We start from the raw sequence: 144,179 nt of genomic DNA, 5'->3' as shown, positions 1-144,179 counted from the left end.
GTGTCGTAATGATGACGCTGAAGCCGGGATCGTTCACCAGCTAGTGAAACGGTGTGTAATGCGCAAGCTTATGATCGAATCAGAGAAAAAAAATGCACAAGCGTGGTTTCTCGAGAGAGAGAAATCACAGCTCATAAGTAAACTTAAGACGCGTGTCACGTGTCTTTACGGGATTTTTGAGATGGTCCTCACTGCAGAACACGAAATCCAGGGGGAGGAGTTGGATCCAGATTTGACTGATCCCTAAACCCACCCCTAAACCTAATTTTCCTTCATGATTTATTTTCAGACATTAGGGTTGTGCCGATAGACGATAGTATCGTGTATCGACGATAGACAGAGATATCGCCGATGGCAGATGCCTTTGACGATATCAATACGATAATTGGCTCGTTTTCCCATTAATGTATTAAATCATTATTATTATTATTATTATTATTATGAAGCTAGTATAGTTATTAAATTAATTAGGAACTACAATTATATTTGCCTTGCCTAAATTCATAACAACATCACCACATAACCACACTTGCGACATCACCGACGCGCGCGTATGAGGACTCCTCAAAGAAAATGTTTTTAAAACAGACTAAAAAAACTACATCCCACAACGAAATTTAATTGCAAGGTGATCCATTCACAAATTGTCAAGAGTGCTTGTTTTAACAGACGCATCATTCTTATACAGAGCCAAGATGAAGACGCGGCATCGTTGTTCGTCAGTATTTTGTTTATATAGCACATTAACAAAATATTTAATGACACTAATAACACTAAAAACAATACAATTTCAAAATATTAATTATAATAATATCAATAAAATTATATAGGCCGCCTAGGCCTAATAAAAGTCTTTAGTTCACGAAGCATATCTGTGAAACTGCCATCTGTGAAAATCACAAGCAACGTCAAACTTGTTTAACAAGAAATATTCTTCAATTTTTTTTACTGTCAATAATGTAAGTCCACAAGAGAAATATTAAGCCAGTAAATTGATAGTTGCTGTATCCACCGTCGTCTCCGAGAGAACGCGCCGTTAATGCAGTGAAAGCTCAGTCCGTTTCTGATTTCATTTTCAGGGAATGAGCGCATTTACATGTACGTTATTAACTCGATTATGCTGAATAAACAGACAATGCATGTGGTCATGTAAACGCATTAACCCGTTTTCCTTTATCAGAGTCAAGTCATAGGTTTAAGTAGCCTAACCGATCGACTTTTAGATTTTTGCCTCTGATTTCTCCCGGCATTTAAAACCCGCGTTATTTGGGCTTATTGAAGTGCAGTGCGCATAAGTGAAGTGCATCCAGACAGAGAGAGCACTGGTAGGAGGACATATATCGCAGACTCCAACACTTTTTTTTGACCCAAGAAATTAAAACATGTTCTCATCTCGTGCAGAAGTAGCCTACAGGCAAAATGCTGCATCTGTAACGGCATGAGAGGATAATGTGTGTCCGTAAATTTCCCGCTGACATGTTGAAATACTCTGAGTCAGATACAAGAATGATTAGGATCTTTTTTTACCTCACTATACCGGGAAATAACCTATTAATAAACACTCCACCTTTGCTAGCAAAATAGAAAAAAAATCTCATATTTAAAACGAAGTAATAAAACAAGCACATTGATGAGTAAATAAGCAAGTTAATAATCAAATAAGTAAGCCCCGCCCCCTCACGATAATATCGTGTATCGCCGATCTCACAGACTGACGATAAGACGATATGAAAATGGAGCATATCGCCCAAGCCTATCAGACATCATGAGAATAACGTTATACTTGTTATTTTAACGTGACGTTATAACAAGAATATCTATGGCAAGAGCTCTTTTCAGTCGCTGCTTTCTTTTCCTTGTGATTTTCTTTTTTCCCTTTGTAATCTGCTGTTAAAGTATGAAAAAGGACAACATAAATTGCACGTGTGGTCTGTTAATTTACGATACTCCATTAATAATTCACTGGAATGCACGAAGAATCTCTCGTTATTCTCCTCAAATGCTCACGTCTCTTTCCAGTTTTGTTTTCACAGGTAAATGCAATTTATAAACTGTCAAAATGACGGAAATCACTTTGAAATAGTATCACGTAATGCTGATGGAACGTAACGTTAATGAACAATTTTGATTAAGGCAGCATAAGTTACATAATAGCCTACAGATATTACTACAGTGATATTTAACCCGTCCGTTATTGCTGTGGAATGACTCGCGCTTTTGGGGTTATTTGGTCTGTTGAAAGTAGCCTACCTTGTTGATGCTTTTACACTTTTAAATTTCCTTTTAATTTTAGATGGTTGAAGGGTGAGTAGATTAATGTCATCTCATTGTGACACTTTTTTTTTAACGGATTGCATTCATAGAGCGAGCCTTTAGTTTTCACTGATTGTTTACAGCTTAATGGAAGTTAGCCTACACCATAGACTGTAAAAAATAGGCCTACACCCATAATTCGCAAAGCGCCACTGTTATTGGCTATTGAATACTGCTTGCTTTAAAAGCTAGTTGCTATTGGAAACATGGTTGTTTTATTTTTAAGGTTATTTAGCCCAGTCGTTATTTGGAACATGGCTGTGTTTTAGGCTTATACCTGGTGTCATTGTCCTTATACCTTGTGCTTCTAGTATTTTTGCACATGCTGTAGTTAAGTGTTGTTTTATGCTTATCTGGTTGCATTGGAAAATTGCTCGTTCTTTATTCCATCATCTTTACCTCCACAGCTGATGGAATCTGTAGGACGGGAGCAGAAATCATGTTCATGAATGAGGAGGCACACTGTATTCATAGCTTAGCTGGACGCTGCATCTGAGTCAAAGCTATAGGGTGTATGCTTCCCGACGGACTACACGAGTTTTAATTCTAGTCCTATGGTTACAAACATGCTAGTTGTATCAGTTTTGTTGCTGCTAGTCTGAGCTATTGCTGTAGGGTGTAGGCTTCCCCAGCCAAACTACGCTAATTTTAGCAATAGTTCTACAACATGCTTGTTGTATCAGTTTTGTTGCTGCTAGTCGGAGCTATTGCTGTGGGGTGTATGCTTCCCCTGCCAAACTACACTAGTTTTAGCAATATTTCTGTGATTATACAACATGCTTGATGTATCAGTTTTGTTGCCGCTAGTCAGAGCTAGCCTATTGCTGTAGGGTGTAGCTTCCCCTGCCAAACTACATTAGTTTTAGCAATAGCAATACAACATGCTTGTTGTAGCAGATCTTGCTGCTGCTAGGGGTGTAAGCTTCCCCCAATAGATCCCATACAGTGTTAAATTGGCTACAGCAACACGCTTGTTGCAATGTGTCCTTGCTTGCTCCAGCTTGGAGTGATGCTTCCCCCATAAGATTGGATCTATAGTGCTAAATATATGCCGCTAACATCAGGATGTAACCATTCTATCAGCCTCAGTTGTGGTGGGGTAGTGTGTAAAAAAAAAAAAAAAAATATATATATATATATATATATATATATATATATATATATATATATATATATATATATTAATAATAATAATAATAATAATAATTATTTTTTTTTATTTTTTTTCTTGGTTTCTACAGAAGTAAACTACAACCAAGTATAACAAGGTTATGTCATCATTGACAGGTGACAGTGTACGCAGTGCACGTCAACAAATAACTTGTCTAGTGATTGGAATTTATTCAAACCTTCGTATTTGTGCCTAAATAGCCTATATCCAAGTATCTGCATCACGCTTGTTTCATTAAACCATCCAGCTGTATTAATGACACGTGTTGCTAATTCTGTGTGAACCGGAAGTTTCCACCAGCATTACTTCAGTATTGTGACTTATTTCCAATGAAAAAGATTTCCTAATTATTATTATATTATTATTACCGTGATCATAGGTACTAAACCTATGCGCGTGAACTCGACAGTCGATTACTATGGACTTCGACCAAAAACAGGATGTAAATACAGGTATGTGCGCTGGCTGAATAAACATAATTTTTATTCATATCTTTCACATCTACTGCAGTCAGATTCACCCGCGTTCACTCCGAAGGAATCACTCACATGACCTGTGCACTTGTAATGACACATCAAGGATGTTAAGAGGCTAAAAGCAGGTTTAAAACTTGCCCCATTGAAGTCAACAGGGTGCAAATTTTAAAAAGAGGATAACACGGTGTACGCAACACCGATTTTTGTCGTTGTTCTCTGTACTGACAGCACTCCAAATTTACAAAAAACTGAGCTCAATGTTAAAATTGACCGGAGTTCTCCTTTAATACGTTTAAAATACTGTATACTGAATACTGTATTTTTGCTACTAAAAAGTGTTAATCTTATTATGTATTTTGAAAGTAGAAGTTAATAATATTTCAGTAATTCATAAAGAGGTAATGGGAAAATTGGAAAGATATGAGCATTCAGGCTATAACGTTTTCAGTCTTTTGTGTTTCTAGCAAATATATGTACTTGTAATGTCGTTGTATGTTGACAGACCATGCATGTTTTAAAATATTTCAGGTAATTACTCTGGTGCTGATGGTCAATGTAAAGGACACAATCTGGCAAATATTGAAGCAAACAATTATGATCTAACAAAAACCTGCATAGGTGAATGGATATGGGAGCTCAAGAGCCTTGTAACTGTTAAGTGGTTTTGTAACTTTTGTTGTAAATCTTCATAGAATTACCTTTAGATTATAGTACATATTATAGTAATCTTGTTCAAATGTTAGGAAATAATTATGTTGGTTTAAGAAAGCCAACATATTGTTAACCTATTTAAACTAATAATAATAATAATAATTATTATTATTATTAATTCAATTCAAATTTATTTGTATAGCGCTTTTCACAATACATATTGTTTCAAAGCAGCTTTACAGAAAGTGCATTTCAGAAATGTACATAGAAAAATACAGTTAGTTAAACATGCATTAATTTAGGGCATAAATGTATATAGAAAAATACATAGAAATGTACATAGAAAAATACAGTTAGTTAAACATGCATTAATTTAGGGCATAAACATATCGCCAGCGTCGAGTCGTCTCTTATCAGGCGTCGAGTCGTCTCTTCACATGCTTCTAGTCGTCTCTGCACAGGTGTTGGGGCATCTGTAGTTTCCATGGGAGGCTGGATACAAACTTGAGCTGACAATCTGTATTTACCTCGGGACTAGCGTCCCGAGATAACAACAGAAAAGCAGATGGGAAAAAAAATTAGCGTAGCTGCTGTTCATAACAATAATGCATTCAATCTGATTCAACTGTAGTATAAAAGGTAAGTATTATGTGAATGCTTGGCTAAAGAAATGCGTCTTTAATCTAGTTTTAAACTGGGACAGCGAGTCTGAGCCTCGAACAATATCAGGAAGGCCATTCCACAGTTTAGGAGCTAAATGTGAAAAAGCCCTACCTCCTTTAGTGGACTTAGATATCCTAGGAATGACCAGAAGCCTCGAATTTAGTGATCTTAAAGAGCGCGATGGATTGTAGGGCGATAGAAGTTCCGTTAAATACCCAGAAGCTAAACCATTTAGGGCTTTATAGGTCATTAGTAATACTTTGTAATTGATACGTATCTTTATAGGTAACCAATGTAGAGATGATAGAATAGGTGTTATATGATCATATTTCTTTGACCTAGTAAGAACTCTAGCAGCTGCATTTTGGACTAACTGTAGCTTGTTTATTGAGGATGCAGGACAACCAGCTAATAAAGCATTACAGTAATCTAGTCTCGAGGTCATGAATGCATGAACTAACTTTTCTGCATCAGAAACAGATAGCATGTTACGTAGCTTAGCAATATTTCTAAGGTGGAAAAAGGCTGTTCTTGTAACATTTGAAATATGATTTTCGAAAGACAAGTTGCGGTCTAATATAACACCCAGGTCTTTTACTGTAGTGGATAAAGTAACAGGACATCCTTCTAAAGTAAAGTTGTATTGTAAGAGGTTTTGTGGGCAGTTTTTTTGACCAATAAGTAATACCTCCGTTTTATCTGAATTTAATAGCAGAAAATTACACGTCATCCAGTATTTTATATCTTTAACACACTCTGTCAATTTAGATAATTTATTGTTTTCATCTGGTCGTGATGAAATATATAATTGAGTGTCATCAGCATAACAGTGGAAATTAATTCCATGTTTTCTTATAATGTTACCAAGTGGCAGCATATATATTGAGAATAGCAGAGGGCCTAACACAGATCCTTGCGGCACTCCATAGTTTACTGACGTTATCTTCGATTTTTCCCCATTTAAACAGACAAAATGGTAGCGGTCTGATAAGTACGATCTAAACCAGCTTAATGCCTGTCCATGAACACCAGTGTAGTTTTGTAGTCTATCTAAGAGTATTGTGTGATCTATAGTGTCGAACGCAGCACTAAGATCGAGTAAAACTAGTATTGAGATATAGCCTCAGAAGCTAGAAGTAAATCATTTGTAATTTTAACGAGCGCAGTTTCTGTGCTATGATGTGGTCTGAATCCTGACTGAAACTTTTCATAGATGTAATTTTCTTGCAAGAAAGAGCACAATTTAGCAGACACAACTTTTTCTAGTATTTTAGACATAAAAGGTAGATTTGAAATGGGTCTGTAATTTGCTAGATTATTATGATCTAATTGTGGTTTCTTAATAAGCGGTTTTATAACTGCCAACTTGAATATTCTTGGAACATGACCTAAAGATAAAGACGAGTTAATAATATTGAGAAGAGGCTCTTCCACTACAGATAACACTTCTTTCAGTAGTTTAGTTGGTATTGGATCTAATAAACATGTTGGTTTAGATGCAATGATAAGTTTATTTAGCTCTTCCTGTCCTATAGTTGTAAAGCGCTGTAGTTTTTCTTGAGGAGCGATAATTGAGGCTGAATCATAAGACACCATTAAAGATTGTACATTTACAATTGTGTTTCTGATGCTTTCTATTTTCTCAGTGAAGAAATTCATGAAATCATTACTACTAAACTGTAACAGAATATTTTGTTCAGGTGACGCTTGTTTATTTGTTAGTCTAGCCACGGAGTTAAATAAAAACCTTGGATTATTTTGGTTATTTTCTATTAGTTTGCGGAGATGCTCAGCCCTGGCCGCTTTTAGTGCCTTTTTATAACGTGACATACTGTCTTTCCACGCGATTCTAAAGACCTCTAAATTAGTTTGTTTCCATTTACGCTCTAAATTACGAGTTTCTCTCTTGATAACATGCGTAGTATTGTTATACCATGGTGCTTTAGTTTTCTGTCTAACCTTTCTTAATCTAATTGGTGCAACAATGTTTAATGTACTAGAGAGAATGGTGCTCATAGTGCTAGTCATTTCCTCTAGTTCATCTGTTTGTTTTGGTTCACTGAGCAGCTGAGTTAGATCAGGTAAGCTATTTGAGAATCTATCTATAGTAGTTGGAAGGATTGTTCTTCCTGGTCGATAACGCGGCGCAACGTGACAAATTTCAGCAGTACGTAGTATGCAAGTGACCATGTAATGATCAGTGACTTCATCACTTTGTGGTATAATATCTATATCGGTTGGATTGGTTCCATGTGATATAATTAAATCCAGCGTATGATTAAGGCGATGAGTGGGACCAGTGACGTTTTGCTTGACCCCAAATGAGTTTAATAAAACTGTAAACGCAGTCCCTAACGCATCATTTGTGTTATCGACGTGTATGTTAAAATCTCCAACAATTAATGCTTTATCGACATTGACCAATAGATCTGACAGAAAGTCTGCAAACTCTTTTAGGAAATCAGCGTAGGGCCCAGGCGGTCTATATACGGTAGCCAAGGCTAGAGATAATAGGGATTTCTTTCTTACATCTAAGAGAGTAACATTTAGCACAATTACTTCAAACGAATTAAACCTGTGACCTGTTTTCTGAGTAACATTAAGAATATCTCTATAGATTGTTGCAACACCGCCGCCACGACCAATCAGACGGGGCTCGTGCTTATAACAGTATCCTGATGGAGTAGACTCATTAAGACCGAAATAATCATTAGGTTTAAGCCATGTTTCAGTAAGGCAAAGTACATCGAAGCTATTATCTGTGACCATTTCATTTACAATAACCGCCTTAGGTGTGAGCGATCTAATGTTAAGAAGACCTAGCTTTATAAATTGTTTTTGTTCACTAATATTGAGGTGTGAGCGATCTAATGTTAAGAAGACCTAGCTTTATAAATTGTTTTTGTTCACTAATATTGAGATTTTCTGGTTTAATCACAATTAGATTTTTCCTGGATCCTACAGTAGATTTAAAGTTTGACCTCACTAAACGAGGAATAGACACAGTTTCAATATAATGTTCTACATTGGTACTTATATCAATTAAGTTTGGACAGCAAATAGTGTGATTTGGACTTTGACTTACTAGTCATATGGTGTGTAACGTCTTGGAGATGTTGTCCGACAGAAGAGCCGCTCCGATTCTGCTGGGGTGAAGGCCATCAGCACGGAAGAGCCTAGGTCGCTCCCAGAACAGATTCCAATTATTTACAAAGAGAAGTCTCTGTTCATTACACCATGACATTAACCATTCATTTAGAGCAAATAATCTACTGAACCTTTCTTGTCCTAGTCGGTACGTGGGAAGCGGTCCAGACACGATGATCGTTGTTTCAGGCGATGTGCTGCGTACCGTCTCGATCAGGCTCCTGTAGTCCTTCTTCAAAACCTCCGTCTGCCGCAACCTGATGTCGTTCGTTCCCGCGTGCAACACGACAGCTCCGACGCGCTTTTCAATGTTCAGGATCTCGGGGACCTGCGCAGCGACATCAAGAACACGAGCACCAGGAAAGCAGTGAGTGCGCACCTTACCTCTACCTGAGGTAGCGTGGACATGCCGGACGATGGAACTGCCGATGATCACAGCGTCGCGTTCCGTCTCGCGTAGAGGGGAGAAGCGGTTCCGGGTGGAGATCTCGAAGGCCGGGAGGGGCGGAGAGGTCCTAGCTCTGGTCCTGGCTCGCGTCTTCCGCTGTGGAAACACCCAGGGTCCATGGTGTTGTGTCGGTGCCGGAGTGAACGAAACCAGGGATGATCGCGTCCTGGCTGCTCGGGTCCTGTGCAGAGAAACACACGGAGTAGACGAGGTCGGAGTCAAAAGGTTACTAACCACTGACTTGTGAACATCGGTGCGTGATGTTTCAAGCGCGGATTGCCGATCTCGCAGCTCGGCCTGCCTCTCTAGTAGGTCGCGGATCTGTCTCTCCACCGACTCAAGCTCTAACTGCACAGCATGTAGCTCGAGGGTGTCCTCACCTGCACTCAAAGGTAACGTTAGACACACATCAGTTATATTCGCCATTATAGCAGATGTGCTACAATGGCGAATAGGGATGGGCATGATTAATCGACGATCGATAATTGATCGTTAAGAATTTCGTCGATCACGTTAATTTGTTATCGATTAATCTAATGCATTTTTTTACCTAATGCGGGTTGCGTAGTGTGAGTCTTGAAGCAATTAAATGAATTTCACTGTGTGGCAGCAATTAAACATTTTACCACCCGGGGGCAATATTTGACACCATACTCGGTTATCTGTGATCTTCCGTTTTGATTTCAAAATAATCATGAAGAGGTCACGGCGAAGTGTGGCGTGGGACCATTTTGATTTAAAAAGCAAAATAATTCACTGCAAACATTGCGATGCAACGTACAAGTACAACACGGCCACGACACAGATGATGTACCACTTAAAATAAAGTGCATCCGTCCCTGGTCGGTGGCGGTGCATCCTGCTCTCAGTCTCAAGCTCAACCTAGCATCAAGTCGGCGTTAGCGCGGACTCGGAGCTGTGACGCACAACGAGCAGAGAAAATTACCCAAGGGATCTGCAAGTTCATTGAGATGGATATTCTGCCCTTAAGTATTGTTGAGGGCAATGGTTTTCGAGATCTGATACATTTATTGGAACCAGCATATCAAATTCCATCACGACGTACCATCACTAGACTGGTAGAAACTCACTACGAAGAACAAAAGCAGCAGCTGTTAAAAGAATTGAGCAAAGCTGAGAAAGTTGCTCTAACTACAGACTGCTGGACCGCTTTAACAGCTGAGAGCTACATCACCATAACCTGCCACTACATCAGTGATGACTGGCAAATGAACTCAGCGGTCCTGCTCACAGAAAGCCTGCCAGGCCGGCATACAGCTGACCACCTCGCTGAGAAAATGAATGGAGCTGTAGAGCAGTGGGGACTTGAAGGCCGAGTTATTGCATGCGTTCATGACAACGCGGCCAATATTGTAGCTGCCAACAGTCCCACCAGAGTGCCCTGGATTTCCGTTGCCTGCTTTGCACACACCCTCCAGTTGGCCATAAATGACGGATTTGCATTGTATCTTTATCGGGTAATATCAGCGGCTAGTAAACTCGTTAGCCAATTTAATCACAGCACTACAGCAACCAAAGCGCTGCAAAAGAAACAGGAGCAAATGCTGTTTGATCGGCTGGTGGAGCAGCGGTGGGCTGTTGTTGCTGTGCTGTCGGACCGAACCGTGACCAAGCTTCAAGATGCCAGGATCCTGGAGTTGAAGGATGAGTACTGGCAGCTGATGGAGGACACACAGCCCGTGCTGTCAGCACTTAAATGTGCCACCACGGTTATTTCTGCAGAGAAAGACGTCTCCATCTCGAACACTTATCCCGTCACCTTCGGCCTCATCAATATCCACCTCATGCGCAGTGAAGGAGACGGGCCCAGACTCATCGAATTCAAGACAAAAGTGCGTTCCTCTCTCATCCAACGAATGAATGTAAGCTAAACTTTTTATCTTAGTTTACATATACATAATTACATGGATACTTTCTTGTTACCTTTTTAGATTTAAGCAATAAGCCCCTCGAAGAATAAAACTGTTACTCCATAAAAAATATTTATTTTAATATTTATTTTATTCATAAAATAAACAAAAAATATATAACGTTATTATAACACATGTATTCGTTTATTCGTTACCCATTTAGATTTAAGCAATAAGTCCCGCGAAGAATAAAACTGTTACTCTTACTCCATAAAAATATTAATTTTAATATTTATTTTATGAATAAAATAAACAACAAAAAAATACAACGTTTTCTGATTATTGATTCCCCATCATGTATTTATACAGATTGAGGCTGGTGAGTTTGTGTCATTCGCCCCCATGATCTCATCAATGCTGGACCCTCGTCCCAAACACCTGGGCTTTCTTACACCAACACAGAGACTGGCTGCTAATGTGAAACTGGTTGAACTGGGAGAGGCGGTGGGGACCGAATCCGATAGGGCGGCTATCCAACAGGCTGGGGGAGTCGAGGCTGCGTTGTCTGACACGGGCGAGGGGAGCGCAAACACTGAAGTCGCGACCTCCCAGTCATCTGCTATGGCACAACTCCTTGGGGATCACTATACCACTCAATGTGAGGCTGGTATTGAAGCAGAACTTCAGAACTTTCTGAGGGAGACTCCCCCACCCCTGAATTGCACACCTACAGACTGGTGGAAAGTGAACGGAATATGGTTCCCCGCGCTGGCCAAGTTAGCGCGGAGGTACCTCTGCATCCCGGCAACGTCAGTCCCCTCAGAGCTGGTGTTTTCGGCAGCTGGACTGACGGTCACCAGGTTGCGGTCGCGTCTGACCCCAGATCATGTCAACATGCTCTTGTTTCTCAACAAAAACCAGTAGACTGGTGCAGAAGTTGTGTGCGATTGCGAGTTACTAAAGTTAGTTATTTTTCACTAGCCTAACGTTAATTTAAGTTAGCCTAATTGTTAGGAAGGCTACGGTAATAGCCTATCTATCACCCTCTATCTTCTGGCGTGGATAGTTTTGAGTTACATTTGGACAAAATCTGTCAAGTATTATTATGTTTTTTTGTTTAAGGTATTGTTTAACATGATTCTTTTTTATTATTATTTTGGAACGAATTAGGTCTATGTTTAAGAACGCCAGCTCGCAGCTGCAGGTTCCGCTGCTTTAGAGCACCGCATAGGCTATATGTTCGGTTTGCCTAACTGAACGTAGTTTAACTGTCTGCCACAAGTTAATCTTGTAATAAAGGTCTCATTGAGGAAAAACACGCTGTATTTTTGTATTCATTGCATTTTTGAATTATAGAAGTTAAATAATGAATTTTATTATAAAAATATTAATGATTAATCGATAGTCGATCGTTAATTCTCCCGACGATCGACTAAGAAAATTTAATCGAATGCCCATCCCTAATGGCGAATTATAGCTTTCAGTGATACGGGTGTAGATAGGCGCGACCACGCGTGCAATGCTAGCGGGCTAAGGCTAGTAGCGGAAGTTCGGATGGTTGGATATAAGTAGTGATATCAAAGCGATCCGATTGTTTTTTAAAGAGAATAGTATTCCAGATATGTTCATACGCTATAAAAATGAAAAATGTTCGTTTGTAAAAGAGTGTAAAGAAGAAAATCAAGGTTTATGAATTAATTCGACGGAGCTCCAAACACAACAACCAAACACAACCGGAGCTCCAAACACAACAACAATTATATAAATAGAATAATATTATTATTATTCTGATTTCTGAGACTAAATTTTTCAACTCTTAACTCCTTGAGCTTTAGTGCTACAAACACCTGGGCCCGTATTCATAAAGATTCTAAGAATCCTCTCAGAAAACTCTTAATTTAGCTTAAAAACCTTTACGTACAGTAGGAGTCTTGGCTTAAGAGCGATTCGGGACCGATCTGAGAGCAACTCTGAGTAAGGAAAAGACAAAAACTTTCATCTTAGTGAGGAGGCGGGGTTGACCCCGTTGCTATGTATGACACAATCTTATGAAGACTGTGATTGGTTGGTTGTCCAAAAAGGGAAAAAAAGAGTGATTTTAAGTATAGGGTCTATTCTAAGCCTTCACTTTGAAATTAAATGCGTAATTTTTCCTATTTGACTGTTCTCTCACACACTCTCTAGGTCGTCCTCAGACGAGCCTTCCATCGTTGCCTCCAGTCATCCCGATTCTCCATGCATCTGGCCAGTTCGCTGGTGCTCTGGGCTCCTGCATCCCTCTTGAGTATGTCCACGTATGTTAGCGAGGGACGTCCTCTTGACCGATGGCCATGTGTTGGTTCCCATAGCACCAGCTTGCTGGCTGGCAGCTCTCGATGCCTTCGGCAATGTCCTGCAAGTCTCATTCTCCTCACAGCAATCTTGTTGCTCACTCTTGGTACTCCCTCATACAGGATTTTGTTGGTTACATGCGCACTCTTGCTGATGTTAAGCACTGCACGCAGCATCCTGGTGTAGCACCCGTCCAAGGACTTCTCTAGGGTTGGATTCAGGGTCCAGCATTCACTGCCATAGAGGAGAACGGACTCTATCGTCGCGTAGAAGAAGCTGAGTTTGATTTGGCGGGAGAGGTTGGAGTTCCATACACTGTTTTACACACACACACACACGTCTATTTAAGTGGTGGTTTGAATGTTGGTTTTAATGTATCAAACATGGAATCAAAACCAAGAAGGGTGAGAAAGCCCAACTGGACAGAGGAACAGTGTTTACTGTTAGCCCAGTTAGTGGATGAACACAAGGCCATTCTTAAAGGAAAATTCGGGCCTTATATTAATATCTAATCTATAGTGTCTTATTAACTCACTGTCATCCATTGTCTGCAACACATTTCTTCTCCCTCTTCGTCTTTCTGCCATTTTCTCCTCTGCTAAAGAAACTCTTAAGCCTCTTAAAAGTCCTCGTCCGTGCTCCTAACAATTTTGACCTTAAGACCTGTTTTAAGGGTTAAGATGCTTTCTGAATTACTTTTTTCTTTACTAGGATTTTTTCTTTCATTTTAAGAGTAAAAATTTTGTCATTAGGAGCTACTCTTTGCATTAAGATTATTTATGAATACGGGCCTTGGCACATAGTTCATCCAAAAATGAAAATTAGCCCATGATTTACTCACCCTCAAGTCATCCTAGGTGTATATGACATTCTTCTTTCAGACAAATACAATCGGGAGTTATTTAAAAAAAAATGTCCTGGCTCTTCCAAGCTTTATAATCAGTGGTGGAAATGGGCAAAATTCACTGGGCGGACTCTATTTAAAAAAAAAATAAAAAAAAATAGAGGTCATCTGGCTTTAGATGACCTTTCAGATGTTTAAAAACCTTTATAATCTATAATAACTAAATTATATAAATTATTTATTTTATGTTTCATTTAACCCCCTGGGGTCGGCTATTGCAAATAATAAAAACAAAACGTGTTTTTCGTAAAATAAAATATAAATAAACATGATGCGTTGTCCCGTCTCTCTCAAAGTGAAGTTCATTCTGAAATGCGACAGAAAATGATCTGTAACTCCGCGAATGCTTGTCACTGTGGCATGAAACGTGTCTTTACAAAGCTTTAAGTCTCCATTTTTAAATGATGTAAACCATATAAAAAACAAATATTCTCTAATACAGCTTACCCATATGAAAGTTTCTGTTATGACATCTGTTAAAGTAATGGTTTCTATTCAGATTTTCGAACAATATTACAGTTCATCATCCAAGATTATTTATTTACCTCAAGCGGTCTGTTTTGAAGTTCTGTGAGTAGTAAGAAAGGCGCGCACTGATAGAGAAGCATTTCCATTGGCTGCTGTCTGCAGGCATTGGCCAATAACAAAAGACGACATAGCGCAGCTAATTTTACAGAATGCCATTGATAAATATCAATATCCCTCTAAGTTTTTATCATCATATATTGTGCTACGTTTATGTAGCTATTATATTGTAGATAAAATATAGTAATCGTTACAATGTCCACCAAAAAAAAAATATATATATATATATTTTTTTTATTTAATTAACCTTTTTTTTTTTCTTTCAACTGGAACGCTGTCCCCCCTCGAAATTCACTCCCCACACTCCGTCCCCCCGCAGCCCTGTTTATAATGGCAGTGAATGGCCGGTTTCTGTTTTAAGTCTAAACAAGTCTGTTTTAAAAGCGCATCCATCCATGATAAAGGTGCATCTATCCATGATAAAAGTGCATCTATCCATCATAAAAGTGCATCTATCCATGATAAAAGTCCTCCACATGGCTCTGGCAGGGTTATAATAGCCTTCTCAAGGGAAGCGATGCGTTTGTGTAAGAAAAATATCCAGATTTAAAACTTTATTGACTAAAATAACTAGCTTCCGGCAGAGGGCTGTACGCATCGATTTACGGCGAAAGAGTAACACTTTAGTTACATAGCCCGGCCCGGGATGCAAGATAGCCTTAATATCGCCTGGAGGAAACTTCAGGCACCAGTGAGATATAGAAAGGGCCTGACGATCTCCTACTCTCCTCAGAGAAGTAATGGCTAATAAAAAAGCTATCTTGAGGGAAAGGTTCTTGGCCTCAGCTGACTACAGCAGTTCGAAGGGGACCTCAACCAGCCCTTCGAGAACCACTGCCAGGTCCCATGTGGGAACTCTGGTACGAGCGGCAGATCTCATCCTCCAAGCCCCACGGAGGAAAACGTACAACCAGCTGATGTCTCCCCAGGGGCCCATCACCCAGAGGAGCGTGGAAAAGCCGCAATGGCAGCCACGTACACCTTGAGTGTGGACAGTGTAAGATCAGCCGAGAAGCGGTCTTGGAGGAACTCCAACACCGAAAATCGACTTCACCACCTTAGGGTGAAGTCTCCATTCCCCAAGCCTCAAAGCCTGCCTCGACAGGATGTCTGCTCCCTGATTGTGGTCCACTGGGATGTATGTTGCTCTGAGAGACAACAGTCTCCCCTGGGACCACAGGAGGATCTGATGCGCCAGTCTGCATAGAGGGCGGGATCTTAGACCCCCCATATGATTTATATAGGACAGCACCGGCATATTGTCTGACCTCACTAGGACGTGGTGACCTTTGAGGTCTGGCAGAAAACTCCTCAAAGCTCGAAATACCGCCTGCATTTCCAGGCAATTTATGTGCCAGGAGGAATGATGGTCCTGCCATAGACCTCTCGTAAAGCGGCCGTCCATGACCACGCCCAGCCCGTGAGGGAGGCGTCTTTCGAAACGGCTTTCCGGCGACATGATGCTCCCAGAGCGGGACCTTGGGACAGAAACAAGCTTTTTTCCACATAGATAGGGAACTAAGGCATCTGCGCGTTACCCTGATCATGCAGAGCGGGTTCCCCCTCAGGGAAAACCCCTTGTTTTTCAACCACCACTGCAGGGCCCTCATGTGCAGCAGGCCGAATGGAATGAAGTTGGACGCTGCTGCCATGAGCCCTAACACTCTCTGAAAATGTTTTACAGTGATGGTTGGCCTAGCTTTATCCTGGTTATCATAGCCAGGATGAACTCGATCCGTGCAGGAGACAATTGTGCCCGCATCGTGACCGAACCCCACACTACTCCCAGGAACGTGGTTCTCTGGACTGGCGCCAACACACTTTTATTTGTGTTGACTCTCAACCCCAAGCTCTGGATGTGGGCAAAGACAACATCTTGATGCCGAACTGCCAACTCTTGTGACTGGCCCATAATAAACCAATTGTTGATATAGTTCAGCACCCTGATACCCTGAAGCCTCAGTGACGCTAGACTAGAGCTGCATCCATGTATTTGGTAATTGTTCGAGGGGAGAGAGCTAGGCCGATTGGAAGAACCAGTTGACACAGAGCACTTCCTGAAGAGCAAAAAGCTCTTGTGTGCCGGCGTCCCTTTGTAGCTTCCGTGTATGCCATCACACATTGTCATGACGCAGCACCAATCAGGATTGGATTAGTTTCATTCATACTTCAGATGCATTATGCTAAGCGTTCCCCAAAGTGTCGTCATCGACGCAGTGCGAGTTCCCTTGAAAGGAAACCAAATTTTCAAACCACATTCAGAGAACCTCTTGAGTCTTCTGGCAAAATCAAACAATTGCTTCAAAACTATTTTATCTGTGCTAAAAATCAAACAATGCTTTCAGATCATACACACAGCAAGCGAGTCAATATTACAAAAACTACTGATCATTCATTAGACACTACATCAAAAAATGGAGAAAACAGAAATCATGCAGTTACAGAAAAATAAGGTAAAAAGTAAACAAATTTTGCAATTACGTTAAACATAGTAATGACAACTTACAGTAGTAAAGTGAATAAATTGTATACTTTATGCACTGCAAGTATAGTATTGTACTGAATATTGTATAGTATAGAATGTCTGTATATACAGTGAAAATACAGTGACCAAACTACTAAAGCCAAAAAGGTTACAGTCAAAATGAATGAAAAGCTAAATAAAAAGCATGTTACAGAACACTCAGTAGAGTTATGCAACTGCAGAATCAAGGTCAGTGAAAGAGATTGATTCTGCTTCAGCATCAAGTCTTGATGTTGGGTCTGGCCGGAGGACTTTGTCCACATCACAGACAATATCATCTCTGCAGGCAAAGGGAAAAACCCTGAAGCCAGATCCAGCCTTGACAACATTTTCCACACCTTTCTCGTCCTCATCCTCTTCCTCCTTGTTCACCACCTCTTATACACATACGCTTCCTCTTCTCTCTCTTATTATTGGTCATTAAGTGCAACATTTTGAGCCAATTTTGTCAATCTGAACTGACTTGTGTAAAGTTGGTTTGGTCTCATCATTAGAAATAAGTGTGAACAATTTTGAGTCATTGTGTAAACGATGACAACTGTGTTGCAGTTGTGTTTAACTTTTGCCTGTGTTTAGCATTTTGAAACATAAATGCATCATAGTGCAAAATGTATTTTAATGAGTGAGAATGTGTTTAGAGTTTTGCAATAAGAGTGCATGAGATTTGCAAACAGTGTTTTTTTTAACTACCTGAACTTGTTTAATGTTTTACAGAAAGAGTGATTTATTCGATACATTGGTTTAGGCTATTGAGAATTTGGTTCAGAGAATGGGTTTTAGCAATTCAGAAAACACAACTACAAGCCAAGTTAGAATACTTAATTATACATTTAAGTATTTTTTGATCCAAAGATAGGTACAAGTAGGCTAAATATACTTTATACCTTCCTGTCAGAGTAAGTCAAGTATACTTACTATAAATGCAGCTTCAGCTCAGTTAGCACATATTACCCAAGTGGAAACACAAAGAGTCAAAATTGATCACACACCAGGATGACGACTAGGACTGTAATGCTAACAAGATTCTCTTGCCTGTCAAGACCAAAGACAGGATTTTTGTTGTTTGTGTGTAAATTGTGCATACACATTTGTTGTGTTTAACATGTGAAAAGGTTTTTGAACCACAAGCAACATGACTCGCATATTACCGGTTTTTGTAGTATTGTTTTGAATTGATATGACCAGTGTGTAAGACTATGTTGTAGTGTGTGTGTTTTTGAGGGCTTGTGTGTGATGTCTGAGGGCTAAGTTTGATTTTTCAGCCAGATTGAATGTTTTTGAGTGGAGAGCTTCATTTTGACCTGAAAATAGGATGTTTGGGGAAATGGGTGAGAAGTTATGGATTTGTGTTTAGAGTTTTGAGAAAAGGAGGCATAACTTCAAGAAATGTTTTATCTAAGCAATCGAGGAAAAACTAATTCATAATGGTTTAATTGCAATGTGATCAATTATCTGAATTAGTGGAATTGTTGCGTTTTTTACATATAGCCGCAGAACTGTGGTTCTTAGAAAGACTGCACATTTCATAACAACATTTCAAAATATCCTGTGGCAATTCTACGAATTGCTAATGAAATATTTCAATAAACATTTAACATGCACACTTGTCTTTGTCTGCTTCTAGATATCAATGTTTCCTTTTTACTTCAGACCAAACACAGCCTGCTATTTTTGTTACTTTCAGATAACAGTTTTTCTTGATTGCTAACACACTATAACTGATTCACTTGGCCCAGTTTCCCCAAACCATTAATTCATTTCTAGAAACAGACACATTTCTCAAAACATTTAACACATTTCAACTGTTTTCACACACATTCCAATTTTCTCAATGTTGTCTGCAAAACTCCTCTCAAAAATACATGAAAATACTCTCATTTTTGCAAAGGTTTAACCGTGTATAAAGTACACAGTAGCAGTACTTTAGATGAGAGAACTTTCACTATTCTATGTACAGTAAATACTGTAGCCTATGTTTTTACACCCTCAGACTCATAATTATCAAACTGATTTGTAGCCAAGTACTTTCTTACATTTAGTATTTTTACAGAACTGAGAGACGACTGCCTAGGGGAGAGAGAGAAAGTCTTAGTCAAAAGACTAAGAAACTGTTATAATATGGCAAATATGGTCATTATCAGTACTGCAATGCAATTTGGCAGAGGACTGTAATTGACAGTATTCTGTACTGTATTGCAATTCCATGTTCATGTTCAATTCTTTGGTATTTCAACTTTTCCTTTCTAGTGCTTTTCATCTACTGTACGATTTCTTTACAGTGTAATGAAAAAAAAGTTTTCTTTAAGTTTATTGTTGAATTTCACTGTATCTGCACCACTCTATGTTTGTTGTATAATGTAATAGACATTGAGCTGTAAAATGATACCTGATTTTTGTAACAGTGTTTTGAATTGATCTCACCAGTGTGCAAGTCAGTGTTGTAGTGTGTGTGTTTTTGAGAGCTTGTGTGTCATGTCTGAGGGCTAAGTTTGATTTTTCAGCAAGATTGAATGTTTTTGAGTGGAGAGCTTCATTTTGACCTGAAAATAGGATGTTTGGGGAAATGGGTGAGAAGTTATGGATTTGTGTTTAGAGTTTCGAGAAAAGGAGGCATAACTTCAAGAAATGTTTTACCTAAGCAATTGAGAAAAACTGTAATTCATAATGGTTTAATTGCAATGTGATCAAATTATCTGAATTAGTGGAATTGTTGCGTTTTTTACATATAGCCGCAGAACTGTGGTTCTTAGAAAGACTGCAAATTTCATAACAACATTTCAAAATATCCTGTGGCAATTCTACGAATTGCTAATGAAATATTTCAATAAACATTTAACATGCACACTTGTCTTTGTCTGCTTCTAGATATCAATGTTTCCTTTTCACTTCAGACCAAACATAGCCTGCTATTTTTGTTACTTTCAGATAACAGTTTTTCTTGATTGCTAACACACTATAACTGATTCACTTGGCCCAGTTTCCCCAAACCATTAATTCATTTCTAGAAACAGACACATTTCTCAAAACATTTAACACATTTCAACTGTTTTCACACACATTCCAATTTTCTCAATGTTGTCTGCAAAACTCCTCTCAAAAATACATAAAAATACTCTCATTTTTGCAAAGGTTTAACCGTGTATAAAGTACACAGTAGCAGTACTTTAGATGAGAGAACTTTCACTATTCTATGTACAGTAAATACTGTAGCCTATGTTTTTACACCCTCAGACTCATAATTATCAAACTGATTTGTAGCCAATTGCTTTCTTACATTTAGTATTTTTACAGAACTGAGAGACGACTGCCTAGGGGAGAGAGAGAAAGTCTTAGTCAAAAGACTAAGAAACTGTTATAATATGGCAAATATGGTCATTATCAGTACTGCAATGCAATTTGGCAGAGGACTGTAATTGACAGTATACTGTACTGCATTGCAATTCCATGTTCATATTCAGTTCTTTGGTATTTCAACTTTTCCTTTCTAGTGCTTTTCATCTACTGTACGATTTCTTTACAGTGCAATGAAAATAAACCTTTCTTTAAGTTTATTGTTGAATTTGACTGTATCTGCACCACTCTATGTTTGACCACTCTATGTTTGTTGTATAATGTAATAGACATTGAGCTGTAAAATGATACCTGATTTTTGTAACAGTGTTTTGAATTGATCTCACCAGTGTGCAAGTCAGTGTTGTAGTGTTTGTGTTTTTGAGAGCTTGTGTGTCATATCTGAGGGCTAAGTTTGATTTTTCAGCAAGATTGAATGGTTTTGAGTGGAGAGCTTCGATTTGACCTGAAAATAGGAAGTATGGAAATTGGGTAAGAAGTTATGGTTTTGTGTTTAGAGTTTCGAGAAAAGGAGGCATAACTTCAAGAAATGTGTTTAAGCAATTGGAAAAAACTGTAATCACTGAAACATAATTGTATGATTCATTTCACATTGGCACTGTTATTCAGAACAACTTACAGCATATAAATGTTTATCAGTTCATGTATATGAATTGAAGTCTAGCACTATGCTCTGAGTTTGAGCTTCAGGAACATGCTGTGGCGCAGGAAAGGCTTTGTTGTACATGCCCACTTCACACTGTGATGCTAAATAAAGCTGTAACCATTTCATCAAGTCTGATGATGGTCACTGTCTATGAGTAACAGCCAATCAGTATGTAGGGGGATGTCTGGTATAAAGCCAACAATCTGTCAGCAAGACTGAGAAGATATACCAAGATCAAGACTCGGCTTGTCCCAGTGCATTAACAGCTCAAAAATGGGTAAGAACTGAATATGTGTATTATTTATATGACATGTTTTTTTAAACACCTTTCAATATGCAAAACTGTTAAAGAGACAGACAATAAAAACAGATAGTGCCTGATAAAACCAGATCATCAACTAAAATCAGATCATCAATAAGTATATCATGACATATAATTAAGATATAATATTAAATAATATTTTTAAATTATTTTAAGAAAATAATCTTTAGTCTATATGAAAATGTTTCCCATGAATATATTTGCCTCACAGTTTAAAAATTACACTTAGAGTATTGTTGAATGTACAAAATATAATGTGTTACATTTTTGGCATTTACAAAAGGGACATTTTATTCTTCAAATGAATAAAACTGAACAAGAAATAAATAAGAACAAACATTATATTACAGATTATGAAGGTATTAAATACATTTTTGGTGCCAGCAGTATTTGTCCAAACAATGTCTTCAAAATGTAGCCTATCACTGCTGGAATTACAGCATTTTAATGTGACTGAATTTGGTCTTCTTTCTTAAATGTATTTGCATTCTGAATTGTGACTGATCTGCTTTATTGCATCTAACCACCTTTACACAGCAAAACATAATATATATATATATATATACAGTGCAATGCACCCATGCTAAAGTTGACTAAAAAGAGGAATAAAAAATCATATTTTGGAAATTGAACTTAATGCCTTAATTTAAAAAATTAGGAAAAATCCAACCTTTAAGGACACCAATTTTCTTTGTGAATGAATAATGTATCGTAAATAAATAAATGTTCTTCCTTAAAATACATGGTGCATAAGTGAGTACACCCCTATGTTAAATTCCCATAGAGGCAGGCAGATTTTTATTTTTAAGTATTTTTTTTTTAGGATACTATGCATCCTGATAAAGTTCCCTTGGCCTTTGGAATTAAAATAGCCCCACATCATCACATAACCTTCACCATACCTAGAGATTGGCATGATTTTATTTCAGTTAGCCTAAAAGCTAGTTTGATTTGCATTGAGAGATGATCTTATGGAAAGTACCCCATGCCAATCTCACACTGTGATCAATATCCAGTACTGATTCCCATACAATGCATGAGGACAATGCCAAAAGTTTCTTATTCAGTAACAGACTCCTCATACATAAGACAAAATATTTCTTTAAAGATGAAATCAGACAGCAGAAATGTGAAGTACTGTAGTTTGTTAAATATCTTTGTCAGTTTATCAAAAAATATTTTTTCATTTTGTATCACATTTTATTTTACACAAAATTGCATTTTTGTGCGTGAAACTGCATGGAAAAATGATGTTGCTCATGAAATGTATTTCAGAAATGTGTTTCTCTCTTTATTTGTTGTGTAGAAGCAACAAGTTTTGGACCTGAAAACTTGACCAGAGGCACAACAAATTATACCACTATCCAGCCTGTTGACTCAAGCTTTCAGATTTTTTATATATGCATTTACATTGTCACCTTTATAGTGGGTTTCATTGGAAACGGGCTTGTCATATTTCTGACTGGCTGCAGAATGAAGACGACAGTCAACTCTATTTGGTTTCTCAACTTGGCGATTGCAGACTTCATCTTCATATCATTTGGAATCATTTATTTTTTTTTGTACATCAAATCATCAAAACATTTTTTTGTACATGTCCTTTATGTACGTTCTCTACGTGATGATATCATTAAATCAATTTGCTAGCGTTTTTTTCCTCGTAGTTATCAGTCTGGACCGATGCCTGTGCACATGGATGGTTGTTTGGGCTCAAAATAAACGAACTGTACTTAGAGCCAGGATCATCTGCATGATCGTGTGGGTTTTATCCATCAGCTGCTGCATCCCTTTCTTCATCGAGAATGTATTTTTTTCTAAATTTCTGATCACATATGATTCTTGTGTGGGCTTTCTCATCCCCTTCATGATCATTGCATCTTCACACATTGCTATTGGAGTACGAATCAAACGCCTCAAAATGGGGAAGCAGCTCAGGTCGTACAGGGTCATTATGGCTGTTGTCCTGACTTTTTTCATTTGTTGTTTTCCAACCAATGTTTGCCGGTTTTATAAAACGAGTGCCAATGATGAAGTACTTCGGAAAGCAAAGTTATTTAGTGTCTATCTGTTTTTTCTAAACAGCTGTTTAAACCCAATTATCTATGTGTTCATGTGTGATGAGTATAAGAAGAAGCTTAAACAGTCTCTACTGCTGGTGCTGGAGACAGCGTTTGCTGAAGATCATCTGGACTTTAGGAAGGCAGAAGGACGAGCAGAACAAGACAAACCCCTTTGAATTATTAGATATGTAGAAAAACTTTTCACAGTCTCTAAATGATTATGACCACCATAACTATATAAATCTCACCATTATATCAACCACTGAAGAAGTCCTTATCTATCAACTTATCAACAACTTATGCTTTTAACATACAGCAATTTCAAAATTCATGTTTATGGTACGAATGTATAATTTGTGTTGTAGAACCAAATGGGGAAAGTATTTCCTAATGATTAAGGGATTATATATGTTTTTGAAACTTTTTATAAATCCAAATATGCAACAGTTAATTTTGTTGTGCTGATTTATGTTAGAACTTTATTCTGAATAAAACATCAAAAATACATACATTTGATTGTAATTTCCTTAAGGAATTTTATGATCTCACAGTATCTTAGTAAGGTTAGATGTAGCGCAGCTTTACCAGCTCACAATGTGCGTGGAAGCAGACAATGTAAAAAGTTCAAAGGGCAATCTAGCAACGCTTGTGGTAAGGGGAACTATTTTCTAAAAAAAAAATACCAGTATGTTTCGGCTTAAGCAGTGTAAACAAAATAGTGTTCTGTGTTTTTTTTTTTTTGAGGATGGATGATGGAAGCTGATGTGTCAACAAAAAAATATAGATTTGTTGCGTCATAAATGTATTGAAGGAGGTGGATTGGAATCCACTGCTGCTTCAATGTATATGTAATTAGATTTTAGATTTTACTTTGTTATAGAAGTTACCAGTGTGATTACTGAAATGTTCTTTTCATGTATTCTTGTGTCATGTCAGTATTTGATATCTGAATGCAGCTTGCTTTTTTATCCCGGCTTCCAGAAATTAAAAAGGGACATGTTTTGTGTTTGAGAAAGGTCTTCAACGTGTTAAAACATATAGGGGTCACTGAAGTCTATATGTAGCCAGTGGCGTCAGGTACTGAGGGAACTGTATGAAACTATTATATAACGTTCGACTACGCCACCCGGTATATACCGGGAACTATCAGCCCCAAATCAGGGAGCGCACAGGTTCGTTACCAAAAGAAATGGGTAAGCAGAGAGACATAGGCCAGGGAATATCAATGATGAGGCAGCTTTATTCAAATACAAAATTTAAAACCATCAATACATTAACATCAAGGGCTCAATATTCACATGTCAAAAAGAAAAAGGAAAACAAACACCACTTTACAAAACTTCAAAATAAAGAAATAAATACAAAAATACAAATACACAAGAAAGCTTAATTAGGAGGGAGATGGCCTGCTGTGACCCTCAATTCACACAACACACTTAATATCCACACACACCCGCTCTGGTGAAGTCAGGTCACTCAAACACAGCACTCAATGTAAACCCCGTTAAACAGCAGCTATAAACCCCTCCTCAATACACTTTCTTCGTCACGTTGTTTACGAGAAAAAAAGAAAGGACACCGTCAGTTCACAAACATTAAATAAATAAAAATACACAAACAAAACATAAACTAATTAAACTTAAACAAAGAAAAATAAATTACATACAAAATACGCAAAAATGAGCACAAGACAAAAATAAAGAAATCTAAATTAAAATTCGAAACAAACCAAAAGACACAAAATAAAACAAACATGCCACGATCGGCCGCACACACACTCAAAGAGCAGAACAAGTCAGCGAGGAAACAGCCGCGCTTCCACGTTAATTCGCACACTGCGGCGAGGAATCGTCCCAGCTCGCTGTTATGCAAGTTCAAGTTCGCTCCAACGAAAAGACGACAAAACTAAGCCCAGGCAAGACAGCAGTGCGTTACGTCAACAGACGCGCATCTCTTCCCGCAATATAGAGGTGAAACCCTTGCTCTCGTCACTCAAATCTGTCGAACATGAAACAGAAAAAATTACTAATAAAACAATAAAAGGGACAAACCACGCGAATGGCTCTCATACATACCGGAAACGTTCTCAGCGCAGCACTATGCGTGTTCGCTGGCCTCAACATACCGCCGGTTGCTCGTCAATGAACTACACAGACTCAAAATAGTAAATACACATTCCATTGATGAAAATCCTCAAAACAGACGTAGGTTACCAACCTCAAAGCCCGGGGCAGACTGTGCACGGCCGCACAGAGCCGAGACAGCACTTCATACTCTCCATTCATAAATGGCGGCCTCCGTAAAGGGGCGGTACGGGTGTCGACGACGCATCCCAAGTGACAAACAACCTCCCCATTTTATACCATGGCACCAGACTGTTGATAGGTTCAATGGTTTCACATGACACTGGCCAATAATCAACACAGATACACTTCACCCTGCTACATTCCACCCCCACATTATGAATCGTCGCCCCGACGATTAGTCCCCAGCCCCAAGAGACTCACCTCTGCCGTGGGTCCCAGCAAACACTAAGGGGGAACCTTATTATGAGTCTTCTTGCCATGACGGCTATACAACGAAAAACACAAATGAGATACTTGTTACAAGTACTCTGCCATGACGGCCACACGACGAGGAACAAGTGATACACAAGTTCTCAGCTACGACAGCTACACAAGAAACACGAATGAGATACTTGTTACAAGTACTCTGCCATGGCGGCTATACGACGAGGAACAAGTGATACACAAGTTCTCAGCTATGACAGCTACACAACGGGAAACACGAGACACTGGTTACAGTGCTCTGCCATGACGGCTATACGACGAGGAACAAGTGATACACAAGTTCTCAGCTATGACAGCTACACAACGGGAAACACGAGACACTGGTTAGTGCTCTGCCATGACGGCCACACAACGGGAAACACGAGACACTGGTTACAGTGCTCTGCCATGACGGCTATACGATGAGGAACAAGTGATACACAAGTTCTCAGCTATGACAGCTACACAACGGGAAACACGAGACACTGGTTACAGTGCTCTGCCATGACGGCTATACGACGAGGAACAAGTGATACACAAGTTCTCAGCTATGACAGCTACACAACGGGAAACACGAGACACTGGTTAGTGCTCTGCCATGACGGCCACACAACGGGAAACACGAGACACTGATTACAGTGCTCTGCCATGACGGCTATACGATGAGGAACAAGTGATACACAAGTTCTCAGCTATGACAGCTACACAACGGGAAACACGAGACACTGGTTACAGTGCTCTGCCATGACGGCTATACGACGAGGAACAAGTGATACACAAGTTCTCAGCTATGACAGCTACACAACGGGAAACACGAGACACTGGTTAGTGCTCTGCCATGACGGCCACACAACGGGAAACACGAGACACTGGTTACAGTGCTCTGCCATGACGGCTATACGATGAGGAACAAGTGATACACAAGTTCTCAGCTATGACAGCTACACAACGAGAAACACGAGACACTGGTTACAGTGCTCTGCCATGACGGCCACACAACGGGAAACACGAGACACTGATTACAGTGCTCTGCCATGACGGCTACATATGACTGAGAACAGCCAAATAATTCCCGCAATGCAAATATAACTAGTGCAATCCCCCCGTTCAACACTAGGGCGAAGCCTAATCTCTTCCCATGCTTCCATTGCTACACACTTACCACATGCAGAGGGAGTCACCAACAGAGGGGACTTACAAACACACTGCTGCCTTGCCTTTAGAAAAAAAAGAAAAGAGAAAACAAGGAAAAAAAAGAGAAAAAAAGAAAAACAAAAAGAAATTAAACTTCAAACATACAATGTACCAACAGTAAAAAAATATATAAAATATTGCCTCAAGTAGCCTACTCCCAGACCCACTTCTCAAAATAAGCTCACCCAAAATATGGAAACCCTGCCGACACTACGCCAAATGTAGCCAGTGGCGTCAGGTACTTGAGGGAACTGTATGAAACTATTATATAACGTTCGACTACGCCACCCGGTATATACCGGGAACTATCAGCCCCAAATCAGGGAGCGCACAGGTTCGTTACCAAAAGAAATGGGTAAGCAGAGAGATAGGCCAGGGAATATCAATGATGAGGCAGCTTTATTCAAATACAAAATTTAAAACCATCAATACATTAACATCAAGGGCTCAATATTCACATGTCAAAAAGAAAAAGGAAAACAAACACCACTTTACAAAACTTCAAAATAAAGAAATAAATACAAAAATACAAATACACAAGAAAGCTTAATTAGGAGGGAGATGGCCTGCTGTGACCCTCAATTCACACAACACACTTAATATCCACACACACCCGCTCTGGTGAAGTCAGGTCACTCAAACACAGCACTCAATGTAAACCCCGTTAAACAGCAGCTATAAACCCCTCCTCAATACACTTTCTTCGTCACGTTGTTTACGAGAAAAAAAGAAAGGACACCGTCAGTTCACAAACATTAAATAAATAAAAATACACAAACAAAACATAAACTAATTAAACTTAAACAAAGAAAAATAAATTACATACAAAATACGCAAAAATGAGCACAAGACAAAAATAAAGAAATCTAAATTAAAATTCGAAACAAACCAAAAGACACATCAAAATAAAACAAACATGCCACGATCGGCCGCACACACACTCAAAGAGCAGAACAAGTCAGCGAGGAAACAGCCGCGCTTCCACGTTAATTCGCACACTGCGGCGAGGAATCGTCCCAGCTCGCTGTTATGCAAGTTCAAGTTCGCTCCAACGAAAAGACGACAAAACTAAGCCCAGGCAAGACAGCAGTGCGTTACGTCAACAGACGCGCATCTCTTCCCGCAATATAGAGGTGAAACCCTTGCTCTCGTCACTCAAATCTGTCGAACATGAAACAGAAAAAATTACTAATAAAACAATAAAAGGGACAAACCACGCGAATGGCTCTCATACATACCGGAAACGTTCTCAGCGCAGCACTATGCGTGTTCGCTGGCCTCAACATACCGCCGGTTGCTCGTCAATGAACTACACAGACTCAAAATAGTAAATACACATTCCATTGATGAAAATCCTCAAAACAGACGTAGGTTACCAACCTCAAAGCCCGGGGCAGACTGTGCACGGCCGCACAGAGCCGAGACAGCACTTCATACTCTCCATTCATAAATGGCGGCCTCCGTAAAGGGGCGGTACGGGTGTCGACGACGCATCCCAAGTGACAAACAACCTCCCCATTTTATACCATGGCACCAGACTGTTGATAGGTTCAATGGTTTCACATGACACTGGCCAATAATCAACACAGATACACTTCACCCTGCTACATATAGTTTAAGGGACCATTTCTCAGTTAAAGCCTAGATTTTCCATTTAGACTATAAAGTGTCCTATCCTGAGAGAAAGAACTTGTTATCTTGATGTTTTGAGACGAGACTCCTGTTTATAGTTAGAGCCTGGCCAAATCCAACCTTGGAAAAGCTGTGTGTCGGTGTGTGTGTTAGTCTTCTTGGTTACAGGTTAAGGAACCACTGGCATTATTGGAGATTGACTGAGTTGTTGTTCGGGACATGCTGGCGTGCTGACATGTAACCCAAATCTGCGACCAGGAAGGTCAGAACGTGCCTAACTTCAGGGTCCGAGTGTCAGCGGCATAATCTATGTAGATATGCTTCAGTCTATCTGTATATGTGTGGAAAATTACTATGTTTATCTATTTCTTAGCCAGTGAGAATCATTCAGCCTGTAAGCAATGACGTAGCTTAGACCTTGGTGAAGGGTAATTCTGCTGTGATCTTTGTAACTGTAAGCGGGGCGGCCTACGAACTCCTGTGTGAGTCTTGAAGCTGACTTCTGCTGATGAAACTGCAAACTATCTTCAGTAAAACTTTTCTTCAATTTATTATAATTCTGACTCCGGGTCTTCTTTCAAACATCTGGTCCTTGGGTCCTAAACTGTTAACCCCTAACAGTATAAATAACTGAAATGCATGCCTTACCAAAAGGTTAGTTCACCCAAAAATTTAAATTATCCCATGATTTACTCACCCTCAAGCCATCATCAGGTATATATGACTTTCTTCTTTCCACCGATCACAAAAGTTATATTAAAATAATATCCTGTCTCTTCCCATGTTTGTAATAGCATTTACAGTTTTTCTTGATTGCTTAAACACTATAACCAGGCTTTTGAACTAAAATTTCAAAACCATAAAACCATTTATCAAAAAGCACACCCATTTCCCTGGGGTTTTTCACTGATTCACTTCAATAGCAGGAGTATGCAAAGTAATTTTTTTTAAATTAAAAGTTACTTGGAAACCTTTAAGGAGAAATTTAGTGTGATAGCGATTTTGGATGGCTGTTGGATGGTTTAGATGGATATCAAATGTTTGTTCAGAATATGTACAATAAAAGGGGAGGTGGTGTTGCATTATTTGTAAGGTCTAATTTAAAATGTAAAGTTATTGTTAATATGACATTTTCTATTGATAATTTGATGGAATGCTTATCTGTTGAAATTGAGGGCAATAGATCTAAAAATATGTCAATTAGTTGTGTTTATCGGACTCCAGGTTCCTGTATAGATAAGTTCAGTAAGATAATATCAGAGATGCTTGAGAGGCATAATGAAAAGTTTGCCTTTGTTTGTGGAGATTTCAATATTGATTTATTAAAATCTAATGAGCATACTAAAACATCAGAATTTGTTAATACTATGTTTAGTTTGGGTTTTTATCCATTAATATTGAAACCAACACGAATAACTAAAGATAGTGCTTCATTGATTGATAATATTTTTATAAACAAATCTAATGTGAAAACTAAAAGTGGACTTCTAGTAACAGATATTACTGATCATTTACCTGTGTTTACTGTGTTGGACATGTTGAATGAGTTACATTTAAGAAAGGAACAACAAAATTTAAATTTAGTTAGATTAAAATCTGGAGCTACGGAAGCTATGAAAATAGAATTATTAAATCAAAATTGGCAAAATGTTTATGTTGAAGATGTTAATGATTCATATAATGCATTTTTGGAAATATTTACCCAAATTTATGATAATCATTGTCCTTTGAAAAAATGTAAACAGAAACAAAAAAATAGTCTGTTACCTTGGATGACAAAGAGTTTAGAAAAGTCATGTAAAAAGAAGAATAAGCTCTACATGGATTTTATTAAGTGTCCAACCAAGGGAAAAGAGGAACAGTATAAAAAATATAAAAACAAACTAATATCAGTACTAAGAAAGCAAAAAAAGGATTACTATGACCAGCTATTGCAAAGATACAGACTGTATAAAGGGTACTTGGAGGATTATTAATAACGTAATGAAAAATCATAAAGACAGAGATTTTCCATTGTGTTTCAAACATAATAACACAACATTAGAAAATAAAGAGGCTATTGTTGATGCCTTTAACCAGTATTTTGTTAATATTGGTCCAAATTTGGCTAATGACCTACCAAAGTTTAATAAGGAATATATTAGTCCTACATTTGATAATATTAACACAATGTTTCTTGGAGGAGTATGTGATAGTGATGTCTTAGAAGTAGTAAGTAAGTTTAAAAATAAAAAGTCTACTGATTGCAATAATATTGATATGTTTTTTATTAAAGAAGTCATCCATTGTATTATTAAACCTTTCACCTATATTTGTAATAGATATTTTTTAACTGGAACTTTTCCTGATAAAATGAAAATAGCAAAGGTGTTTCCAGTTTATAAAGGTGGCGATAAGCAAACACTAACTAACTATAGACCTATATCACTGTTACCTCAGTTTTCAAAAATACTTAAAAAATACAAAAACAAATTGTTTATAAACAGATTGGACTCCTTTCTAAATAAATATGATGTACTAAGTGAGCACCAATATGGATTTAAGAACAACTGCTCTACATCCTTAGCTGTGATGGAGCTTGTTGAACATGTTGCAGCTGCAGTTGACCAAAAACTCAATACAGTCGGTGTGTTTATTGATCTGTGTAAAGCATTTGACACTATTGACCATGCTTTATTGTTGAAAAAATGAGGGGTCACACATCAGTGGTTAAAGAGTTATTTAAGTAATAGATTTCAGTATGTACAAATTAATAATACACAGTCTGATTTAGAAACAGTAACATGCGGCCTTCCTCAAGGTTCAGTTTTGGGACCTAAATTGTTTATTCTTTATTTAAATGACATCTTTACAGTATCTACAATGTTGAAATTTATAATGTTCGCTGATGACACAAATATTATTTGCTCTGGAAAAAATATGGATGAATTATTGCAATTGGTAGAAAAAGAATTAATTGTGTTAAAGAAGTGGTTTGACTATAATAAGTTATCTTTAAATGAAAATAAAACTAAATTTATGATATTTTCTGGTAATAGGACTTATAGCAATGCTAAATTACACCTAAATGGAGTTGAAATTGAAAGAGTCTATGAAACAAAATTTTTAGGTGTGATTTTAGATAATAAGCTTAGTTGGAAACCATTGAATACATTAGAAGTAAGGTAGCAAAATCTGTAGGAATATTGTATAAAACAAAAGATCTAATAAATAAAATAGGTTTGAGAATTATATATTCCTCATTAGTAATGCCTTATTTGTCATATTGTTCAGAAATATGGGGAAATGCAAATAAAACTAATATAGCTGTATTAATTAAGTTACAAAAAAGAGCTATTAGAATTATTAATAAAGTAGGATATCATGAACCAACTAACAAACTATTTATTCAAAGTAATACCTTAAAATTTACAGATATCGTATATATAAAAATATTGGAAATAATGTATAGAGCACTTAATAAAAGTCTTCCATCTGGTATTCAGAAATTATTGAAGTTAAGAGAGGGTAGATATAACTTAAGAGGCCTGTTTATGTTTGAATGTGGAAAAGAAAGAATTAATGTTAAATCTAGATGTGTATCAGTTATGGGTGTGAAATTATGGAATTTACTAGAAGATGATTTGAAATTATGTACTTCTCTGTTTAGTTTTAAAAAAAATGTAAAAAGAAAATTGTTAATGATTATTCAGTTAGTATGTACATTTTGTTAATAATTATGTAAAAAAAAAGTAGTAGATGGGAATGGAGGAAGAGGTGAAGGAAGAGGAAAAGTAGGAGGAGGAGGAAGAGCAGTAGGGAGTGGAGGAACAGGTGAAGGAAGATGATGAGGAAGGTTAAGGGGAAGGGCAAGGCCAAAGAGACAAGCATTTCTTTGGCCATGGTATGACTATGAGGGAGGCTGGGCAACGAGTACAGCCAAACTTGAGTCGCTTCACCGTCGTCTTGATCATAAGAACCTTCAGGGAGAAAAACAGGTAGATGGACTTCAGACTGCTCTCTACTGTAACATTTGAGTGCAGTACACTGTGCTGTTATAACACATACATGTACTGTAGCTGTTGCCCTATACCACTGTAATAAAAAGAAATGCATCAAATTGCCTCACATACAGATGGAGTTTTCTGAATGCTTCCATTTTGTAAAAAGGATGTGTTACAGACACAGTAATCAGTACTTCTATTTTTCTGGGACACAGAGAGGAAAATGGAAGAAGCCTGCCAAATATTTCAGTTGATGCGTGCCAGCGGGGAACAGGCATGCAAGTGGATTTTTACACCCCAAAAGATTCAGCTTGGTGATAGCCAGACTAGGATGTTTGGGGATAGTTAAAAAAAAAAAATGTGTTTAAGCAATCGAGAAAGACTGTAAATATCTGGATAAACAATTAACAGGAACACTTGTCTTTGTGAGTTTCTTGACATAAATGTTTCCTTTTTACTTCAGACCAAACATAGCCTACTGTGTTTGTGACTTCAGTGTAATCACTGAAACCTAATTGTATGATTCATTTCACATTGGCACTGTTATCCAAAACAATTTACATGGCATTTAAGGTATTTGTATCAGTTCGTGCTTTCAAATTAAATTCTCACACCATGCTCTGTGTTTGAGCTTCAGGAACATTCTGTGGCGCAGGAAATGCTGTGCTGTAATCATTTCATCAAGTCTGCTGATGACTGCTATCAGTAGTCTAACAGCAAATCAGTCTGCAGGGATGTAGTACCAGAGTTTGTTGTCTGGTATAAAACAACAATTTCTCAGCAAGACCGGGAAGATATTCCAAGATCAAGATTCAGCTTGTCCCAGTGCATTAACAGCTCAAAAATGGGTAAGAACTGAATATGTGTATTTTTTTCCAAACACCTCTCAGAACGTAGTAAATGCAAAACGGTTTAAGATACAGACCATACATGCAGATACAGTGTCTGCTAAAATTAAAATGAGATAATCAGTTTTATAATATAATAAAACTATTCTTGATTCTGTATATAAATGCATCCCATGAATACATTTGCCTCGCAGTTTAAAAAATACATTTACATTGTTGTTGAATGTATAAAAATAATGTTAAATTTTTATCATTTATAAAAATTATATTATTATTATTAAAATGAATAAAACTGGACAATAAACAAATCAATATATAAATAAATAAATAAGCACAAAAGTTAGATTACAGATTTTGGTGCAAACGCCATTGGCATTGTTTTGTCTAAACAATGTATTTGAAATGTAGCCTATAACTGCTGGAATGCCAACATTGCAATGTTATACTAAATTGCATTTGCTCTTTTTTAATTGTGATTGGTCTTCTTTATTGCATCTAACCACCTTTACAGTACAAAAAAATCTTGAATTTATTACTGCTAATAAGTGCATTTTTTATTTTTATTTTTTTATATTTAGCATGTTTTAAAACTCAGTAAGCCATGTGGACTCATTGTTTTGATTCACAATTTGTAGTATTGTCTCAATAAAAGTCAATTGATTAAGTGACTGATTTCCACATTAATAACTTATTGCCACAGTAATGGCCATGTAAAGAATTCAGACAATTCCAAAAGTTTCTTATTCAATAGCATAGACAGAATCCTCACGACAAGAAAAAAACATGTTTATATTAAATATCCTTCTTACTTGTCAGTTCTTCGTAAAATATAGCATTTTTTTGTTCTTCAGTGGACAATGTGTCATCTCTAGAGATGTGAAAAGATCTACTTCCTTTTGGCCGAAATTCTCCCAATGAAGCTCCACCACCTTGGGGTGGAGTCTTAATTTCTAGGGCCTCAGCCCCTGCCTCGATAGGATGTCTGCTCCCTGATTTAGATACCTCGGGATGTATTCTGCTTTCAGAGAGATCAGCTTCCCTTGGGCCCACAGGAGTATCTGGTGTGCCAGCTTGAATAAGGGGTGCGACTGCAGACCCCCTTGATGGTTTATGTAAGAGATCACCGATGTATTGTCTGTGCGATCAAGAACGTGATGGCCCCTTAGGTATGGGAGGAAATGTTTCAGAGCCTGAAAAGTTTCCACTGACTGTGGAAACTTCACACTAGACTTCAAGCATCTTGGATTGTGTGCCTCTCCATTCTTCCTCCAGACTCTGGGACCTTGGTTTCCAAATGAGATGCAAAATTTGCTCTCATCAGAAAAGAGGACTTTGGTCCACTGTGCTTTATTAAATCCAGAGTCAACGCAGCCGTCTACCAGGACATTTTCAGAGCACTTCATGCTTCCTTCATTTTCCAGCAGGATTTGCACCTGCCCACACTGCCAAAATAACCAAAACCTGGTTCAATGACCATGGTATTACTGTGTGATTTCATGTAATATTCTAATTTTCTGGGATTTTGATTTCGTGGGTTTCATAAGCTGTAAGCCATAATCATCAAAATTATAACAAATAAAGGCTTGAAATATCTCACTTTGCATGTAATGAGTCTATATATTAGTTTCACCTGGTAAGTTGAATTCTTGAAATAAATCAACTTTTTGATGATATTCTAATTTTATGACCAGCACCTGTATATTCATGTCTGAGGAATATAAGCAAAAGCTTAAACAGTGTCTGCTGCTGGAGACGGCATATACTGAAGAGCATCTGAACTTCAGGGTCAAAAAGCAGACAAAAGGCACCAGCACCTCCACACCTAACAGATGCCAGGACACACAAGACTTTGAGAAAATCACTCAAAATGTGCTTTCCACTTCTATGTACCTTTAGCCATTTTATTCCCTTTATTCTGAATAAAAGCATGTAAAAAAGCTTTGAATGGGACTTTGGTATTAAAAATACTGCATAAATGTTTCCCATTGGGTGTGCAGTCTCATTAATGTGCTATCTCAGGATATTACGCATGCAAATAGGTGACAGACAAACACTGAGCATTGAAATAGCTAAGGGTCAAGAACTGTCATAAAGAATTCATTCAATTTATTCAATAAACACATCAAATTCACTTTCAGAACTGTAGATTTATTCGAAACCCATATGTTTTTTGTATTTAAAAAAAAAAAAATCATTTACTCACATATTTTATGCTAAAGTTCAGCTTTCAACATTTTGGTTACAACTATTTCACTCTCATTGAAGGCTTCCTGCCTGGACATTTTTGTTTAATTCCTTTAACAGATTTTCATCAGATGTACTAGGGATGCATGTGAACTAGCGTTCATACATTTCCTTAAGGATTTTTATGCTCTCGCTGTATCTCAGCTGGTTCTTGCTAGAGGCCTCCTTCCACCTAAAACACACAAGAAACAAATGATAAAGAACATATGCATAATTTCATTTGTAAATACCCATCCCCCATAAAAGAAAAGAAGTGGAAATGAATGAATGATGAGAAGTTATACTTTTGTCTAATTTTCTTCCAGCGTTTGATGTGACTGAAGATAAGAGGTGAGGTGCCTGCTGCAGTGTCTATGGACTGAAAAAGAAAAAGATCTTGCAAATACCAAAATCACAAATGGATATGGCCACATGAAGCACACAATTTAGCAACATTACAGTATTGCAAACTTTAAATAGGACCTGGTATGCCCTTATACAAAGTCTTGATTTTGTTTTGGGGGTCTACAAGAATAGGTTTTCATGGGTGCATGTTGAAAAAACATATTTTACATTGTTGCAGCACCTCTCTACTTAGTCTGTCAGTAATGTTCTGGGGTGCATTTCCCAAAAGCATCGTTAGCAAACTATGGTTGTAAGTTCTGTCGTTATCAGCATAGTTCAACGAGTCGGAACTACTGTTTCCTGAAAACAGTTCCAACGAACATTCGCAAACAGCATCGCAGAGTCGTGTGGTTGGAACAACAGTTCTCAATCTGTGCTTAGAAGCATAGTTTCTTGTTTGCATGACATGTGGACTCAATAAATACTTATCTTGAGCCAAATAAGCAAGCTGACATTCAGTACAATCTGTATCTTTTATTTAGAATACATACAAATGTAATTTGTGCCTTTTAGTTTAATTGATTTAAAGCGTCATTTCTGAATAGTGCACGTGCGAACGTGCTCTACTACGTAAGAACGAGCCTATGATTGAATCTGGAAATAAAGCAAAATAACTGAGAAAAATTAGAATTAGTCCTCAGGTGCCATGTCCATAATTTATAGCAAAACATCTAGCGTTAATTCGATCTCAAACAGATTCATTAAAAGTAGTTATTACTCCACCACCTGTGTGACATCATTAACCAACGTGGTTGAACGACCAATTTGCAACAATACGGTTTCGGGAAACAGTTGTGACTTGCTAGTTGATTTCTTCAACGATGCATCATACTATGGTAGTTAAGCAGCGTGTTGCATCGTTGTACGGGAAACTAGGGCTGGGACAATATATCGATGCATCGCGATTCGTGGATCAGTTCCAATTTTTTTCCGAATGAATCGCGAATCGATTCTGAGCTTAGTTTTTAACAGCAGATGGCGCTCTAGGATAGTTTTTAACCGCACGCTCAAATGCTCACGTCACGCCCCTTACCATAACCACAAGTTTCACCACACTACTAACGCAACTCAACCAGGCCTCAACCGCATTATTTTGTGTATGCCTTGGGTGGGAATTATTTAATTGAGGAATCTCAAGACTACAACTGAAGTGTTTCAGGGAGTTCAGAATATAGAGCATAACTCCCTTTGGAGTGACTTTGCAGAATTTCTTCATGCTCAAACAGCAACATTACACACTAAAGATACCTGAAAATGTAAAAAAGCATAATAGGTCCTCTTTAAATGATGAATTCCGTCATTAACGTGATGAATAACCAATCAATTCAGTATGCAAACAGGTTTACTTATCACATTCCTAACAAAGATTGGTTAAGGGTTAAGCAGAAGTGTTTGACGGCAACTTTATCTTCTGTCATTTAACAGTTCCTGTCAGAAGGATTGTTTGAATGCAGATCCTCAAAGAAAGATAAGCGTTTCCTGTACACCATGTACGGCACAACAGTTGCTACAGCCCACCTGGCTCTCTGTTGGTTTCTCTACAGGTGGAATTCTGAGATTAACAGGTTCACCAGCTGAACCTACTGGACAGGAAACAGGCGGAGGAAGCCTGTACAGGTTCTGTCCTTTGCCATTCAGCATGTCAGTCATCTGAAAGAATAAGAATCAAAGAGCAGTTTCCCTCAATTGTGATGCTTGTTGTGGCATAAAGTACTCTATTTTTCAAAGAAGTGAAGCCAAGGACAATCCTTAGTGGTGAAAGGAAGCCAGGGAAATTCAATGGAAAAGGATTAATTGAATTCAGAAGGGAGAGTCAAGCCAGATGTTGCAGGATTATTAATAACAACAAACTTTGAACTTCTCAACTAAAAATGTAACTGAATATTTATCTAAGATATTATACTGCAGTGGGCCAATACATGTTTTTAATTCTTCTTTTCCTCCAGGGACAAACATGAATTAGAAAAGAACGAGGTGAAGGTCAAGTTAAATACAACTCAAGCAGTCTGACATTATTTACAAATATACTGATTTTGTCAAATCAATTATAAATGCTTTTACAGGGATGCCCTTGCAAAGAAAGTCTATAGTGCAACAATAACCCGAATAAACACTAAAATAACCATATGTAAGGGGTGCTTGATAACTATCTGTTTACATCAGGGGTCCTTTACTTGACTTTTCCGAGTCATTAGACTCTATGAGAATTAAAAAAATGTTTTTTATTTTTTATTAGAGATCACTCTCACATAGTTTCTAGTCAAAGAAATACTGTTTAACAAAAAATGTACCTTGACAGGAGACATTTTAATGACTATTTTTGGTCTTTAAATTAAATTTTTGGAAAGTTTCTTGGATTGTGGCGTGGGAACATTTTTACAAGGAACTTCATTGCCAGAATTATATAAACAAATGTTCATCCGCCAAGAAAAATAGTCCCACTTCAAAAAGATGATTTAGACAAACATTTTAAACCTACACATTTTTAGTACATAATTTATGTAAGTGCTCTAATAAAAATATGAACTTCACAATTCATGATTTCCCCAGTAATTACATTAATGTAAGCATGATTTTGTTTGTCATTTTCAGTGGCAAATAGCAATGTCAGAGAGATTAGCTTGTATTTAACTTGGAATATGCCCATCTTCAAAGTACAGTCATAGACCAAAATACAATGGTGTTATTTTGAGTAGTTCAATGATCTGAAAAGGATTTGTATTTAAAATAATTGCGAAGTGAATGCTGGGTGTGACCTCGTCCTCCCCGGAGCTGTGAGGGGGGCTGGGCGCAGTTCTCTCTCGCATAGAGGGGTTGTTTCTCATCCATGCCCGATGGGATACAAATGGGATACAGCGGCGTGGTAGTGCTGAACTGAGCCAAGTCCACACTGCGGTCAAATAACTTGATAATATATGCATCTGATGGAGAAGATGAGATGTGGAGCACATAAGAAAGCAGGAAATGGGTCTTATGAAATGAAGATTAAAAAAACCCATCCAAATTAAATTAAATTCTCTAGAAATCCCTCAAGCCACCACAGAATGTTCTCTGATATGAAAACCCAACAGCGCTTCTCAGAAATGATAAAACATGTTATTTATCTGAAAGATGCAAAGTTACCAATATACATTTATATCATTCATTTCAAATTGACCTGAATTCATCCTATATCATCATTTGCTCTTTCCCTTATTTTGTTACTTTGACTAAATATAGATACACACAATTGTAAAATAAAGATAAGTGAGCAGCTGTCTGCAACAACAGCTAGTAGATCAGGCAAAATTACTTGCCAATGTGAAAACAAAATACCCTAGTTTGGCTGTTGCTGAGTGTTAATTTCCCAAAATGAGAGCAGTAGACAAAGCTGATCTATCAATTACTTTCTTTGTGCTGGTTGGTTTCTGCCAGACCATCATCCATCTCTTTACGCTTCTTCCTTCTGTGTTGTGGGAATCGTGATGGTCTGTGAATGAAAAAAGAGGCTCTTACAGGAAACTCTACCAAGCCAATTAGGATTGAATACTAAGTATTACTATTGTAAATATTTACAAAGCAACCTAAAATGCTGAAGAGCTTTAAGTGGTTAACACGCAGCTGGTAGTAAGGCTAGGCGACATATATTGATTGATATATTGCAATGATTTTGCTGCCGATAGAAAATTAAAGGGTTTGTTCACACAGAAATGAAAAATTGTCATCAATTACTCTCACTGTCATGTCGTTCCAAATCCGCAAGACTTTCGTTTATCGTCAAAACACTAATGAAGATATTTTAATGAAATCTGAGAGATTTTTGTCCCTCCACTGACATTCTACGCAACTACCATATTGTAGCTTCAAAAAGTTCATTAAGAGATTATAAAACTAGTTCATATGAATTGAGTGATTTAGACAAAAAAAATTTAAGAGACTCAATGCTTTATATGATGAACAGACTGAATTTAGGCTTTTATTCACATATAAACATTGATCAGCAAACATAAACAGAAGCTCAAATGCACTTGCTTGACACGCAAGAACAAACCTCATTGGTTCTTGCTGAATATCAAACATGCTGCGTAACACATGGAAATTAACCTCATTGGTTCTTGCTGAATCTCAAACATGCTGCGTAACAAAAATGAACCTCATTGGTTCTTGCTGAAGCACAAACATGCAGCGTAACGCAAGAATGAACCTCATTGGTTCTTGCTGAAGCTCAAACATGCTGCGTAACACAAGAATGAACCTCATTGGTTCTCGCACGTCAAGCAAGCATGCTTAAGCTTCCATTTAATATAACTGATGTGTGCATTGATACATATATACATAAATAAAAGCCTAAATTCAATCTGTTCATCATATAAAGTGATGTCTCTTCAGAAAATTTGGAATAAACTGCTCAATTCATATGGACTAGTTTTTCGATCTCTTTATGATTAACTTTTTGAAGCGTCAAAGTGGTAGTTGCATAGACTGTCAGTGGAGGGAAGTTTTACGGGTTTACGGATTTAAAATACTAGCCAGAAGATTTTCCTTGCCTTTTCCCTGCAGAAGAAGGTGACAAATCCCTGCAAAAAAAAGAAAAGAAAAAAAAGTGTGCATTACATATGACTGTTAAATTAATCTTAAACATTTACATATTTCTAGCTGGGAGAAGACTGTGTTTATAGCAGTAACATAAACATCCTGTATGTGCATACTTGCTCAAAGAGTCTGCCACCATTTTTCCAGAATCCTCTTCATTCTGCTCTCTATGCAGGAAAAGTAAAGAAAAAGCACAGCGGATTATACAGATGCCAATTTCCCCAAAACAACTGCTCCTTAATTTCTGAAAGCCATTTATTGCCATTATTTACTCAGACACAATTTGCTTTTCCTGAATAATTTATCTGAATACTTTGCAAGGTTCTCAGGGAACAAATAAAAGCATTAGTGCTGATGACCATTAATGTGATTTTCCACGAAAACATGCAAAGAAAAAACATATCTTCCGTGAGCACTTAACCTCGTTAAAAAAATATATATATATATATATATATATATATATATATATATATATATATATATATATATATATATATATAGATAGATAGTTTAATCCTCCCTTATCGGGCTTATGCTACTCTGAACAATGCCTGAACTTCGTATTTTGAGCACTTCTTGTGTTGTTTTTGCCTCTTCACGATGACTCGCTTAATTTAGTAATTTGTAATTTGTAAGTCGCTTTGGACAAAAGCATCTGCTAAATGACTAAATGTAAATGTAAGAGGGTATTTCCAGAATATAATTATAGCATGGATTGGTAAATATTCAGACATCTGAAATACAAATGGATTGTAACAAAGAAATTAATCAATAGTATACTAAGTACTTTTTTGAGCTCAGTCACAGTGGAAAAACATAACCTCTGAAACACCATAATTGGTAATTATGTTCAGAGAATCCAGACTCCCTAAATCACTTACAGTCACATTTAGCAGATTAGAGCTGGGCGTTTACATTTTTTACGATAATTGGGGTTGTGTTTATTAATGAAGCCTCAGCCTTCAAATAAAAACAAAAAATGTAGAATGCCATAAAATACAAATAATGAAATGTCACTGGCTACAGAAACCCCAAATTACACAAACTTGTAATTATAAAACATAGTAACTATATACCAGGGTCCTACCTTTTTGTGTGCGAGGGCTACCTCAAGGGATAAAATAATCTAGAAGGGATTTTTGTTTGTTATACTCAAAAATATTTATTATACACATATAACATGGTGGTGCTTTTTTACTTTTCACCATCATATGCAAAATAATAAAATATCTTGATATTCTGGTTCAGACTTGCAAGAAAAAATCAACAATTCCTGAAAAAATATTAAACTATTTATTGATTTTTTTGTTGATTTTCTATAAACCTATTGTATGTGTTATCAAAAACAGTAGCCCAAACATTTAGTATAAATATAAATGCAAAAATAAATAAATAAACTGCCATAACTTCTAAACAAAAACATTACTGCATAACATTTAATACATTTATATATAAACATAACAGCATTTTTAATATTAATATATACAGGCACTTTTCTGCCAAAAAAAAAGTTTGTTTTACTACAGTTAATTCATAAGTTGTGGAGTGAAATGTCTTCTAACTGGTTTGTTCTCGGAACAATGTTTCGCCTGTTTTTTGCGTCAATATGTTGAGAATATCAGTGCTGTTTCATCTGGCTTTTAAAAAGCTTAAATCACATAGTCATCTGTGGGTTTATGAGAGAGATAGAGAATTCTGCGCTGAATTGAACTGCTTCTCAGTGGGTCGTGCAGCTCTGTGTAATAATGTTCGCGTGATCGAGATCAGCCCGCACAGCTGCTTTGGCCGCGATCGCTGTTTTTTGGGCCGAGCTGATAATGCTCTGCGCTGCTCAGATCAAACAAGTTTTGTTCCGCTTTTTGAGCATTTGCCATTTGATGTTTCGCAACGCAAATTACAGGGTATAATTAAAGAGAGTTGGGTAATTTTGTAGAGGCAAAAGTGCAAATGTTTAGTTGCACCGGCACGAAAAAAGGTCACAAAATTATACCATTTAGTCGAGGTCTGGAGCCCAGATTTACAGTGGATCGCTATTGGCCAGTTGGGGCTATAATTATAATGTGTTTAGCGGGCAACTCACAGGCATCACGTCGGAGACCACTAGCCTATAACTTAACTATTCAAATATAATGTAAGCAAATTTAAAAGTGCAGTATAGGTAGCCTAAGCCTTATAAAACTAACTTTCTGTCAGTGGCTATAGGCCGACTCTTCTTCCTCAGTTGTTTTTTTTACACGTAGCGTAGGCTATAAGGGTCATTCCAGAATTGGAGGACATTTAGGCATCCATAATTTTGAAAAATTGGCCCTTTATTTTACTATTTTTTATTATGTATTTCATAAAAACAGGCAATATACCATTAAATAATTTGATTCGTCCAGCTCAGGTATAAAAGGCACACTTTTTATAGTACTTTTTATTTTATTTTTTTGGTGCTCGATGCAACCCTATTACCAATACTCAGGAACCCGAAAAAAGTATATTTATTGATTTTTTAAAATATAATTTCCTGCCATTAGGTATAGAAAGTCACAATCACTCTATATAAATATTTAATTTTAGATATCACTTGATTTAAATTCATTTCAGTAACTTTTGAGTTCCATCTTTGCCAAATTTTTAACTTTTGACATGTTTAATTTGACTGATTTCAGCATATATTTTCAAGTATTTGCTAAAATGCATAATGCATAATCCTTCAAACTACGGTAATGACAATAGCTCAAGCCCCTGTGAGCTAAAAAAGGTAATTTATTATTATTTTGATAAAAATTATACGGTAACAGGGTTGAAATTTAAGTAACAGGGTTGCGAAAAGTTACAGGGATTTTGATAGATTAGATTGATAGATAGATTACTTTTGATTAAAGATCAGGTCAATAATGTGACAAATGCTCAGGAAACACAGGAACATTGTTGAATAACATTTAATAGCATCTTCAGTCCATCTGTCAGTCTGTGTCTGCGAGAAGGGGTTTTAATTATTTCATGAATCTCTTTCCTGCTTTTATAAGCCTCTCTCCACTTTTTTCGCTGGGCACGCTGTCCCCTATCACTGCAGCCTTTTTGAACTTTCTTCTTTCCTGTCTCTATATCTTGAATCCACTTCTCTTTCTCTTTCTGTAAGTACTGCTGTCTTCTCTGTTTGTCTGCATCACCCCTGGCAAGGTAGTGCCTATGCTTTTCAGTAGCGCTCATCAGTGGGCATTGGCAAGAACCCTATAGATATCAATTTCAAAAACCTTTAATGCCTATTAACCTGATGTACATAAAATGAGCTCAAAATTATTTGGTAACACTTAACAATGAAGGGCAGTTTGGCCAGATAAGCGTTAATGAGCAAAGTGCTTTTTAAGTGCTTATTACCTCTACCTGGAGGAAACAAATATATTCTGTAAAATACAGTATGTAAAAATTCAGATACAGTTTTAAAGCTGATATATTTGTATAGCTCACTTTCCTCATCTTTAGATAATTTTTCTCACATTGAGGACAATATTAAGATTGGGATTTGGAAAACTGGGTGGGGCTTTCTGGGACAGTTCTAAAATGGTTCAGGTCATACTTAGATGGGAGAGGTTATTATGTGAGTATAGGAGATCATAAGTCTGAGTGGACATCCATGACATGCGGAGTCCCTCAAGGCTCAATTCTTGCGCCACTCCTGTTCAACCTGTATATGCTCCCAATGAGCCAAATAATGAGAAAGAACCAAATTGCTTACCACAGCTATGCAGACGACACACAGATCTACTTAGCCCTATCGCCTAACGATTACAGTCCCATTGACTCCCTGTGCCAATGCATTGATGAAGTCAACAGTTGGATGTGTCAAAACTTTCTTCAGTTAAACAAAGACAAAACTGAAGTCATTGCATTTGGAAACAAAGATGAAGTTCTCAAGGTGAACGCATACCTTCACTCTAGGGGTCAAACAACTAAACTGTGGCGAGGGGGGCGTGGTTTTGCGAAGTCTGTAGCAGGAGAGAAAGGAGGGGGCCGATCGGTGAGTAAGTAGGTCAAGTGCAAAATGATGAACACCTGTGTCTGATTGCAGTGATTGGCGTGGAGAGACCGGATATAAGCCGGCATTCGGGAGGAGGAGAGGGAGAGAGTTGGACTGAAACCTCACTGAGCGTCTGTGTCTTTTGAGTGGAAGCTGTCTTGTTGTTTTGTTTCTTGTTAAGCTGTGCGTGGCACGGTGAATGCGCTACGTGCGCCCTTTTTGTTTATTTACTTTTATTTATAATAAACTGAGTGTTTCAGTCACGCCGACCCCTGTCTTCTTCCTTCCTTACCCATACGAACATTGAACCTTATTACACTGGTGCCGAAACCCGGGAAGGAAGAAGATCGCCGCCGCCATGCAGACTCCGCCAGGAACGCCATTTGCGGACATCATCCAATCGCTCGCGGGTCTTCACCAAGAACATCACCAACATCTGCTGGCCATAAAAGAGGAGCAGGACAAACGGTTCGAGGCGCTCCTCCGTGGCCAGCATGAAGACCGCGAGCTGTTCCGGAGCTGGATAGACCGGGAGGTTAGGGCCGTCCCCCCAACATACAAAGACTCGTCCTCGCCGATACCTCTCAATAAAATGGGTCCCCAGGATGATCCGGAGGCATTCCTGGAGCTGTTTGAGAGGTCGGCTGAGGACCGGGGATGGCCCTCGACGGACTGGCCAATGCGGCTGATACCCCTGCTGTCAGGAGAGGCGCAGGTGGCCGCTCACCAACTGCCAGTCCAGAATCTCCTGGTCTATCAGGATCTCAAGCGGGCCATTCTTCAGCGGGTTGGCCGGACTCCAGAGCAACATCGGCAGAGGTTCAGGACACTGAACCTTGAGGAGTCTGGCCGACCCTTCATCATGGCCCAACAGCTCCGGGACTCCTGCCGCAAGTGGCTGATGGCCGACGGAAGCGACGTCGAGGAAATCATCGACCGTGTGGTACTGGAGCAGTTCGTGGCGCGGTTGCCACGGGAGACTGCACAGTGGGTCCAGTGCCACCGCCCGACGTCGCTGAACCAGGCCATCCAGCTGGCGGAGGACCAAATGGTGGCGTGCCCGGGGGTCGGCGAACCCCTACCATCTGCTTCTCTCTCTCTCTCTCTTTTTAACCCCTCTCCTAAGCCCTCTCCCCTTCCCAGGTATCGGGGAAACCTCCCACCGAGGCCAGCTCCAAGGTGGAGGACAGGGGGAACCGCGGAGCCGGTAGCTTCCCCCAGGCCTCTTCCCCGGGGAGGGGGCCCATCGAGGGGGGGATTCCCTCCACAGGCGGCGCTACCTCTCTCTCCACGCCAATCCCTTGACCCGCTTCCTGCCACTGGAGCGGCGGGGAAGCCCGGGCCGGCTTGTTGGCGCTGTGGGGACCCGGGTCATTTTATCGACCGGTGTCCGGTGATGGAGGTGGGGACGCTGATCCGGGTCCCCGACGCGCCGCAAGCTGCCCCTGATCAAGCTGGCCTGTACCAAATACCCGTGAGTATAAAGGGGGGTACTTTTCAGGCTCTGGTGGATTCAGGCTGTAACCAAACCTCTGTCCACCAAAGCCTGATTCAACCTAAAGCATTGGATAATAGCCGCATGGTTAAGGTACGGTGTGTGCACGGGGAAGTGGTGAATTATCCGTTAATGCCTGTGGATATTCAATTTAGGGGACAAAAGCATAGTGTGGAGGTGGCGATTAACCCGCACCTCCGGCATCCGCTGATTTTGGGGACAGATTGGCCAGCATTTAATGAGTTATTGGGTCATTTATGTGCGGATGCTTCTTGGGTAAAAAAGGATAAGGGGAAGGTGGCGATTGCTCAGTTGGGAGAAGCTGATCCGGAACCTCTGGGTACTGGTTCAGGGGAACGGAGTGCACTGGAGAGAACCATTCTCACAGAGCGCGATGATTTTCCCCTGGAACAGTCCCAGGATGACACGCTGAAACATGCCTTTGATCAGGTTCGCTCTATCGACGGCCAGCTTCTCCACACGGACCAACCACTCACCTATCCGTATTTTGCAATCCTAAAAGATAAGTTGTATCGGGTAACCCAAGATGCCCAATCAAAGCAGGATACAACTCAGTTGTTGGTACCTAAAAGCCGTCGGGAAATGCTTTTCCAGACGGCTCATTCTAATCCAATGGCGGGGCATTTAGGACAAACAGCGACACTTAACCGTCTCATGGCCCGGTTCTTTTGGCCGGGCATTCACGAGAATGTACGCAAGTGGTGTGCGTCTTGTCGTGAATGTCAGTTGGTGAATCCACCGGCCAACCCAAAAGCACCATTGTGCCCTATTCCGCTGATGCAGGTCCCCTTCGAACGAATTGGTATGGACCTCATCGGGCCATTAGAACGGTCAGCACGGGGACATCGCTTTGCTTTAGTCCTGGTGGACTACGCAACGCGATATCCTGAAGCAGTTCCGCTTCGCAATATTTCCGCAAATAGCGTGGCGAGCGCTCTGTTTCAATTAATCTCCCGGGTGGGAATCCCGAAAGAGATTCTCACCGATCAAGGCACGGCGTTTATGTCACGAACGATACGCGAACTTTACGGATTATTGGGCATTAAATCGATCCGGACCAGTGTCTATCACCCACAAACAGACGGGCTGGTCGAACGATTTAACCGCACTTTGAAATCCATGATTCGAAAGTTCGTACAAGAAGACGCCAAAAATTGGGATCGGTGGTTAGAACCCCTCTTGTTCGCTGTACGGGAGGTCCCGCAAGCCTCCACGGGGTTTTCCCCCTTCGAGCTTCTCTATGGGCGTCAGCCCCGCGGGGTGTTAGATGTCCTTAGGGAAACTTGGGAGGACGGACCTTCAGCTAGTAAAAATGAAATTCAGTATGTCCTGGACCTGAGAACAAAACTCCACACTTTGGGGCGGCTGTCACGGGAGAATTTGTTACAGGCTCAGGACAAGCAAAGTCGGCTGTACAACAGGGGGGCTAGACTGCGTCAATTTACACCGGGAGAGAAAGTGCTTGTATTACTTCCTACCTCTAGCTCAAAATTACTCGCAAAGTGGCAAGGACCTTTTGAGGTTACGCGGCGAATTGGAGATCTCAACTATGAGGTAATACGAACAGATAGGGGCGGAGCACATCAAATTTACCACCTCAACCTGCTTAAAAAATGGTCTGAGGTGGAATCAGTGATGCTGGCGATGGTGGTGAGCGGAGAGGAGGATCTCGGTCCAGAGGCGAATGTCAAAACAAAATCTCTCGCCCTGGCCGCTGGGGGAGACCACCTCTCACCATCCCAGCTCACTGATGTGCATAATTTACAAGCAGATTTTGCTGATGTGTTCTCGCCCCTGCCTGGTCGAACGGACCTCATTCAGCACCACGTTGAGACAGAGCCGGGCGTGGTGGTTCGCAGCCGGCCGTATCGACTGCCAGAGCACAAAAAGAAAGTTGTGCAAAGCGAATTAGAGTCGATGCTAGAGTTGGGAGTAATAGAAGAATCTAACAGTGACTGGGCGAGCCCGATAGTTTTAGTTCCTAAAACGGACGGCTCGATTCGGTTCTGTGTAGATTACAGGAAGGTGAATGCTGTGTCGAAGTTCGACGCTTATCCAATGCCAAGGGTTGACGAATTGCTTGATCGGCTGGGTACTGCTCGATTTTATTCGACATTGGACTTAACTAAGGGATATTGGCAGATCCCCTTATCTCCATTATCCAAAGAAAAAACAGCTTTCACCACGCCGTTTGGGTTACACCAATTTGTCACGCTTCCTTTCGGGTTGTTCGGGGCTCCGGCAACGTTTCAGCGTCTGATGGACAGGATTCTCCGACCGCACGCTGCATATGCCGCTGCCTACTTGGATGATATCATCATCTATAGTGGTGACTGGCAGCGTCATATGCAGCAGGTGCGGGCTGTCCTGAAGACGCTGAGACGAGCTGGGCTCACGGCCAACCCGAAGAAGTGTGCAATTGGGCGGGTGGAAGTAAGATATCTGGGCTTCCACTTGGGTCATGGGCAAGTGCGTCCCCAAATTGATAAGACAGCAGCGGTTGCGACTTGTCCGAGACCCAAGACCAAAAAGGAGGTTAGACAGTTCCTGGGGCTGGCGGGTTATTACAGAAGGTTTGTGCCTAATTATTCGGACCTCGCCAGCCCGCTGACTGATCTAACTAAAAAGGAGGTACCAGATACGGTCCAGTGGACGGAGCAGTGTCAGCGGGCTTTTACCCAGATAAAGGCTGCTTTATGTGGCGGACCGCTTTTACATGCCCCTGACTTTTCTCTCCCTTTCATCCTACAGACCGACGCGTCGGACAGGGGGATGGGCGCGGTCCTGTCCCAGGAGGTGGAGGGTGAGGAGCGGCCGGTGCTGTACATCAGTCGGAAGCTCTCTAAGAGAGAGACGGTGTACAGCACCATAGAGAAGGAGTGTTTGGCCATCAGATGGGCCGTTCTCACCCTTCGCTACTACCTCTTGGGACGGGAGTTCACCCTCTGTTCGGACCACGCTCCCCTGCAGTGGCTCCACCGCATGAAGGATACCAACGCGCGGATCACTCGTTGGTATCTCGCTTTACAGCCTTTTAAGTTCAAGGTGATCCACAGGCCGGGTGTACAGATGGTTGTGGCTGACTTCCTCTCCAGGAGGAGGGGGGGGGAGGCTGCAGGCCGGATGGCTCCCCGGCCTGAGTCGGGCGGTGGGGGTATGTGGCGAGGGGGGCGTGGTTTTGCGAAGTCTGTAGCAGGAGAGAAAGGAGGGGGCCGATCGGTGAGTAAGTAGGTCAAGTGCAAAATGATGAACACCTGTGTCTGATTGCAGTGATTGGCGTGGAGAGACCGGATATAAGCCGGCATTCGGGAGGAGGAGAGGGAGAGAGTTGGACTGAAACCTCACTGAGCGTCTGTGTCTTTTGAGTGGAAGCTGTCTTGTTGTTTTGTTTCTTGTTAAGCTGTGCGTGGCACGGTGAATGCGCTACGTGCGCCCTTTTTGTTTATTTACTTTTATTTATAATAAACTGAGTGTTTCAGTCACGCCGACCCCTGTCTTCTTCCTTCCTTACCCATACGAACATTGAACCTTATTACATAAACTAAACAACTAAAGTCAGGAATCTTGGTGTGACACTAGAGTCAGACCTTAGTTTCAGTAGTCATGTCAAAGCAATAACTAAATCAGCATACTATCATCTGAAAAATATTGCAAGAATTAGATGCTTTGTTTCCAGACAAGACTTAGAGAAACTTGTTCATGCTTTCATCACCAGCAGGGTGGATTATTGTAATGGACTCCTCACTGGCCTTCCCAAAAAGACCATAAGACAGTTGCAGCTCATACAGAACGCTGCCGCCAGGATTCTGAGCAAAACCAGAAAATATGAACACATCACACCAGTCCTCAGGTCTTTACACTGGCTCCCAGTTAAATTTAGGATTGATTTTAAAGTATTATTACTGGTATATAAATCATTTAATGGCCTAGGACCTCAATACATTGCAGACATGCTCACAGAATATAAACCCAACAGATCACTCAGATCATTAGGATCATATCAGCTAGAATTACCAAGGGTTCACTCTAAGCATGGCGAGTCCGCTTTTAGCTATTATGCCAGCCGCAGCTGGAACCAGCTTCCAGAGGAGATCAGACGTGCTCCTACAGTAGTCACATTCAAATCCAGACTCAAAACACTTCTGTTTAGCTATGCATTTAATGAATGAGCACTGTGCCACTGTTCGTCCGAATGTTTGTACTGCACTGTATCTTATTTTTTTTAACTGTTTTAATTATTCTTATTTCTTTTTATTATTTTAATTATTCTTCTTTCTTTTTATTATTTTAATTTCTTCTATGTAAAGCACTTTGAATTGCCACTGTGTATGAAATGTGCTATATAAATAAACTTGCCTTGCCTTGCCTTGCCTTGCCTAGATTGCATTACGCACGCTCCGCACGGCGCGCGCTCTATTTCAGCGTAAATGGTTTGTTTGTTGCCATGCCAAAGGAGGAGGAAGCACAACTGAAACCGCCATGGAAGCATGAGCACCTACTGGAGGATCTCCCGTTATCGTAGACGACCACCCTGACGCAGAGCTGCCAACTCTCACGAATTCACCGTGAGACACACGCAACTTTTCGCACGCTCTCACGCCACACATCCATTTTCTCACGCAGTGAAAAATCGCGAAGCAAAGAGGACACGGAGACCGACAGACTAGACAGAGCAGGTTACTTATGATATAAGAAAAATCTCAGCTCTCAGATTCTGTCAATTTTATTACGAAATTCAAACAATAAATAGCCTACTGTTTTGGCGCTTGTAAATGTGACGTGACAGATCCCTAGCGCACGTGAACCGATCATATAGCTAATAGTATAAACACGAATGAACACAATTTTAAAAGAAACAGTAACGTTACAACTTACCGAAATGTATATTCATCATACATAATATCGATCAATCAGTGTTTTTCAACCGAGGAAAGGGTCAGTAAAACAGCTGGAGAATTATGTCACATAACATTTACCTCAGGAAAGCCATAGGCTAGAAAAAAACAAAAAACAGCTAACTTATAGAGAGTATTTAGCTAAATATGTGTACTATATTACATGTTTATTATATTTTTACTTTTATCATTAAATAAAGTTGTTATGATAAAAAACCTTAATACTGCCAGGCGATAAGGCTCTCTGTATGTTTACAGCATTAGGTGAGATTTTTTTTCTTGAGAAAAATTAATGCCTATCTTGTGTACCTAATATTTATCCAAATTAGTCAATATTGTATATTGTGATGCAAGATTATTTTTTTACATCCCAACAACACCCCCACCCACCCCACCCCACAATAAAGCCACAATAAAGCCACAATAAAGTTCACAATCAAAGTTCTAACCACTTGCTTTAAAAAATAAAATAAAAATTACTTTTACTTCAATTACTTAAGTACATTAAATATCAGAAAATTACTTTTGATAAGTACAGTATACATCAGATACTTTAAGACTTTTACTTAAGTAATATTCTAAAAGGTAACTTTCACTTCTACCAAAGTCTTTTTCTAGTATGATACTTGTACTTTTACTCAAGTATTGCTTTCTAGTACTTTATACAACACTGGTTTTAAATTAGCCTGTGGTAGCCTACTCAATTTAAACGTGAATGTGTGCTAGGTATCCTAACTAAAAACACAACAATATAGGTTCCATCATCGCTTAATTGCCCGCAGGAGTACATTGGCCGAATTCAACACACACCCTTTATCGTGTGTGAGAGACGCTCATGGCTTTCAACCATCAATGCAACCCACAGGCGTTTTACAGGACGCAGTTGGACTCGTCACATATGGACGCTTGGCCAGGACCCCTTGGCGTCACTTTTTAACGCACTGGGTATACCTTTGGCGTCATTTTTCAACGTGCAGTGTAGTCCTATTGACTTCTATAGAACTCTGAACCGGAGCCTGCAGCGTTGAAATTTGACGTCTTGGGTAACACCGCAACCCGTCTGCTGTGTATGGGTCGAGACTACAATAAATAAAAATAAAAAGGAATAGACTACAATAATGATCTATGCCAGGGCTAGTCAAATGGCGGCCCCCAGATGATAATTATCTGGCCCTCCAACTGGTTTTTGATGTTTAAAAACCCTCGCAATCTGATATCAAAGTGCCCTCTGCGCAAAGGTTTAGCGCGTTCATAGGCAACCGCATTCAGCGGTGAGTTTAACAACGCTCATTGTGGTGTGCAATCGCATTCAGCGGTGAGTTTAACAACGCTCAACTGCAGGTAAAACTGCATTCAAAGGTGAGTTTAACAACGCTCCACGGCGTGCAAGTAAGCAGTTTAACCGTTTTCTTGTCATAGGTGCTGGTACATAGGTAGGCTACACTGCTTTAACTAGAGCATGCTGGTTAACGTATTTTTATCGGAGGTTTGTTGATGTTAATAAATATATATTGATTAAATCCTCTAAATTAATAACGCTGACGTCACTGTATGGGGCGACCCCAAGGTCCATTGCGATTTTCCACTTGGTAAGTAGAAGAGTTAATTAATAGAGATGGATACTATTTTTAAATTTACACATCTAAAAACTGTTGAATCAGGACAAGAAGTTGTGTTTTACCTTTAGATGTGTAAGGTGGCAATTTCGTATGACGGTAAATAATAGAAGGCATTATAAAAATATAGCTTGCTGCACCAAATGTGCAGGCTAGCAAAGTTAGCTAATTGAATTCAAGTTCATTTTTGTCGCATATAATCATGTATCATAGGGGAATGTAATATTTTCACTATTACATTAGCCCACAACTATTATCCAATATTAGAAATGTTCAGTTGAAGAACAGTGTTGCCAGATTGGTTTGTTTTACAGCCTAATTGTTTAAAATCCACGCAAAATTATATAATTAACACCCAAATAAATCTATAATTAACAATACAAATTAATTCATAACTACTACATTGTGGCTCATCACAATTTTTCAATATGAAATAAAACAATTAATGTGTATAATTAATGTAATAAGTAATGCTGTCATAACTTATTGACTGATTCATATATATAAGAAGTTCTGCTGTGGCTTTGTTTGGAACATTTTTTTTTTTTTTTTTTGCGAAATAGAGCAAAACTTACATTTATTAAAAAAATTTGTCTAATTTCTGTCTAAAATGTAATTAACAATATTAACTTCTTGTTTATTGAGCTCTAAAGTCTTGATGACCTCCTTGGTGAGCTGCAAGAAGAGGAGGCTGCAGCACCAGTAAAGAGACCTGAGCCGAGGGACGTGGAATGGAGAAAAAGAGACATTACTGGAAATATTGTCTATGTGAGGCCAAGATCAAGCAGTATCAGTCAAATAAGGGTCAGTATTGTTTTTCATTCACAATATTTTGAAGATCTACATTGTTTAGGCACTTATGAGTGTATCAAATCAAGGAATACATGTATAGCTTGATATGTCAGGGAAACAATCAAACCAGAACCAATCATTTGATTTTTTACATAAAAAGTAGATTTATTAAAGATGTCACTAGTCTTGGATTAAGTGAAAGACACATTAAGGCTAATATTACATATTTGTGTAAAGCAGTATAAACTACAAAGTTAGCTCAAAATAGTTTAATTGTGGGCTGTATTTACATTTTCAGGAAATCTTGTCAATATGGTTATAATGTCAAATGAGCTAGCCTGGTTACCATTTTACTAAATCTCTTGCAAGTTATTGGTCTTGGCAAGGGTGTGTTTAAAACAGTTTGTTCTTCAGAGTGTGTTGTCAATGGCCAGGCAGCTTGTTTCTTTTTAATCTGCTTCTATATTAGCATTCCTATTTGCTGTCATAATCTGTATGACACCTTATATGCAGATAACCAACAGTAATTGGACTGCCCCCATTAGGGTTTGGGAAATAAAAGTGTACTAGTATTTCTCTCTAGCTATATGTTAAACAGTGAGCTTGCACCATTTTAGGCTGGTAACCAGGCCTTGGGACAAGTTATAAATGTTGATTTGTGTTGTTTTTATCCTCTACAGCTGATCACATTCGGAAGACTGATCCTCCCTTCATTGCTCCTGACAATAACTGTGAGGTGGCCTTTATTCCAGAGACTGTTGGTGTGTACTTCATTGTGTTTCCATTAGCCCTTGTATATATATATATCTGACAGTGGGTTAGAATGTAAATAAATGTTTTTTAAAATTTGCTAGAATACTGATCCTTTCACAGACAAATGGAGTACGCTTTAATATTGTAAAAAAAAAAAAAAAAAAAAAAAAAAAATATATATATATATATATATATATATATATATATATACAGTGAGGAAAATAAGTATTTGAACACCCTGCTATTTTGCAAGTTCTCCCACTTAGAAATCATGGAAGGGTCTGAAATTGTCATCGTAGGTGCATGTCCACTGTGAGAGACATAATCAAAAAAAAACAAAAATCCAGGAATCACAATGTATGATTTTTTAACTATTTATTTGTATGATACAGCTGCAAATAAGTATTTGAACACCTGAGAAAATCAATGTTAATATTTGGTACAGTAGCCTTTGTTTGCAATTACAGAGGTCAAACGTTTCCTGTAGTTTTTCACCAGGTTTGCACACACTGCAGGAGGGATTTTGGCCCACTCCTCCACACAGATCTTCTCTAGATCAGTCAGGTTTCTGGGCTGTCGCTGAGAAACACAGAGTTTGAGCTCCCTCCAAAGATTCTCTATTGGGTTTAGGTCTGGAGACTGGCTAGGCCATGCCAGAACCTTGATATGCTTCTTACAGAGCCACTCCTTGGTTATCCTGGCTGTGTGCTTCGGGTCATTGTCATGTTGGAAGACCCAGCCTCGACCCATCTTCAATGCTCTAACTGATAGGGTTGGGAACCGAAAACCGGTTCTTATCCAGAACCGGTAGTGTTTTTTGAAAAATACCGGAACCGTGCGAAATTCCTAAGTTTCGGTTCCAAAAACGGTTCTGTGCCGATGTGTGGGCGAAGTGCTGGGAGCTTATCCTACACAGAGCTTATTACACAGTATCGGTATTTCGGTGTTACAAATATTCAAATGATCACAGAAGTACTGAAATAAAAGTTTATAGTTCGAGAATAAACACTGATATCTACGGTAGCAACCAAAACTGAGTAAATCACCTTTTGAAAGTCGCTTCAAATAGCGAAAATACGCTTCAGAATTTAAATGTATTTAATGAGCGAGTACATCATGAATGCCTTTTTTCAAACCGTGTTTTTGTCTTATCCTGAATCACTACAGCAAGCCTGTAATAAGCGTTTATACTCGGAGTACTTTACACCGGCACCACTGAGGAGTAGCACAGTGCCTGAGTGACTCACCCGCGTCATAGAAATAAACATAGAGAAGTAGCTCTGGCTACAATGTTCTTCCGCAAAACGTTCTGTTTATTTAACTGCTAGAGCGCTGATTCATCCAGTAATGAAGTGAAGTCTTTATGAATCAATCATTCAAATCGAAATATTATGTTTCACCTGTCTAGATCTTACATGTGTGTTCAATCATATTCTACCCCTTCTGAGAGGGTATTCTCCACTGCTGGAGATACAATAAGGCTTAAGCTATAGGAGAGGTCCCAAATTATCCTACAGAATGCAGAAATATTTATTTTCCTTCAGAAAAATTAATTATTTTTGCAAAAATTGCTAAATAATATGTTGAATTTGTTGACATTACCAGTCTGTTAAACTCATTTGACAAGTATAAGAAATAAACACAAAAAGGATTTTTGCCTTACTACTATTTTTTTATTAGTTGTTTTAATAATTTGTATTGAATGGGAACCGGAACCGAAACCGGAATCGTTTGGCGGAACCGGAATCGGATCCGGAACCGGAAAATGTCTTACGATTCCCAACCCTACTAACTGAGGGAAGGAGGTTGTTCCCCAAAATCTTGCAATACATGGCCCCGGTCATCCTCTACTTAATACAGTGCAGTCGCCCTGTCCCATGTGCAGAAAAACACCCCCAAAGCATGATGCTACCACCCCCATGCTTCACAGTTGGGATGGTGTTCTTGGGATGGTACTCATCATTCTTCTTCCTCCAAACACGTTTAGTGGAATTATGACCAAAAAGTTCTATTTTGGTCTCATCTGACCACATGACTTTCTCCCATGACTCCTCTGGATCATCCAAATGGTCATTGGCAAACTTAAGACGGGCCTTGACACGTGCTGGTTTAAGCAGGGGAACCTTCCGTGCCATGCATGATTTTAAACCATGACGTCTTAGTGTATTACCAACAGTAACCTTGGAAATGGTGGTCCCAGCTCTTTTCAGGTCATTGACCAGCTCCTCCCGTGTAGTTCTGGGCTGATTTCTCACCTTTCTTAGGATCATTGAGACCCCACGAGGTGAGATCTTGCATGGAGCCCCAGTCCGAGGGAGATTGACAGTCATGTTTAGCTTCTTCCATTTTCTAATGATTGCTCCAACAGTGGACCTTTTTTCACCAAGCTGCTTGGCAATTTCCCCGTAGCCCTTTCCAGCCTTGTGGAGGTGTACAATTTTGTCAAGTCAAGTCAAGTCATCTTCATTTATTTTAATGAAGCGCTTTTAACAATGTAGATTGTTTCAAAGCAGCTTTACAGAGATAAACGTATAATTTATGGTAATTTATGGATTGTTTTGGCTTTATAGCGGTTCTTTAGTAAAGTTATTTTCCAGCTAAGGTTAGTTATGATTGATTCGCTTCCGTCGCAACAATCATTTGTTATTAAATTAGGGGCCGCTAAGACGACACAATTCTCTCTACATAGACTTTAAACGCGAACCTGTGAGAAACGCTGATGGCGTTCACATGCGCATTAAGAATTGGTTCTATAGTTATGTGCGTTTGAATATATGTATGCAGGTTTGTAATTCCCTACAAACCAAGCCTAAACGAAGTACTGGTGTTTCCTTATAATTTTTGATACAGAATTTTATTTTATTTTATCAATTCAGGGTAGATACGCGAATTGAGTTTCCCGACAACGCTTTATCTGTAGAGTGGTAAAGGGATCCACCATAGGGAGAGACTAGTTGGCACTTCAGCACAGCGTTGTCATCGGGTCCAGGCGAAGGTCCTTCATCAGATCTGGATACGGCCTGGATCCGGCAGGCTGGGAAAACCTCGGGATAAACAAAGACACTAAAATTAGCGTAGATGCCATTCTTCTTATGATGTAACGAGTACATCAGGATTTATGGGAAGTGTTCCCGGTTCCAGCTGACCTAATCTATGCAGCCTAACATTGAATTATAGAAGTCTATAATGTATTATGTGAAAGCTAGGTCAAAGAGATGTGTCTTTAGTCTAGCTTTGAACTGACAGAGTGTGTCTGCTTCCCGGACAATGGTAGGAAGACTGTTCCAAAGTCTTGGTGCCAAATAGGAGAAGGATCTACCGCCAGCAGCCGACCTTGATATTCTAGGTCAGGGTTTCTCAACCGGTGGGTCGCGACCCACAAGTGGGTCGTTGATAATTCTATAGGGGGTCGCAAGACTTCTGTGTTCACTAGCACAGCTAATAAATGGGCTTCACAATAGTCTCATTGCAATAGACTACGTTTACATGCAACAAAATAATCCGTTAGTAAACGCATTGGCGGTTCAATCGGACTAAAAAGCCTCAATGTAAACACCTAATCATAAACGCGCACAGATTGAAACAAAAGTTGTGCATGTAAACAGCCAAACCTCCAACAAATCTGATTTTCGAATGTCTTAGGCTACTTCATTATTGCCGTGGCTTCTAACGCTGTATTCAGGGTGCGATTTGTGAGAAAAAAATATGTTTTGAATGTATGGATGTTTTGAAACATTTTTATTCATAAAAATAAATCACGAGAACATGAACTTCATCACTGCATTTGCAGGAATTGTGAAATATTTTTTTTTATTAACTCATTAAGTAGCCTAACGCAATATTTTTACTTTTACTTTAAAAAACATGCAAGAATTAAATCTCCCTCCCAGTACCATGGATAGTGCCACTCGGCTAGACCTGTCAAAACACTTATTTATGAACGGCAAAATTAAATGGCCCAGTTTTACTGCTGCTGTTAAAGTAATAACGTTAACTTTACATCGCGATGCTGAGCTACAGTGAAATGATAGAAAAGACAGATGCATTATCTCCTGTTTCGCCTCATTCGCGCGAACTGGACGCGCCTGCGCCGCGCTAAACGCCTCATTCGCGCCGCAGGACATCTAGACGCGCGTAAACGCGTCTTTACATTGAATTGAAATCACTCGCGCCAGACGCTCAAGAGTGAGTGAGTAATCAAATAACATTTGCTTTAGCCTCAATTAAGTGAAACTCCGTATGTGTGTAACTTCTCAGTGGTGTTACTGGGACGTTTGTCATCATAGAAGCAGATAATCATATTGTGATGTATATTCCCGCTTCAGTAGGCTAATATCCTGAATATGCTGCCTTCCAGCTATATCAGAGCCAGCCAAAGAAGCGCATTTTAAAATAAAATTGACTTTAATCAAACCGCACGGATCCGTGATAAGTTTTGTGATCCGTCTCGGTCTCGTCACTATAGTGTCTCTAGTGTCACATTAACGTGAGTAAAAAAAAAATCATTTTGCCTCATAGTCTGTCTATTGAAAATGTTTCTGTGTTTTTGTGAAATTAATTATAATAAACATATAGGCCTACGGAGTAGTAGCCTATAGATCTGAGAGGCATTTCAGTTATTGAATTATTTCCAGCCTTAGTGGGTCGTATGACTGGCATACAAAAAAAAAGTGGGTCGCAGTAAGCAAAAGGTTGAGAAACCCTGTTACCCAGGTAATTATCAACTGGCCGGAATTTTGAGATCGCAACAGACGTGAAGGACTATAATCCGTCAAGAGCTCGCTCAAGTACTGCGGAGCAAAACGTACTCGGTTACTAACGTAACCTCGGTTCTCTCTAGAAGAGGGAACGAGTACTGCGTTGAAAACGCTAGGGGAAAATCTCTTTTTCCACGAATACTGAAGCAAAAAATTATCCTTAATTTTGTATTAATGTAAAACGCATTGCGGCAGCCTGCAACCATGGGCGAGACGGCTCGCTCGCTCATTGGTTGCCCTGCGGCAACTGCATAAGCCTATCGAGCGAGGCCTGTGGTGACGTCAGGCCAATGAGGGCGCTTCGCGCCCGTCTTGCCACTTCCCGCCGAGACGGGCGTGGCTTAGCCCTATAAAGGGAGCTCGAGGAGGCTGATTCACTGATTTATTCATCGCCGAAGCGAACCAGAGTGAACCGTGCACACGGCCAGGGAACGCAGTACTCGTTCCCTCTTCTAGAGAGAACCGAGGTTACGTTAGTAACCGAGTACGTTCTCTTACGAGAGGTCTCTCGTACTGCGTTGAAAACGCTAGGGGAACCAGTGCAAAACGCCGTGTGTACTGTGATAAAACACCCATAAACCTGGCGTCCAGGAGATATAAGCGTAATCACTAGAGGGACTCACAGAGAGTCCTGGGGCAGGAAGGGAATCCCTGTGCCCCCAAATGGTAGCGTCGAAAGACGCATAATATAACATCACATAGACAAGGCGCTGAGCCTGAATTAATGTGGGAACTTGTGGGTCTTACGCAACACTGCCCATATGGCGACCGGCAGCGCACTGCGTTCGCGGTTTCGAAGCCATGATCAGACCACTGGCTGATTACACCGACAAAAGCTTAGCCTGTAAAGCGGGAACTTCTAGGTTATAAAACCTGATAAATGTAGAGGGCGAGGCCCAGCCTGCCGCCATACAAATATCTTGCAAGGAAATCCCACTAGACCAAGCCCACGATGAGGCAATGCCTCTCGTGGAATGCGCTCTGACACCCAAAGGGCATTGAAGACCTTTGGCAGTGTAAGCTAGCGCTATAGCATCGACTATCCATCTGGACAGACTCTGTTTCGTAACAGCCATTCCCTTGGAACGTCCACTGAACGAGACAAATAGCTGCTCAGTCTGTCTAAAAACAGACGAGCGAGACACATAAGCTCTCAAGGTCCTGACAGGGCAGAGAAGACTCGCGTCTCCCTCCTCGTCCCACACCGGTAGGGCAGACAGGGAGATAACCTGAGCCCGAAATGGTGTGTTGAGGGATTTTGGCACATAGCCATGCCTAGGTTTGAGTATGACTCTCGAGTCACCTGGTCCAAACTCTAAGCATGCCGCGCTCACCGAGAGCGCGTGCAGGTCGCCAACGCGCTTAACTTAAGCGAGAGCCAGCAGAAACACTGTTTTGAATGACAGGTGTTTGAGGCTAGCCGTTTGGATGGGCTCGAAAGGGGAACCTTTCATGGCCTCCAATACTGTAGAGAGGTCCCACATAGGGACCGAGGGAGGTCTGGGGGGGTTCAGTCTCCTAGCTCCCCTGAGGAAGCGGATGACTAAATCGTTCCTTCCTAATGACTGACCGAGCGTTGTTACAGAGAACGCTGCGATAGCCGCCACATAGACTTTGAGCGTGGAAGGGGCTCTGCCCTTATCCAACAGCTCCTGTAGGAAGGAGAGAACCTCCGTCACCCCGCAATCGGGGGGTGAAAAACCCCGAGCCGTGCACCAGCTGGAGAATACAGACCACTTTGCAGAGTAAAGCCGTCTAGTTGACGGAGCTCTAGCGTGAGTGATAGTGTTTAGCACCCCTGCTGAGAGATCAGCGGGTACCCGTTGAGCGCCCACACGTGGAGGGACCACAATTCCGGGTGAGGGTGCCAGATGGACCCCTTGGCCTGCGAGAGGAGGTCCCTCCTCAGCGGCACTGGCCATGGGGCAGTGTCTGCTAACTGCATCAGGACTGGGAACCATGGCTGGTTCATCCAGAGCGGCGCTACAAGCAGCACTGGGCATTTCGTTTCCCTGATCCGTTCCAACACCTGAGGCAGGAGGGAAACCGGGGGAAAGGCGTAGAGCGGGCAGCGCGGCCACATTCGGGACAGCGCGCTCTCGTTCTTGGAAAAGAACACTGGGCAGTGAGTGTTTTCGCGGGACGCGAACAGGTCCACCTCCGCTCTGCCGAATCTCTCCCACAACAGTTGGACTGTTAGCGGGTGTAGGGACCACTCGCTCATAGGAACGTTGTTCCTGGATAATCTGTCTGGTCCCAGATTCTGGATCCCCGGCACATGCACCGCTCTCAGCGAGCGCAAGTTGCGCTGAGCCCATAACAGGAGGCGTTCCGCCAGCCTGAACAGGTTTGGGGATGTGAGACCGCCCTGGTGATTTATATAGGACACCACCGACATATTGTCCGAACGGACTAAGACGTGTTGGTCCTTGATTTGGGGATGAAAACGCGTCAGCGCGTTGTTCACCGCTACCATCTCCAGGCAGTTGATATGTTGGAGCTTTTCGCGTTCTGACCATAGGCCGAAAAACGCTCTGCCCTCGAGCAGCGCTCCCCATCCCGATGTGGAGGCGTCTGTCGACACCACTAACACTCTCGAGGAAGTCCCCAGGCTTACACCTGATTGGAACCAGTCGCTCGTCCTCCAGGGTTTTAGAGCTTCCACACAGCTCTGATCGACCCTGAGACGCAGCGAGCTTGATGCCCACGCTCTGCGCGGCACTCGCTCTTTCAGCCAGAACTGCAGAGGGCGCATGCGGAGCAAGCCCAGCTGGAGAACTGATGATGCTGAAGCCATAAGGCCTAGCATTCTCTGAAATTTTTTGAGCGTGACGGTCGCGCCGTTGCGAAAGAGTTCCGCCGTGCGCTGGATGTCTAGTACGCGCTGTGGTGACAGCCGCGCCATCATAGACTGCGAGTCCAGAACTGTGCCCAGAAACGAAATCGTTTGACTGGGAATCAGTGAGCTCTTCGCCCAGTTGACTCTGAGACCAAGATTCTCGAGGTGATCGAGTAAAATGGCTCTGTGCTCCGCGAGTTCTGATCGCGATTGAGCTAGAACCAGCCAGTCGTCCAAATAGTTCAGCACTCGCATACCCCTGAGTCTGAGGGGTGCGAGTGCTGCGTCCATGCACTTCGTAAATGTACGGGGTGCCAGGGACAAGCCGAACGGCAGGACTGTATACTGGTATGTCTGGCCCTCGAAGGCGAATCTCAAGTATCGCCTGTGACGTGACGCTATCTGTATTTGAAAATACGCGTCCTTCAGATCTATCGACATGAACCAGTCTCCTTTGCGAACTTGCGCGAGGATTTTCCTGGTCGTGAGCATTCTGAAACTGCGTTTCACTAACGCTTTGTTCAGTTGTCTTAGATCCAGTATGGGTCTGAAACCCCCGTCTTTCTTGGGAACCAGAAAATATCTGCTGTACAGCCCCTCTTCGCTCTGAGCTCTCTGCACGGGCTCTATAGCCCCTTTGCTCAACAGTTTCGAGATTTCGTCGCGAAGTAGGTGTGCTACTTCCGAATTCACCGTGGTCTCGACACGCGCTGTGAAGCGGCGGAGACGTCGACAAAACTGTAGCGAATAGCCTCTCTTTATAATGCCTAGCACCCATACCGAAACCCCCGGAAGCGCTGCCCAAGCATCTGCATGGAAGGCTAGGGGTCGGATGCGAAGCGTGCTCTGTTCGGGCGACAGAGGAGCTTCGGTGCGCTGCAATACAGGCGCAATGTCTGTGGCATTCGAGGCGAGGGGCGCGCTGGTCACAGCGGGCAGAGCGCTCGTCCTCGACCCGACTACGGCGTTTAACCGAGTGAGGGAGGGCTGAGCGGGTCCCAGAGGACTCATGGTGTCTGCAAGTAAGTGTGGGCGCGGGAAAGCGGACACATTCACTGCTTTGAACGCGCTGTCTGCCTGGGCAGAGCGAGCGCGCACCGGTTTCGTTTGTACAGAAACCTTGTGACACACGTGACATAGTGTTTGTGGGCACTGGGAAGTGGGCACATTCACCATGGTGTTTGCGCGATCGGCCTGAGTCGATTTTATGGGCGCGCGCCCTGTGTGAGGGGCTGTGCTTGTATGTAGAGATGGGCACTGGGCAGTAGGCATCGGAACTACATTTATTGCACCATCGGCCGTGGCCGGAATACCAGAAAATACACTCTTTACAGGATTTTTCTGGGTAGCCGTGAAAACGGCTTTTGTGTGCAGGCAAGCGGGCAGCTGTGCGGGCTTGCGCGTTGCAGAAGACGCTGAAACAGTTGCAGATCCTGGAACTGAGACAGCGGCGCGCTTGGGTGAGGGTCCGGCCACGGCGGGACTGACACACCGGCGCTTTCCTAGGCATGCTAGGATGTCTTCGGGGCCTCCGGCTTCACCGCAATCCTCGACCGCGGCCCACGCGGGGCGGGGCGGCGGCTGGTAGAGCGAGAGCGGGGTCTCGAGCTGCGTTGCTGTCGATGTTGCGACGAGGCAGCGGGAGGAGGCGGCTGTGGCTGAGAGCTCCGTGGGGTCGATTTAGGACGACTCGCTGTAGAGCTAGAGCGCTTCGGGAGGAAGTGCTTGAAGGCTTGCGACGCTTTCTGGGCCTCGGCGAATCTCTCCACGAACTCATTGACAGAGGATCCGAAGAGGCCATCAGGGGACAGCGGGGCGTCGAGGAACGCGGTGCGCTCAGACTCGGCCATATCCGAAAGCGTTAGCCACAAATGTCTCTCAGCTACAGTGGCGGAAGCCATACACCGTCCCATGGCTTGAGCAGCGGACTTAGTAGCGTGGAGAGTGAGGTCCGAAGCACTTCGTAAGTCCGAGAGGCAGATCGCGTCAGGTCCCATCTCGTCCAACTTACGGAGGAGATCTCCCTGGAATATCTGCAGGGTAGCCATGGTGTGTAGCGCAGACGCGGCCTGCCCAGCGGCGGAGAAGATCCGCGCGAGCAGCGTCGATGTCGTGCGGCAGGCTTTGGATGGCAACACCGGCTTCGTCCGCCGTCCGGCAGAGGGCGGACAAAGGTGGGTTGCAATCGCCTGTTCCACCGGCGGAAGAGAAAGGTAGCCTCTGTTCCTGGCCCCGTCCAGCGTAGCGAACGCTGGTAACACCGACGAGCGTGTTCGGGCTGAAAAGGGAGCGCTCCAAGCCTTCGCGACTTCTTCGTGAAGCTCAGGAAGAAAGGGGGCGGGCTTGGATTCCGGAGAAGTGCGCTCACCGGGGAGAAAGCTACCATCCAGCCGGGTTCGAGAAGGGGGTTCCGGTGCGGACCACTCGAGGCCGAGGCTCGCCGCGGCCAGGGAGAGAACGCGCATCAGCTCCTTCTCGATGTTCGCTCTTCTGTTAGGGGTACGAGCAAGAAGCGCGAGGTCCGCAGAGCTCGCCCAGTCTTCGCTGCCCGAGGCTAACAGAGAGCATGAGTCATCATCCCCCGACGCGGCTCTCGAATCAACTTCCTCCGCTGAGGCGGTGGCAGACGGCGGCCGCTGAGCGTCAGGAAGTGATTCGGGCGAAGCCGGAGAAGCAGGCGGGCGAACCGGCGAGCTTGGTCGGGCTGGAGAAGGCTCCGGGACCCGCTGAGAGCGGCGCTTCTTGCGGCGCGGCAGTGCAGCGGGAAACGCAGGCTCGGAGAATACCGCCAGGCGAGTCCTCAGAGTCACCATAGGCATGAGCTCGCAGTGAGGGCAGCCGCCGTCAGCGAGCGCGAGCGCTGCGTGGTCTTCACCCAGGCAGGAAACACAAATGACATGACGGTCTCCCTCGCTGAGTGGGGCTCGGCACGAGCCGCATTTGGTCGGCATCTTGAAAAAGACGCAAGCTCTTTTATGAGTGCGTGTCGCGGGGCGAACACACACACACACAACACAGAGAGTAAGTGAAAAGGATATAGGCGCCGGAAGAGCGCAGCAGGAACGGTAGGCGAAGGCGGCGTGGCCAGCAGCTTCTGAACTCGTCCCGCTGAAAAGCTGTCGACGGCGCGTTGCTTCTTCTCGTGTTCCAACGATGCGTGAGCTTCGCTGAAGAGATGAAAAATCAGTGAATCAGCCTCCTCGAGCTCCCTTTATAGGGCTAAGCCACGCCCGTCTCGGCGGGAAGTGGCAAGACGGGCGCGAAGCGCCCTCATTGGCCTGACGTCACCACAGGCCTCGCTCGATAGGCTTATGCAGTTGCCGCAGGGCAACCAATGAGCGAGCGAGCCGTCTCGCCCATGGTTGCAGGCTGCCGCAATGCGTTTTACATTAATACAAAATTAAGGATAATTTTTTGCTTCAGTATTCGTGGAAAAAGAGATTTTCCCCTAGCGTTTTCAACGCAGTACGAGAGACCTCTCGTAAGAGAACCATTTAGTGCTTTGTACGTGATCAGCAATACCCTAAAATCGATGCGATGTTCAATAGGGAGCCAGTGCAGCTTTGACAGAACCGGGCCAATATGGTCATACTTCCTGGCTCTGACAAGAACCCGAGCCGCCGCGTTCCGGACCAGCTGCAGTCCGTCCACTAAGCGTGCAGGGCAACCACCCAGTAGAGCATTACAGTAATCTAGCCTTGAGGTCATGAACGCATGAACTAATTGTTCCGCATTTGTCAATGAGAGCATATGACGTAATTTAGATATATTTTTAAGATGGAATAATGCAGTTTTACAGATAGTAGAAACGTGGCTTTCAAATGAAGGACTGGTATCAAAGAGCACACCCAGGTTCCCAACCGACGACGAAGACTTAACAGAGCAGCCAAGTGTTAGACAGTACTCTAGGTTATTACGTGAGGAAGTTTTTTGTCCAATAATTAGAAACTCTGTTTTTTCAGAATTTAGAAGTAGGAAATTACGAGTCATCCAATTTTTTATATCAGCTATGCATTCCGTTAATTTTGTGAATTGGTAAGTTTCGTTAGGTTTTGAAGAAATATAGAGCTGAGTATCGTCAGCATAACAGTGAAAGCTAATGCCATGTTTCCTAATGATATCTCCTAATGGTAGCATGTACAGAGTGAACAACAGCGGTCCCAGTACTGAGCCCTGTGGCACGCCACACTGAACTCTCGATGAGACATCTCCCCACCCACTGCTACAAACTGATAACGGCCAGACAAGTACGATTCAAACCATGCCAGTGCAATTCCACTAATGCCAACATAATTTTCGAGTCTACTCAAAAGAATGTTGTGGTCGACAGTATCAAATGCAGCACCAAGATCGAGCAACACCAATAGAGAGACACAACCACGATCGGATGACAAGAGCAAATCATTTGTGACTCTAACGAGAGCAGTCTCAGTACTATGGTACGGTCCAAATCCTGACCGGAAATCCTCGCAGATATCATCTCTTTCAAGAAAGGAACACAGTTGTGAAGATACTGCTTTTTCTAACATCTTTGACAGAAAAGGTAGATTCGAGATCGGCCTGTAATTGACTAACTCTGCAGGATCAAGCCGCGGTTCCCTAACAAGCGGTTTAATCATAGCCAGCTTAAAGGTTTTTGGCACGCATCCTAATGACAAAGATGAATTAATGATATTAAGAAGAGGATCTATGACCTCTGGAAGCATCTCTTTCAGTAGCCTAGTCAGTAGCCTATAGGGTCTAACATACATGTTGTAGATCTAGATGACCTAACGAGTTTAGTAAATTCTTCCTCTTCTATAGCAACGAACGAATCAAATTTTTCCTCAGGGAGACTACAATGCACTGTCTGATGCGATACTGTAGTAGACGGTTGCATAGTTATAATTTTGTCCCTGATATTATCAATCTTATAAGTGAAGAAGTTCATAAAGTCATTACTGCTGTGCTGCTTGGAAACTTCGGTGCTTGAAGCTTTCTTTTTCGTTAGTTTAGCCACCGTTTCAAATAAATACCTAGGATTATGTTTATTTTCTTCTAATAGGTTTGAAAAATAAGCAGATCTAGCAGCTTTTAAAGCCTCTCTGTAAGTAATCGAGCTCTCCTTCCATGAAATGCGAAATACCTCTAGTTTTGTTTTCTTCCAGTTGCGCTCCATTTTTCTGGCTGCTCTAGTGCTCCATTTTTCTGGCTGCTCTAGTTTGTCTCTAGTGTCTTTGGACAGCTCTTTGGTCTTGGCCATGTTAGTAGTTGGATTCTTACTGATTGTATGGGGTGGACAGGTGTCTTTATGCAGCTAACGACCTCAAACAGGTGCATCTAATTTAGGATAATAAATGGAGTGGAGGTGGACATTTTAAAGGCAGACTAACAGGTCTTTGAGGGTCAGAATTTTAGCTGATAGACATGTGTTCAAATACTTATTTGCAGCTGTATCATACAAATAAATAGTTAAAAAATCATATATTGTGATTTCTGGATTTATTTTTTTTTAGATTATGTCTCTCACAGTGGACATGCACCTACAATGACAATTTCAGACCCCTCCATGATTTCCAAGTGGGAGAACTTGCAAAATAGCAGGGTGTTCAAATACTTATTTTCCTCACTATATATATATATATATATATATATATATATGTATATATGTATATATGTATATATATATACATGGAAGGAGTTTTTGATACATATTGTTTTTGAATATTCCATACCATTTACAGAGTGTTTTCTACAAGATCTCCAGCACTCACTAAGTGAATCCTCAGGTGATGAGGCATCACCTCTTGAAACCCCAAGAGATCCTCTTCTGGCTTCCTCGAACTGGAGCAAACGACAAAGTCTCTTTTCGGAGAGGTGGAGGGCAGAGAGACCCCGCCTGGTGAACACGGCTGCGGCACAAGAAAATGTGGCAACACACATCTGCCAACAGTGTGGGAGAAATCCAGCTGCTGTCCAGTGTTGTGACTGTCGACCACGTCCCTTCCTCTGTGCTGATTGTGACGTCAGCATGCACACCAGACATGTACTTCACAACAGAGATGCCATGACTGCTGGATTCTTCCAGCCATTGCCTCCAACAATTTTTGTGGTCAAGAGCTCTTTCCCATTGTGGTAAGTTCTGGTTTGTGTGTGTACAACATATAACTCATTCTCAGAATAGTTAAGCTCATAAGCTTTACTATTTAAATGATGACTTTTTGTCTCTTAGTGTTTTATCTTGAATGTATGTGGATACTCTGTGTCAGTCAGATTTTTGAGCATATCTTGAGTACTTTTTCTGCAAAGTTGCTTCATTGCCATTGATCTATTACAATCTTATATTTCTCAGTCAATACAAATTAACATGATTCAAGTGTTCTGTATGATCTTTTTCAGTCCGGCTTGTACCTGTGGAGATGCCTGACAAAATCTGTGGTTGTTCACCAGAGTCATTGAGGGTTAGTCCAGGAAAGATTGTTGCTGTGGTCACAATGAATGGTAAGAATGTGAAGAACTTTATTTTGTCCTGTTTGAGAAGCATCTTTAAAATAAATATCTATCCATACGCGACTCCCTACAAGTTTGACATACAGTAGATATAAAAACTAAAAATATATGAAGTATACAAAGTAATATATAGATAGTACAAAGAACCCAAACCCTGGTTTACATTAAAGTGGATGTGTTTTTGATATTTCCAGGACGACATGATCTAACCATGCCCGAGTTAATTTGTGAGGCATGCCAAGCCACTTGGACTGCTGGAGTCGATGACCTAAACAGAAGTGACTACTGGCCTGCAACCCTTAAATTTTTTCATTTGAAGAAATGAAGATGGCGGCACCAGGACTGTCCTGCCAAGCATTTTTAAGAACGCTGAATCAGCCAACTGTCCGCTTTGGTCGTGTGAGTATTGAATTTATCTATCCTGCAGTGTTGTTGATATCTTTGAGTTGTTGGATGATAAGCAAGGTCTCAGCAGACAGTTTTCTGAAAAGTTTTTTTGAGTGGGAGGCTGTGCGATTTGAGGTGGACAACATATGCAAGGAAGAGCCCTTCAACTGTCCTGCATGCACCCCAGATATACTTGCAGTTTCAGTTGATGGAAACCGCAAGCATTACCGTTTCAAATATTGGCCCTATCTCCAAAGAGTTGCAAAAAGCTGTCCAGAGCTCCAGCACCTTCTTAAAGAGCAACTTGCAGGTTAGAAGACCCAACAAGTCAATGTATAGAAAAATAATGTAGGAACTAGATTTTCTTAAAAAAATTTTTATAAATACGCTACAGTGGCTTCTGGAGTCGTTTTTGTGAGAAAATTTTACTTCCGCATCTGAAAATGGGCGTGACGGGCGAGAGTCGTGACGTAGCACGAGGGAGAGCGGTCGATTCAAACAACAGGGAAAAATGGATTGCAATGACATTTCGGACGCTGAGGAAATTGTTGACGGACCACAGCCATACAATTATGAGCCTGCTAGGCTGCCAAGAGAGCAGGGACAGGCCAGGATCAATGTTAGACAGAACATATTGGAACTTACAATAACAGAAACTAAGCTTTGATCAGGCGTTTGTCATGCTCATTAATATCCGCCCAGACTAACGTTACGTGATATAACTTAGCGGTTTCTCATCGAGAGACAGAGAGATATTTATTCCTGCTAACATTTTTTGTTCCATAGGTGCTTGTGTGGGAAATGCGAGGCAATGTTTACAGCTGAGGAAAGTCAGTGTTGCAGGGAGGTGGATGCATACTGGGCCTTAGTGGAAAATGCCAAACTTCCATGGTTGCAGTTAGTGTTACTACAGTAAAGCCATGGTGAATGTTGCTGATCTGTGGACACTGGATAGTTCGTTCATTCATTGCACAATGTTTATTCCTGGTTTCCACGTCAGCGCTGTTTGATCCGTTAATAACGGAGAAATGTGAATATTTCCCACTAGATCTCGCAGCGATGTTATTACTTCAGTGGCGAATTCAAATGCTTTATTTACTGGATCTCGCAGTTACAGTGTTGCTTGATCAGGCTCGCGCTGCACTGGTCCAAACTGATAAACGGTCCACACAAACACAATAACGAGTAGCTCAGTTTCGTTCCGCTTACATTGCGTTTGCCAGTTGATGTTGTGCTCGCGCCTACATCCGGCGGGAGAACCCGAAGATGCGTGCACTGAAAGAGCTCACAAGTCCTTACTCCGAAATCCCATCCGAGATTCCAAGAAATCTCCAGGTCGATAATTCTCCGGAGTGAAATGTGCGCCACAAACGACCGAGTGTGCGGTGACAGACGCGGCAGTGAAGTCTGCTCTCTTCACCTGAACAAAACGCACCCAAGAACGAAAAGCCTTGTTTTTCCTAGAAGGAAAATGATGGACACGATGTCCTGACAGGCTGGATTTTGTGCAACCAGCACAAACACAATAATTTACCATTATGGCTTCTCTAAAACTCGATCTAAAACTTTCTCTGTCGCTCACTACTGCTCTAACTACTACACCCACAATGAGAGCGCTGGCTGAACGCGAGCTCATGTTTACCTCGGCATACGTCATATGACGCGTTGCTATAGGGGGAAAGGCGTATTCCAGAGCCTAGCACATTTTCATCAAAATCTCTACAACCAATTAGATTTCATTAGTAATTTCTACATATGTGTTTTTAAAAAACCTCTTCAGACAATATCAAGTATTAATTCAGTTATAAATTTAACCTGCAAGTTGCTCTTTAACATGAAGCCATTCCTTTCGGTATTTCATGCCAAAGCCCATGATTTTAAATGCGAGGTAAGGAAGTGTTGCTATGTGATAGAATCGCATTATCTAAACTGAACATCTGCAAACATCTGTTTTTTTTTTTTTTTTATTTGTTTTTTTTATTCTTAACCAGGTGAAATGGAGTGGGGCATATCAGGACGGTGCTGGTTTAACTCTAGGGGAGGAGGTGGAACAGTGCAATGCCTTCCTCTCTAGGATTGCAGTAACCACAAAGCATATGTCAAAAGCAGGTAAGATGACCACATACTGCACTAGTTACATCCTTACATAATAAGTAGGAGAAATATGGTAACATCATATTTTCTCTGTTTGCAGGACGCACCGACATGCTGACTCTCATGGCCATGCGCTGGAATCAGCAAAAGTTCAACAATTTGGCTATCTCACTGACCCATCGAAATCAAAATGTAATGACATCAGTAGAATTTATTTTAGATGTTCAGTACTGCATGTTACTTCTAGTGAGGAAATGATTACTTGTTATACATTTAGTCACAAATAATTGTAATTGTTACTAGTCTGTTGACTGCTTCTGACAAATCTGATACATAATGACACATATCCCACAATGCTTCAAATGTCATTCTGTAACCCCATACTATTTCAGAGATTCTTTGAAGGTTGATGTTTAATACAAATTATTTATTTATTTCTCATAAATGCATTCCAGACTCTGTCGATCTAAGGACAAAGAGAAGGGCGTTTGACATCATCATGTCAGTAAGGAGACTTGAGGAGGAGCAGAAGATTCTTGTTGCAGAGATGGACCACCATTGGAAATCTCTTTCAACTCATTCCGATACCCTCAGAGAGCTGTCCTGCTTGTTTTCTAGTGAGACAATGAAAAGTATGTATTTGTAATAAATTACATAAATTACAACATAAACATACATAAACAGTCATCATTGTTGTGTATATTTATTAGGGTTGCCCCCTAATAGTAATCTTTGGTCGGGGCAACCCTAATAAATATACACAACAATGATGACTGTTTAAGTTGAAGTTTCTAATGCTGGTCTTATATTCTTGTGTTCCTCTTTTAAGATTCGCAATGTGGCCTAAGTGAAGAAGGTTTGAAAGGTCTGCAGAGCATCATCCTCAGAAAGCGGCATCAAATCAGAGAAATGAAGGTGCAAGCAAGAGACTGTTACCTGCAAGTTTTGTCTGGAGCAGAGGACATCAACTTCTTGTACAGTGCTTCAGCTGATGAGTTCGACAGTGACTATGAAATTTCTGATGATGGACTGTAATCTACAAGACAGTAACACCTTTCATACTTCTGGACAATGACCTTAACTATGAATATAAAGCATGTAATAAAATCTGCTTTTTATCACCATAAATATAACCAAAGTGTAACCTCTTCTTTCACATACATAGAAATGTGTGCATGCATGACTCTACAACCAGTCAGTGGTGGAAATGAATTGCATTAATTAAAGTACTGTACTGTGTGGTACAGTAACTTTCATTAGTTGAACTGTAGGGTGCTGTATAACACTTGAAACCTGTTAACCCTCTGGGCTTCTTCGCCCGAAAACGGGCGAAAACTTGAACGTTTCGAATTGTTTAAGTTTTTTGCTTCATCGGATGGTGGTGAAACTTGGTGACTTTTGTTTTATTACCTATATGAACACACAAAAAAATCAAGGAGATGATTCTGATATGTTAAAGGGTCGTAAAAAAAAAAGTCACACTTAGCTTCCTCCCGCCCGAAAACGGGCGACATAGGAAATGAATGGGAAATACGAAAAAATAGGAAAACTCAGAGAAACTTTTGGTGGTACAAGCTACAGATCAGCCACTGTGCTGAAAAAAAGTGTACAGCAATGAAGGGGTGACACTCTAAAACATCAAGAGCGCAAATAAGCCCCCCCCCCCCCACACACACACACACACACACAGAGAGAGAGAGAAATGAACTGGTAATACTGAAACAGCAAATTTTGCCACAAACTATATAAAGATTATATAATCATAATAACTCCAAAACTATAGCAAGGAGAGTCAAAAGGTAGGTATCGTTTGAAAGAACTCTTTTTAAATTTTTTGAAAATATAAATTACATTACATTTGGACATTGTCCTGCCAAGAAACAGCGGATAAAAGACAATATATATATATATATATATATATATATATATATATATATATATAATTTTTATTATGATTTTGCATATCTTTCTTATTTGTCATGGAATAACTCAGGAAGGAAATAAGGTAGGAGGAAAATTCTTTTTTAGTAATGTCCCCCTACATGTTAGCTGCATCTGGATAAAAAATAATAATTTTTGGATAAAGGAATCAAAAGTTACAGCATTTGGAACAGAGATAGCCTTTTTGTGCAGTCTTTGACACCCCCTCATGGGCAATTTTTTCTCCATGAAGAATATCTTGTCATAAAAGCAATAGATTATGTTAATTTTGGGCTCATTTTAATTGTAATAATATGCTGTAAAAAATGAAGTGCCATTTTCAAATATCTGAGAACGTTTCATGAGCCGTATGATGTTTTTGTCACATTGCAGTACATTATTTTATAGATTATAAAAAAAAAATTCTATTTATCAGCAAATAACTCAGCAATACTTAAGAGTTCAAAGTGGATACATTCACTGTAAAGTTCAGACTCTTAGCTTTCAAATGACATCAACTTTGTGTTAATCAAGGCAAGATTTTTTTTAAATATGGTAAAGAATATTTTCGCAGCTAGGTGGCGCCTGCTGGCGGTACACTCAGTTTTAGAGGGATTACTCAGCACTCGTTAGGAGTTAATAAATGTATTAATAAAAGCTGAGATCCTAAGCTTTAAAATGATATATAATTTGTGTTGTTCCATTCAGTGGTTGCTTAGTAATAATTTTTTTTTCTTTCCGAATGGGAATAAATCAAATAAATAAATAAAAAAGCTATAGGCCGCCTATAGGCGGTTATAGGACATGACACAAATTAATACATTAATACAGAAGCCACTAGATGGCGCTCTTCTCACTTGAAAAAAACATTTTTTTTAGGCCTGCACTCTATTTTGATGTGAAATGTTGCATTTATTGAAAAATAAAATAAAATAAAATAAATAAAATAAAAATATATATATTAATTCTAATGGAAAAAAATAGCTCATAAAAATTATATAATTAATGCAAAGTATCATAAAAAAACTCTAAAAATTCTAAATAATAATCAGAAAACATTATAGAACAAAAATATATATTTGATTGGTTATCCTGGGAAAAAGTAAAGTAAAATTTTAAGGCTTCGCCCGTTTTCGGGCGGGAGGAAGCTAAGTGTGACTATTTTACGAAGAAGCCCAGAGGGTTAAGAGACATGGAAGAAGCAGATTATAAGGAAGAACATAATGATAAGGAATATTTTTTTTCCCAACATAATATTCAATGTGCTTTCTGTGTAATCTAGTAGCCTACAGGTCATAGTCAACTGGGGTGTATTCCAGAAAGCAGGTTATGTGACTTACCCGGGTAAGTTTAGGAGTAAGTAAGCGGATAACCTCTGCTTTCGGTTCCAAAAACGGAGGTAACTTTCGGGTTATGAAAGTAACCATAGCAACTGACTCTCTGAGGATAACCTGCTCCGTAGCAGGTTATGTTGCAGGGTTAGTTTGTTTCAGAGAGGTTTCCGAGCATGGCGTGCCCGATCTGTGCCTCTACGTCCGCAGCAGGGCCGTGCACAGACATTTTGAGGGGCAGTGGCTTAAACCAAAAAAGGGGGCACTATAAGGAGTTTGGATGAGGCAGTATCATCTTAATATAAAAATATATAAAAATATATATATAAAAATAAAAACAACTCTTTTATATGGGCAATAAGATTACAATTAGGATTTAGTGCAAAATCAATTTATGTTGTTAACTTCCAATTAAATAATTCAATGTCAATGCCAGTTTAACTGTCTGATGCTCAGTGCTCTCACTCTCTGAGCTGCCTCATCCTATGGAAGTAGTATAGACATTTAATTTAATATTATACAGTTAAAGTATAAACTGAAATGATATACAGGTTACAACAGTTATAAAGTCACACCGGGGAAGAAATGCGCATTTGACTTAATTCTCTTATACCACTCGATGGCACAAATTCTGCTCAGCACTTTTTTTCATAAACGCTTTTGATGATGGACTTGGAAATTTGGCTGATCATTGACTTGATCAAAGTTGATTCTGTGCTAATTTAATCTACTATTTTATATATATATTTTTTATGTTTTAGACTTAGCCTATGTAGCAATTTAAATACAAATATCTCAAGAATCTTGTTTCTGTATTTTTAAAATGAAAATTATGACAGCCTATATTTATTGAACAAACATTTATTATTTAATTTATCAAAATAACTCCAAAAATTTTTATAAACTTTACTAAAGTGATTGGTTTGAACAAGTATCAACTTAGACATTATTAAAAGCATATTAATTTAGCTTAAGTATTTTTATCAATAAATATACTTTATCAATAAATAACTGTGTGTCTTACCGTGCTGGTTTTACCCCGTGTGTACCTCCTTGCCACCTCATACATTAATACGATTTTTAAACAAACCACCTTTCTGATTTGTTTTCACACAAAATCTGTTGCTCCATCAATTTTCAAACATATATTGTTCTGCAATCATACACTGGGAGTAGTGAAAATTAGAATTCTTGTTCAATCAAATTATTTAACCTGATCTAATCTAATATAAATAACACTAATAAATAAATCACGAATAAATAAATTACATTTTCTGTTGTTTGCAGATTTTGTAGACAAAAAAACAATGCCTCACAAAATTAGAAGAACAGAGTGAGAAAGAGCAAAGACAAAGCCTATTCAACATTGCAAACATTTAATCAAAGTTCTAGAAAGCCAGAGGGTAAATCAGTATAGAATATTTAGCAGACAGTTTTTCACACTTTAACTCCTGTAAATATATTTCCCATTATAATCAGTTGCCTTAGTTGATATACTAGTATCTATCTATAACATACATCATATTTATAATATTTTAATGAGACCATATTAACATTATACACAATAAAAATGTAATATACTATATATTATCTAAATGTGTTATAATCTAAATGAATAGTACTTTAGTATAGTAGGTTACAAGGTGGCTAACGGCACGAAACACATTTGCTTTTCTTCCAAGAACATGGATGTTGCACGAGTTGTTAGCACTATTTGAAGACCAGGAGCAAAACATTTTGCGACAGAAATACAAAAACATTTTACCAAAATACTAATTTTGTGGATCGACTACTGTCTGTAATGTGGATTGTAATTTGTAATCGACCTGTGAATGGGACAACATTCTATTCTGAAACTGTCGTCTGAGAGCGGGCACATGCTTGTCTAGGAGTGACGCTGCGGAGCGAGCAGGAAAACACGGAGCGGATTAGGGGAATCAGTGGATCTTTAGCGGAGCGATAACAGAACGTTTTGATGGGAATCTTCTGGAGGGTTAGGGCGGGGGGCGAGAGGGGCACCTCAGCTGATGAGGGCAGAAGGGCAGTGGCTCTAGCCACCGGGCCACCCCCCTGTGCACGGCCCTGGTCCGCAGTGAGCCTCCAGTTCGAAATGAGCGGTCAAACTAGCCGGCAGCCGCCCCTATATTTCGTGGTGCGCTTATACTCTAGCTATTACGGTAAGACCGTCAACCTGTCATCTGAACTGAAAACGGTGATCTTCCGGCGAAGGCTATTTCACATTCAGTTAGTCTGTCTGTCTGTCTGTCTGTCTGTCTGTCTGTCCGTCCGTCCGTCCGTCCGTCCGTCCGTCCGTCCGTATCTATATTATTATTTATCTATCTATATATCTCTAATTATTTATCTATTTATCTATCTATTTCTATAATCTGTCTATCTATCTATCTTTATAATTATCTATCTCTATATCTCTATAATTATTTATCGATCTATTTCTACAATCTATCTATCTATCTATCTATCTATATTATTATCTATCTACATATCTCTAAAATTATCTATCTATCTATCTATCTATCTATCTATCATAAAATCATATGCTGTTGTGTCTATATATATATATATATATATATATATATATATATATATATATATATATATATATATATATATATATATATACATGGCTATATATATTTTATTTTTTTATCCACAGCACAATTTTACCTCAGCTGTAGAGTACACCTTCTCACAGTGTCCCCTGCAAAGTTTCAGGACATTCTGATGTTGTTTTACAAAATAAGAGCCCCCCAAAACTGAAATATTACCTGTTTTGTCCATACAGTCATAAAATCGTAAAAATAAAAGTCCTAGCTTCCACAGACAAATTCCACCTCAGCTGGAAAGTACACCTTCTCAAGGTGTCCCTTGTAAAGTTTCAGGACATTCTGAAGTTGTTTTTCAAAATAAGAGCCCCCCAAATCTCATAAATGCGCTGTTTTGTCCATACATTCAGAAAATCATAAAAATAAAAGTCCTAGCTTCCACAGACCAATTCCACCTCAGCTGGAAAGTAAACCTTCTCAAGGTGTCCCCTGTAAAGTTTCAGGACATTCTGATGTTGTTTTCCAAAATAAGAGCCCCCCAAATCTCATGTATACACTTTTTGTCCATACATTCAGAAAATCATAAAAATAAAAGTCCTAGCTTCCACAGACCAATTCCACCTCAGCTAGAGAGTACACCTTCTCAATGTGTCCCCTGTAAAGTTTCAGGGCATTCTGATGTTGTTTTCCAAAATAAGAGCCCCCCAAATCTCATATATACGCTGTTGTGTCCATACATTCAGAAAATCATAAAAATAAAAGTCCTAGCTTCCACAGACCAATTCCACCTCAGCTAGAGAGTACACCTTCTCAAGGTGTCCCCTGTAAAGTTTCAGGACATTCTGGTGTTGTTTTCCAAAATAAGAGCCCCCCAAAACTCATATATATGCTGTTTTGTCCATACATTCAGAAAATCATAAAAATAAAAGTCCTAGCTTCCACAGACCAATTCCACCTCAGCTAGAGAGTACACCTTCTCAAGGTGTCAACTACAATCTTTCAGGACATTCTGATGTTGTTTTCCAAAATAAGAGCCCCCCAAATCTCATATGTACGCTGTTTTGTCCATACATTCAGAAAATCATAAAAATAAAAGTCCTAGCTTCCACAGACCAATTCCACCTCAGCTGGAAAGTACACCTTCTCAAGGTGTCCCTTGTAAAGTTTCAGGACATTCTGATGTTGTTTTTCAAAATAAAAGCCCTCCAAATCTCATATATACGCTGTTTTGTCCATACATTCAGAAAATCATAAAAATAAAAGTCCTAGCTTCCACAGACCAATTCCACCTCAGCTAGAGAGTACACCTTCTCAAGGTGTCAACTACAATCTTTCAGGACATTCTGATGTTGTTTTCCAAAATAAGAGCCCCCCAAATCTCATATATACACTGTTGTGTCCATACATTCAGAAAATCATAAAAATAAAAGTCCTAGCTTCCACAGACCAATTCCACCTCAGCTGGAAAGTACACCTTCTCAAGGTGTCCCCTGTAAAGTTTCAGGACATTCTGATGTTGTTTTCCAAAATAAGAGCCCCCCAAAACTCATATATTACCTGTTGTGTCAATACATTCAGAAAATCATAAAAATAGAAATCCTAGCTTCCACAGACCAATTCCACCTCAGCTAGAGAGTACACCTTCTCAAGGTGTCCCCTGTAAAGTTTCAGGACATTCTGATGTTGTTTTCCAAAATAAGAGCCCACCAAATCTCATATATACGCTGTTGTGTCCATACATTCAGAAAATCATAAAAATAAAAGTCCTAGCTTCCACAGACCAATTCCACCTCAGCTAGAGAGTACACCTTCTCAAGGTGTCCCTTGTAAAGTTTCAGGATTTTATGATTTGGCCTTTGGAATTAAAATAGCCCCACATCATCACATAGCCTTCACCATACCTAGAGTTTGGTATGGGGTACTTTCCATAAGATCATCTCTCAATGCAAATCAAACTAGCTATTAGGCTAACTGAAATAAAACCATGCCAATCTCTAGGTATGGTGAAGGCTATGTGATGATGTGGGGCTATTTTAATTCCAAAGGCCAAGGGAATTTTATCAGGATGCATAGTATCCTAAAAAAAACAAACAAAAAAAAACTTAAAAATAAAAATCTGCCTGCCTCTATGGGAATTTAACATAGGGGTGTCCAAACTTATGCACCCTGTATTTTAAGGAAGAACATTTATTTATTTACGATACATTATTCATTCACAAAGAAAATTGGTGTCCTTAAAGGTTGGATTTTTCCTAATTTTTTAAATTAAGGCATTAAGTTCAATTTCCAAAAGATGATTTTTTTATTCCTCTTTTTAGTCAACTTTAGTATGGGTGTCTAAACTTATGCATAGCACTGTATATATATATATATATATATATATATATATATATTTTTTTTTTTTTTTTTTTTTTTTTATAGACACAACAGCATATGATTTTATGATAGATAGATAGATAGATAGATAGATAGATAGATAGATAGATAGATAGATAGATAATTTTAGAGATATATAGATAGATAATAATATAGATATATAATTAGATAGATAGATAGATAGATAGATAGATAGATAGATAGATAGATAGATAGATAGATAGAAATAGATCGATAAATAATTATAGAGATATTGAGATAGATAATTATAAAGATAGATAGATAGACAGATTATAGAAATAGATAGATAAATAGATAAATAATTAGAGATATATAGATAGATAAATAATAATATAGATAGAGACGGACGGACGGACGGACAGACGGACGGACAGACAGACAGACAGACAGACAGACAGACAGACAGAATGTGAAATAGCCTTCGCCGGAAGATCACTGTTTTCAGTTCAGATGACAGGTTGACGGTCTTACCGTAATAGCTAGAGTATAAGCGCACCACGAAATATAGGGGCGGCTGCCGGCTAGTTTTACCGCTCATTTCGAACTGGAGGCTGGCTTGACTGCAGTGTTGGACACGTAGCAAGCTAACTTACTGTTATCAAGTGTACCTCAACTTGTCCATGTAACATTAATATTAATTTAATAATATAGATTGACCATGGTTCATCACTAATGTTAAATTCTGTGTTGATTTTGCAGGGGGCTGATGAACACACCTGTGTTCTTATAGAGTGGAGAGTGCTAATGAAAGGGAGGAAAGAAAAGAAAGAGCGACGAGAGAGAGGAAAGATTCCCTCTGCTTTTAGAAATAATTGCAAAAAAAAAAATATATGTAATAAAGAAAACAAATGTTACACACTCTCTTTCCATTTATTTGTTAGTAAGTTCATTTTGTAATGCTGTTTTAGCAAGTTTTATTACAAAACACTTAATTCCCAGGGATTTACAGTAGTTAGATTGTCAGTTGTAAAGTGTTTAATATGTGGCATGGAGTAATTAATATTTTTAAAGGGTGTTGTGTGTGCACTTATTTTGTGGCAGATTCCAGATGTTTTTTTTGTTTTTTTTTTGAAAAGCAAATTGCAGGTATATCTGAAAAATATGAGTGCCACACTGAAGAGAAATACCCACACACTCCAGACACCTTTAAAATGTATTTGCTTTATTTTTGTATATTATTTAACTTTTAAATGGATATAGAATACAAAAGTTTAAATCAAAATCACAAAACTTTGGCACAAAGTAGTATAATACAGCTTAAAGCACCACCAAAAGCAAAAGTTTTAAGACTTTTTTTTATTAAAGTGTCATCTTGAGGGAAGAAAATGAACGTCAGCAGCTTCAGTAAGGTAACCTTCTAAAAGATCTAAAGGGACTTTCTTACTAACAATCTCATTTGCTGGGCATCACTTTAAAATAATTTAAAATCTGTTTCTTTAAAAGCATGTGTACAAGATGAGAACTTTACACCTTGGGTAATTTTTGGATTTCCACTTGTATTTTTCCTACCCAAATTTAAAGTAAATAATTTGTAAAAAAATTAACTCCAAATATGTGATATGTAGCTAGAACACCAGCACCTCAATGGCCTTTTTTTCCACCCATGGTCGCAATCAGTGACTGGATGGACTACCGTGAAAGTCGGAGGTCGGGGTGGAGGTCAGCTCCATCTTTAAAATATAGAATGAAGAATTGGAGCAGTAGTTTGTAGGGCTCACAATCTGTAAACGTGTTCATACGAGTTCAAACGTGTATATATATGATATGTTTTGCCCCAGCTTCCTGTGTCATATGAAATGTCAATACAGGAATGCAAGAAATAAATTTGCAGTTGTCAAGCCATTTCATGGGTATTTTAAAACTCTATGCTGTCAGACTCTCACAAATATTATACTTATCCCACTTGCTTTCCCAGAATCCTCGTTTCCCAGGCAACCTTCAGATGTCAAACAGACAGCTTGATGAGGCGGGTGAGAACGACGTCAATAATTTGTAAGTATTGCTTTGTTTCTCACAAGCTTTGTGTTTTCTCAGTCTGTTTTTTTAAAATAAAGCTCCAAAATTGCTCTGTCTGTTTGTGGAATGGGACTTAATCATGTTTCCCTTTCCTCTCAACACGTGCAGCTTCCAGTTAACGGTGGAGATGTTTGATTACTTGGAGTGTGAGCTGAATCTATTCCTCGGCGGTAAGTTTAAGGTGGAGTGCCAGTGTTTGAACGTCAGCAAAGTCCTTTCACTTGCCGGCCATTTTGGTTGTGCTATTTTATAAGTTGGTAGTAGGCAGGCAATTACAATCTCTGAAATCTGTCAAGATTATATTTGAATAACATGTGAAGTGAGCAATCAAAAAAATGTTTTGTATTTTTTTATCTCAGATCACACTAAAAATTTGCATTCTTGAGTAAAAATCAAGTGGCATCTCTATTGGTATAGATATATATGCTGAAAATGCAGTAAAATCTAGATGTCAGTTTCTCTGTGCTGTAAGCATTAGGGAGTGTTGTTGGCTGAAACACACCTCCCTGGCACAGGAAACCACACCTCTGTGTGCTGAAAAGACGGGGTCTCACAGGAGCCTGCATCACTGATCACCAGAGAGAAGGAGGGGGGGAGCATGGGCATGAATGTGAATGAGGAAATGGGCAATGAAAGGGATAAATTGAAAAAATAAAAGGGAATGTATTGAACGAGGGATTCATAAAAAGAAAGAATGTAACTTACCGATTGAAAACTGAGGCTGTTTAGAGTGTTTTGAACATATGTTTATATTGCCCCATTATCATTTTGTGTTTATGTTTTGTTTCTTCAGTGTTCAGCTCGTTGGATATGTCTCGTTCCGTGTCAGTGACTGCAGCGGGTCAGTGTCGTCTGGTCTGGCCCCTCTTATACAGGTCATTCTGGACTCTAGTCATCTGTACGACTACACCGTCAAACTGCTCTTCAAACTCCACTCCTGTGAGTCCATAAACCACATCTCTCTCTTAACATACACACACAGAGGATCATAAAATAGAAACCACCAAACTGACCCATTGCTAAACCCCCGCCTTTCAATCTGCCCATAGCTGAGGAAACACCCTGGAAAGATTTTTATTTTTTATTATTTATAATTTTTCTTAAACATAACAGATACTGTACTAATAACTGCTACTGTAATTTAAGTAATGTTTTAATGTTAATTTATTGTCGTTAATGTTTTTACTTATTTTTAATTAGTTATTTATGATTGTTATTTTAATTATTACATATTTTGGGGGGGATAGTTGTAATTGTGTGTTTTGTGTTGTTTCTTTGGATATTATAACAAAATGTCATAAAAAAAGATATGAAAAAAAGAAAGCTCGACCAAGTTAGTTACTAATGGGATAGGACTTAGTGGAGGGTCATTTTCTTTAGCTTTTCCTTGTTGTAAGAGGCATTCTCGTGTCCTCCAGGTCTGCCAGCAGATACTCTGCAGGGCCACAGGGATCGCTTCCAGGAGCAGTTTAAGAAGTGAGTCTGTCAGTCACCATCCAGTCAGAACAGCTGATTTGAGTCACACAGACTGCCACTATTTTAATCTTTTGTCATTTCTCATTCTCACTCTCTCAATCTTTCCCCTCTCTCTCTCTCTCTCTCTCTCTCCAGGCTGAAGAGTCTGTTCTATCTCTCCAGTAACCTGCAGTATTTCAAGAGACTGATTCAGATCCCACAACTTCCTGAGGTGAGACTCCTGCATACCAAACAGATTTCTGCCTGACCTGAGTCCAGAAATACAGCTAGTGGAAAGAAATTATGTAACTCATTTACATATCTGCCTGCTTAGTTTGCTAGCATCAGGATTTTTAACTGGAGTCCATAAAAATGCCTCGGGCGGTCCTATAAAACAAAATCTTTCTTCAATTTTCTTGACATTTCTCATGATGTAATTTTTTGTTTGAGCATTTTGACCAGCCCTTCATAACATTGGCTCAAACAATTCCCCAGACAAATAGCATATGAGGGAAATGTTTTGGGAAAACCTGTTTGAAAACCATTTTTTTTTTGTCGTGATCTGAAATCTTTGCAAGTGTTGGCATTATCTGAAATCTTTGCAAAGGCTGGATCCAAACTGGAGCTGACTTCCTTTATTATAATCGCTCTACTTTTTTTCTACAGAATCCGCCAAACTTCCTGTGGGCATCAGCCCTGTCCGAGCACATCAGTCCAGTGGTGGTGATTCCAGTGGAGTCTTCGTCCCCTGAAAGTGAACATGTAGTAGAGACAGAAGACCTGGTGGACACAGACATCCCACCTTTACCGGTACCACACACAATCTCACTATCCAAAGCTCTCATGTGTCCTTTTTTTTTTTTTTAAACGTGAGCATCTAAAGATTTATCTCCATTAGAGTGTTGCGGACAGCAAATTCGATGACTTTTTCGGCACCTCGGCTGCCACAGACCCGTTCAACTTCAGTCAGAATGGCATGCGCAAAGATGTGAAGTAAGTCTTGAAGAGACTGGAATATAGTTAATAATAATAATAATGAGCTCTTTGAGTTTATAAGATCATGATGAATCTATCTCTCACCTCAGAGACCGTTTGATTGAGCAGCTCACAGCAGAGCTACAGGCCCTGAAAGAGGAGCTGGAGTCCTTCAGATTAGAGGTAATGAGCTGGGGATGAGAGCAGAGGATGTAATAATATACATACACTCACACAATACCATTCTAAAGTGTGGGGTCAGTCAAAAAAACATTTTCAGCTAGGAAAAATTAAATTTACAAAAACTGCTACAAAAGATTTCTCTTTTAAATGAATGCTGTTCTTCTGAACTTTCTATTCATCAAAGAGCCTTAACAAAATGCAGTTTCCACAAAAGAATTAAGCAGCACAACTGTTTTCAACATTGATAATAATAAGAAATGTTTCTTGAGCAACAAATCAGTAAATTAAAATGATTTCAGTCAATTTAAATCAGAGTTGTATCAAAAAAATGTCCTGACTCTTCCAAGCTTTATAATGGCAGTGAATTGCTTTTTCTGTTTTGAAGTCCATTAAAGTGCGTCTATCCATTATAAAAGTGCCCCACACGGCTCCGGAGGGTTAATAAAGGCCTTCTGAAGTGAACTGATGCGTTTGTGTAAGAAAAATATCCATATTTAAAACTTTATAAAGTAAAATATCTAGGTTCCGGCCAAACAAACATACGGATTGCACTCAAGTCTAAGCGCAACTTATGCGAGTAATGCGGCGTACTGCTGATGTTTACGCTACGCCATGACGCACTACGCCACTTCCGACGTCACAAGTTGCGTAAATTGCACTTTAGGTGTAAGTAGACTGCGAATGGCTGTTTGGCCGGAAACTAGAATTTTACTTTGTAACATGTTAAATATTAATATTTTTCTTACACAAACTCATCGCTTCGCTTCAGAAGGCCTTTATTAACCCCCCGGAGCAGTGTGGATCACTTTTGTAATGGATAGATGCACTTCTAAACAGAAACAACAATTCACTGCCATTATAAAGCTTGGAAGAGCCAGGACATTTTTTAATATAACTCCGATTGTATTCGTCTAAAAGAACTATCATATATACCTAGGATGTCTTGAGGCTAAGTAAATCTTGGGCTAATTTTAATTTGTGGGTGAACTATCGTTTTTTAAATCACAATATTACTGTTTTTACTGTATTTGAGCAAATAAATGCAGCCTTGCATAAACTTTTGAAGGAATGAAAATGAGAGTGATAGAGATATGTCAATGATTCATTTGGTCTTTCTCAGAGTGGCCGTCTTTGTCAAGCACTCCGAGGGCGTGTGAATGAGCTGGAGGCGGAGCTTGCAGAGCAGACTCACCTGAAGCAGCAGGCGCTGGGTGAGAGCGAGTTCCTGAGGGTGGAGCTGGACGACCTGCGCAGGGTCAAAGAGGACACAGAGAAAGAGCAGCGCAGCCTGAGTGAAATTGAGAGTAAGAGTTATGATACTTTTGTCAGAAAAAGTTACATTGAACTTTCTTATTTCAAATTTAGTTTTTTTTTTAAATATTGGACCCCAATCTACAGCAACCACCAATCAAACGCTAATAAACCATATAGTCTACAGTCTGATTCACCAGCAAACATACAAAGGCCTGTGCTGACACTCTCAGCTATGCTAACTGTTCTGTGACACAGAGTAAGGTCTGAGGCTTGTGTTTTTGATACTTGATTATTAATTAATTATTGTATTTGTGTTTTTTGTAGGAAAAGCACAAGCAAATGAGCAACGCTACACCAAGCTAAAGGAGAAATACACAGAGCTGGTCCAGAGCCATGCTGACCTGCTGAGGAAGTTAAATTGATGTCCTTACATCTCCATTCAATCACACACTGGCTGTATATGGATATAATTAATTTATATAGATACATTAAAGGTGGGGTACACAGTATTTCAAAAACGCTGTTGGACAATGTTGATATCTGAAATCAACCCAAACAAACACACCCCTCTCTTCATTGCTCCGCCTCCAAAACTCACTCTCCAATCCTAACCGCCCTGCTCCGAGTCGGCCTCAAACCCTAATCCACCTGCATGCAAGGTGAGTGCACTAACATTGACGCTAAACACCGTATTCACTAGCAGTCGCCAAGAGTGGATGTCTGTTTATCATAGCAGAAGCACAACCAAATAATGCTTCATGAAAAATAAAGCGCAGAGGATGAACGAATGACAAAGAAGCACAACAAAATGAACGTACAGTACACAATAGTAATTACAAACAATAGTTCATTGTTAGTTGCCAACTGCACAGCAGCTCCAAACAAACAATGACACTCAAACCCAGTGTTACTCACGTGTGGAGCGGAATCAAAGCAACCTGTTTTCAGGCCTTCCCGCTCAGGCCTCTCCAGCGCTGGAAAGCTTTTCTAATATTAACGCGGATCCTAAAGCTCTTGCCCAGTCATAACCCTTCATTTTCCAGTGATTTCTTCTGAGCTTTTCTCTTTTGTATTGTGCCTCATCTCTATTTCTGCAATCTTTCTTCAAATCTCCCTCCCGCTCATTCTCTTTCCTCTACCATCATACGCCCCCTAATGCTGATTGGCTACACACATTTGTTGTTGTTTGTTCGTGTGTCGGTGCAATTAACTTCCAAACATCGTTTTTCAAATACCGCTAACCCCACCTTTAAGCATAAACCATTTATCTTATTTAACACGCTCATTTTGTCATCAAGTGCTATATCCAGCAAAGTAGACCTTCAGATTGAAGGGTGATTCTCACAAAACTGTATTTTCTGCAAGCCTTTTTAAGGTAAATTTAGGTGTCTTTCCAATAAAGGACACTTCGTGACTCCAAAAGGACACCAAATAACCAAATGATATAAGGAGTCTATATCATTTATAAATGTATGCACACCATAGCTCCTGCTAAAAGGTGCTAAAGAAGTGAAATCAGGTTGAACGGTTAGAATGGAAATTTCCACCTACCAGTGTTACAGGTGGTTGATAAACTCCCGACTTCTAAGATCATCTAACTGCGTGACGTAAATTAAATGAATGATGCAATTTCACATGCTTCAGTAATTTATTTTCATTCAATTATTTTCACACTTTAAAAGATTTTGAATGAATTGCATGCATTAATCTAATACTGAGGGGAGAAAGATGTTTAAAATTGTAGCTGATATTTACTTCCACTTAATTCATCACACTGGAAATGGAAGGTCAGGTGCATTGCATTGTGGGACACAGTATCTCACTCAGCGAACTCGTTTTGGCAAATGCAGTCAGTAATCTGTGTTTTCCATGCCGATAGAAAAAATGTTATATTACACATGTAGTGTGCACTAGTGTTGTCACGATAACAAAATTATGACTTCGATACGATACCAGACCAAAATACCTCGATACCGATACTGAATCGATACCACGGAAAAAAAACTAAAACAGTAAAAGTACTTGAAAAATATGACAGAACTTACAAATCATTGTTTTATAAATTACTTTTTAATAAGCTAAAAACTCACATGACCAGCATGTTCCTGCACTGCTTTATGACCATTCCCTCGCTTTTATTAAAAATAATAATAATTATTATGTCAGTGTGAACGTCCTTACCGAGATGTTTGCAACAATCACATTATTATAAATCATGCTAACATTTGCAAACCTTTCACAACTCTGAACAGGTTGGGATGACCAAAATCTTATTTCATGATACGAGTCATTTAATATTTTTTAAATGTAATTTTATAATTATAATATAGATATTTAATTTAATTGTATCTTTGTTATTAAAAATAAGCAAAAAAGCAAATTACAAACCATTTGACATTCTATAAGAGACAAATAAAATAAACAGTGCTTAATTTCTTTTTTGAAAGCTAAATAGACCTTCTGTAGCTGAAACAATAAGGTCTTCACTCTATAAATTAACCATAGACTGATTCTTAATAAATAGATTAAATTTATTCAGTCAAGCATTGGGTGACTGTCTATTTTCTTTTGTTGTTAGATTAACATTAATCACACAGAAAATTACGCTGCCGGTCCGGCCCTTTAAGACCTGCACGTATCCAATACATTGGAACATATATTTCTTTTTACAAACGGTTTACATTCACTAAAGACATACTCACTGTGTTTACGTGAATACTCGCCAGGACGTGCATTTTTACATATCATTTTTTGACTATTCAAACCTAATAATCCGTGAAAGAGAACTGATGTCGCGATCTTATGCTGCCTGAACGTGTGCGCGCGCTTCAGGTCTGAGCCCGGCAGCGCGAGCACGTCCCGCGCTTTATTTTCTCATGCATGCACGTTTCTTTGTCAAGTGCTGCGCGTATACAGGTGCTGGTCATAAAATTAGAATATCATGAAAAAGTTGATTTATTTCAGTAATTCCGTTAAAAAGGTGAAACTTGTATATTATATAGACTCATTACATGCAAAGTGAGATATCTCAAGCCATTATTTGTTATAATTTTGATGATTATGGCTTACAGCTTATGAAAACCACAAAATCAAAATCTCAGAAAATTAGAATATTACATGAAATCACACAGTAATTACACAGTAATCCCATGGTCATTGAACCAGGTTTTGGTTCTTTTGGCAGTGTGGGCAGGTGCAAATCCTGCTGGAAAATGAAGGAAGCATGAAGTGCTCTGAAAATGTCCTGGTAGACGGCTGCGTTGACTCTGGATTTAATAAAGCACAGTGGACCAAAGTCCTCTTTTCTGATGAGAGCAAATTTTGCATCTCATTTGGAAACCAAGGTCCCAGAGTCTGGAGGAAGAATGGAGAGGCACACAATCCAAGATGCTTGAAGTCCAGTGTGAAGTTTCCACAGTCTGTGTTGGTTTGGGGAGCCATGTCATCGGCTGGTGTTGGTCCACAGTGCCGTCCACTCAACGCAGCCGTCTACCAGGACATTTCCAGAGCACTTCATGCTTCCTTCAGCAGACAAGCTTTATGGAGATGCTTCCCTTATTTTCCAGCAGGATTTGCACCGGCCCACACTGCCAAAAGAACCAAAACCTGGTTCAATGACCATGGGATTACTGTGTAATTACTGTGTGATTTCATGTAATATTCTAATTTTCTGAGATTTTGATTTTGTGGTTTTCATAAGCTGTAAGCCATAATCATCGAAATTATAACAAATAAAGGCTTGAAATATCTGCTTTGCATGTAATGAGTCTATATAATGTACAAGTTTCACTTTTTTAACGGAATTACTGAAATAAATCAACTTTTTGATGATATTCTAATTATATGACCAGCACCTGTATATTTTACTGTTCTGCTTCCGTTTAGTGAATGTACACATCCTGATTCCTGCTGTCACACAGCTACGCAATACTGATCTTACTATTTAGAGTACTGTCACTCTTAAAGTACCGGTACTAATGAAAGTTAATATCGTATCGTTTTTTTATAGCAGGGTATCGCGATACCTTCCTAGTACCGGTATATCGTGCAACACTAGTGTTCACACTGCATACTGCTTGCTTCAGCTCCAGAGGCCTGTCAGTAAACCTGCAGGTGGTTAGGCTCCTCCACCAGAATTCTTTTCTAGCAGACTCGGATGAAACACAGATGAGAACTTGGCACTGTGTTCCTCTGCCACGCTTAGGCTGTCATCACTCTCACTCTCATACAGCAGCACACTCTGATCCCACCACAGAGCCATCTGACAGTGGGAGCCACATTCTTGGCAAAGGAACTGGGTCAGCCAAGTGTTTTGACTCTGCTAAACTGTACATGTCTATGTGCTTCTCAGAACGCAGAGGTGACACGTCAGATGACGGTGGCCCGTGCCGCCCAGGACGAGGTGGAGAATGTGAAGAAAGAGATGCAGGACAAATTGAAAGCCGCTCAGGACTCTACCAGTCAGCAGGTTGCACACAAACCACATACACACACACTTCATACACACACTCCCTCTGCCTGATGTATCCGTAGTATGTTTGTCTTACACTTCCCTATCCTCATGTATGTGCACGAGTAGGAGAAGGCTCAGTTAGAGCAGCTTCAAGCTCTACAAGCCGAGCTCATGTCCAGCAGAACAGAACTAGAGACCCTGAAGAGTACCGTGACCTCCTCCCAACAGGTGGGACCTCACCCTCCACCCATCATTCTCTTCCTCTTCACCTCTGTCATGAATCTCTCTTCACTCCTTGTCAGAAATTAAAGAAACATAATAACATGTCAAGCAATTCTTGATAAATCTTCACGCTTTAGCTGCATGATACTGGAAAAAACTGACATGCTGACATTTACTTTTTCTGCAATACATATTGTGAAATGAAGAAATGGAGGAACGTTCACCAGACGGCTTGAATAATTCTATGAATAAGTGGGTTGATTTTGTGAATAAAATCATTTAAAATTACTCCTGAAGAGTTTTTAGGACTAAACATTTTGGGAATTTTTTTTTCTTGAAATTTGGATGTTCACACTTTGATTTTACTTTTTATAGGAACTAACACAAAACACTTTCAGCAACCATAAATTGAGCAGTTAAAAAAAATCGCTCCACTTGAGTTTGCATAGGCCACAATCCCACTGTTTTTGTCCAATTCAGTAAAAATGTATAATAATAATTGTGATTTTTTTTATTGTGATTATTATAGATATATTAAACAAAAGAAGTATTGTAATATTTAACTGTTGTACTGTAAAATAAGAAATCAAGTATTTCATAAAAACAGTTTTAATTTATAGTACAACTGTTAAATTTCAATACTGATATTTACATCTTAATTTCTTTCCTTTTTTTTTAACAAACGTTAAACCATCAAGCTTTTATTTTGGTTTCAGAAACTCAGCCCTTTGCATGCGGGCAGCTCGTGGTTCAGTGTTTTTTTGGTTTCTCAGATTGGTTTGATTCACAGTAAACTAACCGAGCTGTTCTGAGAATTGGATTGCACGCATGTGAAATTCGCACTAAGCCATATAGATTTTTTCCGATATATCGTACAGCCCTACTTCACGCTCTTCCACCCATCCCTGTTCAGCTCTTGGCCCACCACAGGATCGATGTATCACTGTCTCTGCGATTTAGTCCAGCGCAGGTTGACATGGGGATTCTGTGATTGCATGTAGGTTCTAAATTACGGGAGTTGATATTTCACCCCCATCCCCCATCCCACTTCCCTCTGTTTCCTCCACACCTGCTGCTCCACAGCAGCAGACTCAAATAAAGTCAACTGTGTGTTGATAAATGTAACATCTTTATCATGACTGTATTAGTTCATAGAGTGCTGCAGGGATGACGTATGTTTGTACGCCAAAATGTATTAGCTCAACTTCTGCTTCACTGGTTCTAACAATAACAACACAGTTTCTTGAGATTCTTGTTCTCTCAGTAATAGTCACATTAGATCTTGGAATTCACGTAATGACAGACGGCTCTCATTGAACTGTATTCTCTCTCTTCCTGTAGTCAAGTGAGCAGCTCAATACTCAGTTGTCTGCTTTAGAGGCTGAGAAGGCGGAGCTTTTGGAGACTGTATCTCAGAAAGAGGCGGAGCTGGCAGGTTTGGGGGTGGAGTTAGAGCGTGTACAGAGCAGTCTGACCAATGAGAGAGAGAGTGGTGTGAAAGCTGCTGAGGCCCTGCAAAACCAACTCAATGAGAAGGTGGGATATTGTAGGTTTACTATTTGTTTATAATTGGGTCTGTGTAATTGTTCAGATTCATTATACCAAAAGGCATAGGCTGTAAATCTGCTAAATGTTAATTTTGCTTTTATGAGCTCACTAGCATTTAGACTGTTGGTCTCAAAGCTAACAGAAAAGGACTAATTGATGTAATGGAGTGTTAAATGCCTGTTTTGATTGTCTTTCTATCTGTAGGAGAGTCGTGAGCAGGCTCTGGAGAGCGAGTTGGTGTCCCTGCGCTGGGCGGCTCTGCGGGCAGCTCTAGACGAGGCGTGAAGGATTGTACAGGACAGCCTGAATCAGCTGGAGGACCCCACACACATCAGCTGCACCAGTTCAGCCGGTCAGTGACCAGCTCAAATTACCCTCATGTCCTGACAACCCACACTGATTACAACGCACAGCTGGAATTGCTATACAAGAGCTTAATAAATATTAAAGGACCTTGTGTGTGTAGATTACCTGGTGTCCAGGTGCCAGGTGGCTCTGGACTGCGTGGAGAGGCTGCAGTCGGCCAGAGACGGCTTTGTATCAGATAACACAGGTGAATTACATGTACATACACTCTCATTTTCCTTCTCAACTAGCATTCATTAAAGGAATACTCCACCGTGTTTTCATATTAAACTATGTTATTCCCTTAACTAAGACGAGTTGATACATACCTCCTTCGTCTCAGTGCGTGCATTAAATCGCTCTGTCTTGCCGTGAAACTATGTTAGCACTTAGCTTAGCCCAGTTCATTTAATATGGGCCAAGCAGAGAAGCTACCAAACACCTCCACGTTTTCCCTATTTAAAGACAGTTACTCGAGTAGTGTAACTCGACCTAGGACGGTGACACAAAATAAAACAGATATTACTGCGCCGAGTCAAAGTGCTCCCGAGCACTTGCTATGGTATTCCGCCATGCAGTATAGTTATCCATTTTACACGCTTAGAAAAGCGCAACGTTTTATTTTGTGTCACCGTCCTAGGTCGAGTTACACTACTCGAGTAACTGTCTTTAAATAGGGAAACCGTGGAGGTGTTTGGTAGCTTCTCTGCTTGGCCCATATTAAATGAACTGGGCTAAGCTAAGTGCTAACATAGTTTCACGGCAAGACAGAGCGATTTAATGCACGCACTGAGACGAGAGAGGTATGTATCAACTCGTCTTAGTTAAGGGAATAACATAGTTTAATATGAAAACACGGTGGAGTATCCCTTTAATGTACCGTTCAGTCCAACTGTGTTGGCAAAGTTGCTTTGAAACTTAAGCTTGCAGTTAAGTTAGTCTTTACTGAAATAGTAATTAGCTAAAAGGTACATTTGATTACATTAATTTCTTTAGTGTTTTTTTACCTGAATATACTGTATACCCACCTGAAAAACTTAAAGCCGTGTTTTTATATCTCTTTATTTGTGCTGTTGTTTGAAATTTGTTTATTTTTCTTTTTACTTTTTTTTTATTATTAAAATAAAATTTTGCATTAAAGAAAAGTAGATTTTTGTTTGTTTATGCTGTCAATTATAGTTCTTTGAAAGAAAATCAGAATCTGCAGATCACACTCACAAAAAAAAATCGGAAATCGGAATCGGCCAAGAAAATTGCAATTGCCGCAGCTCTAGTAAATTGATGAAAAGAATTTTTTGATTACCTCATTTCTTTACAACGAACTATCTGAACAAACTGAATTACTTAAAATAAACTGTCTGAATCAACTTTGACCTGAATAACTTTCCAGCAGTACTTGAGACAGGAGAGCATTCTGTCTGGCTCGCTTGCTAGTAAGGCTGTGCAATACATTGTGACACAACCGTGATGTAGTGATTTGTGTTGCTACACTGCTACCTATTGCAAAAAAATGTCTCAGGACTGAAAAATCGGCACTATTTTGAAGACAGTTGAGCTAATTTCACACTAACTTGAAACTTGAAACTAACTGTTGCTCCCCTTCACTGTTCTCCACTCTGCATGCACAAGCTCAAAAAATAATGTAATGACATACCAATAGAAATCCAAAACTGATTTAAGTACACCATGAGTGCATTCAGATTTTTTTTTTTTTTTTTTTTTTTTTTTACTCAGAATTAGTCTGTTGAGATGAGAGGCACTCATATGTTCATGTTGTAACTCTTCCACACTGATTTTCCTGAATGTGTGTAATAGATGTGTCTAGACTGGTGCGGGCAGTGACTCAGTTTGCTCACCTGGTGGGCGATGTCATTGTGCAGGGAAGCGCCACCTCCCACATGGTGCCAGTGGAACAAGCAGACGGTAGGCATCACCCAGGCGCTATTAAAATATATTCAAATGAGCTTATGTAATCACATTAGCACAACTGATGAATTTCTATGCAAATACTTCCTTAAAGAAACAGTCATTGTGCTTTAATACACTGTATCGACCAATCAGCATCCAGAACCAAAGCTATCCGTTCGATCTAAGCAGCATAAATGTAATTTCTATTAAATTGATAAATATTTTACAGTACCGCTGTAACCATATTCCACATGTAAAGAGACGTCCAAGAAAATGACTTTCTGTTTGAGTCAGTCTCCATTCATCATGACGGTCATTAGTGTCACTGCGGTTCTGTTAATAACTCCGTCGCCGGAGGTCTGGTTGTTTCGGGAGAGATGCTGGAAAGGTACATGACATAACTCAAAACTGCTAATGTTGCGGTTCCCATGAGCACAAGCAATCACGTCATGACTGTACACGGCAGGAAATGCGTTTCTTCCCGAGCGTATGTGGAGTGTCTGCAGGTGACAGATGGCGCGTCTGACTGCTCTCTATGGGATGATTATAGTCTCAATATGATTGACACGTGCAAGCACACTTATCAATGAACCTCATACATGTTGCAGAAATGTTTTATCCATGCCTTTCAACTTGCGTGTGCAAAATTCTAAATTGAATGAATGTGAAGCAATTTGTACAAATAGAGACATTTTTGTGAATACAAATGTTTTCCTTTGTATTAGTGTATCATAATTTGCGCATGCAACACAGAAGATGTGCATGTGTGGATCAGGTGACACGCGTGCATTCATTGACGTCTTTTCTGAGTCGATCTCATTTGATTCATTTGGATTTTGAGACTTTCTTTTCGCGTTTTTTAAGCATTTCACAACCCACACACAAACAACTACAAATGAATAGGCCTGGTGCTAATTATTAATGTGTGCACAACTACCCATCTATTTGACAAATTCACAAATGTGCGTCACTACATTTAAACTAATACAATACAACTTGTGTGTGCAAAATCCAAATCACATGAATGTGCAGCATTTTGTACAAATAGAGACATAGTTGTTAATACAAAACCTCGATTTTAAATTAATGTAGGCCAGAATTTGTGCATGCAACAAGTAAGATGTGTATTTGTGGATCAGGTGACACGCGTGCATTCATTGACTCGTTTCTGAGTCGATCCTATTTGATTCATTTGGATTTTGAGACTTTCATTCCGCGGTTTCGCCTTGCACGATCCACACACAGATGTCTGAGAAAACCTGCTACCACTAGATGGCAGTATTCTGCTAAAACAGACAACGGCAGCGTAATCAAGCGTTCTTCCTCATTTAAAACCTGTTAACCGTTGTCAGTGCGCGGGCGCACTGAAGCGGTTTTTTTTATATATAGTTCAAAGTTACTATCAGATTTAATGTTATACCTTGACAAACTATACATCATTAAAAAGATATAAGACTCAAGTTTCAGTATTTGACCACTATTGTATTCTGAGAAACTTATAGCGACAGTTATTTCTTAATTTGTGTCAGGAGTTATGAAATGAAAAAATGAGTCGATACCTTTAATATGAATTATGTGCGTCAGCCGCTTTCATTCATAAAAAAACTCTGTGCTGTCGTCATGACAGCGATTCACAAAACAACGTCCCTCAGGGCTTTAGCTCAAAAATGTGCAGATTTGGAGAAATATTGATAGATTCTCATAGATTTACATCAGATTTCTATAGACAGGAATAATATTTATTGAATTTATACCCAAATGCGTCGATGTAATCATTATAAATGCTTAGATATTCTGATACTTTGTTTAATTCATACCAACAGCCTGAGGGCGCTACATGCACAATAATAGTCCATATATGGAACATGAAGAAGAGCCATGATCATGTGTGACATTCCAGGACATCACTGATATACACAAAGCTAACAAGAGATCGCTGTGACATGCAGATACGGACGTTTTGAAGACAATAAACATGATTGCAATGATATTTGAGTTACCTGTGTTTTTCAAGCCATGCCAGGTACTTCCATAATAATAGATTATATTTATAATGTAATGCTAATCTATATAGACAGTCATTGTGCAGAAAACCATACAATAGTATATTTTCTGTCTGATTTTTTTTTATCTGAAGCCAAATTAGATCACAGAAGATTATTTAAAACACTTATAAAGTGTTATAAAATAAGTTTAAAGCACAAACATGGTTTTAATCTCATAAATTGTCGTGTATTGATGGTGTGCTAAGCTAACATGCTAGCTAGCCCCAGGTGCACCTGCAACCTAGAAGTTATACTTTTATGACTTTTTGAATACTTTCTGAAATGTTTCCTTATTCAAGAAGTGCATTTGATACAGTTTATGTGAGGTGAACTTTGAGAAAAGAAATTAGGGACTGAAACCCTATGAATAGCCTGTGAATAGCCAGTCGTTAACTATAATGCAGACAAAAGAAATGCATATTTAGAGCCATAACCAGGCTGGAGATGTGTGAATGTGTGCAGGGGGAGACTGAGACTGAATGGGGATCGTTTGCACCACAAAACAATAGAGACAATATACTGGATAGATGCTTAGAAGATGGCAATAAACATCAGAAGCATTACCGTCAAATCAAAATAAAGTCACATGACATGGTCTTGAAAAACATTTAACTAAATACAGAGTTTTGGACTTATTATCTTCAGATTTTAAACATAAAATGTTTAGACATGTGGCTTTAGCTGTAGTGCATTTCTAGATTGCTCCAGTGCCAACTTCAATTTTATTTTCATGAGGATGTTTCATAAAAATTAATTTCTAATAACTTTACAAAACTTTGAAGCTATTTATAACATTTTTTGTCATTATGACAATAATTAATTCTACATTTACAATAAACTGCCAGGTGTCAGCTTTCAAATGAGATCATACTTGTGCTTTTAGTACAAAGGGTTCATGAACTGTATCTGTTTCAGTTTGGGTATGTCATTTCTGGGGATTTTTCAAAAGTGGGGTTGCAGGTTAACAGTGTGTTAACTTAATGTGAGTGATATTGAAGCACCACATTTAGTACACAATATTGGCCTAACTTATTAATAAAACATACTTTATAGAGGCAAACAGATTGCATCAGATTATGAACAACACCCATAGAGAAACATTATAAAACGCTTAACGTGTAATAGCGCGTTGCATGTTCAATAAGGTGTAGGCATGGCTACTGAGTTTAAATATCACCGTCATTACTGCATTGACATTAAGCTTTTTCTTTATAATATGCGCTATGGGAGGAAAACTATATAGCCTACAGACAAGAGCCTATATGAGCGCGACGCGCGGCGTTTCACGTTAATGGCATTTCCCTTCCTGAGCCTGTTAAAAAGAAAAAGCTTAACATGAAATTCTGCAGTTGCTTTGCGTGTGTATGGGAGAGCAACCGGTCCGAGAGCTCAGTGAAGCAAGTTGTAGGTTTTGATATTCGCCGCATTTTCTAAAGGGACATCTGCAAATTCCACTCACAGTCAAAAAAATATAAACGTCCAGTCATTCATTCAAATTATAGTAAATGCAAATTTACCTGTAAGTCAGTCTTACAGGAACCTTCTACGAGCTTTGGAATTTGAAAATGTCAGTTTTTAAATATTAAAAGTAATTTTAATTAAAACAAATTATACGTTTTAACGCAGTTAGTGGAATTGGCTGACGTTCCCTTGTGCATCATGAGCTGTGGTTAGCGCGTCAAATCATTCTCATGTAGAAATATGCAGCTACACACACGTAGGGCCAGTTGATTTTCAATTAACATTTCATGTCGATATACAATGGTTGCATATTGTTAAAACTCATATAGCCTATAACAGTGGCTTATGGGTCAATGGAAAACAAATGTACTACGAAAATCGTCTTTAACATTTAAAAACAGACATTTTCAAATTCCAAAGCTTGTATACTAGGCTATGTATAGGCCTACAATGTGTAGTCAGATACAAATTAAGCCTATAATATGAACGCAAATGCGAAATTTCACGTTTTTTTAACAGGAAAAATTGCCAAGCTTATGCCATGTTAAGCTTTTTCTTTTTAACAGGCTCAGGAAGGGAAATGCCATTAACGTGAAACGCCGCGCGTCGCGCTCATATAGGCTCTTGTCTGTAGGCTATATAGTTTTCCTCCCATAGCGCATATTATAAAGAAAAAGCTTAATGTCAATGCAGTAATGACGGTGATATTTAAACTCAGTAGCCATGCCTACACCTTATTGAACATGCAACGCGCTATTACACGTTAAGCGTTTTATAATGTTTTTCTATGGGTGTTGTTCATAATCTGATGCAATCTGTTTGCCTCTATAAATATGCTTTATTAATAAGGTAGGCCAATATTGTGTACTAAATGTGGTGCTTCAATATCACTCACATTAAGCGTCTTAAATGAGGAAGAACGCTTGATTACGCTTCCGTTGTCTGTTTTAGCAGAATACTGCCATCTAGTGGTAGCAGGTTTTCTCAGACATCTGTGTGTGGATCGTGCAAGGCGAAACCGCGGAATGAAAGTCTCAAAATCCAAATGAATCAAATAGGATCGACTCAGAAACGAGTCAATGAATGCACGCGTGTCACCTGATCCACAAATACACATCTTACTTGTTGCACGCACAAATTCTGGCCTACATTAATTTAAAATCGAGGTTTTGTATTAACAACTATGTCTCTATTTGTACAAAATGCTGCACATTCATGTGATTTTAGATTTTGCACACACAAGTTGTATTGTAGGCTATTAGTTTAAATGTAGTGACGCACATTTGTGAATTTGTCAAATAGATGGGTAGTTGTGCACACATTAATAATTAGCACCAGGCCTATTCATTTGTAGTTGTTTGTGTGTGGGTTGTGAAATGTTTAAAAAACGCGAAAAGAAAGTCTCAAAATCCAAATGAATCAAATGAGATCGACTCAGAAAAGACGTCAATGAATGCACGCGTGTCACCTGATCCACACATGCACATCTTCTGTGTTGCATGCGCAAATTATGATACACTAATACAAAGGAAAACATTTGTATTCACAAAAATGTCTCTATTTGTACAAATTGCTTCACATTCATTTAATTTAGAATTTTGCACACGCAAGTTGAAAGGCATGGATAAAACATTTCTGCAACATGTATGAAGTTCATTGATAAGTGTGCTTGCACGTGTCAATCATATTGAGACTATAATCATCCCATAGCTCTCTGGTTTCTGTCTTTGTCTGTCTGTGGGCAGCTTTGGCAGACAACGTGAAGGCGTGTGGCGCGGAGGCCATGGCGCTGCTTTGCCAGCTTCAGGAGCAGAAGTCTATGGGGACGGCAGACTGCAGCCGGCTGACGTCGGCACTGGATGCCGTAATGGCCTTGGGTGAAGTGAGTGTGCCACTGAGAGTCAGTCCTGGTTTTAGCATAGTAAATCAGTGGGTTGAAAAATAGCAGCATGTCATTTTTAGCACTTTTCTTGAGTGAATTAAATTATGCCAAAGCTAGTACGGAACTGCATACTGCATGCCCAGTGTTATTTGAATTATTTATCGATTATTATAGTATTTATTAATATTTTGAATTAGCTTTTATTTTTATATATGTAGTATATTTATTTTAAATATATTTTTATTTTTAGTAATTTCATCTATTTAGCTTTATTTTTTAGTAATTTTAGTACTTCAATTGCAAGTTTTTTTTAACTTTAAGTCTTTCATCTGATATTTATTTTATTTCAACTTCATTTAAATTAACGGGAAAAAAATCATAGTTGTAGTTTCTTAACAGTAGCATCACAGCACTAGAAAAATAAACATCTGTAAGAGAAGAGTAGAATGCTAGATTGCATCTTAATCAGCAAATGGCCATCCAATCAAATGAGAACTTACATTCGTCTTTTATTCACTATTGTGACGTGTATATCCAAGTGAAACAGCTTCTCAAACAAGAAAAAATGTAGGGCGGGACTTGATTTTGTCCATCGGGATTTGGTTGGATCGTTGGATGTTTGTGGTTTGCTGTTGCTGGGATGTCATGTGAGTGACAGGTTGTCCCGCCCATGCACCAGTAAACATGCACCAACTACAAGAGGAAGTTATTTTGATTACGATGGCACGTGAATTAAAAAAAAATTATGTGCATTGATAAATCATTTATGATAAATACTGCAATATTTATTAAAATACAATAACTGTCAGTTTTAAATTCATGGTGACTTTAACTACTTGCAACTGATATTCAGATTTTATTTTTCACTTTAGAAATAGAAGGTCGAGAACTTCCAAATTTGCTCTGGATTTATACAGGACAATAGAGTGGTGCAGGTATAACGTCAAAGCTCCGCCCCCTGGTTCCCTTGAGATTTTCCTATGGGGTTTTATAATGTTTTTTTTTTAATTTATGAGTAAAATAAAGCCTGTGGGAAACATAACAAGCCGATACATTGGCGTTTTATTCTACAACGTAAATTAGACATAGATGAGAACACAACCTCTTAGTTAATTCCTCTGTTTTCTCTGAGCAGAAGTTGCGTCCCCGGGGTCTGGAACTACAGCAAGGGGAGCTGGGAGATCTGGTGGAGCAGGAGATGTCAGCCACATCAGCAGCTGTGGAGTCGGCTGCCGCCAGGATTGAGGTGATCAGTCAATGCTTTTTCGACCATACAGACAGATGCTTAATAAAACATGAGGCGCTCCACTCTACTTGTCTAATGTTTTTCCCCTTTGCGCTTTGCAACAGGAAATGCTCAATAAGTCCAGGGCAGTTGACACAGGAATCAAAATGGAAGTCAATGAAAGGTCAGACTGACCAAACCACATGTGTTATGCATGCAATGCATATCATTTATTTATTATAATTTATTTGGTTGATATTCCTTAGTGGATTTGGTTAAGTGATCAAAGTGTTTTTATGCAGAGTTTATTTCCCTTGGATAGCGTTGCACGTTTGCATTCATCCAGACACATTAGCCATGCATGCAAAACAGGCCTTTGAAGTATTTAAATGTTGCTCTCTGTCGCCTCCTGCAGGATCTTGGCGTCCTGCACAGATCTCATGCAGGCCATCAAAGTGCTCGTGCTGTCCTCCAAAGACCTGCAGAGGGACATTGTGGAGAGCGGCAGGGTGAGTGAACTTTTCGGATCCAGGTGGGGTTCTGCTGCACACCAGGTGTGATGGCAACTTCTTCAGCCTGGCTCGTCTAAGGGCCAGAACCAGGGTGAAGTGCGTCCTTGTGCGTGAGTTGCTCTACGCAGACGACGCTGCATTCGTGGCTCACACTGAACAAGAAATTCAGGAGATGTGCAATTCTTTTGCCACTGCCTGCACAGAGTTCGGACTCACCATAAACCTCAGTAAGACAGTGGTGATGGCTCAGAACGTTCCTGCTCCCCCTCTCGTCACCATCAACGGCACAGTGCTGTCGGTTGTTGAAAAATTTGTCTATCTCGGCTCAACTCTGACAGCAAACAACAGCCTTGATGCTGAACTGAATACCAGGATCGGTCGTGCCTCAACAACCTTTGGGCGTCTTCAGTCTCGTGTCTGGAACAACAGCCACCTTTCTCTCAAAGTAAAGGTGCGCGTATATGAATCCTGTGTGCTTTCTGTTTTATTATATGGAAGTGAAACATGGCCTACATACCGGCGGGAGGAGCACAAGCTTAATGCTTTCCACTTCCGTTGTCTACGACAGATCCTTGGCCTGTCATGGCAGGATCGGGTCCCGAACACCACTGTGCTGAAGCTCACTAACAGCAGTGACATGTACACCGCAATCCGGAGGAGACGTCTTGGATGTATCGGCCATGTGCGTCGTATGCCGGATGAACGTATCCCAAAATCCATCTTCCATGGGGAGTTAGCTGTTGGACATCGCCCTCGTGGCCGACCCAAGCTCCGTTTCAAGGATGTCATCAAGCGGGAAATGAATGTTTTTAACATCAACCCTGACCGATGGCATCATATTGCGGAAGACAGGGCAGCTTGGTGGTCTGCGCTGACAGAGGGCATGACTCTGTCATGCCAAGCTTACATTAGTTTTTGCACAGAAAGACGGCATGCTAGACATCGTTTAGATCGGCGCTCGCGCTGCAAAAGGCCTTGATAGCCTTGATAGTTCACATGGGGCCGCGTCTATGAAGGAGTTCTACGCCAAGAATTCCCGACGGACAGAAGGTCTCACTTCCGCCTCCAAGGCCGTGGGCTGGGGCGCCACCATGTTGGTGTGAGTAACACAGACAGTGAGAAAATCAAATTTGGGGGGAGGGAAACTGTGGCATAGTGATTAAAAATCTCAGTGGCACAATGAAATCCGTTTTATTTTTTCCAAAATTATTTTGTATTTTTTTCCAAGATTCTGTGTTTTCCATTTTAATGGCTTAATTAAATGTGAATAACCAAAAGCATGTCTAATCATTTGAATTCATTGAAATTTTAACAATAATAGGGTCCTATGAATTTCACAAATTCTGCTTTTTAAATTGACAGATTTATCATCAAGACTGTGGTAATCAAATAAATTTGTAAAACGTGTCATCAAATGAAAATACAATTCCTTTACAACTAAACATTGCATGTTTGTCAAATAAAGTGTTGCACAACAGATTTTCTGTATAAATTAAAACAGATGAAAAAAATCTCTCAAGGTTCTTGTAAATAGGATTATTATTATAACTTTAAGAAGTAAATAGAAACAGCTCTGAAACCACCATCAGCATCACATTCACATGTGCTTGAGTATGTGCAGTAGACTAAACTCATTCACTCTGAGATTCACAGAACATGTACACTTCATATTTCTTTTCGTGGTTTAATAATAGCAGACACTAGTCCATATTTCATTTGGAATTTGATTAAGTGTACAGCGCTATTTTGATTTCTTAATCCAAAATTTGTCAAATTTCATGTCATTCCGCATTATACAGCAAATTCCATTTTAATGACTGGATTCCATGATTATGTCCGTGTTTTCCAAAGTGTCCGGACCCTAAGTTTTGAATCCAACATGGACTGATATATTAACCATTGTGCTTTTTCTTCTTCTTCCTGCAGTGATGCAGCTGATCAGGTGGTGCAAGGCAAGGGCAAGTTTGAGGAGCTGATGGTGTGTTCGCATGAGATCGCTGCAAGCACGGCTCAGCTAGTTGCGGCATCTAAGGTACAGCGCCAACAAATCACCAGCAACATTTGCACTTGAATTAACTTTAAAGCAATGTAATGATACATAATCCATGTTATCCCTTCAGGTAAAAGCAGACAAGGGCAGTACAAACCTTTCCCGTCTCCAGCAGGCCTCCAAAGGGGTCACCCAGGCCACTGCAGGGGTCGTGGCATCAACAAAGTCCGGCAAGTCTCAGATCGAGGATACAGGTGAGGTCATATACAGCACATCCCGCTGTGTTTAAGTGGCTAAACATTTTCAGACACATTAAGCTGTGATGCTCATGAGGGCAATTCAGGTTTGAATCTTGTTAGCAAAAGTCCTTTCTCCATTATTCATTAAATAAGGCCCAAAAGTTAGTAGTTACAGTAGTGGCAGCCTCATTTTGCTTCTCATTGACCTCCACACAGGGCCGTGCACAGGGGGGTGGCCCGGTGGCTAGAGCCACTGCCCTTCTGCCCTCATCAGCTGAGGTGCCCCTCTCGACCCCTCCCTAACCCTCCAGAAGATTCCCATAAAAACGTTCTGTTATCGCTCCGCTAAAGATCCACTGATTCCGCTAATCCGCTCCGTGTTTTCCTGCTCGCTCCGCAGCGTCACTCGTAGACAAGCATGTGCCCGCTCTCCGACGACAGTTTCAGAATAGAATTTCGTCCCATTCACAGGTCGATTACAAATTACAATCCACATTACAGACAGTAGTCGATCCACAAAATTAGTATTTTGGTAATATGTTTTTGTATTTCTGTCGCAAAATGTTTTGCTCCTGGTCTTCAAATAGTGCTAACAAGTTACAACTCGTGCAACATCCATGTTCTTGGAAGAAAAGCAAATGTGTTTTGTGCCGTTAGCCACCTTGTAACCTACTATACTAAAGTACTATTAATTTAGATTAGAACACATTTAGATAATATATAGTATATTACCTTTTTATTATGTATAATGTTAATATGGTCTCATTAAAATATTATAAATATGATGTATGTTATAGATAGATACTATATCAACTAAGGCAACTGATTATAATGGGAAATATATTTACAGGAGTTAAAGTGTGAAAAACTGTCTGCTAAATATTCTATACATAATGATTTACCCTCTGGCTTTCTAGAACTTTGATTCAATTTTTGCCATGTTGAATAGGCTTTGTCTTTGCTCTTTCTCACTCTGTTCTTCTAATTTTGTGAAGGCATTGTTTTTTTGTCTACAAAATCTGCAAACAACAGAAAATGTTATTTATTTATTTGTGATTTATTTATTAGTGTTATTTATATTAGATTAGATCAGTAAATAATTTGATTGAACAAGAATGACTGCAGAACAATGTTTGAAAATTTATGGAGCAACAGATTTTGTGTGAAAATAAATCAGAAAGGTGGTTTGTTTAAAAATCTTATTAATGTATGAGGTGGCAAGGAGGTACACACGGGGTAAAACCAGCATGGTAAGACACACAGTATTGATAAAAATACTTAAGCTAAATTAATATGCTTTTAATAATGTCTAAGTTGATACTTGTTCAAACCAATCACTTTAGTAAAGTTTATAACAATTTTGGAGTTATTTTGATAAATTAAATAATAAATGTTTGTTCAATAAATATAGGCTATCTGTCATAATTTTCATTTTAAAAATACAGAAACAAGATTCTTGAGATCTTTGTATTTAAATTGCTACATAAGTCTAAAACATAAAAAAAATATACATAAAATAGTAGATTAAATTAGCACAGAATCAACTTTGATCAAGTCAATGATCAGCCAAATTTCCAAGTCCATCATCAAAAGCGTTTATGAAAAAAAGTGCTGAGCAGAATTTGTGCCATTGAGTGGTATAAAAGAGAATTAAGTCAAATGCGCATTTTACCCCGGTGTGACTTTATAACTGTTGTAACCTGTATATCATTTCAATTTATACTTTAAGTGTATAATATTAAATTAAATGTCTATACTACTTCCATAGGATGAGGCAGCTCAGAGAGTGAGAGCCCACTGAGCATCAGACAGTTAAACTGGCATTGACATTGAATTATTTAATTGGAAGAGTAATTATAACAACATAACTTGATTTTGCACTAAATCCTAATTGTAATCTTATTGCCCATATAAAATAGTTGTTTTTAATTTTCTGTATTAAGATGATACTGCCTCATTCAAACTCCTTATAGTGCCCCCTTTTTTGGTTTAAGCCACTGCCCCTCAAAATGTCTGTGCACGGCCCTGCCTCCACAGTTACATTGCCCCATTTCACATTTAACTATAGCCATGGAAACTGGTTTATGGTTCCCTCCAGAGATACAGGAATGAGCTGGCCTACATGTAGTCAGGTTTATCTCTATGCAAGCTCTTGTGCTGATGCTCTTCTGTGGAGGCAAAGGCATTTAAACAACATTGACCAATCACATGGAGTCAATGACATTGTGTGTCCTTTCATTCATTAAAAGCTTTTGATTCATTAATCATTATGTCCAGAATGACACATTTTCTGTTTGCATGGACTACATGGGTGACCTAATACATTTACTGAAATGCACAATATTCAACTGTAGTACACTGCAATGTACTCGACTTCCATTTATTTATTTATTGTTTGTTTGCTGGAAACATGATAACTCACATAACAGCCTGGTGAAATCATGATTTCTTAAAATTGAGAGACATTCATATTCTCATTCTGAAGAGGTGAAAAAGACCGGCGAACAATCCTCAATAACCTAAAAGCTGTTAGACATGAATTGAAATTCTCTCTTTGTTTCAGACACTATGGACTTTTCCGCGATGACACTCACTCAGATCAAGAGGCAAGAGATGGATGCACAGGTGAGCGAGTGTAAACCTGTTGTCCACGTCTTTGTGGAAGTATGTGAACAAATCTGACCGTTTATTGTGTCTCAGGTGCTGGTGTTGGAGCTGGAGACCCGGCTGCAGAAAGAGAGGGAGCGACTTGGTGAACTGAGGAAGAAGCATGACAAGCTCGCTGGCATCGCAGAGGGCTGGGGAGGGGAGGACGAGGGTAAGACCCCCAATAACACCACAAACCATCAGCCAAAACTGCTTCAACATCCCAGAATTGCCTGGCGAGTGGGGTAGATGGAGATTTTTAGGGCTGAGGATGGAGTATTGAGCTAATTGGTGGTGCAAAGGGTGTGGTTTGTTTGCATGTGCGTAATTCGCTTTCTTTTGTGTTTGTCCGCAGGAACGAGATGAGACTTGTCGTGTTCTGTGCAGCAGCCTCTACAAACGGGGCGCTTGACGTCTTTATATACACACTATCTTTCCCTTCTCCCTTTTTATTGTACTTTTTAACTCTTTTGATTTCGTTTATTGTACATTTAAGCCAAATAAAAGGTGCTTTTTTCTAACCTGCTCCCTCCCCTGCCCGTGGAGTCAGGAGACGTGAGGAGTGTGATGATAGTGTGCGACGAAGGGGGGGAGGGAGAGGAAGGCAGGAAATGGATGGCACCACCTAGTGGACAGAGAGGGAAGTGCAGGCTCGCTGAACTGTCTGAGTATTTCATTTCCTCTTCCTCCTCATACGGAATGGAGAATCTTCCCCCACCCGTGACCATTTAGAACAATCCCGTCTCCCCGTGAAACATCCCATGATGCATTGCACAATGGTGAGTCACCCCATTTTGCAGGAAATGGCAGTGTGCTGTGACCCTTCCGCACTCAACTTTTACAAACAGCAGCTGAATGACTTCCACCTCTCAAACGCATTCCTTAATGTCGTGTAGGATCGCCATTGTCTGGGTCCGTCCCCTTAGCAGTGGTCTCTGAACTAAAACAAGAGCATTGAACATAGTAGACGACGACCACTGTTGACTAACACCCGAAAACACTACCAAACTCAACACGCTTTTTCTGTAAGTAGTTTTTTTTCTTTTGATTATGCTCCCGAGGCATTGATTTTATAAGAAGCCCTAAATAGATTTAATCCACAGGCTTTTTACTGTTTCACCATGTTGACTTTTAGGGACAAACCGCTTAATAGCTCATCTTGTCGTATCGTTCGACAAAACTGTGTCCTGATGTTTTTCACCAATTTCAAGTTCATGACTGACTATGAACTGACTGTTTTTGTGAGACCTCACGTCAGGCTAGAGCTCAGCGTTTTGTTTTATTAGCTCTATTTAGGTTTCCTGAGCACAGATAGGTTATGCACCATATTGTATTAGCAAAGGTCCATAAAACGGTCCAGTACGGTTTACGCGCCGTTAATATGACAGTACCTCCACATACGCGCACCCCGAGGAGAGACATCCGTGCCTTCCAAAAGGGGGAAAAGGGTCAAGGATCACATTCCCTCAAAAATGACCTTTAAAATCGTGATTTAGAGTAGCATTAGGACAGTGTTTTAAAGTTGTAGTTTGGTCTTGCGAACTGAGATCACAGTAGAGAACCGTGTGGTGTGAGAACAGATGTACCCATCCCTGTGTTCAGCTTTGGTGTGTTTCGTTTGTTTTTTTGAGCTCCCCATTTTCAACTTGGAGGATATCTAAAAGAGAAGAAATGATACGTAGCCCTTAGAGAACATGGGGTTACATTTCAATGTTCTATCTCAAACGAGTTGCGTTCCCACAGGAAACATTGTATTTGCTTGCAAATTTGTAGCGTTATCTTGCACAAGTATCGTGTTCCCCTGAGAAACTTTGCATTCACTCACTTGAAATGTTATTTCCATGACAAACGTTTTGCAAGTGAATGTAAAGTTTCTCTAGATACACAAAAGATTTGTGAGCGAACGCAAAGTTTCTCCAGGGTTTTATGAGCAAACACAAAGATTTTTGAGGGATTATATTATTACGATTGTAACTTTTCCTATCGCCGTGTCCCTTTCGGGGCTTTGAAAAAGTGTTCATAAGACTCACCCAAAATGGAGATGCATGAAAAATGTGAAGTAAAAATGTATTTGGTTCTAGAGGCCTATCCACATCCGTCAAAGCAATGTAGACCACATAGCCTTGTAGACCACCACTGTCTGCCAGCAGCACAGCTCTGACCAGGGCCTCGACACAGGGACATGCAGTCTTGTAGTCATCTACAAACCATGGTTACCTCAACTTCTCCACAAACTAACAGTCCGGAACTACAAAAGAGAAAAATTATTGCATTAGGGTCCTCTAGACTTTGTATGAACATGCGTTGAGAGTGTTTATTATGTGTGTGTGTTCTTTAATACTAATATAATGTGTGTGTGTGTGGCTGTGTGTGGGTGTGTTTGGGTGGATGCTTTGTGACTGAGATATGATATACTGTATATCCCTTATGTTGTTATATCTTAATACCCTCATATTGTTTCACTTGTTGCACTGCTTCGGCTGTTATGTTAAGTTGCGACACTGGGTATTTAATTTCCGTTTTTTTGGAGTGTCATCATCACCTCCAGTAATGGTTCATTCCACCATTTAGATTCGGTTGTCTAGTCTTACCAGCTCAGCCAGCCTCTAAACTGCCTCTGACTTTTGTTAACAATAATAATAAAACAAGGCCGCTCAATAACATTTTGGAGAATATCTTTGTATGATATGTACTAAAACTGTGTGTGGGTTTGTTTTACTTTTCAGTTTTTAAATAAATATTTCACTCATTGATATAATTGCTAGTTGTTTTGTCTCAATGCTGCTTCTGTAAGATGTTTGTGTAATTTGTCATAATTAACTTTACAGTTGGCATTGTTGAGGTTTTTGGATGCCACAGGGAAAGATTGTGTAATGTACGGTTGTGTAAGTATTTAGATTAAGCAACTATTGAGTAAAGTTGTGCAAAATGATTTGTTTGAGCAATAATAATGACTGAATCTGTTGACATGTTGAAGATTATCCCACCAGGTGTCACTAAATAGTAGAAGCTCGTCTTGTGTTGTCTAGTCTGAATCTACATTATGACACAGGATTTACTATAGTTTACAGTCTCATATGGGAATAAACAATCAAAGCACTAAGTAAAAATACAATATGTAGATTTATATATGATCAGTTATGCTAGATATAGCGACAATTCAGCACTAGTCAAGTAGGACTTATCAGTTGGCCAGAATTATTTTATTTTTTTTAATTGATGTATCCACATTTTTCCTGCGTTTTGAATTATGGGAGGCACTTTTTTCTTTGCAATCCACTCTGACACTATGAAAAGAAAAATAAGACAGCTGCAGCATACTCTTGGTCTGCTCTCCCGATTTACTTCACGATATATCCAATTTAAAATTTACTTGAATGCACTAAGAATTTCAAATTTTTCTACCCAAATCCTCATGTCTCTAGGTTTGTTCTCACTCTGATGCTTTAAAATACAATTTTCTCCCTTTTCAGAATGGTTCTAAAGCTGGTAAATCTGTCAAAATGATGGAAACCACTTTTAAATATTATATACTTTTTAAAAATTAAGGCAATGTATAGTTCATAATATAGACACATTACTACAGTGATGTATATTGCTCTGGAAAGAATCAAGGTTTTGGGGTAATTCATGGACTGATGAAAGTAATTCGTAAGTCTGAACCTTACACTGATTGTTTACAGTTTAACACAAGTTATTCCTATAAAGTGTCATGGGCTGTAGGAAAAAGTTGGATAAACTGTACTTTAAATGGTTTTTGACATTCTGCATGGGAATCTAATCATAGACTTTGATGTAATTGAGATCTCATTCTGACAGCAGCAGAAGTCACTGTTCTTGCAGTAGGAAATTGCTGACTGGCTCCATCTACAGTGCATAAAAAATGCTTCAGTCCAGCAGAACGTCATTGAAGACAATGAAGACAAAAGATCAACAATCCAGCCTCGCCTGCAGTCTTTACTAACGAGCTGTTGAATTGAATGAGATCATAAGAAACCACTGCTCTAAGCAAGTCTCTATTACTATATGCCATACTGCAGGGGTCACCAACCCTGCTCCTACAAACTCCAGCTCCAACCATACCCCAAAACATCTGAACTCCTTGTTACGCTAGTTCTGGTGTATTTCATTGGAGTTGGAGCTAAATTCGTCAGGACTGTAGCTATTCAGGAGCAGGCTTGGAGAACCCTGGCATACTGTAGCCTATTAACATTCAACCTAATTTTTTCTCCATTAGGTCACCTGATGGAGTTTTAGGACAACATTAGGTCACTTGATGGAGTTTTTTCGGTTCCTTGCCACTGTTGCCTTTGGCTTGCTCAGTTGGGGATATTTTGGGGATACTTAATTTTATTCTATCAATCAATAAATTCCACTAGAAACAAACCTTGTTGTATTTTTATTTTATTTTTTATTTTAATTTAATACTGTGAAGCTGCTTTGATACAATCTGTATTGTGAAAAGCGCTATACAAATATACTTGATTTGATTTGATTCAAGGTCCACAGTGCAGTCATCTTGCTCAGAGCAACAGTGAATTAGGGGTGGGCAACTTTGGTCTTAGCTGTTTTTTCTCTGAAGATTAATTTTAGGCTGTTTGCTTGACTTTTATTGGCCAGAGTCCATTTCAGTTTGGGGAACTTTTACTAGCAAGACAGGTTGCATAGGAATTAAGTGTTATTATTATATTGTTGAATTAACATTTCATTTAACCAACATACAGTAGGCTATAGTCTTAGTAAGTCACGTCGATTCAGTAGACATCTTTCGGTTCAGTCAAGCGGATTCAAAACATTAAAACTCTTGAATTTATGAGACTTTTATATTCATTAGCTAAATCAACAGTCATTTCATGAATGGCACCCACACAGGTTGCTGTAGCTACTCCTAGTGCTTCTAAAAATCGCTGCATAAAAAAAAGGTAAATAGAAGTCATGCTAACCAAAGACCGTTTTTATTGAATTTGAGGACTTAATTATGTCTTTCGTATGGAGTTGTTTTCTACAGTAGCCTGCAATCTGACATTACCTTTAGTGAAAGGGAAACTAAACTGATCAACGACAGTCAGTCTGAAAACGGAATAATTGTTCTCTTAAACAACAGAATATTTATTCAGATATTAAGCTAAGACCACGGTTGATACGCACTATTAAGTACGAGATATTGTAATATAGAATCTACTGAATGGGTTTTTAAAGTTTGTGGCCTGCTTCAGTTGGCCTAAGTGGAATATATTGGGCAAAACCAGGATTTATGCATTAGTCAAGTACACAAACCCAAAAATCCTGTGTGAACTAGCTTTGGCAGCAGCTTCGACCTTGGACCTTGACGGGTTCTGTGACGTCACATGCGCGCCAGTTCTGTTCATGATGTCACAGGCGGGTATTAGTGAAAAGTAAACACAAAGAAGGTTTACAGACAAATACAGGAAAGTTAATTAAATACAGTTTACAAACGGATTATCTAGATATAAAACAATATAAAACAATAGGCGACATGGAGGACATGTTAAATTGGGCCAGCGCTGCTATGTTAAATGTGGCAGACGCCATCTTCAGCCCAGACGAGCCTGAAGAGAACTTGACAGGTAAGTTAACATTAATACAAATCAAAACTCACATGCAGAAATAACAGTCCCAGCTGCACGATCCTTAAAAGATCGCGATCTCGATTCACATCTTAATCCTGCATTTGTACAATTCTGCCAATGATATTCAACGAGATAACGCGCTAACTTAGGGGTGGAACGGATCTCACTAGATTTGTTTCGCCAGAAAAACATGTGATTCGCGGATTAACTGCTAAATTTAACCATCATAGAGTGAAAGTTCATAATTTGGACGTGTATTTACTTGCCAATTTACACAAACAATTTTAATCTCGGAAAAAGAGCCAAAACCGGGACTCGCGCGTCACACACAGAGAGAGAGAGAGGCGCTTTTCAGACAGTGCTCGAACGGACACATAAACACAAAATTGTCAGAATACCGGTCTAAATGACCGCCTCGACAAGTATTCTCTCGTTTATGTCATATGTGTGAACATCTGAGAAAGAAAGGCCTATTTGTCAGTTTTTTTTCGGTCCATGTAGTCTTAAAGTGACAGCACACACTTAATATTGCTGTTTTCTGTGTCATTGATATAAATAAAACAAGAGATATGTTATTTTACATTTAAGTTGAATTATTCATTTCTGTAGGCTACCTGAATAAACTGTTAGACTTTGTAAACTTTGTTATTTAGTAGTCATCTCTGCTTATAATTTGTGTATTTGTTCTTATTTTATTACTGACTGTTCACTTGTTTTAAATAATGTGTGAACTTTATCAGTTAGGCTATAGTTTTTAATGTAGTAGCTATCGAAAAACTTCAACTGAGCATTAAGTAAAAGCAAAGTTATTATAAACTTATCTCAGTTAAACATTTACCGGTATCTTAAACTACAGTATGAGATGGTTAAAACAAAACTGCTCAATCACAAAGTAGTTACCAGCGGCCAGACGAAACAAACGTCTATAAAAGCTGTGCTATTCAACGCAACACCATACACAAAAATGTTGATATTGTTTCTTGCTAAGAATCTGCAATAGGTCTAGCCTGGCGTAATACCTTGAATGTTGTCAATGTTTAATTGTCATTTTTTATTTATTTAAATATTACATTCTTTTTGTTTACTGCATTTATTTAAATTTGACTGAAGCAAGAGTATTAGGCTATGTCTTATTTTGTTTCTATCTTGTGTGGTAACCTTATGTTCAGGAGTTGTAGATCTTTAAAATAATAAAGCTTTTCAGAATCGTGATCTTGAATCCAAGCAAAAAAAAAAAAAAAAAAAAAATCGTGATTCTCATTTTAGCCAGAATCGTGCAGCTCCAGGTACCAAAAAGATGTGGGACAACGGTAGTTTCCACATGTGTAATTACTGTCAGAAACTCTGGATTAAGTGTTTTTTAGTTCTCTTTTTAATGGTTGAATTCTGTCCTGCTTTATGTATCCTTTATGAATTATTATTTTATAAACCATGTACCACAAATTGGTTGTACAACCACAGTTTAGCCATGGTTTTACTAAAGTATCTTGAATTGCATTTAAGCATATACTGTAGTTACAACAAAAATCTAAAAAATAACAACAGAAAGACAAGTTACCATTTAATGATACAGACTTTTACATACAGAAGTTACATAATCTTAAAGAAAATATAAACTTAATAGATAAAAGGTCTCCTTTAACCAAAAAAAGAAATACTAGTCCCATACATACATCATTTCACGAAAGAGAAAACAGGGTTGGAATAAACAGAGCAATTCCAAGAGGGTCCTCACACCATCGGTGCTCGGGCCCTAATGAAGGACAAAGAATTGGAGAAAGTATTGGTTTGAGTGGAGACATTTGTAACCAACAAAGGGATATAACTCTAATATAATTAGCTCAAAGTGATCATATTCTCTGATTATTTCTCCTGTGTTTTCAGGCTCTTCTCTGATCATCCCTCTGGCTCTTACGTTCGGCCTGATCAGCGCTGGACTCATATTACGGTTTCTCTGTAAGAAGCGTTTCTCTGTTCTCTGTTGAAAACTCTTTAAATACTTTAGATGGAGAAACTCCATTTATTTTATTGTCTATTATTTTAATACTATAATAGTATTGTCTAGGGCTGGGCAAAAAAATAGATTTCTCGATTAATGGTTTTTTTACAGGTCGATACAAAATTGATTCTCAAACGCCACAAATCGATTTTTTTTTTACATATTTATTTATCTATTATTACCCAAAAGCCAGTGCTAGTTTTCCTCCACTGTTGTTCATAGGCTTGCAAACTCCATTTTATAGCTAATGCTCTGAGATTTTATGTTTGTTTGGGCGGAAGGACCAAAAAGGGCACTTTTTTAAAAAACGTTAAAAAAATGTATTTAAAGCAGTTCCCGTCTGTCTGTTGTGTTTTTATATATTTTAATGACTTCCTCACAATCATTTGTTATATCTCGCTCGATGGAGAGCAGCAGTAATCTCTTGATTACCAATACCAATGAAAAGATGTTGATACAATTAGAATGCATAACACATCAAACAAAAATAGGGAAATGATGATAATATTACTAAATATGATTTACTTTACCAAACAAAACAGAGAATCAAGTAGGTAAATATGAGAAATTCATTTTTAGTAATGTTGATGTTATACATTTTATGTAGGCTATGTATTCATTAAAGTGTTAGCTATCATGAAATCAGTAACACTTTACAATAAGGTTTCATTAGTTTAATTTGTTAACATGAACTAATAATGAACTGCACTTCTACACCATTTATTAATCTTAGTTAATATTTCAGCATTTACTAAAACATTCTTAAAATTTGTATTAAAAGTTGTATTTGTTAACATTAGTTAAAGGAGAACTCTGGTCAATTTTAACAGATGTGCCAGAGACTGAGCCGATAGTTGATGATTACACACAAACTTCGACCAGTGCTGATATGTTATGGCAGGATTGTCCACAAACACCCACCAAGGAGCCGACTCCAGCCACAGATAGTAGCCCAAGAGATGGACCTGTGAAGATCAACCCAACAGGTAAATGAAATTAGGACATTGTCGGTCAGTGTTTTAAAGTGTTAGCTATCATGAAATCAGTAACACTTTACAATAAGGTTTCATTAGTTTAATTTGTTAACATGAACTAATAATGAACTGCACTTCTACACCATTTATTAATCTTAGTTAATATTTCAGCATTTACTAAAACATTCTTAAAATTTGTATTAAAAGTTGTATTTGTTAACATTAGTTAAAGGAGAACTCTGGTCAATTTTAACAGATGTGCCAGAGACTGAGCCGATAGTTGATGATTACACACAAACTTCGACCAGTGCTGATATGTTATGGCAGGATTGTCCACAAACACCCACCAAGGAGCCGACTCCAGCCACAGATAGTAGCCCAAGAGATGGACCTGTGAAGATCAACCCAACAGGTAAATGAAATTAGGACATTGTCGGTCAGTGTTTTAAAGTGTTAGCTATCATGAAATCAGTAACACTTTACAATAAGGTTTCATTAGTTTAATTTGTTAACATGAACTAATAATGAACTGCACTTCTACACCATTTATTAATCTTAGTTAATATTTCAGCATTTACTAAAACATTCTTAAAATTTGTATTAAAAGTTGTATTTGTTAACATTAGTTAAAGGAGAACTCTGGTCAATTTTAACAGATGTGCCAGAGACTGAGCCGATAGTTGATGATTACACACAAACTTCGACCAGTGCTGATATGTTATGGCAGGATTGTCCACAAACACCCACCAAGGAGCCGACTCCAGCCACAGATAGTAGCCCAAGAGATGGACCTGTGAAGATCAACCCAACAGGTAAATGAAATTAGGACATTGTCGGTCAGTGTTTCTGAGGTTGTGGTTTAAAAATAAACATTCTGACATAAACACTCAGTCAGCTACACTGTTTACTTCTGAATATTATAGTTTGGTTCCAAAACGTGATAAATCCATTTTGATTAATTTGAGTAAAAATGTGTTTTCTTTACCAAGAAACCAAACACACACAAAAACTGGTTTTGCACGGGCACTTTGCACTGCTCCCTGAATCGACACGCTTATTCATTTGTGGATGTAAACTGAATCTAAATGTCAGCAATGCTGTTTACTTCTGAATATTATATTTCATTCTGGAACGCTTAATGTTATCGCTACTGTGTTATAGTAGCCTATGCTATTCACCAACTAAACATATCCTATTCAATGCGTTCACAGTCTCTTACACGGGCATCATTTGTAGTTGCCTTTTCACAAACTGTTTGCTCAAGCATAGCTTTTTCTTGGAGTTCACTGTGTGCTTTCTACCATGCACAAATAAAAATGTCACTGAACTTTTGCTGTGTAATTGTAACAATGAGCACTCAAACACACCAAACCAACAATTACTAAAAACACACACAAAAACTGATTTTGCACGGGCATTTTGCACTAGTGAACTTAAATGCAAAACCTGCTAATTATCCATGTGTGTCAATTTCAGCCTGTTTACTGATTTTATTTGTGATCTTCACACTGGTTGGTTCCTCGCCTGATCTACACAGGTGTGTTTAGTCATAAGCTGTTGTGTGTTTTTCAGGATCCTTTTACTCTCTTTATGAAGTGGGAAAGAAACTGTCATCGAAACCCCATGGCATTGTCCATGAAGGAATTCGAAGATCAAATGGCAAATGGGTATGTTGCTCTTTCTGGATACACCAAAAATTTTGCCTCTTGTTTTCTTCTGTCTTTCGAGTCCTGACATAAACATCAGTGTTTACAGTTTTGATCAAAACATGTTTTAAAAAAGATTGTAGATTATCATGTAAACAACAAAAATGAATCAGTTCACTTACGTTTACAATTATTTTCTCCTTTTTTTCAGGTGCTCATCAAATTTGTTAAGAAATGCCAGTTTGATTTCCAAGTAAGTTGACATGATTTTATTCTCCATGAAAATTACTAGTAAGAATCATTTATTAAATTGTTATTCGGTAATTGATAACTCTATATGTAGACAGCATAAGAAAAAACTGAAATAGACAATCAAAGCCTTGAAGCGTCAGTTGTAAAGTACATGTAAAGTTAATTTATTCTTGTTGAATTTCCCTCACTCTTTAGTAAGGAGGTTTGAGGTTAGGAGTCAACTAACTCTTTTGTCAATCTCTTCTTTTAGATTGGGGATTCCAGACCTTTGTGTCGAGAGGCAGCTATAATGCGGATGGTGAAACATAGCGACCATGTTCCAAAGTTATATGAATGGTTTGACGTGGAAGAGCACGACATCTTAATTATGGAACATCCAGGTACCGCCATAACCTTGCGTGATTTCATCAAAAGAAAAGGAGGTTGTCTGGCTGAAGCAGAAGCAAAAGACATCATGCAGAAACTCGTCGCTGCGTTAAAGTACTGCAGTGAACAGGATGTTTATCATAAGGACATAAGCCTGAAGAAAGTACTCATCAACTCATACAGCATGCAGATCAAGTTAACCAGCTTTTTCAAAGCACTGTCCCTCATTGAAATACGTGAGTTTGCTTTTCGAGCACAAGTCACTGATTTATAATGCACAGGAAATAAGGGCGTTTTACTAAAAACTGAAACCTTACTCCTTACAGCAATGGAGGGTAGATTCCAGTGGCCAGAAAGAGCACAGAAGAGATCGGATGCTTTAATGGCAACAAATGAAGGCTTATACCGTGTGCTGAAGGGGATGGTCAAAGGAGGATTGCTTTGTTGGAAAAATACAAGCTTGTCCAAAGGTGAGACCAAAAACAAGAAAGAAATGGAAATAGCATTGCTTGAAAACATGTAAAGCTTTTACACAAGTGACAGTAAAATTACCTTGATGACAAATAAGCAAAGTGTAAAACACAGCGAATGGACAGTGAATGTTTAGCAATGAATCCAGAGAATGACATATTTAGTTTAGTTTTATTTAGAGTTTGACAAGGCAGGATATTGAAGAACAAAACCCTGAAATGTATCAAACAGAACACATAATCAAGGCAACCTTATATACCTCATTTAAATAAATAAAAATAAACCAACCAACCAGGTAGAGTAAAACAGATGCACAAAAAACTGGAATACATCAGGCTTCATAGAAAAAAAAACTATTTTTTTTTATAAAACAGCTTAAGAGCACGTGGATTAAAAGAAAATTCATGTCTTTTTTATTTACTCCTGGGCACAACAAAACCCTCCGCTGATTAACAGCAATATTACCTTACATAAACTACAAATCAAATCTCAAAATCAAACTGGACTAATCTGCTCTCTTCTGAAAACTTCTACAGAATGCCTGGATCTACTTCAGAAACTTCATGACAAAGAGTCAGGGATCATCTTAAGTAACATTTTAGCTCATGACTGGTTTAAAACACCAGACACGACAGACGGTGAGTCTCTAGTTTAGTTATAACCACTCTGATTCATGTCCGTTTCAGCCTGATGTTTCTGAATCAGTCCTTCTACTTTCAGACTCCGATTAATTTTTAGATTTGCTTTTTTTTAAATTCTGATGGATTTGTAAAGGATTTCTTTCTGACTTGCCATAATTAGGCATAATTCTGTTTTCTGGTTTGAATATTCTAATTTCTAATGACTTTAGATGGAGAAACTCCATTTATTTTATTGTCTATTATTTTAATACTATAATAGTATTGTCTAGGGCTGGGCAAAAAAATAGATTTTTCGATTATTCGTTTTTTAAAATGTGGTCGATTCAAAATCGATTCTCAAACGCCACGAATCAAATTTTTTTACATTTGTGACCCTGGATCACAAAACCAGTCTTATGTTGCACGGGTATATTTGTGGCAATAGCCAAAAAAACATTGTATGGGTAAAAATTATAGATTTTTCTTTTATGCCAAAAATCATTAGGATATTAAGTAAAGATCATGTTTCATGAAGATATTTTGTACATTTCCCACCTTAAATATATAAAACATTTATTTTTGTGAATGGATGCAGCACTATCGCCAATAGAAATTAACAACTTCAAAGGCAATTTTCTCAATATATCGATTTTTCTGTACCCTCAAATTCCAGATTTTCAAATAGTTGTATCTCGCCAAATATTGTCCTATCCTAACAAACCATATATCAATGGAAAGATTATGTATTCAGCTTTCAGATGATGTATAAATCTCAATAAAAAAATACACATAAGACTGGTTTTGTGGTCCAGGGTCACATTTATCTATTACCCAAAAGCCATGCGAGATAGGTCTCACTGCAGAACCGCAGAACCATACGTCATAGCAGTGTGAGGACGACAGCGCCAGCCTAATAGTCTGATGCCGGAAGTGGGCATAGCAAGGCATTGCGCTACTTCCGTGTTTTGGAACGTTTCAAAGTTTAAAACAAAGTTCTTTTTTTTAAACAATTTAATTGAAAAGATATATTTAATATATATATATATCTTTCTACAAAGTTTGGAAACATTACTATTTTTAATGTTTAAAAAAAAAAAAGTTTCTTCTGCTCATCAAGCCACATCAAACATTTATTTGATCAAAAATACAGAAAAAATATGTAATATTGTGATTATTTTTTTACAGTCTATGATTGTGATATATTATTACAATTTAAAATAATTGGTTTTCAATTTATTATACTTTAAATTATAATTTATTTCTGTGATGCAAAGCTGAATTTTCAGTTCTTGAACGAACAGTAACACACACAATTATGCCAAAATGTATTTTTGTCGAGTATCTTCATAACATAAGAGCAGTCTTATGATGAACGTGAAGAGTTGAAAGACTCGTGAAAGAATGAGGCGCGTGTGAGATCCGCGTCTCTGTTAGCAGCGGCTGGTCTTACTTAAAACATACTTACTACTCTCTTCTTCGCTCGTCTCTGCACTCAGTTTTCAGTTTTTCCTGAAAAACCTCCCATAAGCATCAAGGGACCCCCCATAAGGACCAAAAAAATTACCTCAGGGGTCTTTCAAGCACAAGCGTTTTGCAAATCCTGCATTGAACTCCGAGATTTGAGAAGCAGTCGTCAGTAAAATAAAGGGAACACAGCAAAAGTTTAGGATTGTACTGCTGTGGTATCGTGTTAAAGATGAACTTTAACCACTGATTCTTCACATGATCGTCCTTGGGCAGTGAAAAGAAACTGGCTTTACCTTTACATTATAGAGCACAGCATCTTCTCGACATGATGCTGTCCAGTATCCACTTTAAGTTTTCCCTGGTGTCTTTGCGTGCGCAATAAGTGGGTGGGAAATATGCTAATGTTTCGTCTTGACGTCACAATGAAACGGTTTAGGATTAGTTTTTAAAATGATTCATTTAACTGAATCAGAGTCAACTCTTACTTTTGAAAGACAATACCTTTATAAACGGTGCACTTCCAGATTTAAAACTTTGCAGGATGTTTTCATTCACTTAGAGCTGTGTTACACTACATAATTGAAAAAAATTCTCAATGGGGGCACTTTAAAGGGAAAGTTCACCCAAAAATTTTAATTTCAATTCTTTCTTGTGCTGAACACAAAATAAGATATTTTGAAGAATGTGGCTATCCAAACAGTTGCTGGTTTTGTAGGAAAAACTGTACTATGGAAGTCACTGGTGACCAGCAACTGTTTGGTTACCCACATTCTTCAAAATAACTTTTATTTTCAACTGAAGAAATAAATTTATTCGGATTTAAAACAGCTTGAGATTAGCCTGGAAATCTAGATCTAAATCTGAAAGATTAACGGTCTGGCGTCGACTAATGAAATTCGGCCAGCTCGAGGGGCGGCATTAAGCGTGCATTTGAAAATCTCACTGCATGCAACTGGGCTATTGGATAACACTACGACCAATCACAACAATAAACCCCATACGCTTAGCTACCAGCAGAGCTAACTGGTAGATAAGACTCTTGCCGTATCCGGTCGGCAAAACAGCAAAAACGTCCTTCTTGCAAATGGAACGATTTGACCGCCGTCTTCTGTTCCTCTTTTAGATAAAAAGCCAAGTCTAACTCGTTCATTGTAGCGGCCAAAGTCGTTTCAAACAACTGGTGTTCATCCATAGCCATCTTGCAATGTTTACTAATGACTTCGACGTGACGTCACAGCGCTGTCGTCCTCTGTTTAGCTCGCCTCTGGCCCGCCTACAGTATATGAGATAACCCGATTTGATTGGTGCAGCTCGGATACAAGGGCATATTTAATGAGCATCATTACTCGACACCAGAGTAACTCGCTGAGCAAATTCAACTTGTGCTCTCACGAGAATTCTGGATTACTAGGGTAACTGAGAGGAAATTATGACAATTTTCAATTTGAGGGGAACTATTTTTTTTATATGTTGTTACCTTTTAAGGCTCTGTTTTTAAAATAGGGACATTAGTTTATGCTCTAGTTTATGTGTTATGCTCAGTCACTTGCAAAATAATAAAACCAATTTAAAATAGAATCGTGATTAAATCGTGAATAATGATTTTCTTGAAAAAAATGGTGATATGATTTTTTTTGCCATATCGCCCACCCCTGGAGACACGATTACTGTGTGACTTCTGTGCAGCACAGCATTAGCACTGTGCTTGTAAGTTGGCTGTGACTCTTCTAGTAACTTGAACTTCAATGCTAAACCTGCTTATTATTCACTTGAACATCAGGACAGTTTTACTTTAATCATTCAGCTGTATTCTGTGCTGATAAAAAAAATGTTTCTAATTAATATTCTTTGCTTTCAAAGTGCATCCTTCTGTGCCTGACCGCGAGCATTCGCAGCAACGTCCACAAACACCTGAAAAGCCAACAGACCGTGAGTCTCCAGTTATCTTGCAGTGCTGTAGTCTAGTTTTTTGTAGCGAGTAAACTGAGTTCTCTTACGAGAGTCCTCTCGTACTGCGTTTGTAAAACGCTACGGGAAAAGTCTCTTTTCACGAAATACTGAAGCAAAAATTATCCTTAATTTTCATATTTGCAAAACGCGTTGCGGCAGTGCACAGCTATGGCGAGACGGCTCGCTCGCTCATTGGCTGTTCTGCGGCAACTGAGCCTATCGAGCGAGGGCTGATGCAACATCAGACCAATGAGAGCGCTTCGCGCGCTCCTCGCCACTTCCCGCCGAAACGGGTGTGGCCATCCCCTATAAAAGGAGCTCGAAAAGGCTGATTCACTTGATTTTCATCTCTTCAGCGAAGCTCACGCATCGCTGGATCACGAGGAAGCAAGCGTCGTCGAGGCAAGCTTTTCAGCGGGACGAGCCCTTGAAGCCGCTGGCCTTCGCCGCCTTCTACCGCTCTATCTAGAGATTTTCCGAAGCCTGAGATTCGCCTTCGAGGGTCGGGCATACCAGTATACAGTCCTGCCATTCGGTTTGTCCCTGGCACCTCGTACATTTACGAAATGCATGGACGCAGCGCTCGCTCCTCTCAGACTCAGAGGCATGCGAGTGCTGAATTATTTGGACGACTGGCTGATCATAGCTCAATCACGATCACAGCTCGTGGAGCACAGAACCATGTTACTCGATCACCTCGAGAATCTTGGTATCATGATCAATTGGACGAAGAGTTCCCTGAACCCCAGTCAAACGATTTCGTTTCTGGGTATCGTTCTGGACTCGCAGTCCATGACGGCGCGGCTGTCACCACAGCGCGCGCTGCACATTCAGCACGCAGCGAGGTCCTTCCGCTGCCGTGCGATTACCCCGCTCAAAAAGTTTCAGAGGATGCTGGGTCTCATGGCCTCAGCATCGTCAGTTCTCCAGCTGGGCTTGCTTCGCATGCGCCCTCTGCGGTTCTGGCTGAAAGCGCGAGTGCCGCGCGTAGCGTGGGCGTTCGGCCAATTACGCCTCAAAGTCGATCAGGTCCATCATATCAACTGCCTAGAAATGCTAGCAGTGCACAACGCGCTAACGCGCTTTTGTCCCCAAATCAAGGACCAACACGTCGTAGTCCGTTCGGACAACACGGCCGTGGTGTCCTATATAAATCGCCAGGGCGGTCTCAGATCCAGTTCCCTATACAGGCTGGCCAAGCGCCTCCTAATATGGGCTCAGCACAACTTGCGCTCGCTTAGAGCAGTGCATGTGCCTGGGACCCACAACCTGGGTCCAGACAGACTGTCCAGGAACAACGTTCCCCCGGGCGAATGGTCTCTACACCCACAAACAGTCCGGCTGTTGTGGCAGAGATTCGGCAGGGCGGAGGTGGACCTATTCGCGTCCCCAGAAAACGTTCATTGCCCCGTGTTCTTTTCAAAGAACTACAGCGCGCTGTCCCACAGGTGGCCGCACTGCCCGCTATACGCGTTTCCCCCGATCTCCCTCCTACCTCAGGTATTAGAGCGAGTCAGGGAAGTGAAATGCCCAGTACTGCTTGTAGCACCGTTCTGGGACAACCAAGCCTGGTTTCCAGTCCTGATGCAGTTAGCAGACTTCGCTCCATGGCCGGTGCCCACACCCGGAGTTGTGGTCCCTTCATGCGTGGGCGCTCAACGGATATCCGTTGATCTCACGGAAGGAGTGCTGAATACCATCACTCAGGCTAGAGCACCGTCGGCCAGGCGGCTTTATGCCTCGAAGTGGTCGGTTTTCTCCGGCTGGTGTGCAGCTCGGGGCCTATCACCCCTCGATTGTGAGGTGACGGAGGTTCTCTCCTTCCTACAAGAGCTGTTGGACAAGGGCAGATCCCCTTCCACGCTCAAAGTTTATGTGGCGGCTATTGCAGCGTTCTCTACAGCAACGCTAAGCCAGTCACTGGGAAGGAACAATTTGGTCATCCGCTTCCTCAGGGGAGCTAGGAGGCTGAATCCACCCAGACCTCCTTCAGTCCCGGTGTGGGACCTTTCTACGGTCTTGGCTGCCATGAAAGGTGCCCCCTTTGAGCCTATCCAATCTATCAGCCTCAAACATCTGTTGTTTAAAACAGTGTTTTTGATGGCCCTCGCTTCGGTGAAGCGCATAGGCGATCTGCACGCGCTCTCCGTGAGCCCAGCGTGCTTAGAGTTTGGGCCTAATGACTCCAAAGTCATACTCAAACCTAGGCATGGTTACGTGCCAAAATCCCTCGACACACCGTTTAGGGCTCAGGTTATCTCCCTGTCTGCCCTGCCGGGATCAAGTGAGGAAGGGGACTCGAGCTGTCTTTGCCCCGTTAGGGCTTTAAGAGCTTACGTGTCCCGCTCCGCTGTCTTCAGACAGACTGAGCAGCTCTTTGTCTCGTTCAGTGGACGTTCCAAGGGAATGGCTGTTTCGAAACAGAGCTTATCCAGATGGATAGTTGATGCCATAGCGCTGGCTTATACCGCCAAGGGCCTTCAGTGCCCGTTGGGCGTTAGAGCGCACTCCACGAGAGGCGTCGCCTCATCGTTGGCCTGGTCTAGCGGGATTTCCTTACAGGAAATATGTATGGCGGCGGGCTGGGCCTCGCCGTCTACATTTATAAGGTTTTACAACCTAGAAGTTCCCGCCTTGCAGGCCAAGTTGCTTTCGGTGTAGTCGAATCAGCTGTCCATCTACGGCACTGATATCGCAGGCGCACAGCGCCACCGAAGATTTCTGGGCAGAATTGTGTAAGACCCACATTTCCCACATTAGCCAGGCCTCTCCCTGCCTATGTGATGTTATATCGCGTCTAAGGACGCAACCATTTGAGGGCGGTCGTTCCCCCTTTTATTCCCAGACTCTCTGAGTCTACCTGGTGATTATGCACTGTATACCTGGGCTAGCTTCCAGTGATCGGTGTTTTATCCCAGCACGCACGGCGTCTTACATGTGGTTCCCGTAGCGTTTTACAAACGCAGTACGAGAGGACTCTCGTAAGAGAACATACTCTGTTACTAACGTAACCTCGGTTCTCTCTAGAAGAGGGAACGAGTACTGCGTTCCCTGCCGTGCGTACGGTTCGCTCTGGTTCGCTTCGGCGATGAAAACCAAGTGAATCAGCCTTTTCGAGCTCCTTTTATAGGGGATGGCCACACCCGTTTCGGCGGGAAGTGGCGAGGAGCGCGCAAAGCGCTCTCATTGGTCTGATGTTGCATCAGCCCTCGCTCGATAGGCTCATGCAGTTGCCGCAGAACAGCGAGCCGTCTCGCCATAGCTGTGCACTGCCGCAACGCGTTTTGCAAATATGAAAATTAAGGATAATTTTTGCTTCAGTATTTCGTGAAAAGAGACTTTTCCCGTAGCGTTTTACAAACGCAGTACTCGTTCCCTCTTCTAGAGAGAACCGAGGTTACGTTAGTAACCGAGTACGATTTCTACACCCTTAGTTCTAGAGACAATTCATTATAGCAACAACCCCCTGCTGCTACAGTTACGTTAATGAGAACATATATGCTACTTTTACTTATAGTAGAGGTAAATATAGCCTGCGTATCCCACTAGATTCATGTCCATTTAAATCTGTTGTTCTGGTTTTGTTTGTAATCTCCACTCATACTGGCTCCTCACCTGATCTGCACTGGTGTGTTCTCTCATGCTGTCTCATGCTGTATGTTAACACATTGTTGTTGTGTGTTTTTCAGTGACCTTAATATTTCCTGATAACCCGACACAGCAACATATATACTTTCAGTCTCTTTATAAAGTGGGAAAGGAACTGAGACATGGTGATTGTGTACATGAAGGAATTAGAAGATCGGACGGCCTGAAAGTATGTTGTTCTTTCTCCATAACTTTTTGTCTCTTGTTTCCTTCTGTGAACTTTGAGTCTTGCCATAAACATCAGTGTTGACAGTTTTGATCAAAAAGTGTTTAAAAAAGTGAAAGACTGTAGATGATCATGTGCAAAATATTGTCTTTATTTTTTTAGGTTGAAATCAAATTTGTTGAGAGGTGCAGACTTTGGGAAGCATCGGTAAGTTGACAAGACTTAATTATTCATGAAATTCTCTAGCAAGAATTGGTTTGTTAAATGCGGTATGTAGATAGTATGAGATATAACTGAATTACACACCCAAAGCCTAGAAGAATCTGTTATAGAGTTCATGTAAAGTTTTTTTTTTTTTTTTTTATTAAATGATGATTTTTTCATCAAATTTTTACAAAAATTCTTTCATTAGCTGGGTTTCCATCCAAACGTGAAGCAAATCATTTTCAAATAAAAAAATGTGAATTAGGTGCATTTCCATCAGGTTGTTTAAATGGATGACGTGGTATTGGTAACCAACAGTAAATGAACAGTAAACCAACAGTAAAACCAACAGTAAATGAAACACCGTCAGCGAAACAGTAGTGATGTGTGTCGTTCAACTCTATGAACGACTGCTTTAAGAGAACGGGAGTAGGTTCCCATCTGAGAGTAGGTTCCCGTCTGAGAGCTGTTTTCCCTTTTTGTTTTTTTGTATGTTAATACAAGTAAGGATAATATGATTAACCTTTCGCTACACTGCTCAGCCACACGACAAGCAGTCGCTAGCTTAATGTTATTTTGATGTGTTTTCATCCTTAATATCAGGTCAGAAAACATGAGCAGTAACATAAGCAAACGAAGTAGCATTTGAATGCATTTTAATAACAGACAACATAAAGACAGAACGTAGAATTTGTAAGGTGAAACTATCGAGCAGGGACGACCTTTAACTACTGTATAAATGTGGTCTGTTTTAAGTGTGATGTGTTTACAATGGTCTTATTTTGAATAGTGAAGAATGAATAAAAAGGTAAAAGGCCCGTAACATTTTTTTTTTTTTTACATAAATGCGAACACGAAAAATAAAATAAAAATAATATTTTATGTTCTGTGGAGGCCGACCCTTCTTCATCCGGTGGGTATATATGTTTTGGTTTGCGCAGTGTAATTCATAGAATTACTAAAAAATATTTTGCCACCTAAAAGTTAGATTTTTTTTGTGTCACGTCACATGTGTATTTTCCTCATATTAAATATAAAATGCATGTGTAGACTGATATTTTTCTAATGTCTTGACTCCTTTATTAAGGGAGTATGGATATATTAACAGACATTTCAATATATTGGTATTAAATGCATTTTCTGAGAATTTATATTTCAAGTTTTGACTGCAAATGTCACGTCCATAACGCTGGAATTGCCCAATTTTAATGAATTTATCCTCAACTATTTTTTTGGTGTAGGTCTACGTATTTTATTATGTTAACTTAAATTATACTAATAGTAATTTAAAAATGTGGTAGCCCTACATCTTACACATCACACTTCACTGTTATGGTGGCAATTTCAGTATATTTACTCACTAACATTATCGTGGAAACAAAATATGGTAGTATCGCGCTACAGCGCACATTCTATCAGCTGCAGTTCTGGCGCCTCGATCAGTCCCAATACTGTAAAACTCGACGTACATTCACATCACACATGCTAATGCAGCGGTAGAGTTACACTCACAGGACACTGCACTTATTCGCAATCACAAAAGTTCATTAATTGCTCGTGCTTTAAAGCTTTGCCGGGTAAACATCTCATTGGCGTTCTATTCTGACATGATGCACTTTTTCTGAGCGCGTTCTGAAGTGCGCGCGCACTGTCAAACAGCGCCAAACTGGATTTTTGTTGGGTCAGACCCATCTGATATAGATGGTGGGCTGATCCCGCGAGAGCAACATGGAACTACATGTAAAAGATATGCAGCAAACAAGCCACTTTGAAATGTTGCTGTTTTCATGAATATAAAAGTTGGGTGACCCTCCTCCTAGACTAAAAAAAGTTGGATGACCCTCCCCTCAACAAAGAATAAAAAGACATGACCCTCCCCTATTTTCCTCCAGTGGTCCTTTCCATAAATACCGAACGGTCCCTAATATACCATTGGCTCTACGCACCTGTAGTACAAGGACCTGCAGCACCAGGACTTTTTTCCATCACGTTTCTTTCTGATGCGAGACTTGCATAGCTAATGTTTTCATCTTTCATTTATTTAGGAGATTTGAAATTAGCAAATGTTTTGTCAATCTCTTTTCTTTAGCCTCAGTTTGAGGGGGCTTCATATCTGAAAGTGCAAAACCATCCAAACAGAGTCCATTTCATACAGTTATATGACCGTTTCATCTTGGAAGACCAAAACATCCTGATAATGGAACCTCTTCCTGACTATGTGACCTTGAGTGAGTTCATCAGACAAAAAGGAAGGCGCCTGAATGATGAGACAGCGAACCACATCATAGATCAAATCTTGGTTGCAGGGGATTACTTCGAACCTCCACATTACCCATTACTCAAGAAATTTATACTGATCAACCCAAAAACCATGCATATAAAATATGCACACATTACCGAACAAGACCTTAAAGGTGAGTTGGCTTTTTCAACACAGATCACTGATGACTGGTGATGACTGGTGATGTTTTACTAAACACTGGAAATGTCTTGCTTGCAGGATATGATTATAATGATGTGGAAATGTGGCCTGCTGAGGATTTAGAAGAAATATTATTTTTAGGAACATTGCTTTTTCGTGACCATGGTAAGTTCATGGGTAAGATTGATAACAAGAACGAAGTGGAAATAACATTGCTTGGAAAACATATAAAGCTGTGACACATAAAGTGACAGTAAAATGACAAGTGTCAAACCTTGATGACGAATGAGCAAAGTGTAAAACACAGGGGACTGATAATGAATGTTAGCAGTGATTAAATGTTCGTGCCATAGTAACAGCAACAATTGCTTTGTATGTCATGGTAACATTCCCCTTATGTGTAGCCTACTACAGAAAGGTCAAACGTGATTAATCTGCTCTCTTTACAGAACAATTTTCAGACCATTGCTATAATGCAAAAAACTACTTGACTGGCTGGAACCCCTGCACTAAATGTAGAAGAATGCAAAAAAGTAAGAATTTTTTTTCTTTTTATCAATTCAGGCCTTTAAATCAAAAATACATTATTTGATATAGAACAGTCTCAGACCTGCCAACCTGTACGCATTTTGACCTCAAAGTACGCTGGTACGATTTGTCACTCTAAACTACGCAAAAACATGGTGCACGCGCTGTACTCAAATCAAGAAACAGCAGAAGAAGAAGAGTTTGACCGATCATAGCGCTGGTTCATTCCCCAAATAGCAAGCCAGAATGATTGACAAATGCGTAAGGCTTATGATTGAAAAGAGACAGCAATACAGAATCCCGCTCGATCCCCCTTCCACTCCCGCCGTCCCGCAGTCTCGGTGCTTCTGACTCCTTACGGTAAACAGGCTGGGGGAGATTTGTTGAAATATTGAATTGAGTTTACTTAATCCTCTGCGTGATCGCATGGATTGACTCTAAAAATACGCTCTGCCATTCATAGTCACTCTGAACATTATAATCTACATAAACTTGAAATTGCTATGGCTTTATGAAAGTGCTCTGACTTGTGGATGACTTACAACTGCGAGTCTGGAGAAACGAGCATTTATTTATTCATTCTCAGTGTTGAGAAATGTAACATGAATGTGTAATGTTATTGTGTAAAAAATAACTAAAGTACCTAGTTATGTTACATAATCATTTAGTATGAAAACTAGCATGTTAATTACTTATGGATTTAAAAGTACCATTGTCCAAGTGCTGCGCAAGCTCTCTTTCACAAACGCGCACACACAGAAAGAGAAGACGGGCAACTGTAAGTCTAAATTTTGTTCTTTCCTGTGTTTTTTTTCTGTCAAAATATTAAAAAAGCATTTCATATTATCCATTTTTAAAAATTGTTAAAATACCGCTAACAAAACCCCTCATTATATAGGCATGAGGGATGATGTTTTTTCGGAGCTGTTTTAAACGTCTCTACGGAGGAGCTACGGGGAGCGACGACAGTGAAGAACAGGAGAGGACCAGCAGTTCGTTACAACAGTACAGCAGAAGCACAGCCGGCCTGGAGTGATGCGTGCGAGTGGAGGAGACGCGGCGTATGACGTGACGTATTGCATTTTGTATCTTTGTAGCCTAACTTGTGCAACTTTTTACACATTTGTTTGAGTTCATTATTCACATTTGAGTTTGATTGCTCCTGTCTGCCTCGTTGCTTCTGCTGCTGTTTGAGTTGGTGTGCGTCTGAAAAGCTTTTGAATCATTATTTACTGTCATTCCTTGTTGTTTATACTGCTAAATATAACTTACTCATCACACATTAACCTTACATAGCTAGCTTCAAACTAAATCGTTGTTGCTAACACAGCACGCCAGCAATTCACTAGCCTGTTATCGTGCCATCTGCACGCTCTTTTAGTTATTTATTTATTTTTCTCTAGCCTTTTACGAGTCCATCAAACAACTTAAGTTGTCAACAGTAAGTAAGATCAGTCAACAAACATGGTAAGTCATGTCATCTCCTCTTATTGTTACTTGCACCTCATGCAACATGTTTACCATATCCTTCTCTGTCAGCACAGGATTTACATGTGATAAATGCAGGGAAATTGTAAAGCTGACGGGGAAGATTTCAGAACTAGAGACAGCATCCAAACTTTAATCAAGGATAGTAAGAATGCAAGGGCTTTAGATACTGCTTTGGATGCGACTAGCTTAGTGAACTCTGTACATTGTTCGGTTCCAGCTGTAGACCCCGTGCAGCAGGGCAATTTGGTGATGGTGAGACGCTATAGTCACGGGACAAAACACCGCTCTTCCATTCTGATAACAACATTAAACAGGTTTTTCCCACTCGGTGAAACACAGACTAAGAATCCTGCTGATTGTTACCTAGTTATTGGTGATTCGATCACACGGAATGTGGAAATAGAGACACCAGCCACCATAGTCACATGTTTGCCGGGAGCCAGAGCTCCTGACATCAAAGCAAATTTAAAAGTGCTGGCAAATGCTAATCGTACATTCTCTAAGATTGTCATTCACGTCGGCACAAATGATGTCTGACTCCGCCAATTGGAGATCACCAAAATTAATATTAAAGAGGTGTGTGAACTCGCAAGTATGATGTCAGGCACTGTAATTTGCTCTGGCCCCCTTCCTGTTCGCAGGAGTGATGAGATAGTCAGTAGATTGTGTTCATTCAATGGCTGGCTGTCGAAGTGGTGTCTGCAAAATAATATAGAATTCATTGACAATTGGAAAAGTTTTTGGGGCAGACCTGACCTGTTGAAAAGAGATGGTATTCATCCCTCCTGGGATGGTGCTGCTCTTCTCTCTAGTAATTTGGCTCATAGTCTTAGAGATAAAACATGACAATCTGGGGCTCAGGTCAGGAAGCAGACAGACTGGCTAAACCGAATGTCTGCTAGCGGCCTTGCGTTACCCAGGTCAGATAAATCCCATCACATAGAACCTCTTTCACCTAGCTATCATCATATAGAGTCTGTGTCTGTTCCCCCGAATTTGGAAATCCAAAAAAACGTTTCAACCCATCTAAGGTTAAAAATTTAATTGATGTTCAACAAAAAAAAAACAGCTATAATACAGATGAGCAGATGATAAAGCTTGGGTTGCTGAATATTCGATCCCTTACTTCAAAAGCACTTATTGTTAATGATATGATTACTGACTGTAATCTAGATGTGCAGTGTTTGACAGAAACCAGGCTAAAACCAAACGATTACATTACTTTAAATGAGTCCACCCCACAAGATTACTGTTATGAACATGAACTTCGTCTGAAAGGCAAAGGGGGAGGTGTTGCTTAAATAAAAGTAATATTTTCAAAATCACTAAGAAATCTAGTTTTAAAAATACTTCTTTTGAAGTGTTGGGGCTTAATGTAAAAATATATAGTTTAAATGACAAATCACGTTTGAGATTTGTGCTGGCTACTGTATACAGGACACCATGAAGATTTTATCAAAGAATTTGCTGACTTTCTATCAGAGTTAGTATTGGCTGCAGATAAAATACTAATTGTTGGTGATTTTAATTTACATATAGATAATGAAAAAGATGCATTGGGATTGGCATGTAAAGACATTCTGAACTCTATTGGAGTTAGACAACACGTGTCAGGACCTACTCATTGTCGTAATCATACTCTAGATCTAATATTATCACACGGAGTCAATGCTGATGCCGTTGAAATTCTGCAGCAGAGCGATGACGTCTCAGATCGTTATCTAGTCTCGTGTAAACTTCCATTTACCCAAGGCTGCAAAGCCAACTCCGTATGTTAGACCTCACTTCTGCCACTAAAGATTGCTTTATCAATAATCTTCCTAATCAGTTTAATCATCTCAGCATCCCGGATAGCTTAGAAGAACTCGATATTGCAACAGAAACTTTTAACTCTCTCCCTTTCAGCACTTTAGACACAGTTGCTCCGTTGCACTTAAAGAAGATTAAAGAAAATAGTCCAACGCCGTGGTACAACGAGCACACTCAGGCACTTAACAGAGCAACCAGAAAAATGAAGCGCAACTGGAAAAAAACAAAACTAGAGGTATTTCACATTTCATGGAAAGAGAGTTTGATTGCATACAGAGAGGCCTTAAAAGCTGCTAGATCTGCTTATTTTTCAACCCTATTAGAAGAAAATAAACAAAACCCTAGATATTTATTTAAAATAGTGGCGAAACTAACAAAAAAGAAAGCTTCAAGCCCAGAAATTTCCAAGCAACACAGCAGTAATGACTTTATGGACTTCTTCACTTACAAGATTGATAATATCATGGACAAAATTATAACTATGCAACCGTCTACTACAGTATCGCAATAGGGAGTGCATTGTAGTCTCCCTAAGGAAAAATCAGATTCATTTGTTGCTATAGGAAAGGAAGAATTTTCGAAACTCGTTAAATCATCTAAATGGACAACATGTATGTTAGACCCGACACAGACTAAGCTACTGAAAGAGATGCTTCCAGAGGTCATAGATCCTCTTCTTAATATCATTAATTCATCTTTGTCTCTAGGATACGTACCAAAAACCTTTAAGATGGCTATGATTAAACCGCTTGTTAAAAAAAATGCAACTTGATCCTACAGAATTAGTCAATTACAGTCTCGAATCTCGAATCTGCCTTTTCTGTCAAAGATACTAGAAAAGGCAGTATCTTCACAACTATGTTCCTTTTTAGAAAGAAATGATATCTGCGAGGATTTCAGTCAGGATTTAGTACTGAGACTGCTCTCATTAGAGTCACAAATGATTTGCTCTTATCATCCGATCGTGGTTGTATCAATGGAAACAAGCCTTTGGGCTTTTTTGTGTTTTTATCCTTTTGAACACTTCATGTTGATTGTTGTTGTTCAATAAAGTTTTCATTCATTCATTCATTCATCTCTCTATTGGTGTTACTAGATCTTAGTGCTGCATTTGACACTATTGACCACAACATTATTTTAAATAGACTCGAAAATTATGTTGGCATTAGTGGAATTGCACTAGCATGATTTAAATCATACTTATCTGACCGTTATCAGTTTGTAGCAGTAAATGAAGAGATGTCTTATCAATCACAAGTTCAGTATGGCGTACCACAAGGCTCAGTACTAGGACCCTCTGCTGTTCACTCTGTACATGCTACCATTAGGAGATGTCATTAGGAAGCATGGAATTAGCTTTCACTGTTATGCCGATGACACTCGGCTTTATATTTCTTCACAACCTAACGAAAACTACCAATTCACAAAATTAACGGAATGCATAGCTGATATAAAAAATTGGATGACTAGTATTTTCCTACTACTAAATTCTGAAAAAACAGAGAGTCTAATTATTGGACAAAAAACTTCCTCATGTAATAATCTAGAATACTATCTAACACTTGATGGCTGCTCTGTCAAGTCTTCGTCGTCTGTTAGGAACCTGGGTGTGCTCTTTGATACTAATCTTTCATTTGAAAGTCACGTGTCTAGTATCTGTAAAACCGCATTTTTCCATCTTAAAAATAAATCTAAATTACGCAATATGCTCTCATTGACAAAATGCGGAACAATTAGTCCATGCGTTCATGACCTCAAGGCTAGATTATTGTAATGCTCTACTGGGTGGTTGCCCTGCCCGCTTAACAAACAAACTACAGCTAGTTCAAAACGCAGCAGCTCGAGTTCTTACCAGAACCAGGAAGTATGACCATATTAGCCCTGTTCTGTCAACAACACTGCATTGGCTCCCTATTAAACATCGTATCAATTTTCAAATATTGCTGATTACTTACAAAGCACTAAATGGTTTAGCTCTGCAGTACTTGAGCGAGCTCTTAACGCATTATAGTCCTTCACGTCTATTGCGATCTCAAAATTCCGGCCAGTTGATAATACCTGAAATATCAAAATCGACTGCTGGCAGTAGATCCTTCTCCTATTTAGCACAAAAACTTTGGAACAGTCTTCCTACCATTGTCCGGGAAGCAGACACACTCTGTCAGATCAAAGCTAGATTAAAGACACATCTCTTTGACCTAGCATTCACATAACACATTATAGACTTCTATAATTTAATGTCAGGCTGCATAGATTAGGTCAGCCGGAACCGGGAACACCTTCCATAAATCCTGTTGTACTTATTACATCATAAGAAGAGTGGCATCTACGCTAATTTTAGTGTCTTTGTTTATCCCGAGGTTTTCCCACAGCCTGCTGGATCCAGGCCATATTCCGATATGACGAAGGACCTTCGCCTGGACGCGATGACAACGCAGTGCTGAAGTGCCAACTAGTCTCTCCCCTGTGAAGGATCCCTTTATCACTCTACAGATAAAGCATTGTCGGGATAATTTCGGTTTCGCGTATCTACCCCGAAGTGATCAAATTCTGTATACATTTTTTTAAGGCCAGACAAGTAGTTTGTTAAGGCTTGGTTTGTAGGGAATTGCAAACCTGCGAAAATATATTCAAATGCGCATAACTATAGAATTAATTCTTGATGCGCACGTGAGCGCCATCAGCGTTTCTTACAGGTTCGCGTTTAAAGTCTGTGTAGAGAGAACGGTGTCGTCTTAGTGGTCTCTAATTTAATAACTAATGATCGTTGCGACAGAAGTGAATCAATCAAAACTAACTTTAGCTGGAAAATATCTTTATTCAAGAACGCTATAAAGCCAAAACAATATCTGTTACCTTAAATTATCCGTTTATCACTGTAAAGCTGCTTTGAAACAATCTACATTGTTAAAAGCGCTATATAAAATAAGATGACTTGACTTGACTTGACATAGAGACTGTGTCTGTTCCCCCGATTTTGGAAATCCAAAAAAACGTTTCAACCCATCTAAGGTTAAAAATTTAATTGATGTTCAACAAATAAAAAACAGCTATAATACAGATGAGCAAATGATAAAGCTTGGGTTGCTGAATATTTGATCCCTTACTTCAAAAGCACTTATTGTTAATGATATGATTACTGACTGTAATCTAGATGTGCAGTGTTTGACAGAAACCAGGCTAAAACCAAACGATTACATTACTTTAAATGAGTCCACCCCACAAGATTACTGTTATGAACATGAACTTCGTCTGAAAGGCAAAGGGGGAGGTGTTGCTGTAATTAAAAGTAATATTTTCAAAATCACTAAGAAATCTAGTTTTAAATATACTTCTTTTGAAGTGTTGGGGCTTAATGTAAAAATATATAGTTTAAATGACAAATCACGTTTGAGATTTGTGCTGGCTACTGTATACAGGACACCATGAAGATTTTATCAAAGAATTTGCTGACTTTCTATCAGAGTTAGTATTGGCTGCAGATAAAATACTAATTGTTGGTGATTTTAATTTACATATAGATAATGAAAAAGATGCATTGGGATTGGCATGTAAAGACATTCTGAACTCTATTGGAGTTAGACAACACGTGTCAGGACCTACTCATTGTCGTAATCATACTCTAGATCTAATATTATCACACGGCGTCAATGCTGATGCCGTTGGAATTCTGCAGCAGAGCGATGACGTCTCAGATCGTTATCTAGTCTCGTGTAAACTTCCATTTACCCAAGGCTGCAAAGCCAACTCCGTATGTTAGACCTCACTTCTGCCACTAAAGATTGCTTTATCAATAATCTTCCTAATCAGTTTAATCATCTCAGCATCCCGGATAGATTAGAAGAACTCGATATTGCAACAGAAACTTTTAACTCTCTCCCTTTCAGCACTTTAGACACAGTTGCTCCGTTGCACTTAAAGAAGATTAAAGAAAATAGTCCAACGCCGTGGTACAACGAGCACACTCAGGCACTTAACAGAGCAACCAGAAAAATGGAGCGCAACTGGAAAAAAACAAAACTAGAGGTATTTCACATTTCATGGAAAGAGAGTTTGATTGCATACAGAGAGGCCTTAAAAGCTGCTAGATCTGCTTATTTTTCAACCCTATTAGAAGAAAATAAACAAAACCCTAGATATTTATTTAAAATAGTGGCGAAACTAACAAAAAAGAAAGCTTCAAGCCCAGAAATTTCCAAGCAACACAGCAGTAATGACTTTATGAACTTCTTCACTTACAAGATTGATAATATCATGGACAAAATTATAACTATGCAACCGTCTACTACAGTATCGCATTAGGGAGTGCATTGTAGTCTCCCTAAGGAAAAATCAGATTCATTTGTTGATATAGGAAAGGAAGAATTTTCGAAACTCGTTAAATCATCTAAATGGACAACATTTATGTTAGACCCGACACAGACTAAGCTACTGAAAGAGATGCTTCCAGAGGTCATAGATCCTCTTCTTAATATCATTAATTCATCTTTGTCTCTAGGATACGTACCAAAAACCTTTAAGATGGCTATGATTAAACCGCTTGTTAAAAAAAATGCAACTTGATCCTACAGAATTAGTCAATTACAGTCTCGAATCTCGAATCTGCCTTTTCTGTCAAAGATACTAGAAAAGGCAGTATCTTCACAACTATTTTCCTTTTTAGAAAGAAATGATATCTGCGAGGATTTCAGTCAGGATTTAGACCATACCATAGTACTGAGACTGCTCTCATTAGAGTCACAAATGATTTGCTCTTATCATCCGATCGTGGTTGTATCTCTCTATTGGTGTTACTAGATCTTAGTGCTGCATTTGACACTATTGACCACAACATTATTTTAAATAGACTCGAAAATTATGTTGGCATTAGTGAAATTGCACTAGCATGATTTAAATCATACTTATCTGACCGTTATCAGTTTGTAGCAGTAAATGAAGAGATGTCTTATCAATCACAAGTTCAGTATGGCGTACCACAAGGCTCAGTACTAGGACCCTCTGCTGTTCACTCTGTACATGCTACCATTAGGAGATGTCATTAGGAAGCATGGAATTAGCTTTCACTGTTATGCCGATGACACTCGGCTTTATATTTCTTCACAACCTAACGAAAACTACCAATTCACAAAATTAACGGAATGCATAGCTGATATAAAAAATTGGATGACTAGTATTTTCCTACTACTAAATTCTGAAAAAACAGAGAGTCTAATTATTGGACAAAAAACTTCCTCATGTAATAATCTAGAATACTATCTAACACTTGATGGCTGCTCTGTCAAGTCTTCGTCGTCTGTTAGGAACCTGGGTGTGCTCTTTGATACTAATCTTTCATTTGAAAGTCACGTGTCTAGTATCTGTAAAACCGCATTTTTCCATCTTAAAAATAAATCTAAATTACGCAATATGCTCTCATTGACAAAATGCGGAACAATTAGTCCATGCGTTCATGACCTCAAGGCTAGATTATTGTAATGCTCTACTGGGTGGTTGCCCTGCCCGCTTAACAAACAAACTACAGCTAGTTCAAAACGCAGCAGCTCGAGTTCTTACCAGAACCAGGAAGTATGACCATATTAGCCCTGTTCTGTCAACAACACTGCATTGGCTCCCTATTAAACATCGTATCAATTTTTAAAATATTGCTGATTACTTACAAAGCACTAAATGGTTTAGCTCTGCAGTACTTGAGCGAGCTCTTAACGCATTATAGTCCTTCACGTCTATTGCGATCTCAAAATTCCGGCCAGTTGATAATACCTGAAATATCAAAATCGACTGCTGGCAGTAGATCCTTCTCCTATTTAGCACAAAAACTTTGGAACAGTCTTCCTACCATTGTCCGGGAAGCAGACACACTCTGTCAGATCAAAGCTAGATTAAAGACACATCTCTTTGACCTAGCATTCACATAACACATTATAGACTTCTATAATTTAATGTCAGGCTGCAGAGATTAGGTCAGCCGGAACCGGGAACACCTTCCATAAATCCTGTTGTACTTATTACATCATAAGAAGAGTGGCATCTACACTAATTTTTGTGTCTTTGTTTATCCCGAGGTTTTCCCACAGCCTGCTGTATCCAGGCCATATTCCGATATGACGAAGGACCTTCGCCTGGACGCGATGACAACGCAGTGCTGAAGTGCCAACTAGTCTCTCCCCTGTGAAGGATCCCTTTATCACTCTACAGATAAAGCATTGTCAGGATAATTTCGGTTTCGCGTATCTACCCCGAAGTGATCAAATTCTGTATACATTTTTTTAAGGCCAGACAAGTAGTTTGTTAAGGCTTGGTTTGTAGGGAATTGCAAACCTGCGTAAATATATTCAAATGCGCATAATTATAGAATTAATTCTTGATGCGCACGTGAGCACCATCAGCGTTTCTTACAGGTTCGCGTTTAAAGTCTGTGTAGAGAGAACGGTGTCGTCTTAGTGGTCTCTAATTTAATAACTAATGATCGTTGCGACAGAAGTGAATCAATCAAAACTAACTTTAGCTGGAAAATATCTTTATTCAAGAACGCTATAAAGCCAAAACAATCTCTGTTACCTTAAATTATCCGTTTATCACTGTAAAGCTGCTTTGAAACAATCTACATTGTTAAAAGCGCTATATAAAATAAGATGACTTGACTTGACTTGACATAGAGACTGTGTCTGTTCTCCCGAATTTGGAAATCCAAAAAAACGTTTCAACCCATCTAAGGTTAAAAATTTAATTGATGTTCAACAAATAAAAAACAGCTATAATACAGATGAGCAAATGATAAAGCTTGGGTTGCTGAATATTTGATCCCTTACTTCAAAAGCACTTATTGTTAATGATATGATTACTGACTGTAATTTAGATGTGCAGTGTTTGACAGAAACCAGGCTAAAACCAAACGATTACATTACTTTAAATGAGTCCACCCCACAAGATTACTGTTATGAACATGAACTTCGTCTGAAAGGCAAAGGGGGAGGTGTTGCTGTAATTAAAAGTAATATTTTCAAAATCACTAAGAAATCTAGTTTTAAATATACTTCTTTTGAAGTGTTGGGGCTTAATGTAAAAATATATAGTTTAAATGACAAATCACGTTTGAGATTTGTGCTGGCTACTGTATACAGGACACCATGAAGATTTTATCAAAGAATTTGCTGACTTTCTATCAGAGTTAGTATTGGCTGCAGATAAAATACTAATTGTTGGTGATTTTAATTTACATATAGATAATGAAAAAGATGCATTGGGATTGGCATGTAAAGACATTCTGAACTCTATTGGAGTTAGACAACACGTGTCAGGACCTACTCATTGTCGTAATCATACTCTAGATCTAATATTATCACACGGCGTCAATGCTGATGCCGTTGGAATTCTGCAGCAGAGCGATGACGTCTCAGATCGTTATCTAGTCTCGTGTAAACTTCCATTTACCCAAGGCTGCAAAGCCAACTCCGTATGTTAGACCTCACTTCTGCCACTAAAGATTGCTTTATCAATAATCTTCCTAATCAGTTTAATCATCTCAGCATCCCGGATAGATTAGAAGAACTCGATATTGCAACAGAAACTTTTAACTCTCTCCCTTTCAGCACTTTAGACACAGTTGCTCCGTTGCACTTAAAGAAGATTAAAGAAAATAGTCCAACGCCGTGGTACAACGAGCACACTCAGGCACTTAACAGAGCAACCAGAAAAATGGAGCGCAACTGGAAAAAAACAAAACTAGAGGTATTTCACATTTCATGGAAAGAGAGTTTGATTGCATACAGAGAGGCCTTAAAAGCTGCTAGATCTGCTTATTTTTCAACCCTATTAGAAGAAAATAAACAAAACCCTAGATATTTATTTAAAATAGTGGCGAAACTAACAAAAAAGAAAGCTTCAAGCCCAGAAATTTCCAAGCAACACAGCAGTAATGACTTTATGAACTTCTTCACTTACAAGATTGATAATATCATGGACAAAATTATAACTATGCAACCGTCTACTACAGTATCGCATTAGGGAGTGCATTGTAGTCTCCCTAAGGAAAAATCAGATTCATTTGTTGATATAGGAAAGGAAGAATTTTCGAAACTCGTTAAATCATCTAAATGGACAACATTTATGTTAGACCCGACACAGACTAAGCTACTGAAAGAGATGCTTCCAGAGGTCATAGATCCTCTTCTTAATATCATTAATTCATCTTTGTCTCTAGGATACGTACCAAAAACCTTTAAGATGGCTATGATTAAACCGCTTGTTAAAAAAAATGCAACTTGATCCTACAGAATTAGTCAATTACAGTCTCGAATCTCGAATCTGCCTTTTCTGTCAAAGATACTAGAAAAGGCAGTATCTTCACAACTATTTTCCTTTTTAGAAAGAAATGATATCTGCGAGGATTTCAGTCAGGATTTAGACCATACCATAGTACTGAGACTGCTCTCATTAGAGTCACAAATGATTTGCTCTTATCATCCGATCGTGGTTGTATCTCTCTATTGGTGTTACTAGATCTTAGTGCTGCATTTGACACTATTGACCACAACATTATTTTAAATAGACTCGAAAATTATGTTGGCATTAGTGGAATTGCACTAGCATGATTTAAATCATACTTATCTGACCGTTATCAGTTTGTAGCAGTAAATGAAGAGATGTCTTATCAATCACAAGTTCAGTATGGCGTACCACAAGGCTCAGTACTAGGACCCTCTGCTGTTCACTCTGTACATGCTACCATTAGGAGATGTCATTAGGAAGCATGGAATTAGCTTTCACTGTTATGCCGATGACACTCGGCTCTATATTTCTTCACAACCTAACGAAAACTACCAATTCACAAAATTAACGGAATGCATAGCTGATATAAAAAATTGGATGACTAGTATTTTCCTACTACTAAATTCTGAAAAAACAGAGAGTCTAATTATTGGACAAAAAACTTCCTCATGTAATAAGCTAGAATACTATCTAACACTTGATGGCTGCTCTGTCAAGTCTTCGTCGTCTGTTAGGAACCTGGGTGTGCTCTTTGATACTAATCTTTCATTTGAAAGTCACATGTCTAGTATCTGTAAAACCGCATTTTTCCATCTTAAAAATAAATCTAAATTACGCAAATGCTCTCATTGACAAAATGCGGAACAATTAGTCCATGCGTTCATGACCTCAGGGCTAGATTATTGTAATGCTCTACTGGGTGGTTGCCCTGCCCGCTTAACAAACAAACTACAGCTGGTTCAAAACGCAGCAGCTCGAGTTCTTACCAGAACCAGGAAGTATGACCATATTAGCCCTGTTCTGTCAACAACACTGCATTGGCTCCCTATTAAATATTGTATAAATTTTCAAATATTGCTGATTACTTACAAAGCACTAAATGGTTTAGCTCTGCAGTACTTGAGCGAGCTCTTAACGCATGATAGTCCTTCACGTCTATTGCGATCTCAAAATTCCGGCCAGTTGATAATACCTGAAATATCAAAATCGACTGCTGGCAGTAGATCCTTCTCCTATTTAGCACAAAAACTTTGGAACAGTCTTCCTACCATTGTCTGGGAAGCAGACACACTCTGTCAGATCAAAGCTAGATTAAAGACACATCTCTTTGACCTAGCATTCACATAACACATTATAGACTTTCTATAATTTAATGTTAGGCTGCATAGATTAGGTCAGCCGGAACCGGGAACACCTTCCATAAATCCTGTTGTACTCATTACATCATAAGAAGAGTGGCATCTACGCTAATTTTAGTGTCTTTGTTTATCCCGAGGTTTTCCCACAGCCTGCTGGATCCAGGCCATATTCCGATATGACGAAGGACCTTCGCCTGGACGCGATGACAACGCAGTGCTGAAGTGCCAACTAGTCTCTCCCCTGTGAAGGATCCCTTTATCACTCTACAGATAAAGCATTGTCGGGATAATTTCGGTTTCGCGTATCTACCCCGAAGTGATCAAATTCTGTATAAATTTTTTTAAGGCCAGACAAGTAGTTTGTTAAGGCTTGGTTTGTAGGGAATTGCAAACCTGCGAAAATATATTAAAATGCGCATAACTATAGAATTAATTCTTGATGCGCACGTGAGCACCATCAGCGTTTCTTACAGGTTCGCGTTTAAAGTCTGTGTAGAGAGAACGGTGTCGTCTTAGTGGTCTCTAATTTAATAACTAATGATCGTTGCGACAGAAGTGAATCAATCAAAACTAACTTTAGCTGGAAAATATCTTTATTCAAGAACGCTATAAAGCCAAAACAATCTCTGTTACCTTAAATTATCCGTTTATCACTGTAAAGCTGCTTTGAAACAATCTACATTGTTAAAAGCGCGATATAAAATAAGATGACTTGACTTGACATAGAGACTGTGTCTGTTCCCCCGAATTTGGAAATCCAAAAAAAAAACGTTTCAACCCAGTTAAGGTTAAAAATTTAATTGATGTTCAACAAATAAAAAACAGCTATAATACAGATGAGCAAATGATAAAGCTTGGGTTGCTGAATATTCGATCCCTTACTTCAAAAGCACTTATTGTTAATGATATGATTACTGACTGTAATCTAGATGTGCATTGTTTGACAGAAACCAGGCTAAAACCAAACGATTACATTACTTTAAATGAGTCCACCCCACAAGATTACTGTTATGAACATGAACTTCGTCTGAAAGGCAAAGGGGGAGGTGTTGCTGTAATTAAAAGTAATATTTTCAAAATCACTAAGAAATCTAGTTTTAAATATACTTCTTTTGAAGTGTTGGGGCTTAATGTAAAAATATATAGTTTAAATGACAAATCAGGTTTGAGATTTGTGCTGGCTATTGTATACAGGACACCATGAAGATTTTATCAAAGAATTTGCTGACTTTCTATCAGAGTTAGTATTGGCTGCAGATAAAATACTAATTGTTGGTGATTTTAATTTACATATAGATAATGAAAAAGATGCATTGGGATTGGCATGTAAAGACATTCTGAACTCTATTGGAGTTAGACAACACGTGTCAGGACCTACTCATTGTCGTAATCATACTCTAGATCTAATATTATCACACGGAGTCAATGCTGATGCTGTTGGAATTCTGCAGCAGAGCGATGACGTCTCAGATCGTTATCTAGTCTCGTGTAAACTTCATTTAGCCAAGGCTGCAAAGCCAACTCCGAATGTTAGACCTCACTTGTGCCACTAAAGATTGCTTTATTAATAAATTTCCTGATCAGTTTCATCATCTCAGCATCCCGGATAGCTTAGAAGAACTCGATATTGCAACAGAAACTTTTATCTCTCTCTTTTTCAGCACTTTAGACACAGTTGCTCCGTTGCACTTAAAGAAGATTAAAGAAAATAGTCCAACGGCGTGGTACAGCGAGCACACTCAGGCACTTAAGAGAGCAACCAGAAAAATTGAGCATCACTGGAAAAAAACAAAACTAGAGGTATTTCACATTTCATGGAAAGAGAGTTTGATTGCATACAGAGAGGCCTTAAAAGCTGCTAGATCTGCTTATTTTTCAACCCTATTAGAAGAAAATAAACAAAACCCTAGGCATTTATTTTAAACAATGGCTAAACTAATGAAAAAGAAAGCTTCAAGCCTAGAAATTTCCAAGCAACACAGCAGTAATGACTTTATGAACTTCTTCACTTATAAAATTGATAATATCAGGGACAAAATTATAACTTTGCAACCATCTACTACAGTATTGCATCAGGGAGTGCATTGTTTTCTCCCCAAGGAAAAATTCGATTCATTTATTGCTATAGGAGAGGAAGAATTCAATTAAAGTCAGTAAATCATCTAAACCGACAACATGTATGTTAGACCCTATACCGACTAAGCTACTGAAAGAGATGCTTCCAGAGGTCATAGATCCTCTTCTTAATATCATTAATTCATCTTTTTCTCTAGGATACGTACCAAAAACTTTTAAGCTGTCTATGATTAAACCGCTTGTTAAAAAAACACAACTTGATCCTACAGAATTAGTCAATTACAGGCCGATCTCGAATCTACCCTTTCTGTCAAAGATACTAGAAAAGGCAGTATCCTCACAACTATGTTTCTTTTTTAGAAAGAAATGATATCTGCAAGGATTTTCAGTGGATTTAGACATACCATAGTACTGAGACTGCTCTCATTAGAGTCACATATGATTTGCTCTTATCATCCGATCGTGGTTGTATCTCTCTGTTGGTGTTAGATCTTAGTGCTGCATTTGACACTATTGACCACAACATTCTTTTAAATAGACTCGAAAATGATGTTGGCATTAGTGGAAATCTCATTAACATGGTTTAACAGTGCATAAAAAATGCTTCAGTCCAGCAGAACGTCACTGAAGACATCAATAATCCAGCCTCGCCTGCAGTCTTTATAGGATCATGATTAGGAACCACTGCTCTAAGCAAGTCTCTATTACTATATGCCATACTGCAGGGGTCTCCAACCCTGCTCCTACAGACTCCAGCTCCAACCATACCCCAAAACATCTGCCTTTCCAAGGAGCTCTGAACTCCTTGATAAGATGGTTCTGGTGTGTTTCATTGGAGTTGGAGCTAAATTCTTCAGGACTGTAGCTCTTCAGGAGCAGGCTTGGAGAACCCTGACATACTGTATAGGGCTGGGCGATAAATCGATTTTATCGATTAATCGAATGTGCAGTTTACGTCGATTTTTTTTAATGAAAATCGGTTTTCTCTTTAACATTCGCTGACGCTCCCCTCTGGGCTCCCGTAGCTCCGAACGGGCTCAGCCCTTCCCCCGCGCATTTGGCATAGAGATACACAAACAACACGGCAAGACCGCGGCAGCACAAACACAGCCGCCAAAAATCAACCTACAGTCTTAGGCTAGGCTCCGAGATCTGCACACAAAAACAGTTGCTTTCACTACCACTCAAAACCAAAATAAATAGTGTTCCAACCAATCACCGACAGGGGTGATTAGGCAGCCGTGCACGAGTGCAAAACCTCACAACACCCACCCCTGTCGGTGATTGGT

At 39.5% G+C, this 144,179-nt stretch overlaps 4 protein-coding genes, 1 long non-coding RNA gene and 2 pseudogenes across 7 annotated transcripts; 5 read left to right on the top strand and 2 right to left on the bottom strand.

Moving 5' to 3' along the window:
• Positions 1-9,840: 9,840 nt before the first annotated feature.
• LOC311090380 (E3 SUMO-protein ligase ZBED1-like) lies at positions 9,841-11,664 on the top strand (the record flags this gene model as incomplete). Its single annotated transcript, XM_084125639.1, has 2 exons — positions 9,841-10,752; positions 11,110-11,664. 2 exons carry the CDS (start codon positions 9,841-9,843, stop codon positions 11,662-11,664), a joined length of 1,467 nt encoding a protein of 488 aa, XP_083981765.1.
• A 9,601-nt stretch (positions 11,665-21,265) lies between these two features.
• LOC311090974 (C3a anaphylatoxin chemotactic receptor-like) lies at positions 21,266-23,639 on the top strand (annotated as a pseudogene). The gene is made up of 2 exons (XR_014609637.1): positions 21,266-21,358; positions 22,710-23,639. The product of XR_014609637.1 is annotated as a C3a anaphylatoxin chemotactic receptor-like (transcript).
• Positions 23,640-24,683: 1,044 nt separating this feature from the next.
• Positions 24,684-28,802, bottom strand: LOC311090975. The gene is made up of 2 exons (XR_014607980.1): positions 25,539-28,802; positions 24,684-25,461 (listed from the first exon to the last, which is right to left on the bottom strand). It is a non-coding gene; the product is annotated as an uncharacterized lncRNA (long non-coding RNA).
• A 6,999-nt stretch (positions 28,803-35,801) lies between these two features.
• LOC311091514 (protein lin-37 homolog) lies at positions 35,802-41,186 on the bottom strand (annotated as a pseudogene). Its single transcript, XR_014609636.1, has 7 exons — positions 40,986-41,186; positions 40,824-40,853; positions 39,684-39,766; positions 39,054-39,218; positions 37,816-37,947; positions 36,198-36,271; positions 35,802-36,085 (listed from the first exon to the last, which is right to left on the bottom strand). The product of XR_014609636.1 is annotated as a protein lin-37 homolog (transcript).
• A 27,234-nt stretch (positions 41,187-68,420) lies between these two features.
• On the top strand, positions 68,421-71,271 carry LOC311090379 (uncharacterized protein; the record flags this gene model as incomplete). Its single annotated transcript, XM_084125638.1, has 4 exons — positions 68,421-68,523; positions 68,727-68,931; positions 70,911-71,028; positions 71,114-71,271. Exons 2-4 carry the CDS (start codon positions 68,854-68,856, stop codon positions 71,269-71,271), a joined length of 354 nt encoding a protein of 117 aa, XP_083981764.1. The 5' UTR covers positions 68,421-68,523; positions 68,727-68,853.
• A 9,277-nt stretch (positions 71,272-80,548) lies between these two features.
• Positions 80,549-108,232, top strand: LOC311091187 (huntingtin-interacting protein 1-like). Its single transcript, XM_084127005.1, is given in 28 exon segments — positions 80,549-81,217; positions 81,350-81,411; positions 82,035-82,096; positions 82,099-82,180; positions 82,660-82,717; positions 82,853-82,928; positions 83,363-83,506; positions 83,595-83,689; positions 83,782-83,854; positions 84,975-85,158; positions 85,433-85,521; positions 89,460-89,576; positions 89,688-89,789; positions 91,125-91,319; positions 91,536-91,613; positions 91,617-91,683; positions 91,798-91,884; positions 93,492-93,599; positions 98,836-98,972; positions 100,108-100,218; positions 100,323-100,381; positions 100,613-100,707; positions 101,709-101,808; positions 102,636-102,741; positions 102,830-102,953; positions 105,502-105,563; positions 105,639-105,756; positions 105,940-108,232. Coding segments are annotated over 28 exon segments (2,784 nt in total). The 5' UTR covers positions 80,549-81,035; the 3' UTR covers positions 105,951-108,232.
• Positions 108,233-111,081: 2,849 nt separating this feature from the next.
• On the top strand, positions 111,082-127,393 carry LOC311090378 (uncharacterized protein; the record flags this gene model as incomplete). The annotated part of the gene is made up of 14 exons (XM_084125637.1): positions 111,082-111,172; positions 113,060-113,131; positions 113,975-114,160; positions 114,375-114,560; positions 114,775-114,960; positions 115,721-115,815; positions 116,006-116,047; positions 116,297-116,648; positions 116,739-116,882; positions 117,420-117,521; positions 120,831-120,899; positions 124,610-124,737; positions 124,897-124,941; positions 127,028-127,393. 14 exons carry the CDS (start codon positions 111,082-111,084, stop codon positions 127,391-127,393), a joined length of 2,064 nt encoding a protein of 687 aa, XP_083981763.1.
• Between the last annotated feature and the right edge of the window lie 16,786 nt (positions 127,394-144,179).

Source organism: Abramis brama (assembly GCF_963993115.1).
Source record: "Abramis brama genome assembly, chromosome: 10".
Classification (NCBI taxonomy): Eukaryota; Metazoa; Chordata; class Actinopteri; order Cypriniformes; family Leuciscidae; genus Abramis; species Abramis brama.
This window is presented reverse-complemented; position numbering and strand designations above follow the sequence as displayed.